Raw genomic sequence first — 140,114 nt, 5'->3', positions numbered from 1 at the left:
GCAGCGCCTGGCGGGGGCGGCACCGGCACCGGGCGCCCGGCAGCGCGCCCCGCCGCGGCCGCACCGCGCCGGGCTCCGGGACCCTGCCCCGCCGCTCCCCGCCCGGTCGAAGCGGGAGGCCCCCCTGGAAAACGCGGTTTCAAACTTTCTGCTCGCACGGGCGGGAGCCGCCGCCTCCCCCCGACGCCGGTGCCGGCGCGGGGGGAGTGCGGAGGTGCGTGCCGGGCGGGGGCAGGCGCTCGGTGCTCCCGCCGGGGCTCCGTGACAGCCCTGCGGAGCGCAGAATCAAACGGCAGCGCCTGTACGGTGAGCCCCGCCCTGCGTTAACCCAGATCTGGCCAACACACGCTCGGTAAAATACCGATCCGGTGAAGGCTGGGCTCGCCACGCCCAGGGGTGCCCAGTGTCACCGCTGCCCCCGGCCGGGCTCCGCGGGGAGGGTGACACCTTCCAGCCAGGTACCGCCGGGGCTGGAGGGCCGGGGGATGCACCAGAAGAAACGCCCACCGGCCTGAGTCTCCCATCACCCAGGCTGCAAGACCACCATACACCACCTTCCTCCTCCTCCTCCCTGCCCCGTGCACCCCAATCGCTTCAGCCCCGGGCACAGGGCCAGTGGTTCGTCAAGCACGAGGTGGGTGGGAGAGGGAGGCTTGGCAGCTGCAGCTTGGCGTTACCACGTAACGGCCTTGCGCTGCCCACCCTGCTCCCGTGGCCCCTCTGCGCAGCCCCGCGCCCGCCCCTCGGGCAGTGCCCCCCAGAAGGAAGGACGCCTGGTGTGCGAGATGATGGTACCCGCGGCCCGTGGGATGCGTTCAGGTCCTACGGCAAGTGGCAGGACTGAAAACACCGAGCAGAAATAAAGTGGATCTTCCCCTTCGCCCGCCCGAGCCCACAGCTCGGAGAGCCCCGCGCTCTCTGGGGGTGCAGCAGCGATGCCAGCTCACGGCGACAGCTCGGGGCGCTTCAGGTGGCGATGGTGAGGATCTCCAGCTACAGCTCCACGAGCTCATCTCCATCAGCCGTTCGCTTACCCAGGGGCAGATTTTTTCCTCTTCGTACGACCTTGACATACGAAATGTAACGTGACCATGGGAAATTGAATTCTTGCTCCTCGCAGGGGTCTTGGCGAGGCTAGGGTCAAAATGTGGTCCCTTCTCTAAGATAACTGTGATTTCATTAGAATTCCTTGGGTTTGGTTTTTAAATCTGTGAAAACCAGCCTCAATAAAATACGCTTGTATTTTCGGCAACGTCCGACCCTTCCCATAGGCAGGAATACCTGTCGCGCGGGGTTTCCTTTCAGGTCTCGTTGCCTTCCAGTCAGTACCTGGGCTGTGGGAAGGCGGCGTTACAACGGGCGGCCGTTCGTCTGAGCAGGGCCCGGCCACGAGGCTCGGTCACGGACTGACTCCTTGGTAGCCACGGCCAGGTGAAACTGAATTTCCCGTTCAGTTTTTCAAACAGAGGGCTACTGGCTTTGTAGCACGAACCTAGGGCAAACCACCGTCACAGAAACTACGTAAATACGTCTGAAAACTAATATATGATCTGGGAACAAAGTTTAGAAAAGTTTTCTAAAGATGCAGGACTGCGTCCTGTAGCGAGGGAAATGCGAGCATCTTTATTTCATAACATTTTTATCTCGTCACACCTCAACTCTAAGAACTTGCCTTCCTGCCTGGGGTATTTTCCTATTTTAAACAAGTCGTGACCATCGAGCTGGTCACTGTGTCAGGCCGACTGACAGCGCGGTGTGGGCTCCCGCGGGGAAGGGAGCTGGGAGGTGGCAAGGGGGGGCTGGAGGGCTGCCCAGCCACACAAGGCCCCTCTGTCCGTCCCTCGCCTCTCCCCTGCCCACGGACACATGGCATGGACGGGGGGGCGGCTGGCAGGAGCCGGGGCTCTGTCCGCCATCGCATACCCTGGCCGAGAAACAGGCACGCTGCTCGGGAGGCTGCCGGCTAATCGATGCCGCAAATCAGCAACTGCCCCATCCTAAACTCACACCACGGGCAAAACCGCTGCCGACCGTACCGCAGGGGTGTTGCCCGAGGCAAAATACCTGTTGCCCGCAGGAACGGGCAGCACCTGCCCCGGGAGCCCCTCTGCGAAGCACAGGCACGGTCAGCCCAGCTGTTGCCTGAAACTGGAGTGACTGGGGTTGTCTCCCCGACTCTGGGGCGTGATCCACTATCCCGACGGAGCAGCCGAGGAGGCAGAGGCAGCTTTTCTCCCTGGCATGCTGCGGTTCCCATGAGAAAACTCAACTGCGCATTGCCCAGCAAAGCCACAAAAATGTTCACAGCGCCGCCTCCTCTCCTCCCACTCAAAATGCTTTTGCATACGCCTCTAGGCACTACAATCATGGTAATTAAAGCTGTAAAATATTATTAGCATCGCACTTCTATAGACTTCTCATCCTAAATGCTTTATATACCATGCATACAGCGCAACAGAAACGCAGCCACTTGTACGAAGAAAAGGAAGGGGGAGGGTGCGCGTCAAGGCAGGCAGGCAGATTTTCAGCAGCGATGCTCGGCGCAAAGCCCTTCTCCTGCGAGAAGTTCCCAGGACACCTCTGAAGTCCACCCAGTGTGATCCTGGGCTGGGACTTGGGCAGAGATCCTGCACACCTGGAACTGTGCGTGCTTATCCTAGAGAGACTAACAGCCCTTCTTCGGGAGCGTTCAGATGGGTCTGCAGAGGTGCTACTCAACAGATCAGGGCAGATGTAGGAGAGGGCTGAGTAGCCCGTAGCCACCTCTGTGGCACGTGCCTAGACCCACACTGGTGGCGTACCTGCTCCAGTCTGGCATCTCAGGCTGGCGAAGAGGAATAGGACAAACGTGCTCTGCTGTCTCCCTTCACCAGTAGATCTGAGAACGCTGGGCAAAAAGCCAGAGGCAGCCGATGAGGCAAACTGAGACTTCCTCAGCGAAAAGCAGGGAAGTGTTTTTACAGTGGTTCTTAGCACTGTCCTATCACTAAAATTCAAATACTTTCCTGCCCAGGTACTGTTTCAGCTCACGTCCCACAGAGGACAAACCAGCGCTGAGTCTGATCCCTTTCCCAAATATTCTGACATCTGGAGGTAAAAGCCTCCTTCAGAAGATGGCTGCCATGCATAAATGGGAGGGGTGGGATGGAGAGAGTTCTGGTAATTTTATAGCATATTTTCATTTTGAAATGGTTGTACTGTACTGAGAGTGGGTAAGTGGAAGCAAGAAATTGTAATGCTAAGAAAGTAAATAAATCAGGTGGATCCAGTGATGGAGGTAGCAGAACTTCAGCTCAGAAGACTACTTCAATTTCAGATCTCCTTTCTTTCCTAAAACGCTTGCAAGCTAGGGAATAAATGCACCTTTTTAAGACCCTTACCTAGTGTGAGGACTATCTAGTCTGATCTTCCTCATGACACAGGCCCGACAGAGTGCTGAGAAGCTTGTGATGAACATTCAATGTAATGCACAAAGAGCACACACACCCTTGCACCCAAATAAACCCACCGGACCTTCTTCACATGCTTTTTCTACCGCCGTGCTGAGGTACCTGGGTGGGTATCATTTACACACAGAAGAGAGAAACAAGCCTCTGTTCAAAATTCTGGCCAAGTTCGTGAAGTGATTTGGTTCCTCAAGACCTCCAAAGAATGAGAAATGGGCTCCTCCACAGCACGTGCAGATTTCCCAGCAGACGTGCTCATGCTCAAGGACTCCCCGTAGCCATTGCTGCTCAAGCAGTTCTGCCCCGGAGGGCTCTGCCAGAGAGAGAACATGAAAAATTTGCAAGGCTGAGCAGTGTGGGGCATGGGGAGGTAAAGCAGAGAGTTAGAAAGGGGGAAGCGATAGATGTGCTGTCACCTCTACGGAGCCGGGAGCATCTCCGCAGAAGCAGCTCCGTCCTTCCCTGCTCAGCGCACAGACAGACCTCGCCGGCACAGGCTGACTCTGTTGTTCTGTCTGATTAAAGAAAAAAAGATGGGAATCACACATGGCATAGGGACACTTCCATAATGTACAGAAGAAATCTGCAGATGTGTCAGTTCTCTGTTTCCTCAGACTCCCCAGATTGCAAGATTGACGAGGAATCTGAGTAGGATATGAGTGCCACAGAATCAAAGGGAAAGAAAAAAAATAAATCAGCAGCGAGCAATTATATTCAAGGAAACGAGACGGCAAGTCAGACCCAGAGGCAGCTCCACGGCTGCCAACACAGCAGCTGGTACAGCTCCCCGAGGAGCTCCACGCAGAACGTCTCCGTGGTTGGTCTCCAGCCTCTCCGGCTGCCACCGGAGGAGGAGGAGGAGCGCGGGGGCGTAGGTGCCACCTCTCCCCCTCGCCTCAGCCTGCCTCCTTCCAGCTGGGTCGTAACGCATGCAGGAGTGCTGCTGAAAATGTGTGTTGAAACACATTTCTCGGGGAGGCTATTAATGCCTGTGAAGAAAACACTCGAATTGTTCACTGTTAATGGAGAACACAGAAATGCTTTGCATAAATATGGATTTTATTAGCTGTCACTGTGGAGGCTGCAGGGTCTAGTGGCTGGACCACGTAGCTGAGGCCAGAGATGGCTGCGCTCCCCTTCCAGCTCTCCTCTGCTGATGCTGGGCAAGTTATTTCACCTTCCAGCACCTCAGGTTCCCCATCTAGAAATTAGGATAATGATTTGACTGCTTCCTCAGTGAAGCAACTCTAGATCTGCTGATGAAGAGCGCTGGGTCAGAGGCAAGGATTATTATTTAGCATCATAAATATACACACCATTGTGCAACAGGCAGGACTTGCTGAGAAGATGACCATGCCCCAGAAAGTTCACAGCCTCCAAAACACTATACCTATAAATTCATCCAACGCAACACAGAACAAATACGGAGTGGAATGTATCTTTGGCAGCTACTCTACTTGACCATGCATGGTTGGGAAAAGAGTTTTGAAGAAGAGTGTGTGCTCGGTGCACATAAATCAGAAAGTGGCTTCAAAGGAAAAGGACAGTACCCCTGCACACACACAGAAAGCTGTGCAGGATGGGGTGGAGCAGAGCTTCCAGAAAAAAAAAATACATTTAAACTTGACAAGAGGGTGAAAACCAGGAGAAGAGAGTGAGGGCTGAGTAGCAGAGGAAATTATCAACGCTGCAAGTGATATCTTTCTATTGATTTTCCAATGAATAGATTTTTATGGCCAGGAGCAACTGTTTAAAGTCATCATAGTCTCACCTCTTGTACCCTGAAGATAAAAGAATTTCATCTAGTCATCTGGATTAGATTAAGTCTATGTAAATAAAATAGTGTGCTAATTATAATCAGTTCGAGGATACAGATTCATCACCGACAAAGACCTCTGCAAGCATAGGGCTCATAAAACAAGACTGCTAAAACTTCTCATTTAGTTGTCATCAAAACAGGCACGAACCTGGAAATCACTCCATTTTAGAGTTAGCCCTGCCCATTTCAGTCCTTTGGGAAACACAGGTCCTGCTGCTGTCCTCCCTTGAGGCACAGACCCGAGTGATGCGTGCTTCTACAGCCAAAGGTGGGGAAGGGCTGCATGGCAGCTTGACTGGCCACCACAGGCACCACCACACCACTTCTTGCAAGAGTGACAAGGTACCGGTGCTCGCTCTGCTCTGGTGTCACCTAAGCACTTGGGAAGAGCTGGGCAAAACATCCGATAGCTGGGAAATGTGATGAAACATGGAGCCTTGAAGGAACTGAACATCTTCACAGGTTCCGTCTGTGTCTGACGAAGAGCTTCATCTGAAAAGCACAGGGAGGAGGAGGAACTTCTGAGATGTCAAAAATATACCATTTCAACATTTTCAAAGTAGCAGAGCTGAACTTTTTGCTTTGAAATGGCCTGTTTCTGATAAAGAGCACCCCAAAACTTAAAAATAAGAGCAACAACAACAAAAAAATGGTGGAAAAATGACTTTTGAGAGCTCAGTACATCAGGTATTAAATGAAATCATCATCTTGGCTCAGACTCACTGCTTTGGTCAAACAAAAATAATTTCATTTCATTTTTGTGTCATACCTACAGACACAGGCATGGAAATAGTATTGTGGTTTGGGATACTGTTTTACTTCTGTGCCTTTCAGCCGTAAAGCCAAAAAGGCCATTTTTTGCCCAGTCCTACTGAAGATACAGGGGAGGGGGGGCAGTGAGAAAACACACTAACAAGCAGCAGAAAGGAACATAGAACTATGGGTGTATCTAGCAATAGATTCAATAGGGTGAGGCTTGTATGAGAGCTCTCTGGAGGGACGGGAAAGCATCAAAGGACTCGCGACCCTCCCCGTGTCGTTACCACCAACGGTGGCTGCCGATGGCCACCCCTCCCACGCCAGCCCTGGCCCTCATCCCAACCACGGTGATCCAGCGCCCACGGCACCAGCAAACCAGGCCCCGGCAGAGGCCGCAAACCCCAAAGTCTCAGGAGCGCAAGGAGGGGGAGCATAAAACCATCCCACTGAGCCCCTGGGTATCGCTGAGGCATTGCTCAGGACTCTCCTTCGGGGCAAAACTAGTTTATTATTTAATTCTCAGTCTGTAAAAACAGCCGGAGCCGGCGGCAGGAAGGGACGGCGGGAGCTGGCAGCTCCCGAGCAAGCGACAGCACAGCCCTGCGCCTCCCGAGTGGGAGCCTGGCTCCGCAGCCAGCCACCCGGATCACATCGGTAGCCCAAAGGGGTTTCCAGTTTGTAACTTTAATCTTTTAATCTGGCTCTCTGCTCGTGGGCGAGGAGCACGCGGAGGTGGGTTAATCCTCCGATGCCTCTCCCTCGCCACGCCGCGGGCCCGTGTTTAGGACACAAGATGAAAACCAAGACCATGAGGCGGTGATAGGCCGAGGGATCATCCCAGGGAAAGGCTTTCAGCAAACGAGGAGACAAAGCATCGCAAATTTCCTGAAGACAAGGCAAGTCAGGGCCAGCAACAGAGGCCTCCATTATGTGAAAGTGGAGACACGAGCACCAGACAATAATTAAAAAAATTGTAACCTGGCAGTAAAAATACATAACTGCAAATGGCGGTGTGTGCTCACAGTTGAGACCAGGATGGGCCTGCCTACGCAGGTAGCTGGCAGTGCCCTCCGAAAATACCCCCCCAAGAGCAACATCCCAAACTCCCCGCTGGAGACCCCGGCATGTGCTCGCTCTGCAGCTTGGGAGAAGCCTCTCACCACTGACCGAGGGCAAAATCTTGACCTTGCAGAGATCCACGAGTTATTCACCACTCACTTTGCTGTGGTGGAGCAGACATCTGCATCCATGCTGAAGTCCCTTAAAAAAAGTAAGCTGGCTTTCAAACGCGCCATGCATTTGCCTCTCCTGAGCTCCCGGTGCCTTTATATGGACCCAAGTGCCTCAATGTTAGGTGCATGAATTTAAACACTCAATGCCTCAGTTTATCCATCTCTCAATGACGGCTGAGGGTTATTCACGTCACAGCATTTTGGGAAGCCAAGCACTTGCAAAGAAGCCCAAAGCCTACAGGTGAAAGCCTGAGGGAGAGGGGAGCGATGATTATCCTCCAGGCCCTTTTTCCAAGTAAGGAGAAGGCTTCTGCGCCTTCCAGCTCCTCTCTTGGCAGTGATCTGCGTGTAGGCAGTGGTCATAATCAGGAAGTGCCTCCTCCAATTTACAGCTGGTGGTACCACCTGTGCCTCTCCAATTCCAGCCAAAACAACCACCTCCTCAAACCCACTTGTAAGGAAGGGCAGAGGATCCAGCAATGACAACTCAGAGGGAAAAGCAAGACTCAGGTTTAAGCACTGACATTTTCCCTAGACATATACCGCTGTTTATCAGTATTTTCCTTCTTCTGGTAAAAACAATTGCAGTGTCTGCTGAGAGAAGACGACCCTGCCATACCTGGCTGAAGGGTGCACACACCGCAACAGCGAGCAACCAATTAGTGATCGAGCAGACATGGGACTACAAGAAAAGGTTAAGATGCTCAAGTTTGCTGGGCCAACGAGGGACCAACGTACGTGCCTACACGTCAGCTGGAATGGAAAAAAGTGGGGTCGTTACTCATCACTTCGAGTCTGTCAAGGATTTTCTTTCTGGAAGGAAAACAGCAAGTTAGTAACTGCTGGCAGGCAGGGATATTTCTGTATAATTGAGATATAGCTGTACATATGGGTGTATGTATATACACATACCTCATTGGTATTATCCTTTTGTCCCCTGTGCTGGTTTTTGATTGCCAGGTCCTCCTGGGCCTTTCACCTCATCGTGGCTGAAGCCACCTCCCTCCTCGTGGAACATCTCAAGAACAAGTTCTGGATTAGCAGTCACTGCTTTAATCTACTCCAGACCTTGAACAGAGCTCTTTTACTTTGGGAACCAGAAACCTGAAGTGATTTTAAATTACAGAAATTAGTGAGAATTATGTCTCTGGTCAGCCAAAACTAATACCAGAAAGGGAAGTCTTGCTCTTCCCGTTAATGCAACCAACAGCAGGGCTTTCCTGACTTTCATGGATGAGATAGTCTGGACAAAAAGAACAGAGGCCACCACCTTATGAGCTGGCATTCATTCTGGGTGGCTTCATTTTTCTGGATATATGTCCCCTTGTGTGGTATATACTGTGTTCCTGCTCTGGTCTGACTCACAAAACTTAGGTTGGCTTCTCTGGAGCATGGAGGGCCGAGAGGCACCGATTTTCAGATTTACTAAATGCCTGCATTTCCAGTTAATCTGGAGCTGTGGGTGCCAAAACCTCAAGAGAGTCACTTACCCTCATTGCAAATATCATTTCAGCCTTTCTAATGCCACTGGAAAAGTAATAACCTTTTGAGAAGACTTAAGTGCACTCTAAAAGCTATATACAGAAAAAACAACAGGATCAGAATGAAAGCAAACACTTTCTGATAACAGATAAAACACTTCCTTTCACCAGCGCTTTCATTAGCTATTTCTTTTCACCCACTTTCCAAGCCTCAGCAAGTTATTTTTGAATGACCTGTTTGCTGCAGCTTTCCTGAAGAGGCCCAACCATCTACTCATCTTTGAGACAGTACCTTGCTGTTGCCTTGTCCTGTAATTACTTGCATATGAACCTAAAGTGGGCAGGTTCTCCTCTTCCATTTAATTTTTTTTTTAATGGACAATGAAAGCAGAAACATTTCAATCGTACAGCTCCATAAAGCTTTTGATCTGCTGCTTTCCCAGTCCAGTGCCATGGTGACAAGCCAGCACAGGGAAAATCCGCTGCACAATAACCAAGAAACATCCATTTTGTGTTTCAGAGAGAGCGCCCTTCACGTGGCAAAACATCTGTTCAAAGGTATAAAGTGGGCATCTTGCTGGCTTTTAATACAGTCCTGCCACAATGCCTACAAATCACTCTCCTTAGGAAAGGGGGATTTTATTTTTTCTGCTAAACTCTGTATGAGTTCATCAAACCGATCTCCATCATCTGTACCTGCTGAATCCACACAGCATACTCCCATCTCCCAAAATGGGGTTGTCTTGTCAAAGGGATCCAGCACAACAGGGTTCAGACCCATGCTTGGGATACCCCAGTGCTACTGACACAGACACAAACCACAGCTTTTCTTCCTCTAATCCGCAAAGAGGGCTGGTCACCTCACATCCTTGTGTCAAGGCAAACCCCTCCGAGACACCTGGAAGCGAGCATCACTGCATCACGGGCTCTGACAGCTGTGACCCATCTCGCGGCCCCCTCCACTGGATCTAGAGTAAAGAGTCCCACCATTTTCTTCTTCTAGCTGCTTCCTTGAGGTAGAGCAGCAAAACTGGTCTTCTGCGATGTGACCCAGGTGTTGGTGCCTCAGAGAGCACCAGTGACAGCTGGATGAACTGGAACAAAGACTAGCCTTGTGATCTGTCAGGAAGCAACTGGTGGCCAACACAGACATGCGAGACCCAGGCTTTAGCAACCGACAGATAAAAGCAGAGCCTGTGGCTTGCTTTCCTCTGTGCAAGTTTGACATCAATGAGAAAGGTCACGTACAGGTATTGAACACAACCAAAATACATGCAGAACCTCTTCCAAGGGGTTTGTGAAGAAACAAAGCAGAAAAGACATGGTCACCTTTGAGTAATATGTGGGTAGCTGTAAGGTTCACTCCAATAATTGCTGTACAGGCCTTTTTGTTTTCAAAATTAGCTGCCAGCTTGTCAAAGACAGATCAATGTATGATATTCTGAAGGTGCTGATCCATCTTAAGGCGATGAGTACTAGCAGGGCTGAGAGCTTCATCTCTTACCTAACATTTCCTGTAATCAAGCCCTGTTTTGAGATGCCTGGATCTTGCTAAACTTTAATCATTTGGATAAAAATTTTCCATCCCAGGTATTTACCTTGAGTTGATTTTTTTTAAATGAGTACATCTCTGTATCTGTTTTCAGAAGCCTTACATCAGCATCCTTACTATACAAAGCATTACAGTCCCTCACTAGACCCACTACCTGCGGGAGCAGGGATAAGTAGGTCTGGCGTTACTCCACAAGAAACAGAGAGCTAAAGATGTTACATGATCAGATGCTTTTGACAACAGATGAAATTTTTTGTTCCATAAGTCTTTTCTATATACTGAGACTTATTTTTAGCATTGGCAAGACCTAGCTCATTAAGCTAACACGCACAAAAGATATTTCACAATAAATTCGTATCTCAGTTCATTACAACGTGTGGAATTTTGCAACCCCCTGAAAGCAGGACACATTTCATTTTACATGGATGTTTCAGGGGTGTTATTGGCCTTTCACATGTCCTGCTAAAGGGAATATCAGATGGCAGATCCTACACAGTGGTGGGGAATAAGGAGGAAGCTGAATGCCCACAGGTTGCTGCTAACCATCTCCCCTTACATTGCACAGAGAAGTGGATTAGGCTCTGGATCAACCACTAGAAGATGCTAGAAGAGGACTCTGTCAGCCGTGCCTGGTGAGCACTGCTTTCTCCCCACCGTGCTAACTGAGGACCAGGGTTTGGGGTTCCCTGCTGTCTGTTGTATGGCTGGTGGCAATGACCAGTCTCTGAGGGATCTCACCGAAAACAGTGTGCAATTCTAACTTCGTGACTCACAGTGATTTGGGTTTCTTTTCTTTTTTTCCATTGTCTTTTCTCCAGCAGGAACCGGTTAGAGAGAAGAGGAAGTGACTGTGGGAAAGAAAAATGTGTGAAAATGGGAACCTGAAAAAAGCAGCAATGGGAAGTTATTAAAAATCTCTTTAATAGTGGGAACATTTCAGGTTTGTTGAGAAGCAGAACTATCCCTCTCTGTGCCACATGCAAAGTCACTGAACTACACTGTTTTCCCTCAGCTAAAAGCCAGTTTAATCATATAGATTTCAACCACGTAAGCAATGAAAACTAATTGTTTCCCCTCATTTTTTTCACAAAATAGTGGCAAAAAATGGCACACACTTTTCCTGTTATTTGCATTTACTTCTATTTGTGCCAAAAGTAATTTCTGACCTCCAATACATGCTCCAAAAATGGTGACTGAAACAGAAAGTGAGACTTTCCCTCTGATTAAATTCCCTCTGATTTTGGCTTATGGTCACATAAGACGCCTTGCCTAGCACTTTCATAGAATCATAGAATAGAATCACAGAATGGTTTGGGTTGGAAGGGACCTTAAAGATCATCTAGTTCCACCCCCCCTGCCATGGGCAGGGACACCTTTCACTAGACCAGGTTGCTCAAAGCCTCATCCAATCTGGCCTTGAACACGGCCAGGGAGGGGGCAGCCACAACTTCTCTGGGCAACCTGTTCCAGTGTCTCACCACCCTCACAGAAGAGAATTTCTTCCTAATATCTAATCTAAATCTCCCCTCTTTCAGTTTAAAACCATTCCCCCTCGTCCTGTCACTGCTTGCCCTTGTAAAAAGCCCCTCTCCTGCTTTTCTGTAGGCCCCCTTCAGGTACTGGAAGGTGCTAGAAGGTCTCCCCGGAGCCTTCTCTTCTCCAGGCTGAACAGCCCCAACTCTCTCAGCCTGTCTCCATAGGAGAGGTGCTCCAGCCCTCTGATCATCTTCATGGCCTCCTCTGGACTCACTCCAACAGCTCCGTGTCCTCCTTATGTTGGGGGCCCCAGAGCTGAACACAGTACTCCAGGTGGGGTCTCACCAGAGTGGAATAAAGGGGCAGTATCACCTCCCTCGACCTGCTGGCCACGCTGCTTGTGATGCGGCCCAGGATATGGTTGGCTTTCTGGGCTGCAAGTGCACATTGCCAGCTCATGCTGAGCTTCTCGTCAACCATCACCCCCAAGTCCTTCTCCTCAGGGCTGCTCTCAATCCATTCTCCACCCAGCCTGTATTTGTGCTTTCCTTCAGTTCCTTCTCGGTCTTTAGAAATTCCTGGCCAACAAAGAACAATGTCTGGGAAGCCTGACCACAGTGTTTCAGGGAAAAGAAACTAAAAGGAGAAGGATTTCAACAATTACAGGGGCATAAGAAATAAATACAGAAAAAAATTTGAAAGGCCAGCCTAGCACTTACGCACAGATCCCAGCGGTAGTTCCTGGCAGGAGTTATTCCAGTAATAAAAATATCCAGGGGATGCAGGCGTCCTACCACTACATATGTACTGTCAAGTATACAGACACGCTATCACCTCTCACCTGCCTGCCCAGAGCGATGCGGGCGCGGAGCAGGTTCTGTGGGATCACAAATGGGCCGTTTAGTTAGCCGAAGAGTTGGGAGGAGATGAAAGCTTAGGTCCACCATCCCCCAACATACCTGCCGGAGAAGTTGAGCTGGTACAGGGTGGGGAAATTAACTGTGCTAGATAAAGGAGTGGTATTAAAATCTCCCTTTGCCTGGAGCAGTGAAGAAACCAAGGGAAGGAATAGCGACTCTCCGAGGGATACAGCTGTGCTCCTTTTTGAGGGTGAGCTGCGATACTTCACTCTTACCTGTTGAATTCATGCCCAGGGAATTATAAACTAGAAGAAAAACTAGTGTGGAGGGGTGTTATTTATTTATTTATTATTACCAACCCATCACACAGCATTCTTTATCTGTGATTTAATAGCTCTTTTACCATTTGTGACTTCTGTGATTTCAGCCAGAGGGAGAAGTGTGATAGGGTTTTGCATGACTCATGAGTCTTGTGAAATACTTAAAAAGTGGCTCATCTTTCAGGCTTTTTAACCAGGTTGGAGCAGAGTAAAAACCTGAATTCTGTCAAATGGCCTGGACACTGAGCTTCCGTAAACTATACTTTGTGCTTTTTAATGGTGATTTTCTTCTGAACGTACAAACTGTTCTGGAAAATTTGCTAAATATCTACCTGATTAAGCCCACAAAGGTGTGTTTCTACATTCTTGGTACATTCTTACCTGCACAGAGCTTCAGGCGCTTTTTTTTTAAATCAAAGCCAAATTTTCAATCAGCAAAGTAGATCTGCAGATCTGAGCTTACTAAGGCAATGAGAAATATTACCTGAAGCTTGCATACACGGTTACTCTGCTCTCAGCTGAGCCCCACTCTCAGTTTCTGGGGCCAGGCTCTCAGCTGGCATGAATCTGCATAGGGCCACCAGAAATCTGTTTGCCAGAGATCCCTCACCCCTATTTCCAGTAAGCAATTGCCATAGGGTTTTTTCCCTTCTACTTAACGTCCTTTCTTGTGTCCTTTCTCCCGCTCCCTTACCTCATTATGACAGGAAGGCACATAATTGCCAGGACCTCCTGGATGAGAGGCAAACTGAGCACAGCTGCAAGCTCCTGGTGCCTTTCTATAGGCATTTTTGCAGCACAGATATTCTGTCCGTTGCAGCAGAGATGCTCTGTGCGTCACAGGCACCGAGCCTGCCTTCTGTTTGCTTCCTAAAACGCCAGAGCCCACTACGCCCTCTCACGTGGTGTGTCCTCTTCTTTGATCCTTCCATCCATCTCTCTGGTCACAGGAACACGAGTTTTGAGCTTTGTGGTTTTCAAACGCCTGCATTGTTTGCTGCAGTGCCAGCCTCTGCCAAGGGCTCCGGAGCTTGCCCTTGGACAGAGAGGCATTGTAAGGAGGGGATGGACTAACGAGGCGGCAGGAGAGAGCAGAGGCATGTCCCTGGAGGTTGTCCTTTGCTGCGACTTTGAAAAAAAAAAACCTGCAACCAACACACAGGGGAATAGGTTACAGCCCCACATGGTGACATCTGAAAATCCTGACCTTTCCCACGGCGGGGAGACTTGTTGTGCTGCTGTTCCGAGTAACTCTACAAGGCTTACTAACAACAATTAATAATAATAATAATAATAATGGGTTACAGAACAAGCTTTGGTTTCTGACTCTCATTCAGCAGGGAATGGAACATATCACAACTGTCTCTTTTAGAAGTGCTGGGAAAACTTGTCATAGTTAAGAATTAAAGTATTAGGCAGATGTGACATTTAATATCTGAGCTGCCGTCAGGCAGGAAATCGCATTGTTAAATTGCATTGATACCAGTGTTAATTAAAAAAAGAAGAATTTGGCAGCGAGCACTAGGGCCCAGCTTCGTCCCCAGCGCAGCACTATTTGCCAGAGCCCCACAGCATCCCTTGGAACGGGAGCAGGCTTCACGCGGGGCTCCTCTGCGACTGCATCAAACACGCTGCAAGTCTCTAGGCCAAACTCTATGGGATGACAAACCAAATGAAAACTAAGCAGCTTTCCAAACCAAAAGAAAGTCATCTCTTTTTTTTTTTTTTTCTCCCCCTCTAGACTCTTGTCTGTGAAATGTCTCGCCGTGTTTGCTTCAACCTTTCAGGGCTGAAAAGTCTGCGGCACAAAGGAGCAAGCTGCAAATGGATGGACTTAGTTCTGGCAGAGTCGGATGGAGCAGGAAGGAAGTTAATGGGGAAAAAGTTTCACTTTTCAGTAGGCAGAGACAAGCACTTCTCCATTTCTCTATAATAAGACAACAGGATTTGACAGAATTTCTTGTGTTTTAAGCTTTGCATGCCTTTCTTAACAAAAGACTAAGCTCCCTTTCTCCTTCCGACACGGCACATCGTGCCTCAGATAAACTCCTTTTGAAGAACAACATGCGCACACAGTGTAATCTGACATTGCTCCAGTGCTACAGGGAACATCTTGAACATAATTGCACCACATGGAAGTTGACTTGCTATGAGAAAAACACACAAAAAAAGCTTTCACAACAAATCTGTAAACTCATTTATGCTCCCAATAGCCATGATAAATCCAATTAAACAGCCAGGATTTGTGCTACAAACTGTCACTAAAGGAGTTAATGCAGCTTCTGTGGCAGGGAATACACCAGCTTTAAGCACAAAATTACAATTCCTAACTGCCTGAGGCTCGCAATTTTGTGGTCAAGCCTCTCTTGAGAGGACTGGCAGCCAAACCAAGATTCCTTAGGGTCAGCTCACTTGTATCCCATCCACGGTGGTACTGCATTGCCTCACCCTCACTCTGCCTAATCCGGGCATCGCCTTCCCTCTGCCCCAGCGAGCTCCTTCAAGATGCTCTAATGCCTCTTCCAGCAGTGCTGGTAATAGGACCAAGGACATCACAACAAGGTTTACCTGGCTTTATTACAAGCATCATTTAATTTCAGGTGTGACACTGACACTTGCCGTAACAAAAAGGACCAGAAGTCCAATATGGTCCTGCAGATGCACATGCCATGCCCCACACAACACCAGGGAGCCCAGTTTCAGGGTGTGACGCTACAGAGAACCAGCTGTAAAAGCACAAGTCTTAAATGTGAAATAACTCATTTGCTACGTTGTTGTTCAACTTCCCCATGGTTGTTGAAAAACGTGGTTAGTGATAATAACCACACTTCTAAAGCCAATTAAGCAGAAGGCTTGGTTCTAGTCTGATGTTCTGCTCCCAATACACCGAAAGCATGGAGCTACCACAGAAGAGGAATTATTTCAGCCTGGAACTGAAGATTTTCTTTCCTGCAGATGCCAGTAGAGAACAAAGGAGGAATGCTGCCTTTGCACTGGAAAGAGCATGGTGTATTGCAGCATCAGGGAGCAAGAAACTCTGTCCAGAGAACGTCCGCTTCTGAGGAGCATCAAGCAATGCACGGTGAGGTTTGCACTGGCTACCTGTTAGCCGTGCTGAAAATGAATACTACTAAATCAATAACAGCACAGTATCTACAATACCATTGCTCTGCATCAAAATCACCAAGGTTTGGTCACTTAGAGATGCTTTAAAAGCATCTAACTCTCAAAAGTGGCTGTACTCCATCTTTCTCCAAAATTGACGTTCTTCTAAAGGCCATGCAAGAGCAGTTCAGAGAACATGGGCATCTTGGGCTGGAAGGTGCTATTGCTGACAGCGTGCAAGGTGACTGGGAAGGGCAGGAGCAGAGCTGTGCCACTGGCAGCGGTGACCTGCCTGTGGAGTGGGATGTTTCTGAGCCTCTCCCGGTCTGATGCCAGCAGGCACTGCTTTTCCCCCCCCTTCATTTGAGCACAACCATGGATGTTCTTATTCCTGTCCCTTCTGCACCCAGTTACCTGGAAAAGCCAGGATCTTCTCTCCCTACACAACGGCTAGAGAGACATATATACGAACAAATTAAGAAACAGACAAGCATAGCTGCATGATTCTAGCCTGCTGAGCTTCTTGGGGCATCCAAGCTGCCGCAGCCACACCTGTCTGGCTCACACATTGTTCGAATGTTTGCAGGGCTGCTGGACACCTTGAGCAACAGGGATGAGGCCCAAGTGCTTTATGAGTGTTTCCAGGTGTGTCTAAGTTGTTCCTGACCTCCTTAGACTGCAGTGTGTTTAGCTTACAGAGCTGGCAGGATCCCCTGGTGTGTTCGATACTTGCAACTTCTTTGAAGCAGGGAACGGTGTTTGCCAGCTTACCAGTTCTGCGGTGTGTCTCTATGCCAAGGAAGCTTGCTTGGAGCTAGGAGCTGCCAAAGGTCCGAATCAGCTGGCAAATAACACCTGCCTATGGATGCATTCCTTTGGAAATACAGTTCTGGGAATTCAGACTTGAGGTTTAATGACACAGAAGAAAAGCTGATGCTTCCAGACTATGCTGCTTTTGAGATTAAAAGCTTTAAAAGGTTTTTTTTTTTTCCAGGAGTGAAAGAAAATGTCCAAGTCAGAAGCTTGCTGTCCACCTAACTTTAAACCTTTGACATAAAACCAGACAGACATAAAATATCCCTTTGTTTTAATACCCACGTTATACAACTGGAAAGGCAAGAAGAGTGCCATGCAGTTAAAAAACCTGGCATCTCGTGGAAACACAGTTTCGGCTTTCAGCCTGGAGTCACTCTTCTGCCTCCATCTCTCATGCATTTTCTGCAGTAAACGTACAGGTGGTCCAGCAGGCCTAATCCTGAGGTGGGACTGTCCAGGCACCAGTGCTTCAGGGGAGCGTGGTACTGATGCCGCAACCTTTAGCAAATTTATAACCAGGCTGAACGTGGCTCCACACATCAAGGAAACGGGAGGATGACACAAGGTTGGTCACGAGCAGATGGTAGGAACCACAGGGACAAGCCCAGCATCTACCCTAACTTTGAGAAGGTGGTCTCCATCCACGGGTCGCTGTGATAAACAACACAACACTGCGAAACAGGCTGTCTTCCCGCGCAGCATGCGTGTCCTTCCCCAGTCTCAAGTAGTCGAGAAGAAATCACAGCTCTCACTAACGGCTCTCCCTGCTAACGGCACGGACAGGGCTCTCCTGCTCTTTCACGCTTCAGAGACGTGCCTTGCAGTCAGGAGCAGCGGGGTTTTCGCACGGGCTGGGCACCACAGGAACCCCGCCGACTGCAGCAGAAGAGCAGGGCGCAGACAGCGAGGTGCAATGCTGTAAAGCCCCAGGACAAGCCCCATCTCAAGGGCATTTGGCAAGTACCTTTGTTGCATTTGGCACCAGATCAGAAAACTCAACCCTGCTAGTACTGTGAAGAGAACAGCTCTCTCCTCACCTCATTTCTTTACATTATTCTTTCTTATCCTGTCAGAATAGATGCCAGAGCTGAAAACACGCACTCTGCGAGGAGGATGGATTGGGGAAAAGTATTACTTTATGCTTGTTTTGTTCTTCCACTCTCTTGAAGCTTCTCTGGCCACTGCCAGAGACAGCAGCCTGGGCTTGTTCAACCTTTCATCTGAGTCAGCACAGCAATTCTTTACCTTCACTTTCTGGCTGGCATGAGAGGGGAAAAGAAAAAAAAAAAAGCAGCATTTGTGCTCTGCTGCAGTCACCACCACGAAAATCCTGTTGTTGTCAGCGAGAGCTGATACAAATGCCGGGAAAGGCTGACATGATTGCAGCGGGGAATATCTGTAAAGACCTATTTGGGGCACATCCTGCATTCCTCAGGCGCCTGCAGGAGCGGCTGTGACTAGCAGGGCAAAATGACTGTACATCCTGGCTCTCCCTACCTAGACATTCACACGTGCACCAAGTACCTCTTGCTTATCGGTGTTTTAGAAAAGACAGACCTTTAAGCAAACTACCTTGTTTTAGAGAAAGACACTGGAAAGCTGCCTACGGGTAATGTACAATGTCAATCCATTAATCAAGCAAAGCCACTGGCGTATCTCTAACTAATCATTCAACAGCACTTATTTCTTAGTCTCTCCCATGTTTATATTTAGATAGGAAAAATGCAGCTGTCAAAAAATCCTGAGTTGATGAGGAAAAAAAAAAATAGTCATTAAGCAGCCTGTTCGGAGCCGCATAGAAACTTCATAATGAAGGAGGACTGCATGTGAAAGCAGGAAAAGCAGAAATAACAACGCCAGGCGTGCTGGGAAGGCAGAGGATGCAGGAGGATAACAAAATTACTCTATTCAAGCTGAGAGCATCAACATAAAGGACATAAAACACAGGTTTTGAGCCCGTTTAACGCTGTCACTGGCTTGTGGACAGGCCCAGTTCGGAAGAGGTGCCTACCAGACACGCACCTGGCTGATCAAAAGTCCTCAATTGTCCCCGACCGGTGTGATGGCACACCAGCAACTGCAATGGTGCTCATGCAGAAGTGTGATTACAAAGTAATTGCAAGACATTAAATACAATCTTCTTAATACAAAACAGCATCCCTTGATCTGAAAGAGCTTGACAGGCTCTTCTGACAATGCAGAGATTAATCATGAAGGTAGTTGAGCACATCAGGGCTAAAATCTAATTTCAAGAACCATTAGAAAGAGAATAATTCTTTTCACATTTGTTTAACGTTGCTAGCAATTCATTTTTCCAAGAGCGTTTCATCAAATCCCAGAACAATTACTGGAGGCTACTGTATAAAAGTAGCAACAAGCAACAACAGTTAATGTGAAGCTAAAGCTGAAAGCACAAGACAGGCAGACACACACTTATCCATAAACAAGGCATTGCTCCCGTGGCCTCTTTACAAAACCCTACCACCTCCTGTGGCTTCTCATAGCAGACACAGGGGCTGACTTTACCCCTTCACTCTCTTACCTTCCCAGGCTCTCAATATTTGTTTTTGAAATCAAATAGGGAATGAAGTTTTAAAGTTCACGGCAGTAAGTCCTCTGTTTCTCCACAGGAGGGATGAAGCAAGACAACTGGCCCTGCCAGGTTATGACCTGCCTGTCTCTCAATGGCGAGGGCACTTCAGCTGCCCGTGAAGTCCTGGGCAGGTGTCTGAGACTGCCAGGCGGGGTGCCAACATTAGTGGTAGGGCTTGGCTTTTGCGATGTGGGTATTTGCCAGCTAAAGACCGGGCTAGGACCACCAATCTATTTACCACAGACTTTGGCTACTCCCGCAGCCAAAAGCAAGCAATAGATAAATCCATGTAAGGCATTAATGCCTGCACGGCACCGCAGGGCAATCTCACAGCTGCTCTTAGGCTGCATCACTGCTCCTTTAGATAAGTAACGAGATCCCTTATGCTTAAAAGCGGAGGTTAAGAGGCCCTTGAAAAGTGAAGTCTATAACATATTAATCAGAGCAAGTTTAACACAATAACTAAGAGCTTGTGGTCAAAAAAAACCCTGCCTCGCTATTGCAGATTCAAAGCAAAGGAGGAATCCAGTCAGATTTGTATCACTGCTTCCTTGCTATAATAATAGCTGCAATTGGCCTGCTAAAAATAAACCAGATAAGTATTTAAGGCCCACTGCTACTTAACTGACTGTTGTGCTTGCTTACTTACTGCTTACTGTTGTGTAAATCAGGAATAATATCAATGAGATCAATGAATTTACACCAGAATACTTTGCTGAAGTCAGAGGGAGGGACTGTGTTTCCAGCAGTTGTGGACAAGTCCTCGCGTGAACGCTTTGCCGTCGGCTGGCTGAGCTTTCCTCCCTCCTGAACTACAGCTCCCTTTGACAGCAATGGGAAAACGAGTGTAGGGTTAAATGCCAAGAAAGCTGTGTAAATCGGAAGCCATATGAGAAGGAACAAGCTGCTTTACTCAGAGTGGTTTATCTAAAAACATTCGGGTTGCACCCGTCTCAGACACACCTGGCCCCCGCCACTGATACAACGGGAAAACATGTGTCACGGCACATAGATTTCCAAGAGCGTGGACAGCTAGAATAAATGTCTTGCACTTAGATTAAACAGGCAAAAGTTTAAGAAAAAAACAGCATAATGAAAAAATATGGTCCTTTCCCTTAATCCATAACATAGGACACAGGTAACCTTTAAAGAAATCATTTCTCTCGTTAATTTTTAAGCTTAGCCTGAACAAGGACTGCAAGAGAGATTTACTACCCAGAGCAGTTTAGGAGAAAGAGATATTCCTAGTAGAGCAGTACCTAGCTCAGTATCTATACGTGCCAAATAAAATAGCGATTACCATAAAACTACTGTAAGAATAAGTAGCTATACTTTTCTTCTGTAGATCGTTTTTCTCCCCCCAAAATAACTCAGTATTTTGCCTGTGAAATACTTCAGACTAATGCACTCCTGAGAAAACAGCTGGAGGTGAACAAAACAGTCTCAAATGGCTCTTCTGTCTAATTTTAACTCTAAGAGACTACTTTACATCAAATAAAAAGACAACAAAATGTACCTGATAAGAAGTCACATTATTTGTGAGGGCACTTATGGAACATGAATTATTTGTATTACTGGAACAAACATTCAACAGAATCCACCAAAATATGTGAGACTATTTAAAGGGAAATACAGTAGTTCTCCATCCTGAATAAGCTAAGGAAAAAAATCCCCAAAAACCCAAGCTGTGCTTAAGCACATATAGGTATTGTGTTATTGTGATTACACAGGAAAACTAAAGACACAAAGGCTGCCTGTTTTGCTATTTTTTTCTTGCTTTTCCAGGAAACCAAATATTAAGTACCTGGCTTACAAACCTCCTCCAGCACTTGATCCCACTTCCTTTGATGTTCACCTCCTACAAATGACACAATCCGACGCCCGCATGCCAGCTCTGAGAAAGCAAGAATGCTGTGGCTTCAACAAACCCTCATCCACTTGGGGCTTGCTAAAGAAAGATAAAACACCCTTTAACTCTGCAAACAAATTATACCCATTGCTGACGTAAGGAGGGGGGAGAGCAAAGGGGGGGAAGAAAAAATAAATTAAACAATCAGAGGAAACATCCTTAGTCATCCAGAGCATGTGTTGAGATTTTAATGGCACACCTAGAAATTAAAAGCCTCTTTTAGCTCTAGCTAGAAAGTAAACACTAGGCTGCAACTGAGTAACGAGTATCCCCTTGCAGGGTGGGAGCTGGGACCCCAGGCACCTCATCCCCAGCTTGGGCTTGCAGATGCTGCAGGGAAGAGGAGCTGTCTCCAAGAGGACTAAGGCCCAAGGTAGGCCAGGCTTTGAGGAGCACAGAGGACCTCCCCATCCATCGCCTTACACAGCTGTAGCCTATTTCCATGGCTGCACAGACCGAATCAATCATCAGCAGTGAGCAGCTGGGGTCTTTGTGGAACAAAAAGGACTCAGAGGCACAAAGATTCAGTCTTGCATCTAACATTGCATTCAGCTTTTAAGCAGCTAGACAAGGGCACTGTGGATGATATTAAGGAGTGTTGTTCAGGGCCCAGAGTGTATTGGGTGGCATAACCCAGAGCCCCAAAAGCCTGAGGGGAAAGTGCACGCCAGGGACATGGCTCTCTGCACTGCTCACCTGCTGCCTCCCCAATTACTAACACAGAAGTTTGTCGAGAGCATGGAGCTTGAGAGCCGTGCGTGCTGCACGCCAGGAGTGTGAGCCATCCCCAGTGCCACCAGCATCACTGCCCTCCGCAGCCAGGTCTTCTCCCAGCCAAAAGCTGGTCTCACCCAACTCTCCCCGGCTTATGAGAGCTGGGAAGGGCAGAGCTTCCGTGAGCTGAGCTGTACCTGTAAGCGACCTCCCTCTTCTCTCCCGTTTCAGATCATACCTGTGAGCAAACAGTTAAAAATACCACCTTTAAGCTCAGAACCCAAGCCTTGGCCTAAGCAAAATCACCTCGTAGGAAGTCAAACAAACAAACGGGAAGCAAGGAAAATGCCACATAATTAATCACAGCTGCCCTGGAAGGAGGGCTGTAGCGAAAGCACTGAGCCTCCATTATTAAGGATTTCTTACTGTGGTAGAACGCTGCCTAATAGCTGCTGTATCCTGCTTGAGTGAGTACATTCTCCTCGGAAATCAAGCAAAGGTTTCTAATCGTTTTTGACAGAGTGCGGTCCCCTAAAGCTACATTTTCTGTCTGATTCATGCTGACTGACTCTAACTCTATGACAGTTATTGAAAGTTAATTAGCAGTGAAGTGCAAAGAGCTCTAGGAATGAAAATACAAGCAAGAACTGAACGTGGAGTGTCTCCTTTCCCAGAAAAAATACTGTCAAGAAGGTTAACATAACCAAGAAAACATTGCAAATTGAAAATGTGAAAGGGATTCCTCCAATAACTTGGCTATGATTGTCCCTTGCTGTTTAGACACACAACCGAGAGGTAACATATTTCTAAGGGTTTATTAGGAAAGCAGGTAAACACAAAATCCAGCATTTATTTCTTCACCACATTTGCTAGAGAGAAAGAGCCTGAAAAGTTATATGAAGACAACACCCAAATTACATAAAGACAAAGATATAAATCAATCGCTGCTTCCTTTGGAGACTGAAGTTTGTCAGATATTGCAGACGCTATCAAATCCCAACTATTTTTGCCCTTGTTCTCCACTTCCTCAGTACTTGCAGGGAATAATCCACAGTTCTATGCGAGCCCAGCCAGCGCAGAGTGGGCGCAGGAGGCGAGGCGAGGAGAGCCACGGCCCTGCACCACCCACTCCCCGCAGATGTAAGCGCTGAGACAAGGTGCGAGGCAGTGGGCAGCCCCTTCAGGTGTTAAAAAAAGCCAATTCTAGCACCCCCGGGAATTGGATCCAGCCCTAAACAATCAAAAATAAAACCAAAAGCAACCTTCCTGCAGAGAAACGGCCTAGTTTTAAGAACAAGGAAGGGAACGCACTGTAGCGAAGCGAGTAGGTTGGAAAGGCCAAATGTAAGGCTCAGTATAAAAATAGATGTTGGTGATGCCAGAATGCCTTGGCAAAATTGTGTTTATCGATTTTCATAGAATAGGAAAAAAGCTCCAGCCCTTTCCACCTCTGACGGCTGACTGTGACTCACGAGCGATCTAAAACGACTGCGATGAGCAAGCAGGGACTGAGCTGAGCTGGACCTAGCTCGTGTCTTCACGGCGCTGCTGGGGGAACGGTGCGTCCTGCTCCAGGCTCATCTGGTGGCTGCCTAAGAAATACAGAAAAGCTGTATTTGTGTCACCTCCACCAAAGCATCTAATAACATTTCCTTCAGGGAATTCCTTCGGGTGGGCAGCGGGTCTGATGAACGTGTGTCGTTCAGCGGCTGACTCAGCCACGGCCGGCCGCAGGCACGCTGGTGGCCTGGCTCGGCCTTTCCCTTGGGCTGGGTGGGGAAGGGGGGCGTGAGAGCGGGGCACGTAAGGAGGCAAATATTAACTCTCCTCTGCTCGGCTGGGGTGGCTGCTTTGGCTGAGGTTTGGGAAGGGCCACAGGCTGCTCAGGTGAGCCTTTGGTTTTGGACCCGTTTATACCTTGACCCAAGGGCGGTCAGTGTTTTCGGCCAGCCAGGCAGAGACAGGGCCACAACCCGAGCACCGGCTTTTGCTGAGCTGTTACGCTCACACCACTCTTCTTTCTCTTTCCAAGCACTCGATCCTTGCTCGCGGGACCCCCGCAACGCACCTAAGGCGAGCAGAAGGCGGAGGGAACAGCCAGAGAGGTGCTGCCCCTGTCAGCGGGGCCCAGGGGCCGCGTCAGCCCCCGGACCGGCCGTTGCCGAGGCGGCTCACCTCGGAGCAGCCGGGGTGAACCCCCTGCCGGGGCCGCTCACCCCGCGCCACCCCGGCCCGCTACCAGCCCAGTGCGGCCCTGCGGTGGGAGAAGGGCGGCGGGGGAGCGCAGGGCCGCACCGCCCCTTCCCCGCGCCGGGGCCCGCCCTCGCCGCCACCGCGAGGGGCGAGGCCGGAGCCGGCGGCCGCCACATGAGTCCGGCGGGGCCGCCCGGCCGCTGGCAGCGCCGCCGGGCCCGGCCGGGGCCAGGGCCAGGGCCGGGGCTGGGGCTGCTCCTCCTGGCGCTGGCCGGGGCGGCCGGGGGCAGCGGGGAGGTGCCGACAGCAGGTACGGGCCTTCTCCTCCCGCCCCCGAGGGGCGCAGGCCGCGGGCGGGGCGGCGGTGGGCGGGGGGGGTGTCCCCTTCCCCTGCCCAGGTGGTCACAGGCTGGGGCGGCGCGGGGGTCCTCACGCCCCGTCCCCTTGCGAACAGGGAGCGGGGGGACACGCTCTCCTCCCCGGTTTCCCTCTGTCTCCATCGCCCCCGGTACGGCGCGACCCGCTGCCTCCTGCTTCTGCCCAAAATGGCGCTGCCCTACGGCAAGGCCGCGGCCGCCGCCTCCCCGCCCGCCTCGCTCGGAAGCCGAAGCTGTTTCAGGGCGTAGAAGCGTCCCTGAGGCGCTTTGCTGTTTCCTCCTGCTCGTTCCCTGTCAGTTCAGTTTCCACAAGAACGTTCTCTCCGGGGACGGGCAGGCGCTGGGGACCGGCCTGCGCGACCCTGGCACCGAGCAGGCGCCTCCCGCCGCCGCTCAGGGGGCAGGCGGCGGCAGGCTGTGTCCCGCTGGTGTGGGACACTGCCCCGGGGCGTGCGGTACTCGGCCTTCCTCATTAACTTGGTTAGGAGAATTGGGTGCAGAACAGATCTTTCATTAACGAGGGCAGCGAAAACCCTAACAGTTGTTCCCGGTTGTGGTAGCTGTGTGTATCTCAAGAAACCACCACCCCCCTGCCGTGACATTCCCAGCCCTGGGCATCTCCGGGTTCTGCAGCAGAAGCATCTTCAGAAGCATCTTTCCTTTTGGAACATGATTGTTTCCCTCTATGGAGCTGATGTCATGGTTGAAGCAAATTATTTTTCTGAAGAAAATGCCTTAACATTAAGGGGGGTAAGAAGATATTTGCTAGCGTTGTACATGGAGGACATTACTTCTCCTGTGGATGGACAGTTTATCCATAGTAGCAGAAATCCCAACGCGCCCTGCAGGGAAGGTGTGGGCACTCTGGGCCGCATTCGGGCCCTGCCAGGGTACTGCCATTTCCCATCACCGGGGTATCTGGGCCGTGGCCCTGGGGAGTGCCCAGCCTCCCCTGCTCGCTGCATCAGTCCGCAACGCTTTTCAGAGACAAATCCTTTTGCAGCTTCAGCTGATGACTTTCATGGAAGTGCCTGTCAGGAGGTGCTGGATTTGCCGTGGATGAAAATGAATAAGGTGGTTAATTTTTCACAATAAAAATGCCCAAGTTTTAAGTTTAAACCGATTTACGCTAGCAGAATCATCTGTGGACACTAATTCTGGAATGACTTAACAAACTTATGTAAAAACATCCACACAGGTATTTTTCATTGGCTTAATTAAACTGGTTACAAAATAATTTAGCCTAAGTTCAGCTTCCTTATAGAGGCAGGGCAGGTTTTTACCTGCAAACAGTATCTCCTTGTCCAGATTGAGACTGTTCTGCACATACTCATTTTGCTGTTCTGAGTGTATGACAGTGATTTAGCAGTTATTACTGAGCTTGGCTTAGACCTACATTTTCTATTGAGTGAGCCAGATGATTCCCTCTGTTCAGATCTGTAATTATTTCCTTTATTCTTCTCTTTAATTATGTTCCTGGAACTCTGCGGTAATGCACTGTAGGGTATATTTTACACATGTATATAGATCGGAATGTATGTTATCCTTCAAAGTTTGCTCTATAAATGTTCTAGGTGCACTTCTGCTCAAAAGTGCAACCTAATTCTGAAGATTGCAGGGGCTCACTAACATTTTGGGAGAGTTAGACCAATTAGCATCCCTAATTAAATGACTTATCGCAAGCTATCAGTGCAGTTGCCTTACTACAGGTCATGGCTGGACTACGTCAGGAAAGTTTGTTTTCAAGAGAAGAGTTGTTATTTAACCTTAGAAACATTTCCGCGGGAGAGGAGTATGATTTCTGCGATCAGCAGCCGTGTCATGTGCTAAATGACTCTTTGGATACGTAAGGCTGTTTACCTGCTCCCACTCCCACAGCTGCCTTCGCCATTGGTATAAGCATCGACTCCGGTGGAGTTACACCCACTCGTGCCAGCAGTGAATTTGGCCCAGAGGCCCTGTTCCAGTGCCATCAAAACACTGATACCGCAGCCAGGCTTTTATGGATTACATTTGTTTAAAAATATCACCCTAGATTAATTTTTTTTCCCAAAAGATGTTGCCATTTACTCTGGAGCCTAAATGACTCGATTAGAAATCCAATTTGAATTTTCATCTAAATCATATTGAACATGCTACCCTGCAGCATAGTTTTTACATTTTATTATCTGCAAATTACTTATGATTCTCAGCATAGACAACAACGAAATGGAGGAAAATTATACATTTGTATCTGATACTGAAAATTAACTTTTCTGCCCTCCCCCAGGTAGAAACTGTAGCTTTTTGCAGGAAATGGATGTTATCCAGAAACAGGATGAAAACTGTTACTGCTATGTGCAAAACAGAACCATTCACTTACAGTACATTTGGTCAGCTCTGCAGGTAAGAGGCCGTTTGGGGGCTCATTCAGCTACGCAGTACATTTCATGTGACCTTCTGCCAGCAAAGTGTCTGCTCAGTCAGCAAGATCAAAGCGGTATCTCTGTGTAATTAGTATTTTGGATGGTGTATAGGTAGGACCATGATAAAAATGCAGCGCTGTGATCCTCCACTTTGGATACAGTGAGGTTTGGTCTCTCTTTAGTAGAAGGATGTCAACCAGGCTTACAGTATGGTAGCACACAAACATTAACTCAGGGCTGCGTGTTATTTTGTTGCACACCTTTTCTGCTGATGGACCACTGTTAACCTCTGCAACACAGGATTTTGCTTATCACTAAACGCCTTTATAAAACTTTAAAACTTGAGGATAAAATGCAGTTCTGTGACTCCCTCGCTGTAGCATACCAGGCCACAGTATAGGAACCAAAGGTGCAGTAGGTTGTGACTAATGAAAAAACAGCAGTAGCAGTGCATTTCTGGTTTTGTGAGTGACAGAGGGTCATCTTACAACAAACATGTTTAGAAGTTAGCTCGAAACAATGTAAAAATCTCTTAAGTGGAAGCAATAATAGCTAAAGGAACAAGCTATCTGTGTGGTTCCTTTTTTTGCCTGGGAACTATGTCTCCAGCCAAGGGAAGGAAACAGTTTCACTTCATCTCTGTTGGAGGACTTTGCTCTCAGTTATGAGGAAGTGGAACATCTCTCTGTTCCCAGGACTGTTTTCCTCAGGAACATGCTGCAGATGTTTCTATGAATGGTAGCAGACTTCAGGTAGTGAAACGCTCCAGCAGTCACACAAGCATTCGTGGAGTAAATGTTTTAAAGAAGGAAGTTCAGATTTTTCCCACAACAAATTGCTTGCTGACGTGTTGTCTCTTCTCCTGGTAGAAACCTGTTTTATTATCTGTTGCATCACTTTTTTGTATATGGGTCTTTGTTGTCTAATGGGCTCACAATGAATCACAGTCTTCAGGAAGATTATCCCATCTCAGAAGATGGACAAGATCTTTTACCAGTTTGGTGGGAGAGGGTGCTAGGAACTAGCAAGAAACCCCAAAATACCCAACATGTACCCAAATGTGCTTGTATTTAAATTTCTGGTTCTGATAACTTTCATTTTCCTTATCCCTCTTCTGTCCCTAATATGAAGTTTGCATTATTACCTACGAGAAAAGCAAATCCAATTTCTCACGGTTCAGGAGGGGAATGGGGAAGCGTATGAACATCCACAAAATAAACTTCGGTCAATCAAATATTACTGGTTTTGTTAGAAATCTGTGTGTGGGCAAGTGTCATGGTAAAACCAAACCCACCGAGCTTTTGGATGGATGGAGGCCCCTCCGTAGAACTTTGCTGACGTTGAGTTCTCTAAATCACCTTGTAAGGCCTAAACCGTTAATCTTTGCATAATATTAATAACCAATATTAAACAACTAAGAATTGCACTAGCATTTTATTCTTGAGCTCTCTATACTGGTTTTCATTATCACATATATGGCTTAAATGCTATATAGGACAGAAAACCAAAAAACCCCAGTGATTCTGAGCTGCTTCTCTGTGTATTCTGCTGTTTGTTCTTAGGTAAAAGTTAACAGCACAGAAATGTTCAGGTTTGAGCCCATTTCAGAAAAAAGCAATTGTCGTAATTCAGAAACTGTTTTTGAGTTTGCTGCGTGTGCTGTCCGAATCTTCCGGAAACCAGAGACATCTACAGAAACTTTCATAAGCATAAAACAGTACGGAGAGGATATTTGTTTCAAAATACAGCCCTTCAAAACCCAACTGTACACTGTGAGTGTGAAACGAGAAAGTAAGTAAAAACAGCTTTTAGATTACAGATAGCTTGGTATGGCCAGTGTTACTGAATGTACCACCTCTCCTGTAAGCAGCTTGGGACTTTTCTGTTGATATTTTATATAATCAGCATTTCAGATTGAATTCGTCTAAAGTCCATTTCTATTTTTTTCCCCCCTTTTTTAGTGCTAGATGGAAAGCTCTTGTTTTTCTTTGTAGCTGGAATTTTTCTGTTCCATTTTGCAAACAGCCTGAGCAGGTGAGTACTAGCTGCTCATTTTTGACCTTCTTTCCCAAAGCCTGTGCATCTCTGGTCTGTTTTCTAAGCTAAAGAAGTGGTCCTTTGGGAAAGTGAAATAAGGGAACTGAACATATATTTAAAACGTCTTCATACCATTTGTGTTTGGACAGATGGTGACCTATCTTTGAGTGCTGCACTCTATTAATCCCTTAGCTGTGTTAGGGTTCTTGTATCCAAGCTGCCTGCACTGGGAGACACTAAGACAATCCTCAGCGAGCAAGTGTATGGATTCAGAAGAATCCTCTCTCCCTTTTGTAAGCCAGTGAGGTTACCTGAATGCTCAATAATGCTGCATCTATTATAAATGATGCCTTAGGAGGAGGGTCATCTGGGGTCTCGTCTGCCTCCACCTTTGTGCCAGCCTTTCCCCGTCGCTCTTTTGATGCACGTTGTGCATAGCACGTAAGGGAGGATACTTATTGTTATAGCAACACGTGTCCCATGACTTCAAAGCAAAATGAGTCACAAATTAATTGTCAGGAGGCACCTGCACAGCAGCAATAGGTTTTATAGAGTTAACTCTGAATTAAAAAGTCAGACTTCATAAATGCATAAGCTTAGAAAAAAACTTGTGGGTTTTGTGCAGTTTTTTTAAATTTTAAGTTAAAATTACTTTTCTTGCAGTACAGAACCATATCACTACATAGAAGAAAATGAAATTACTAGAAACTGGAAGGTCAATGAAATCAGTTAAAAAGACACAACACAATCTCCTAGCCTGTAACAACTCCAGTCACCTTAACTATCTGTTGGGAATTTTTCCTTACACGGATTTAATATCTAAACTGGGCCTGTCAGTCATGTAACTACAACTCTAACTTACAGCTGTGTTAAGTTCTTATTGCAGATCACTGTTGTTTTTACAAATGTTGGCATCTTAACCAATTACAAATTACACTTCTCACCGTATTCTCTCTTGTTCTTTTACAGGAGTACCAGGTTCTTTTACCTTTGTGGAATAATACTGGGTGTTCTTGCTCTGCTAGTCTTTGTCCTGTTGACACTTAAAAGGTTTATTCCAAGGGTAAATCTACATTTATAAAACAAAATAATAATAATAATCAACATCATAATATAGGAAGCAAAGAGTACAGAGCCAGATTCTGATCTTGCTCTGTTTTTGTGGACAGATAACTCCACTGAAATGCCTGCAGGATTGCGTGCATCACGTAAATATAATTAGGTCATAATCAAGTTCTAGTTAGCTTGTTCCTGAGTTTAAAGTTAACAGGAGATTGTTGATGTACAAGAAGAGTTTATTCTGAAACATAAATTATTTTTATTGGACTGGAGCTAAGCTTACTTTTGAAATCTATGAATCAATCTGAATCAAAATGTAGTTTTAGTGGCAACTGGGACAGATTCTCTTCTGTTCACCAGAGACAACTCATTGCAAGGCAGATGTGAATTTTTCCTTTACTTTTACAAAGTCCATGCATTCCCACAATAGTGCTTAGGTATGTTAATTGGAAACACATTGCAACAGGCAGGACACGATACAAATACAGAGATGCAGTTGCTCCACTTATAATTGTTTAGTTGTAGCGCGCAGAGCACTGTACAGTGGAAGTCTAACACAGATCATAAGCCCTGTAGGTCTGCCAAATACCACATTGGGTTTTGCCTGAGTTCCCTTGCTCACCATGGTCCTGATTCTGACTTGAAATTTTTTTAAGTTTTGTTTTTTAGTTTTTTTTTTTTTTTTTTCCAATTTCCAGCACAGTACCTTCTGGATCTTAATGAGTGGCTGCTGGATGTCCTCTCTTTATTTTATTTACTGTTTCAAAGAGAATATGCAGTGGTTGTGGTCGGAACACAGAAACTACTTGTTGGGTAAGAAAATTATCAAAAAACGTGCTGCAGATTTTGGTCTAGTTTAGTGGTTAGATGAATACCTGCCCATAAAAAACAAAATCAAGTGACTCGTTTATGGAGTACTTTTTTCTCCTAAGCCATAGATGTTGGAATATTCCAAAGGTTCCTCATCCACTCAAATGAGCATTTACTCACATTGTATCATTAAATAAGGAGTTCGCTATAGTGGGCCAGTAGCAGCTTCAAGAGCAGCTTTTGCCTGTATTATTTGTTCCTTGATTTGCCATTACATACTTTCCCTGTAACAGCAAAAGGGCAGTGACGCTGGTTTGTATTTTGCTGGATCTGGGAACTGGATGCATCAGTTGCTAACTGGATGTGGCTGCAGGGCTGACAAATCTATTGAGCTGGCAACTGCCTTGCCACTCGTGCACAGGGAGAATTCACGTGCAGCTCATAGCATTAGTAAAGGCTGTTCGTAGATCACCTGTGAACTTTTTGCACACTTCTGAAATATAAAGCACGTACAACATAATGGAGGTATCTGTAAGACAACACAAGAAACAGCAGGCTACGCTTCACAGCAGTTGCGAGCTTTATGACCAAATTAATGAAGTTTATGTGGGTAATTTGCATCTTTTTTTCCATGTCCTTTTCTGTTTCTACAGGGTATTTTCTGGCTGTTGGAATTGCCAGCTTTGCCACTTGCTATCAGCACGGACCGCTTACCACTGAACTGAGCATAACCTTGTTCACGTGGACGCTACAATTAACAGCCTTTGTCTTGATTTATTGTGGTGTCACCATACCTCAAGTTGCATATGCAGTAATAGCAGTCAGCCTCTGTTCAAAAGGCCTGGGCTACCCCCTTGGTGCTGCTTGTCACGTAGGCAGGTCTGTATGTATTTGGGAATGTCCAAGTCCCTGCATCGCCAGGAAATACTGGAGGCTGATAATGAAACAACCCTTATGCTTCAATAATGATTTATGGATTTCTAATACTAGTTCATATTTTTACCAAATGTAAAGCTGCAATAGAAAAGGTTAAAATCCCCGAGACACAGAAATTTAATTATTTTCCATTTGGCAGTTTTAAGCCCGAGTTTTGTTCTGTGGAGAACGGAGACATGTGTCTGTGCTCTTAAGTACAAAGGTAACACCTTCGAGTCTGCAGTATATGGTAACCAAAACATTTGTTTGGTTGATGGATTAGGCTGCAGCAATACTGCCTTGGTTTCATGTGTAGTGAGAGAATCTGCAGTAACTTGTACTGAATCTTATGGGACAAAACAGTGTACTGTCACCTAGGAAGCAGATGTTAAAAAGTGACAGTCCTTGTAGGTCAGTGTAGAGTTCAGAGACTAAAAACCCGTGTCCGCAAAAATAATGTTTTCCATTGATTTTAGTTTTCCAAGGTTATTATCCTAGATGTACATGTCTACCTTGAAATCATGGAAACGATCTGTTATCGCTATGGAGACATTCCCCTGTATTCCCAGAGCCCATTTATATTGTGGCATTTGGAATGGGACCTTAGTTTGCTGAGTATTTTCATTAGCAATAATGGGAACAACATGTTTGCTCAACCTTGAATTTGAAGCATGTTTTATCACAAATACAACACTCAAATGAAGAGTCTAGGAAGTCCTGCCAATTTACATCTGTTTTTTACCTTCAGTGATGGCATCCAGATTAAGAGACTTTAGTGCAGACTGTTCTGTAGCTGTGGACTTCTGCTGAACCGCAGAGAACCAGGAAGAGGCAAAGGCTAGAACTGGCCTAACCAAAAGAATAAAAACCAAATCATTTCTTTCTTAGTCTTTTACACATTGGTTAGTTTTGAAGAACATATTGCTTTGCTCTTGTGCTCTTTTTAGATGTGGAAGTGTGGACTGGGTTGAAGCTTTTTTATTTTAGGTAGAATTTATCACTTCTTGAAGACTGATTTTTGCCTGCAGCTGAGGAGCATCAGCTGTTTCAAAAGCAACATGCAGGATCAATACTTACCTGATGTAAGCAGGTTCAGCTTACTCTGAAATCAGTTAAGATTTGTCTACAAGTCCACAGAAGTCAGAACATATCCGTTTTACCCTGAAGCACTGTAGTTTGTTCTCCATGTGGACCTCTTTTTGTTTTTCATGAACTGATGCTTCTACAAAGCCAAGCAGCACTGAAATATAGCTCTACAAATCTCTCTTAGGAGAATTAGAAGGTTTTTTTTTTTGTTTCAAAACACTACGCAGTAGCACCAAACTGTGAGGCCATGATGCCAGATACACAGTTCAGAGCAGCAGATACATCAAGACAACTAAGAATCTTGCATTATTTGTTGTTAAGATCAGTACTGATCCCACTGAGCCAGCAGGACCTTTACCATTTGATCTGAACAAGGGCTACGGTTCATTCTTGCTTCACAGGGAAATAAAGAGGAAAGTTGAATGCTGCTGGTTGGAGCAGGTGTTTTTATACAGAGCTGAAAGTTTTATGGGCATCCAGCCCTTGCTTATCTTAACTCATCACAACATTTAAATTGAAAGCAGTCGACAGAAGGGAACAGAACATGGCACACTTTCTAATTGATACCTAATTATATTATACATCGCTACGCAGCAGCTAAAAAAACATCAGATTGTAAACATTTTGGCCTCAGACTACTCAGTTTTGTAATTTAAAGCAAGATTTAAGAGAAGCGATCTAGTAAACAACACGAACAACTCATAACAGAGCATTGCTTATCTTTGAAGTTACATATGCAGACTGGATTTTGATTCAGCCCATGCTCTGCACAGACACATTTTGCATGTTGCACCTAAAAATGGCTGAGCAAGCAGCCATCTATTTAATTCTCTGAGATTTTAGTCCATGCATACACAATAAGGACCTGATCCAAAGCTCATGTGATACCATTCTGTGGAATTCTACAACTTTGGTTAAGACCTAGGGTAAACAGGCTAGCAAACATCAGACACCTTGTCCTAAACTTTTAATGCGAGAATGTAGCTTGTCCTCTTATAAGGATAAAAGTGATTAATGCATGTTAATAGCAGGTAGTAGAGAAAAAGGACAGACAATAATTATGTGCCAGAAGACTTTAGAAATGCTAATTGTTTCCATTTCATTCTAGAAAAATGAAGAACCACTTTAAATCAAAAAAGTTAGTGTTTAAATGCCTTACTGAAGAGGAGTATCGAGAACAAGGTGAAACAGAAACGATCAGAGCTCTGGAGGAGCTACGCTCATTCTGTAGGAACCCTGACTTCCCATCATGGTTAGCTGTATCCAAACTCCAGTCCCCACACAGGTAAGAAAATCTGGCCTCTCTAAAATGGGAGACACATCGCAGCAGACCCAGATGCTACTGCAGGCACTGTTCCAGGTGCGTTTATCTTGCATACAGTCAGACGTGCAGGTCGCTTTATCTACTTGAGTAATCCCACTAAAGATCACAGCCACACCTCTCAAGGATATTACTTGCTGGTGGTATTAAACCCCCTGTTTGTTCCTCTCTGGACATAAATTACTCAGAGTTTGCAGATGTTCACAGCTAATTCACGGTCACGGCAGCTTTCCCTAAAATGTACTGCCTTCCTACAATGCCTCTGCAAGCTCCTACACAGTGACTCAGGTGGCCATCTAACCAGTGAAATGCCCCTTCCTTCAGTTTGTAGAGCAGCATGCTTTTGCATTGGGTAAAATTGGGGCAGGCTGAAGGTACACACTCAAATATTACCTGCATTAACCTCTCCAACTGCAAGCCTGCACAGCCAAGAAATCCTATTACTTGAAGTATCAACCAATACCTAAGACTTAAGAATACAGAGAACAAAAATCAGTGCCTGCACCTAGGAAGTATAACAGGTAGAAGAGCTAGTCCAGATACAGCTTAAGAGACAAACTTAAGACAAATATGGGTTAGGAAGGGAAGAGTCAGACAAATGCAGCCAGAAAATATTGCAGAATATAAAATTAATCTTAATAGGCAGTGCATTTCTGTCAAAACCAAAACTTACAGGTGCCAGAAGCAGAGTTTCACATATTACCCAGCCACAAAGACTTGGCCCTTAACACTGAACCAAGTATCACAATTTCAAAGGAGCCCCAGTCAGCTTGGAATTTAATCAACAGAAAGTTAAAACTAGTTTCAGAACCTTCATCTTCCTTGGATGGGCATGCAGACAGCCTCTCTGCCAGTTTTTATAGATTACTGCTAAACCATCTATTTTCTAAGCTACTTGCATTCTGTAGCATGACTGAAAGAGACAAAAAGTGAGAACTCACTGCAGTATTGTAAAACAAAATACGGCCAAATGCACAAAACAACGGAGACACATGTATTTTCTAGCCATCACATAGTTAATAACAGTTCTTATAAGCTGTTCACTATAAAAATACAAGAATAAAAAGGAGAACCAACAGAAGTCTGCTTTAAAGTTGAGTACCCCTTCAAGCTTCCATTAAGCATCAGAAGATAGTTCAAGGCAAGCCTGTAAAACACAGCCAGTCCAGTCCTGTTCCCCATTTAGACTAACAGTGCTTCCAAGAAGAGCGAGGTGACAACATTCATCTCACAGAAACGTTAAGTCTAAAATGTAAATTATTGATCAGTTTACCAGAACTCCAGAATGTAGCTGCATTTCCTTTTTCTTACATTTCTCTGATGCTGTCGACACTTACCCAGGTGTCAGAACTGCCGTCTGTTTCCACACGCTTGCCAGAAACCTCCAGCTCCATTCTCTCTCTTCAATGTAGTTGTCCACTGAAAGTAAGATTTGTGGCGAATTCAAATGTAGGGACAGGGCTAAGCTCATGCTTTGTTCTGCCAGACCTCCAGTTTGGCTTTTACTTGGAGCAGCTGCAGAATTCCCAGTCTGCAGCTCCAAGTTCACCAAAAGCAGGAATTCTTTGGCAAGACTTCAGCTCAGCTTGCCCAGAGTGTGCATGCAGAACCAGAAGCAAGTGGATAGCACAGCAACGTAGGAATGCAAGGTTCTCACCATTTTTCCCTTCGTTAGCAATGTCAGCTTACCTGAATTCTTACAGCCTTTGTCTCAAGTACGCTACAGCTTGAATTTTATTTTTAGAAGCTAAAGTACCATCTATCCAACCGTACAAAGGCTTACTCTGGATTACCCCACGAGTACTGACAAGATGAGAAAACAAAGTTAGATCTTCTGGCTTAGTTACAAGACCTTGCAGATGGCCTCCAGAAGAGCAAAAGTTACTTATACAGAAAAGACTGAAAAGCAGATGAGGCAGGAAAACAAATCTTCAGGGTTGCTGCCATCCATTGCAATTTACCCTCTGTTGTTCAGGTCTCCCTAGCTCATGCTGCAACTTCCCCTCATCTGCACTGCCTGTGGGCATGTCCTCACGACACCCCTGCTTAACTGGCAGCATCCCCTGCATTTACAGTGGGTTTTTTTCATTTCTCAGCTGATCACTTCTCCCTTTAAAAATCCGGCAGGTTTGCAGGTTTTGTTCTGGGATCTCCTCACGTCTCACCTACAGAAACAAAGGCGCATGATGAGCAATACGGCATTGGGAGCTTCTTCCTGGAAGAGCAGCTCTTTGAGACAAGGGCAGAATCTGAGCAAGATGATACAGCCAATTCCATCCGTGAAGGAGATGAGGAGGATGAAGATGAAGTGCATAAACAAATTTCATTTCCATACGCTACTGAGTTGCTCTGAGCTTTGGGAAATAACCAAAAAACGGAGCGAGGGAAAACACATTTGTCCTAGAAAGGAAGGATACAGACTGTGAACTCACACTTGGTGATTTCTTGTGGTTGCTAGTGGACAAACAAGGATTTTTGAAACAACTGTTTCCTGTATCACTGAGTTGCCTGATTAGAGCAACAGAAGGAAACCATGGGGCTGTTAAGTGAAGAGGATTCTCATGCTATTGGTACTTCAACTGGGGCAGGAAACATTGCTTATTTCCACAGCAAGTACTGGCAGCAGCCTGTCCCACCAGCATGCCTTGTTTTTCCAAGGATACTACCTCTAGAGAACAGAGAATCTGTTTTGGCCCTTTTCATTGTCAAGTCCTCGGTGCTGAGCACTAGAGCGAGGTGAAGCCATTATTACTACTTTACTTTTACTAAGTACCCTATGTGTCAACAATTTTAGTAATGCTGTTAGTGTGCTGATAAACTATTTTTATTGTTTGTGAGACTTTTCAGTGCTAAAGATCCATAGAGAGTTAACACAGTCGAACAAGGTTTCTTTGCTCTTGTGGCTAGGCTTGCTGTCTGTTAAGATTAATTTTGTCTCTCCACATTTGTTTTAAGCTCCTCTTACTCTTCAGAACCCTGTCTGACTTTTCACCCTCTGCCTGTATTGTTCTGTTCTTGGTCTCTGCTCTAGTTATACTCCACTTTGTTCTTTCCATATCTTTGTTTCTTCACATACTCTTCTTCCCTTTTCTACAGGTCCCTCTCTGCTGAACCTTTCCTCAGTCCTCTGCTTCTCCTCCTCTGACAACTGCAGATGATTTCAGAGCGCATTTCCGTCCCCAAATGTATTTTTACTATTGCTTTCAGTTTTACTGTCACCTTACCTCAGGCAGGTGCTGCCCTCCATTCCAGGCCTCAACAGACCAGAAAAGGCGACAAAGGCTGAGGCTGTTTCAGCTGCTTGGAGGAACTGCTATGAGCAGAGCCGGAGTGATGCTGTAACCATGTAATTGGGAACACAGATAACCCACATATAGCTCCACTGTCCTCAGAGTACTTAGTAGTTTGCTCATTCAGTAAACAGTGGAAAGTAATTCCTGGCAAAACAAGGAGGGAGGCATACCTGGCTCTTGCCTCCTCTTCTTCAGCCCTCTTTGGGACTTATCACAGGAGGTATGTGGGGAGGAAAAGAACAGAACAGGGAGAGAAATTTACACAGATGTCTTTCAGCTTATGTATTACGCAATCCTAGGCTAGGGAGTAGATCATGTTGCCTCAGTTCATCCACCTGCAGAGGTCATTTCCTTCTTTTGTTCTTTAGACTATCCCTATATTCTTCTCTCCTCACCTTGCTGTTTTCCTTTACTGTCTCCAAACTGCAGAAAACAAAAGATCATTAATTCTGTCACTGTCTGATCTTACAAACCCACCAGTGTGAGTGGTGGGAAGCAGTTAGCTCTCCAGAAGGTCACTTCAGACCAGGATATATTTGTTTTAAAAGGGGTATCTTTTCTTTGTAACATGCCCAGTGATGCAGCATGACTTCAGCAGTGCATGCACTATTGTGGTTTCTCATGGTCCATCGCTGGACAAGCAAGAAACTCTGTTACCTCTTAATAGTGCTAAGAAGTGCTGCTGTACCACATTCCAAGAGCTCCTCTGTATAAACAGGACTCAGGGTTAATACTTGAAAGCCTTATTTACATGGTCCTTCCTCCTTTATATTGCTTCAACTTTGCTTCATTTTAAAAAGAACTCTTCCATTTTACAGTAAAGAGACACTTAATGCGCTGTGTGCCATAAATTTATAAAAACATATGCAGAATCTATAGCATGTTTAGCAGAGAGAAGCCCTGTCAAGCCGGTGATCCTAAATACACTCACTGGTAAGTCCACAACATTCAAAAATAGAACAAGAGTGTTCTGTTCAGGAAGGCCATTAGCAGCAAGAGAGGCTGCTACTACCAAATCCACAGTTAAATTGCCACCCACACTCCAAGGTCAGGCTTGGCTTGGGGGGTTCTGTCACTAGCAAGAAGGCGGAAGCATTTGCTGTTGTGAAAACTGAGGAAAGCCTCATTATCTTTCATGGTTTGGGAGAAGGATGGAAACGCCCCCCCGACCAATGATCTTAGTAGACTAAAGATTTATTTTACCTTTGTCTGTGTTGCATTGTGAAAATTAAGTACTCAAAATAATCACAGATTAGTCAAAAAGGATACTTGAAGAGATGTCTTAATGTGAAATGTGTTTTGCATGTTTTAAAGTACACAAGTTTTTTCAGTCTACTTTGTAGTTAGCTAAGAACTCCCGTCCATGTGGTTTGGAGGCCAAGGGGGAGAATCAGATTTATCCTAGCTTAAACCCACAGTTATTCTGGATTTCCTCTCTCTACTGAGGTAATGACCATTATCCTTCCTAGTACGTAATACGTACTTATATACAATAGCCCAGGTGATAATACATTAAGATAATATTTTCCCTATGTAATATGTTAAATGGAAAAGCCCCTCCAAAATGGGCAATTACATTTTTCAGCCACTGTCCCTTTTTCTCAGTTATTGAGAACAATACCAGGTGCACCTATTCCCACAAGGAAAAAAAAACAAAACAAAACAAAACAACCAATCCACATTTTATGTAGTTGTGAAGCCCATCGTTTGCCAGGGATGGATAAATACTATCCAAAGCAGAGCAGGAAACTACTAAGTACATCCAAGACAAAAATGCAGCAACATACGAGAAAGATGCCAACTACTTTAGTGGATAGCTGATACTGACCTTAAAAATCGCCCCAAGCCTGTTCCAACATTGGAAGCATTTGATAATAAAACCCACCAAAACTGGCTGCTGTCATTTGAGCCCTTTGCCAACAGTGAGTTGTGATATATGGAGATTACGTAGGTTTACTGAAACACAATTGTTAAGTACTGTCCAGTGTTCAGCCAGGAAATCTGGGAACAGAATCTAGAGGTTAATCCATTGCCTTAACCGTTATAAAAGCCTTTCTTCCTTAATGAAGGATGAGTTATATTTATCTTCTGTTCCACGGTGTTTTAAAAAAAGTTAGAATTTCATATTTATTTTGTATCCACGGTACAGCATACTTGATACACTCTCTTGTACTTTCAAGATTTTTTTTAAATAAAAGTATTTTTCAGCTATGTGGTTCTCCTCCCTTACGCATTTACTCTCTTCAGAACAGTAAGGCATATGACAAGGAGAAGTCAACCAAATTGGGTGTGTTTTATGTCCTGAGGTTTTCTCCCTTGTTGCAGATGTAAGAAACTGTAACAGTGCTTTAGCTGTGGTTGCTCCAAAACGGAGTGTCCCTTCTACCTCGAATGCATCTCCCTGGAGGAACTTGCCATTCCTGTTCTCCACTCATGACAGATCTAAACCACCACAAAGCCAAATTTGTAAGGTGACAAGTGAGGTCTGGCAGGTAGACACATGCAAACAACAAAACAAAACTAAGATCTCTCCCTGGCATCGCTTTTGCACGCACACAAGTTAAGCATCTGAAAGAGTAAAAGTTTAACTGTCCTACACCTAAAATAAAAATAAATTTCAGACATGTGCCACTGTATAGGGCAGGTGCAATAGTGCAAAAATAATCAGGAACAGAAATTGGAAGTATTTCCACACAAGCTGACGTGACCTGCACTTAGCAGCCTCTATCTCAGAACTGCTAGGTGACAAATGTCATCCAATTCTGACGTTCACTCATGTCCTGCACACTTCCATATCAGCCTGTTTATGACGCACATTGGTGTGCATCCCTTACATCCTCCTCACCCCACACGAGGAAATTTGTGCCTGCAGTCAGATTTTATCATGGAACAGATCTTAGCGCTGCGCAGGAGTAGTTTGCAGGCCCCAGGTTCTCTATCCTCCAGGCAGTGAACCCAGCAAAAGGTCATTATCATTGAGCTATTTTCAAGTCAGCTGATTACGTTCACTGCTGGCACTGTAAGATGAGCAAATGTAATAAAAGTTAGATCGATACTATAAAATACATTATGGATATTTTATATTTCTTACCACAGTTTTTACAGTTTCACAAATATCAAACCCCAGGTGTACACATCCATTTTGCAACACAGAATGACTATACAATTCCAAAAAGAGCAGGCATTTCAAATACACAATTCTGAAGTGTAAACACAGTGTACAAGCTCTTCACCTCACAATCCAGGTGCTATGCAGTAGCAGCTGAGGTAACACCAGACAGCATGAACTCAACAAATGGTTGGTTTGCCTCAAGATGATTTTTAGCATCCTTCTGTCCTGTCACCTGTTCAGTCCTAAGCTCTCCCCCAAGTTATACAAACATACAATAAATACATTTCTGATTTTAAAGGACACTTAGACAAGTCATGAGGATTTACGTGAGTACAGTACATTTAAGTTCAAGTGCAAAAAAAGTAACTAGTGGCTAGTCATCGATGTTTCTTTTTATTAACTATGGTGTTGGTCCCAGGCACCACCAGAACACAGGTTGTTCTATGAGCACAGCTAAAGCACAGCTACGGGACACCCCTTCAGTCAGGCTCACTGGATGTCAAAGTGGGTAAAGCTGCACACCCCCTTCCCTGCTTAGCTGCTGCCATCTTCCTCTCCCCTAACCCTGTGCCCCTCTTAATCTTGCCTCTGGATCACTGTACAGTCCCACAGCACGCACCTTCCCCATGGAAGGCCTGACACATCACATACATCTCATTTCAAGGAGGGCTGAGCAATACTCACTCCATTCCGTAGAAGCTGAGTGCTCCGAATGTCCCAGGAACAAGCTGTTAAATACAAGCAAATGGGCCAAAACACTATCCTGACTAAACCCCCCCGACTCCTCCTTGAGCCCAAGGGTATCCCTCCAGCAGCAATTTCCACTACGCACCAGCAAGTGAGCTGGCTGCAGTTAATATTGAGAAGCGTAACAAAACATAATCCAAAGTCTTCCAGTGTTTTGACGTCGGGCAAAGTAGCTTCCTAAACATACTGCAATTTAGCTACGTTTGCTTCCTCCTGAGAACGTCTCACTCGATTTCTGTGTCAACAACTTTGCCCCTATAATCCTAATCATTAAGATTTTTAGGTGATTCCTCCCTACCCCCACCTTCCCTAGGCACTTAAAGCTTACTGTTTTCTTAATAAATAACCACAGTAACTACACTGCATTAAATAAACCATTGTATAGATGATGAAATAAAAACCCAAAAAGACAGTGTGTCCATTGAAACCCTTGATCAATCTCAGGCTGTGCAATCTTGATCAAAGATTCTTGTCTCAACACAACATCAAACCTAAAATTACCCAAATGCACACAACCTACGCCCAACTGAAGGGCTGCAAGCGCAGAGGTTCACTTCTTCAGAAGCCATCCTCCAGCTTTTTTGTTTCACTAAAACACCAGTTCAAAATCTTTGCTTTGCAGAACTAAACCTTTATCTCAAACAAGATGACGTTAGCTTCAAAAACATATTCTTTGAATACGTGTGTTTTTTACTTAATCCATCACCGTAATATGAAGATAGGCTTGCTAAAGCTACTCTGTTTCTGAGAAATCTTTACAGAGACAGTTTCATGCTGTTCCTATATTTATTGGATTTGATATATTCTAATAGACTATGCAGGGAAACTCAAGTTTCTCTCCTAAGAAGTCTTTTCCTTTTGTCTTGAGATCAAATACAAAGAAGAAAATTACCCAATCAAGTCAGACACACCGTGCCTCAGTAAGTGAAGAGCGAACTCCCTTTTTCTACAGATTGCAAAGAAATCTCACAGCACTTGACTCAGCTTTAGCACAGCAGCCAAGAACTCTTCCTACCGCTAGATCCGGACACATCACTTCCTTCAAGAATTCCGAACTTTTGGCTTCCCTGCTCATGTTGCTCTGTGTAGTCATATGAATATTCTTTATATAGTTAAAAGCTTGCACTGCATCACATTATGATCGTTAAGATGAAGGAAGTCCTACTTTTGAGCTCCTACTCCAGCGTTTCCCAGGTGAGAAGCAGAATTCCATGCACTGGGTTTGATAAAATGAGCATATCTCAGGGCCCTGCAGCAGCAGGCTGAGCATCATGATCCGACACGACGCCGTTGCCATCTGCTCGGGAATCTGATGTTGCTGTAGGTGTCGGTGCTGAACAATTTCTGGACTGCCCAGGATCTGCCGGATTTTGGGGTTGACTGGCTGAGCTGGCTGATGAAGCACTGCAATTCTCATTGATTTTCTAAAGAGAGGGGAAAGGATTGCATGCAAAAAGTAAATGTAAGCACTCGTAACACTGTCCCCAGTGGTATACCCCCAGATGCATTCAGGCACTTCTGAAAATTCACAAAGAGCTTACTTTGAACGCCCGCAACATAACAAATCAAACGTAAAGAAGCCAAGCAAAAGTAGTACATTTAAATCCAGATGACACTAAGAGCAAGCAGACAGTAGCTTACCTTCCATCTCTTTTCCTAACTGCACTTTCCCAAGAAGCATGCAAAAAACAAACTTGTTGTGTTTCAAGGGAAAAAAAAAACAATTAACTGGACTTCAAAGAGTTCAGACATGATCATTCTTTTGACCAAACAATTCCATAAAATTTTTTTCATCCTCCATAAATATAGCTTTCCTCAATAGTTCCCTCCCTCCCCAAGATACTGCTCAGACTTTCTGAATAGCACAACTTCTGCAGTACTGATGTACGATTCCATCCAGTCTACTCAAACAGGCCTTACTAAGGAACGTAAGAACACATTTAAACACCAGTTACATCCTCCCCCGGGTTGAAACAGCAAGCCTTCACACTAATACATTTCACATTAGGAAATGGTACACCATCTATGATTATTTGTTTTGCACTGAAGAATATAGAATATGGCAAGTGTGTCCCTTTGCTTGAAGGAGTATAAGCAAGCAGTAGCAAAATCAAGCCAAAACCTTAATGAAAGAAGAAGGAATAATTTTTGTCACTAATTCCATTTTCTGTGCACTGACTCTCCCTCCAAATGGTCTATTTTCATTTTAAGGAGGCTATTTAACAAATTTAATGAGAGCTGGGCAGCCTTTTTCTAGTTTCAGTACTTTAATATCACCAGGCTAAAATAAATGACTGAGCACAAAACCTGAAATGCTTTGGAGAAGGTCTGTCCTTTTGGGGCACTGAAACGTGGATAAGAAATTTTTGGAGAATACAGATGATGAAGAAAATAATACAATGGGGTGCATTGAATTTTGGCACATCAACAAGAACTACTTTTATATCCGCACTGTATTTTTACAGGAAGGAAAGAATAATGAAGAGATCATGTGCCACAGAGATGCCAAGAGGCACAAAAGCCTTTCTGGCCTCTTCACAACTCTCAGTGAAGCAGCTGGGTCGTGTCCAGCAGTGTTGGACAAGTCCCTCTCAGGCACCACACAACTGCAAAACGTTCTTTTCTTGCCGTGTTCACTGCGTAAGTTCTGTGCGACTGCTTTTCTCAGACTTCTCTTTTTAACAGGGGACAGCTTATACTAACCAAGACCCTGAGGACATTTACCAATGCAAAACAGAGCGGTTTGTCTGGACAAATTACTTTGATGTCAGAGACCCAGTGATATCTTCAGCGTCGCTATAAAAACCACATTCTTTGACTCAAGGAAGTTCAAAAACAAATGAAAACCCAGCCAATCTAAAGCAGACATACCTGTAAATATATTTTCAAGAATAAAGACAAATAAGAAAGGCAGCAGATCGCTGACCAGGTGAAATTCCTACACACTCTGCTCTGCTGATTCACACTCATACCCCAAATTACCTATTTCTAAAGACAGCAGCTGTGGAAAAAGCATTTCTGTGTTTACGCCTACTGGGTGCATAAGAAGGAACCTCACCCACTCCTTCCAGACAGGTAAACATAGTGGTTTTAACATTAACCATACTGTTCCAAAACTTGCATTGACAGCATTTCCCTACTTTGCTAAAGCAGTATGCTTCAGCTCCATTCTGAAAGGCACAGCCAAAGCGTTAAATGATAGTTCAAGAACTAAGCCCATCCAATCACTGCTGAAGCTAAAGGTATTAAAAGGTATGTTGGGGGGAGACTGGACAGAGGGAAATGGTGTAAAGTAAGCACCAGCAATCAGACATTTTAAGTCACGGAATGGCTCTTATCTGGTGTAACTCTAGATAAAAAAAAAAAGAGATGAACTTTATTTGAACAGAAAGCTCTGTATCCCATCAGTAGTTGTCTGCAACACCTATTTGTGCGACCATGTAGACATTCGACAGCATCACCCAAGGAAGCAAAACTAAATAAAAATCATTTTACACTCCCTTAAGCAGCTGTGCATCTTCATGTTCAATTATCACCTTGTGAATTTTGCAAAATGCATAACCCACACATTCCAACTAATATGAAAACAAATGTAACTTAAAGGGAATTCAAACATATCCAAGCCTGTAAAACAGAGCCTCTTTCTATGTCTCTCCCTCTCCTCCCATCTTCAGAAAGATACTATTTGCAAAAATCATTATTCACGCTGTACTTTACATAGAAAACAACTCTATTTCATGCAGTATTTCAATTACTGTTTCACAACTCTGAATTTATTACAGGCTGACAGAGAATACCTGCCAGGTACTAACAGACTTACACAGCTATAAAGGTTTTCAGGCATCCAACAAATACCCAAGAACTTCCTGTACGTTAGAAGATTACCTGCAAAGGCTGATTCTCAGGAGTTGGATTGGTTTTGGATAGTTTAACCATCTCTTTTATCTGGTAGACAGCATAAGCCAAAGTGACCCAAGGAGAAGAGCTGATGCCCCAGGCAGGCTTGTTCACATCCTCTTGCTCTTCTTGGTGTTTAGTTTTCTTTAGAGGGAGTCTGGGCTCAGTCCGAGGCATGATATCTTCCGAGTGCTGTTGCACAAGGTCAATAGTTGCTATGGGAACAGGACTGGAAGGCACTGGGATCCTTTCCGCCAGCATTGTCTTTTCTAAAGTTTAAAACAAAATAATCACTGGCAAAAGCCAACGAGCTTAAAAAAAACGAGAAGCAGACAATGAACGCAAAGTGTTCTGTGCTTTCATAATATGGTTATCGCTGTTCTGAAAGCAGAACACTGGCATAAACAGCCAGGAGTGAGACACGCCACAATCTAGTTAGGGAAGTACAACCTGGACATTGTCCTTACAAGCAAGGCTGTTCTGCAACCGCAGTGAGGTATTTCAGATGCCTGCATAAACAGGAGGGGCTCATGAGGATTAAGCGGTCCATTTGTTCCCAGCTAGCTATTAGAAATACGTATTTTCATGTTACATGGAAATTTAAGTCATTTTCCTGTTACATGCATATTGAAAGTAAGTCTTTTAGACCTGTAGCAAACTTATTTCTCTGCATAAAGCCTGCATCTTACAACTCACCTGTACTCATAACCGAACACTGGCTTCAAACAGGATCCATTCGGTGAAGTCCCACGGCCTACAGCATCAGAACAGTCGTTTCTGATCTTAAAGTTTCTAAACCTACTGATTTGACTTAAAGAAGTTGTTCTACGTCTTCACCACTTTTTTATTTAGAAACAAACCATCCCTCCATAGTTACTGAGATGAAGTTACACAGTTTGTGGGAAACAAGGTTAGTGACACACTGGCGGAGACAAACTATCTGTTGCAGAGTTTCAGGTAAAGGAAGAACTCCTACCAACAGATCTTTACATCTAAGGTCCTCGCATAATCTGAAACAGTTTTCACAACTGTCTTGAAATGTCACCCATAAAATGACTGTCATGACCCAACACAATGTGCCTTACAATCTTGAAGAGACAGAGTACTTATATACGAAAAGTAATTAAACAGACTGTTAGAAACTGTTGGATTTTTTAAGTAATAGCTGTATGTTGTCTATGAGTCTATAAATAACACATACTGTGAATTTTGCAAAAATATTTTTCTGAGTAAAAATATTTTACCAAGTAAAAAGATTTTTTTTCATAATTATAAAATCATTTTTTGTTTACAGACTCTTAGATAGTACTGGATATTTTAAGCAATGGCTGGATGTTCTCTGCTAGTGAAGACATGAAGAGACTAATCCTGCACACACTTGACCACATGCTTACTTTTACTCCTCCAACTGGTCTTGTTGAAAGCAACCTAATTACTGCCATTCTCAAATTTAAGATACACACTCTTAAGATGGGTAGTGTGTATTAAATGAAAAACAAAGATTGAAACAAACTAAATAGAATAAGGCCACTAAGAACAAACTACTATTTACACGTAGGTTCACGTGTAATTAACCAAAAGTTGACAGGAAACTGAAGCTGCAAATATCCTTTTCACCTTTCCATTTTTGCTATTATCATTTGAACAGAGGTGAAGAACATTCTAGTAAAATAAATATTTGAACACTTCGGTACAGGCAACTTGATAACTAGTCAAGGACAATTCATTTAATGTTCCAGCTAAGGAAAACTAACCTTCATTTCATACTCAAAACTCTTATCGGAAAGTAACATTTGGGTAAAAAGCAGCTCAAAAATTCATGACTTTTCAGAATTTTCTACAGTTTTATTGTCTTTATAAGAATTAATTATATTCTTGCTAAATCCTTAACTTGCACTAAGTATATAATTTCTGGTTAGGCTTTATATTAATAAAGGTGGAGATTAAAAAGTTCAAGTTCCACCTGAGGGGACTTTTCTCAGGTGCCAGAACAGAACTGAGGCAGCTATAAAAGCTCGTGTCCTCTGAAGCAATCTCTACAATTTCTGGCAGAGGTGGCTTGCACTGGTAGAAAATGAAAGCATGCAGTGCTCAAGGTGAACTTAAAGGACTGATGGAAGTGAAATGACTCACTATAGCTGCTAAGACTAACCTAAGGGATTCCCAGAACTGAAAGGTCATAGAGGTAGTAAAGTATGTTACGCTTTCCTCCTATTGACCTCCAAGAACTCAATGCTGCCCTTCTTACAGCAGGAGCACACCACCTCAATTTCTATCATTGCTCAGGAAAAAACTTCTCACTTGAAAACAAACTGTTTTGTCAAAATCTGAGTAAAGACATCAAAGACAAAATTAAAGCTGTAGGGAGCAGCTTCAGAGATACCTTTATTCACTAGCTCTAATTTATAGTCTCAGTGACGTGAATATTTACCTTCTTCTTCATCAGGAACCAACAGCCACTGGATCAGTGCAAACAGAAGAAGAATCACTAAACAAGCCATCCCTATTCCTCTGAATGTGGCAGCAGGACCTGTAATGAGATTTTTTTTTTCTAAATTAAGAATCTACTTACTTAATAAGATGAGTCAGCATTATGTGCTCCTTGGGTACGTACTGTCCCATGTAGACTCTTTTTAGATTGTTTCATTACATTTTCCTTCCCCAACACTTCTTCAAAAGGCTTTGCAAAGGATTTTTAAGCAAGTAATTAGATTTTCATTTGTTCATCAAGAGGCTGCTCTCACAAAGGATTCATTCATCTTACTTACGGATTAGGTTGGAGATTTGCTCACACAATACTAAAAATATCTACACATAACATATTTAATCAATCTGTAATGCTGACAGGACAAACCCATTAAGGAGCCTGGTCTGAATTCAGTGCTGACCTTGCTTTGATCAGGGGCCTGGACTGGAGATCTCCCGAGGTCCCTCCCAGCCTGAGCAGTTCTATGATTCCATGATTTATACAAAGTATATTATTAAATGTAACAATACCTTAAGCATAAACAAGTTTAAAGCTGGTAATGCAGTAAAATCAGAACTTCAATAAATAAAATAAAAATCTTCAACGCAATTTTTGCTTACCGAAGTAATTGACCAAAACCCCTCCAACCATAGCCCCGCATCCTCTGCCCAGACCCAAGTGGAGACCTTGCAGGATTCCCTGGGCTGACGTTCTCAGCTCCGGAGGCACTGCCGCGCTAAGGTACGAAATACAAGCTGCCCATATAGCTGCATGCGTGACACCTGGAGAGATGAGACATTGTGAAGAGTACAGGATCCAGAGCGTAAAACACAACATCAGAGCAACTGCACTCATCAGCTAGAGCGTGCATTGGAGAAAATCAACAACATCCCTTCGCTGAAAAACATCTGTGAAGTACAAATCAGCTTTTGGTAATGTGATACTGGCAACCAAGCCCCAGGGAGACAGGATGACTCCTTCTGCAGAGCCTGTCAATAGCTCTTTCTCCCTCTAAGATGACTTCACTTCTCTTCTTGAGACACAGTCCCTTGGAAGACTAAATAAAGCGACTTAAGCGTCTCTCTGCCAGATTCCTTGTCCCTTCGAGACTGACCCAGGGCTTTGAAATACCTGATTTCATAAGCTGCAGGCAATTAAAGCATTGATGCCTCTCAGCAGTCTCCTTACCACTACAATGAAGGCAGTGCAAAGGTCACAAACCCCAAACAGTATCAGAGATATCCATGTCGTTTCACAGGCAAGCATTAATCCCCTCCTGCCCTTCTCACTCCCCCAAAACCAACCGCCTCCAAGCAAACTCCTTCTGAACTCAACTCCAACACACTCTGCATTTAGCACCAAATGGTCTGGACAGGAAAAGCACTCAGGCTCCTCAGGGTAGGCCAAATATGCCGATTTTCATGCCTGCTGTTCAGAGGCAGAGTCAGCACACCCTTCCTCCCGCTATGACTGCATCCTGCGTGGGCGCTGCCGCATGCTGCTGCTGCCTCCCATTTCTCCCACTCCGCTCCGGGGACTGAGCACGGCGAGGTCCTCACTGCTATAAACACGGATCCAAGACAGCCCCAGCTCCCCAGAAGAAATTTTGGAGGTCTCTTTCTGGCAGGTGCCTTGTAGATTCAGGGTTGTGAACATTATTTTTCCTACCACAAAAGGAGGACAGCTAAGGGGAGAGACAGCGGATGACCATCAGCATGCAGAAACAGGCTGCAGGTGGAGCCCTCGTCTTTGAGCACCTGCTTGGTGGGGTTTTTTTTGTGGAGTGGGGAAGAACAGGACAGGAAAAGGCAAGGTTGTGGAGAAGTTGGAAAAACAAAACAGTTTTGTAGCTCATCACACATTAAATAAACCTGAACTATTTTGCCACCCTCAGATTGAGTGGGAATATTTTTTTTCTTACTTGAGTGGTATTAAAAATAGTCATCACAGCTTACCCATGGCTCAGCTCTACTGCCTCGGTTTTAAAAAAACGTTGGCACAACTGATGATTCAGTCAACGTGTTTCTGTCCTCTACACTTGACTTATTAATGAACAGTTGGACACTCAATAATTACTTGGGCATTTATGCTGAAGACTCATAAGAGCAAGAAAACACATGATTCTGTAACATAGAGAATAACTTGGATTTTGCTTAGTTGTAAAATGATAACTAGCACTGTGTGGAGTTGATACAGCTCAGGTATAGACTTGTTAGATGTCCATGAGGCTGTATGGTTCGTTTTCATTCCAAATCTAAATAAAAATTTCTCAAGCTTTGGGCTTGTAAAGGCCTCCTTTATATATTGCAGAGCTGGTTTGGGGAATAGTACATCATCTTGTTGACAAATAAAAGGCTTAGATTAGGACAAGTGTATTTTACCTCACCATTTACAGTTTAAGGCTTTAGAACTCCCAGATTTTAGATCCAAAAAAGCTCACAGCTTTAGAACTCACTGAATATCTACTTTTTTTTAGTGCAGACCCACATATGCACTGAAAACAGCAACAAGAACTGTCCCAATATCAAAGCAAAGCTAATCTAATATAGATAATGTGGTTTTTGTTTTAGAAAGGATATCAATTAATGTAAAACATTAAGTTTTATCAGCTATTAAAGAGTAAGTCAACTTTTAAAGCCAGGCAAATCAAAAACGCATCATAAATTATTTGCACTGTGAAGGACAATAGCACCATATTTGTCTGAAAACAAAAGGTCATAACATAACCAACAGGTTCTTGGACGTTTTCACCTTTACTAGGCAATCCTGACAGAACATAGTGTTCCCAGTTCCCCTGAAAACAAATCCATACCTTTAAACCAGCTTATTTCACTTGCCTTTAAAGGTATAGGGGTTTTTTGTTGTTGTTAGTATGTATACATTACTAATGTGATTTTTTTTTATAATTATTTACACAACAGTGACTATTTGGAAGAGGTTTTATGACAACTTTTATAAGAAGTCTGGTTTGGATTACTGCTAACCACAATTCTTTTTAAAAGTTTTTCACAACATATATATTATGACATTATTTGCTAAAACCACTAACCACCATTTCACCATCCGGACTATAGTTCCCACAAATGTAACCCTACTGTTATGCTTAGAATAATAATGTTTAGCAAACTTAGGATCATTTACCTATAAACCAAGAGCTGAAGATTTGGGGAGCCAAATTTATTTCAAGAGAGATATATCCTAATTATTGCCAGTTAAAGACCCAAGCTTTTTGCTCTCTAGACATAACTGCATCGCTGGAGCATCAGCAGGAGTCACTTCTTAGAACAGTACTTGTTTCGGAGTTTGCTGGATAACTGCCAAGTGAAAATAGCCAATTTTCAGGTTATCAATATAGTTCTGTAATTTAGAAAATTCCTGTTATGCGAATTAGTGAGCTAGCATAGCCATTACCAGAGAATTTGGACCGTTGCTTTGGAACGGTAAGTTGCAGCTAGCTAGCATACTACAACTTAATCTGTTAAGTGCAAAATGAACAAGATTGTCTGCGTGTTCGCAGACTGATGACATATATATACACACTATACGCATTTGCCTATGAGGATGTCTTGAAATTTTCAGTTATTAAAGGTTCAGCCTAAGCTCTTATCTTCATACATTGTATGTGCAAGTCAATACACCATACAGGTTCGAAACTCTAAATTAAGAAGTGAGTTTAAATCTCCTCATTTACTCCTTTGAGAGTGCAGTGCACTTAAAAGGCTCCTTCCCATCCCAGCCAAGGACAGCAACTGAAACACAGCGTGGTTCTTATTACAATCAATAGATGCACTCTGCAGAGTCATCTTCCAGAAATCTCTCCATGTCCTTCAGCACAGCACATGGGGATAATCCTTCTTGTATTGCAGAAACATATTAAAAAGAAAAATAAATTCTTTACAAAAGTCAGCTGAAACTGCTGTTGACCTTAAAACCCCTCCAGCTGACGGAGCTGGAATTCACATAGAATTTGACAGCTTCCTGGAAAAAGAGTTATGTTCAGTTATAACAAGGACTTCACCACGAGATTTAAAAGATGTATGAACTTGATGCAGTCACGTGGCCCACATGGTACCCACATGTTCTGCACAATCTACTCTTTTTTTGTTTTTAAATACTCCTAACCTTACATATGCAAAGCAGGCACAACTCTTACCTCCCTCTGTCAACAAGCTCACTCAACAAAAATAAGAGCTTCCACTTTACCAAATTTCATTAAGTGTCACCTTCTAACCCTACCAACAGATTCAATGGATGTGTAGGAAAGAAAGCAGAGCCCAAAGAAACAGGATTTGGTAACTGCTGCAAAAGAAATAACGAATCAAGAAGAGATTAAAACCAGTAAGAGCGAGGAGGGGAAAAGAATAAAGCAGGGGGGGAAAGAAAGTCATCAGTACTTCTAAAAAGATAAACTTGATCTCCCATTCAGCAACACCGAATGAGATTACTGGAACATAACAAATGTAGTGGCAGTAATTAGACACACATATGGTGTACCGATGGACTTCATGGATGCTAATAAACCATATTAGAGGCAGGCTGAAAAGTACATATAGAACATGAAGAGGCTTTCAGGGCGGGGGGGGGAATTTATGTGTGTGTGTTTTGTTTTGTTTTTAACTGTCTCATTTGCTGACTATAAATAACTGCAAATAGCAAGATTAACCCAAGTGCACATGATTCAGCAGTGGCTAGATATAGAAGAGTCTGGCAAATAAATTTATACGAAAGTATTATTTTGAAGGTCCTTAGTTTTTTCTTTAAATCTCAATTACTCAAGATTACACCACACAAAAAACCTCACCAAAACAGCTCCCTCAGTCTTGCTGTAAAAGCAAGCCTACGTATTATGCAATTCATAGTGAAATTTCAGCAGAATAAAACCTAGATTCAAAGTAAAAGAAACTTCTTTCTCAGCCATGACTATAGGATGCTTCCAGGCACAAACTCATGGCTGTATTGTTGAGACACAAGTTTTTTTCCTCAATTTTGAGTTGAGGTGTCTTTGAAACAGGATTACCTAGAAGGTAATATCCAAAGCTTTGTATTCATCGTTTGTCCCCCCTAGTTGTTTAACCAGACAAGAGTATAACACATATGCATTCTTCAGGTTCTTTGCAGCATTTTCATATTTTAACAGTCGTTATGAATGATGAAGTATCAATTCAATAGTTGTGGTTCAGGGTTTTTTTAATAACAAAATTCAGAAGCTTGCTGTTGTGGCAGTTGTAATACAATAGACAGTTTTTCTTAGCAGGGAGAGAAGAAGCTGGGCCACAAACAGATCTCTTTCTACGAATACGTAGCGATCTACACAGTGCTCTCCAATGGCATTTTATAACTCAAGTTAAAAACCACCTTACAAAGATTTCTGTAAATATAGTAGAAAAGGTTAATGCAAATTCAAATTATTCTGGACACAGAAGAATAAAACTTCTAAGTATAATCTGGGGAAAATCTTCTAAGTAGTACTGTATAAAGCCAAAATACTGGCTTTAACAAAGATAGTACAATTATTTTTAAAGGCAGGGAAAACATTTTCTGCATTTAAATTAACCATTCTCTTGCAAGCTTGCAAACCCAAATACTTAAGTATTCTTCAAACACTGAAGAAACAGAAAGTAAAATAGTTTAGATTTTTCCTGGTTTTGAGAAGTGATACCCGCTACGAAGATACGAAAAAATGTTGTAGAATTTAAGTTAGAACAATTTATACTTCAACATTGCAATGAAGATCTTACAGATTTCTCTGACAACACGCCTTGAAAATGGGGCTCAAATTATCTTTCATAGACCACAGCTCTGTCCTGCTAATATAATTAAAGGGCAAGTATCTTAAAGAAGCTCTATTAGCACAGACAAAGCTATTGAAAGAAATTGCTCTCTAGCTATTAAGAAAATTCTCTAGTCGAAAGGTATTGATCAAACAATACCACTGAAAAACTACAAAATATTTTAACAGAGACAGAATGACTTTTTTCTTTTCTTTTTTACAGCATCCTTTCAAGAACCACGACCTTTTGCATTTAATGAAGTTCACATTTACCACCAAACAGGATTTGCAGTAGGTGTGTACCCCAGCTCATGCTTCCCTCTGTTTAGTTAAAGGGTGTGTTGGTCTCACACAGTTCTGTTTGAATAAACACAGAGCTGTGCACAATCAAATGCAAACCCACCCTTTTGACGTCAAACATTTCCCAAGATAAATGGTAATGTTTTATGAACCTGGGTATTCTGGGATATTTGTGGTAAAAAAAAAATAAGAGAAATGACAGATTTTTACTTAATCACAGTTCACTTGAAACCAAGATAAATGTAAGCACCTGATCTTATCCTGGAAGGGCATTACTGCACTGTCTTACCTTGAAGTACTTCCATCGGAAGAACAGTCCAGGCGTTTTCCAGGTACGAGATGTAAATGTATCGAGCTGTATTACAGGCAAGACCAATATAGAGCACTCTAAAGGAAGTAAGGAGAAGAGAAGTCAGGACAGTTTGCACTTTCCTGTTTTGGTATGTTACACCTTACTGCTTCAGAAATCATTTGCACATGTACAGTTTGCCAGTCTAAAGCATTTGCTCAACACAAAATACATTCTTTAAGTCCAGCACCCAAACGTAAACTCTCCTTTTGCCCTCTCCGAACACACATTCAATCTGAGGCTAAAGTTAAGACTCTCTTCAAAATCCTAATGGAAAAAAATTTCAAAGGGACAGCAGGGCCTCTGAGCTTCTAACTAAGCTCTGTAGTTCCATGGCACGCTCTACACAGGGTTGTATTTCAGGGAGACCATTTCTAAGCACATTCAACATCCCTTCCAAACAATCTTATTTTCTGATCATTCAGAGATTCATTTTCATATAAGTCTGGTGCAGGTTTGTATTAGATGAATTAATTTTACCCCAATTAATATAAGTTTATAGTCCCATTATCTGCAAACTGCTCAGAACACATCCCACAGAAGCAATATGGTTTATAATAACATGCCTCAGGATAAAACTTAACCATCCTGTTGAAAAGCAGCAGATGCTGCATCTCAGAATGAAGAGAAAAAAAGCTCTGTAACAGTTTTTAAACAATGAAGCACAAAGACTATTTGTGCAGTGCATTTCCCATTGCACGTTTAACCTGACGACTTTTCCCTGCCAGATTTCAGATTTAGCTTAGCTTACCTCTGGGGTGCTTATTCATCCAGCTATCTTTCTCTTACTGTTAGATGGATCTTAGGAAACAAAGACTTAATTCAGAACATGTTTTTAGCTTGAGAAATGATGCTATTGCAACCTTTAAAGATTTTTTTTCAGGGACAAGGATTATTTATTGTCCAAACATGGCTTCTTGGTTGACCCCCAGTTTGGCACAAATGAAATAAATGCAATTGATAATTACGGTGTAAGTACAGGCACTGAGAAAGGGCTCGTTATTCTTTGTGCTTTTTAGCTAGTTATTCTACAAAAGCACATGGAGATTTAATTAAATGGCACATAGCCACTGAAAAATCTAGAGTGAGATGCAATCATAAAAACGCAGCATCTTGTTAACATTTGAGGTCTCCAAATACACATGTTGACAGCTAAAATACCAGTACCGTGGTTTTCATCATGTCAGTGATATCCAAAAAACCATTCCAAACTATAAACACAGGTCCGTGCATTTCACAACAACATGGATTTACAGAAAACAATATATTTTACTTTCAGCAAGTTGGGTGAGCTTGAAGGAAGTTCCCCCACACCAGTCACACATCAGACCAAGCTGTGTTGCTTCCAGATGCATGTAAGGCTCATGAATAGCTGGTTTAAGCTGCCTTTAGGCAACACAAGCCCCAGCATTCATTGAAGAAAACATGGGAAGCCATGAAAAAGTTTGGTATTATACAATAAAGAGAACAAACTTGTTCTTTGCACCATGCATCATAAATTTCTTCTCCCCCTCTAATTAATGCCTTTTGTTCCAAACAAATAACATAGTTCCTTTCATAGCCACAACTTAATGTAACTCTTATGTACAATCCCATTTCTGAAGTGTATTAGGATACATTCGGCACAGAAGGTAAGCAAACATACAAGGTCTGCAGGCTCCTGTCTTCATTTCCCTACTAGTAAGGCCCAGGGTGATGCACACTCTTGGGGATACAAAGGAATCACCTCCCCATATACCTGTTTTTCCTCATGAGCAGTACAGATGTGCCCAGCTCTGTTCAGAACCAGTTCTTGTCAGCTTAATTTCCCTTTTGCCCAGCAAAAACTTTGCCTGTGCACCAAGAACTTTCTTCCCATCTCAGCTGTTCCCCATAACAGCCAGACCAGAGATGTGAAAAGGTCTCCTCCTACTTCATAGTTTTTCCATCACCACTAACACACTCAGCTACCTGTGCTCTTCCGCCATGTTACGCTTGCAGAAAGACCTGGATTCAGAGTTTAAGAGCAGCAATTTAGTCAGGTTCTACCTTTTAATTTGTTAGAATATGTACAGAGTTTTAGGTAAATTACAGTTTATGAAGATTTCTATAATTATGCTTTTGGAGAGGTACGTCACAGGAGAGCTTCTGTGTATTTAGAGTCTTTTCAAAAATTTATTTATAATAATCACTTAGGCTCTTTATCAGACCTAAATGGATAATGCAAACAGATGGTCCTTATGAACCCTATAAGCAGTATCCACAGAGACACCATATTCATTTTACAGGTTAAACATTTAAAGCACTAAATCTATATTTATGTTAAGGAGACTAGGCTGTTTACAGCCGTGACTACCAGTCTCTACTTCCTATAAAAACTCACATGCTGGAATTGTGGTCAGACAAACACATTCAAGCTTAACCTCAAGGAGGAGGTTATTTCCAGAGATTAACATCACCTTCCTAAACTCAATCGCAGTTATAGGTGCTTCTACACAGGATACGATTCAACAACGGTGTCTTAATATTTGATAGCCAGCTCTGTACACCTTTCTGTCGCAATATCCTCTCAAAGAACCTGTGAACTTCACCACACTTTCTGATGACTTTTTTTAACTGGAGGAGGCAAGACAAAAAATACCCTCTAACATCTACAATATTGCCTCACCTGATAAATCTGTACAATGACAGAACAACTTTCTAGCTGAACAGATCACCGTCGTTACTCCAGATTCATCTAGTGACCTGCTAATATACAATGTTAGAAACACTAGCAGTGCACGTGTGTATGAACAGTAAAGCTAATGAAGTCAGAAATTAGGCATTTTAATCAGCACATATTTAGTATGGTCATGCTTCAAATCCTTGGACAATAATTTGAGTATTAGTTAAAAAAAAAACCAACTGTGAAAACAGAATAGGTTTCAAAATGCGGTAAGGATCTTACGTGCCAACACATACAGTGGTAGAAACAGAAAGGTTTACAAGGCTAGAAAAGGAAAACTGAGCTTCTATCTGACAAGGGTGTAAAGTCTGTTTTCTTGTAGTTCTACGAAGGACAGTCAATAGCATTTTTTCCTGCTACTGTGACAGTGCATGCAATTCTGGTACTCATGCCTGTCTACAAAGAATTAGGACAGGAACGAAAGATTGAATGATGATGTTTGAATAAATAATGCAGAAAGACTGACTACATCTAGGAGTCTAACCCAGAAGAAAGAGTGCAAATACCCTTTTAATTTTTTTTTTTTTTTAAAAAAAACATTAGTGACAGAAGTCAATGGAAGGTGAGACAACCTCAGCACTGAAGTCGTCTTACCAGAAACGGATATCAAGTCACCTTCCCTCTAACAGTGAAATACCCTGTGAAATACCCACAGCTAGCTGTGGATTAAGAGGTACTTCTGTCTTATTTCATACAAGACCTTACACCAGAATTCCCATAAACATGTAACTGCTTTTATGCCAAAACAGTAAGCAAGGAATTTTCAGCTATTAAAAAAAAAAATATATATAAAATACTGATCCCAAATGCTTCTGGCTAAGACAGTTCCAAGAAGGGTATATAGTTGAAGGCTATTGGTTCTTATTAATGGGAGAAAGAGTATCCGTACTATAAGGCAGCAGACATATACAGAACTATCGAAGAATATGAGCTATGAACTATACATTCCTCTTCTTAAAAGAAAAAAAGTTTGCCTCCTCTTGAATCATGCATTATACAAAGTTCAAAAAGTACAAGAAGAAAGGCAACCAGGAGACAGCTCAAACTGTGATGACTAAGTACAAATAAACACTAGATAACATTAAAATATGACTAATATGCATTTCCCAGGTATAGGTCTAAAGAATGTTGTTTCATTGCAAATAGGAGCTAGTGTTTTAACAACGTAATCTTCATCCAATCTTGGCTTCATAGTCTTAGTGCAAAGTAGAAAAACAGAGAGGAATTAATCCTGTACATCATCTTTTTACTGGCCAATGCGCCTGTCCCCTTCTATTTCATCTTACTCACAAGCCTACCATTCTTTTGGTTTTCATTCTTTCTCTATTTGAAGTCCAAGCCTGAATTTTGTACTATAACAACATACATTGAAAGAGCATACCCAAGCTATCTTTAGCTAGCAAGATTGTGATCTGTTCTCACCACTCCTCCATCATCACGTCCTTCCTCCAGTCTTTGCATGCATGGTGTCATATCTTCTCATGCTAATTACTGTCACATTCAGAGATTAAGAGACTGATTCAAAGTAAAGAGATCCTCCTCAGTTTAAAGGAAGATTAAAAAAAAATCTTTTAAGTAATCTCTCAAATTACTGTGCTAAGCATCTCAAACATTTTTAGTAGAGGTCAAATGAATCAAAAACTCATCCCAATAAAAGCAAAACCAAAAAAAACCCGAAAGATCAAAACCACAGAACAGAATCCACAAAAAGAACAGTGCAGACAGCTTAAAAAATACTTACATCTCGATGACTGTATGACTATAAACAGGGCATTTGGAAAAGACATGACACTAACAGCACACAGAGCTCTGTGCTCAGTTGCACAGAGGACCTGAGTAAATATTAAAAAAACCCTCTACGACTTCATTAACTCAGATTCCCCCCTTATCTTTCCCCCTCTGAGCTGTTATTAGAGAGTAGTGAAGGGATTTAGAATACACAGAAATTAAGTCAGTTGTGAATTTAGTGGGAAACAGTGTTCCCTAACATGCTGGAAGTAATCAGTTTCCCTTACACAAGGCAAACACTACAGAAGCCCTGCACAGCCACCTCACTTCAGTAGCTGACACGTGCAGTTGCAACCAAAGGAAGAGAGCAAGGAACTGAACCCATAAGTGACACTGCCAGGCTGCAACCTCATTCTGCCAACACCCCGAGTCTGATTATGAGGGCATGTGCACAGGAGGTGCTCACCTCGCTGCTTCATCTCATCCTCCTCCCCTCTCAGCGTGCAAATGACACCTTTCCAAGCTCCTGTGGGGGCAAAGAACTGCCCCACAAGGAGAAGCAAACTAAAGCAGGCTTCCAAAACGCTGCTACTCTTCAGGAAAAAAGCTGTAAAATTAATGGTATTCATATGTCAAAACAGACAATCCCTGAGCGGGTGGCGATTTGTAAAGATCTCTAACAGAGCCTTGCATCAGTGAACTAGGATGTCTTCTGGAACCATATGCAAAAGGTTATGGTGCCAGGCATAATGCACATACTAAGATGCAACTAAAACGCAAAGGAAGCATTTCAGGGCACTTTCAACTCCTAAAATAATAATAATAAACTCCATCAGGCAAGCTATGCAACTGAGGAGGAACTTTAAAACAAAATGATTAACTTGAATTTCACTTTGTAACACAAGGCTAGGCCTCAAATTCAGTGTTTTTTGTATAGCTCTTTAATGATTGCCAACATCTTACCTGATATGACCAACCAATTCAATCAATTTGTGGCTGAAGAAGTAGGCAGTCAGCTCAGACACATGACTGAGCACAGAACAAACTCCAAAGAGAGTGGTGGTGCCGTTCAGGTCTTCCAAGTGCCAGTAAAGAAAGGTGAACACAAAGCCATATCCAAACCCCATGAACCACGCCACGAAGAGCACTGAGCTGTACTGGATACTACACAACAGTTTTATTAGGTCCCAAAAACTGAAAGACTGTGACTGGCTCAGACTTGTAGGAGTGTTATCGGAGGATTCGTTGGAGGCATTTCTGTCCACCTGTGAGATTTCTACCTCTTTTCTCTTGTTTTCCTCTTGCTTGAAGTGCGCGTAATGAAATCGAAACTGGGTAGCCACAATTAATGCCATTGTCATCAGAACACCAAAAACAATGAAAACTATCCTGTAGTTCTTGTACTCAGGAGCTTTACATCCTTGACCTTCAATGACAACTTCTGTATGGGTATAGTCAATGCCGATTCCCACAGAGAGCATGGCCAGCCCCCAGCCCAGAGACCCCCACATACGCTGCAATCCATACCGGTCCCTGTGTTTGCCGAGGTACTGCAGTGTTACGGTGTCCACAATAGTAACAGAGGAAGCACTGAAAAATTCTCCTATTATGACAACCAGCAGAATGAGTAGAAAGATGGCTTCTACTTCTTGTTGATCATAAACGAGCACAGCTTGGTCAGAAGGCATCGGCTTTGTGGTGATGGCAGCTGGGGTGGTACTTGGAGTCGCGTTCCCTAGCGAGACAGAGCTAGTGGTGGTGTTTTTCAAAATAGAATGGGTACCGTTTTCCAAGACAAACTCCACATCATTGCTCTGCGTAGGTAACAGGAATGTTATTTCAGGATTAGCTGTCCCTGTTGTTTCCAAAGTGACTGGTCTGGAAGTGATCAGGTCTCTCTTCCCACGAACTTTTGGGGATGCAGTACTCACTGTGATTAGCGGAGACGACATCGAGGCATTTTGCGGAAGTGTTAAAAGGCTGCTTGCATTGGTGGGGTGTGCGGGGGGAAGGCCCTTTGGTACACATCGTAAGGTGGCTGGTCTAACAAATCCAATCCCCAGGTTAAATAAAACCCAGCACAGAAGCGAAAAGAGGAGGACGATCTTCCCTTTCTTGAAGCGATCTGCCACCACTCCCCAGAAAGGAGCACTGCAAAACTCTATAAAGTACCTGATGCCCACCAGAAGTCCGCTCTGACTGGGTGTCATACCCAGCTGCTTGTAATACACAGGCAGCAAGGGGTAGAGCGAGCCATATGCAGAATAGAAGAAAAAATAAAAGACCTTTGAGATCAGAAGATCGTTGTTTATTTTCACGCAGTGCTTCTCTAACCAATCTAGCTCTTCATCTGGGACAGTGGTTGCCTCCGTCGAAGGGGATTCATTCTGGGGTGGCAAGTCTTGATCCTTGGAAATGCCATTGAAAGGATCAGCAAGCACATACTTTCTCTTCTGTTCTTCTTCATCGTCAGTTAGAATGGCAACCTTATCATCAGCTGCCATGGTTTACCTCAAGCATCCAATATCTAGCGCACTCTCAAGGAACTTGGGCTACCCTGCGAACAAATAAAACACAACACAGTTAAGGTACCACATGGGAACAGACCTGCAACGCCAGTCATCAAGGATGAGGACAGCTTCTTTTTTATAAGTGACATTCCTGAGCTATAAATACAATATCAGGGTGGGGAAGGCCATTTGTCTAGACTATTGGTACATGGTAGCATCAATAAAAAAGTGTTTTATGACCAATTCTGTGAAGTTCTCCCAACAGCAGCTTTAATATTGTGCAATAAAACATCTTCCATGTTTAGGACAGAGAATAATTTATACATTCAAAGTTACTGTGGCAATTAAGTGCTAGCATTTGCAAGTCTCTTCTTTCAAGTTGCCTTTTCTCCCCCAAGGCTAACTGCTTTTATTTCCAGTATTCCCTACTACACCAAAGGATAGCCATGATTTCATAATTAAATACTGCAGCCACATATATATCTGTGGGTTTTTTTAATTATCAAATCAAATTATTATCTGAAGCCTCATGATGGCCTTCAAAGGGTTCATCAATTTCCACAACCACAGCAGCAACTGGTGGGAGGCTTGAGCTCCTAGGCTGAATGGTAAGAGACGTGGGAGTTAGGATAGGGCTTTAAATTTAAAACAAGGGACCCTGAAAATTAGGATAATAAACTCAAAGGCGTCAAAGACCTGGGAGCAAAGAAACACAGGGACAGAAAATAAGTACAGGCCCTACAATGATCTCTTCAAGTCAAATACTGAAATTGAAGAAAGGTGGATTGGGAGATAACCGTACTGCAGCTGCCCAGACTTACCCTTTGCAGAAGTAAAAGACTGCAAAACTGACAAGCAACACAAAAATAAATTCACCACTACCTACACTTTGATTTGACCAACCAGCTTTCACATTAAAAACAACAAACCATTCTAATAAGCTAAGCTAGCTACCAGCTTTCCTTTCAAGGAATAAAAAAAACCTCTGCCAGCAGACTACCAGCTCGAAATCATTATATTAGGCAACTATTTTTGCCATATTAATATCTGTAAATTGAACCTAGGAAGATTATCTCGTGTTCATTATGAGTTGAGCATTTAATATATTTTGGTTTTGTCATCCCTTTGGTGTTTGGATTAGTGTTACTGTCCCACAGGAACCTTTTCAAGGACCAATATTTGAAAAGAGCATTTTATTCCAGAAGAACCTGAAATTTCTCTAAAAGCACTCAATTTATCATCGGGAGTATCTTCTCTAGGAATGTGAATTACTTTTTTGCACTTTATTCCCACTAGAAGAGCTCCAATGAAATCACAGTCTTTCAAAACTCAACTGAAAGCACAGTATCATCCCCTTAAAATTAGACAGGCATTGATACATCCAGTGCCTTTAAATTATTTATTTATAATTCAGAATTTATTTAAATACTGACAACGGATTTGCAAACTGATGCAAGGCTAATAACAGTAGAGATTCTTAACATTCACAAGTGTGTTAAATTAATTGTTTCTTACTGATCCAACATACACATAACACCTGACAGAACAAGCTATGCATACTCCTAAAAACAACAGTCCATTAAAATAATCTAAATCTTACACAGTTCAGTGACAGACAAGTCTAAAAATACCATCATTAAAATCCCAAACACTCATAAGGTTTGTGTGTGTTTTCACTTTTAAATATCATTTATATGGGATACTAGCTATGCGGATCTCTGGTTTCACTTAGGGAGAAAAGGTTGCATAAAAATCTTGGAACCTTTAATATTCATGTATTCAAGGTCAGAAGTTAGTCAAAACAATGCCAGCACATACACACAGACTGCTTTTTTCTCCAGGTTCTTCAGAGACAATCAAATTTTAAGAAAAAGTATTTCAAGTGTCAAAAGATTAGAAAAAGTCCTTATTAAGTTGTTGGAACAGTCAAATGTGAAAACATATCTTCTTGCTCTTACCTGCTACCATCAAAAGCCACATGAACCAAAAAACCAGCAGCTGTCTAGTTAGCTCCTGTAATTTTGGTTAAGTCAGCCACTTCCACCTAACAGTTGGAAGGACTGTGGGGTTTTTTGTTCATACATTTGCTCATTTTTGGCTTCTATATCCATAAAACAAATCCTTCTAATGAGTAAACTAGATCAGTCATCATCTGTGCTTTTATTTTCTTTATGCCTTCCCCCTTGCTGCGACAACAAAGACTCCAGAACTTCTGCAGGGCCCCACTTATGTCAAGGGGACATAACTGAGGTTTCAGTGTTGTTCCTGTGTCCTACCAAAACCAGTGTACGCTCACTTACTTACAGCAACTTGCTTACTAGCTGTACCAGAGCTTTACAGCATTTAGTTCTGAAGAATAAATTTCCTCCTCTGTCCCCATGACATGACAACACAGAGCTCACATTTTAACCACTCGGATACCAGGACAACTTCTTTTCAAGTATGAATTGAAATTATCCTGGTTTAAACAATGCAGCCATATTCCTTATCCCTACATATGAGCTCTGAACCCTCTGATTTCATATAAATTATGCCAAAGGCTTTTAGAGCAATTAGTATTAAATCTTTTTTAATTCAGTTTCCCTTTTCTATTGGAAGGGGACTTCAATTTTGTATGTTGTATGAGTAGTGGGTACATTAAAAATTGTTATACAGCTATCTTCAAACACTTGAGCTGCTGCACCTTCTTCCCCACTCCATAACTTACATCTGCCCCAGCATCCATCTTCTTCTAACACACTGTGTGCAAGGATTAATCCAAAAGATACACTCCCAGTATTTTGACTAGAACATCTTGGCTAAGAATGCTACAAAAAGTGTATATTTCATAATAATTTCAGTAAATGTTTTCCCACCCTAAGAGTGTTTCATTGAATATTATTAATAACACAGAATATACTCTTCAGAAATATAACAGCATCAAGACTGGTAGGAGCCATATGGCATTCTTTAATGTTTTGATCACTAGTTTGTTTAGGAGTTGGGTTTTTGAAAGTGATTTTATTTAGCAATTTTTTAAATTCTAAAAATAAATGACTGAAAATGAGAAAACCAACAAAGTCATACTGTTACTGACAAATCTACAAAAAACCTTAATAGTCTACAGGGCTTTCCTTCTACTGACAAAAAAGCCATGCCAGTCAGAGACTGAATGTGCAGCAAATCAAACAGATGGAAAAACAACCTACTTTGCAGTGAGAAGAGTCTAGTTACCTACTGGTTATTTTAACCGTAGTCTTCAAATACTGTATCTTCACTTTGCAAAAACTTTTTCTGATCCACAAGACAGTAGGAGGACAGAAGACAGCACTACTGGCAAGTTAAAAATGAACAACAGAGAACAGGAGTGAGGAAGAAAGGTTCAGGGAGTAAACAGAATGGATTTCAGCGTGGATATAAATTTTAACTCATTTGAGGCAGAACAGAGCACGTAGTTTTGGTAGAGGCCTGTTGAATGTCATCAGTCCAGCCGCGACAAGTGAGACCAGAGGGGTTGCAGGGTGGTAACATCACTCGGAAAAGCAGGAGTAACAGTTTTGAAGCTACCTTCCCTAAACTTAGGTAAGTGCACGGACAACAAAGCCCCAACACGCAAACTGGAAGAAACTTCTGCAAAGATCCCGAGAAAGCCCCGCAAAGGGGAAGGGAAGAGGCGTAGCACGCAGACAGCACAGCAGATGTAGTCATACGTCCTCCAATAGACAAACAAGCTTTTGTCTTGCCACAGGTTTATGTTTCCCAACCACTAAAGACCTCAGAACAGGGAACCGAGTCTTTCTTCCCTCATCACCCCATCACTCCTGACATGGCCAACAACTGAAGAAGACTTCATTACAGTCTGAACTGCCCACTTCCCCCCAAGCAGTGATCCTATCGCACAGGCCCAGGAGCGTCAGTCCCTCGCTCACCGCTGCACAGGAAGCTCGCGGCCGACTCGGCTTTCTCACACTGGGGATTACTCTGCAAGATCACCCGTGCTCTGAGCCTGTTTATGCACAAGTGCATGCGCTTCTTCTCAGATATAAAGAATATACGTGTTAACCACAAGACCACTCTTCCTTCAAGCTTTGCACAGACGGGATTTTTTTATGTAAGTACTACTTACATTTTATGTTAGTACTACTCAGAAAACTTTTTCTAAGTTTCCTCATACAGACTGCTGCCGCCTGGTTTACACCTAGCAGCAAGTCAAAATCCACTTTCAAACCCTTACATCTACGACACGTCTTTTATCCAGTCATCTTCTACAAACAGCTACGGCTACTTCCCTGCAGACTTGTACCTTTGAGCAACTACCTGAGGAACAGAGGAAAAACCATTTGTCCCAAGCAATTCAGTGATGACAACACGATGGTCATTTTAATGACTGTAACGAGGCTCTCTGGCAGGTATGTGGAAAGAGGCAAATATGAGTATTCTACATTTAGTTAAGTATCTTCTTGGCATTCGTGCCTTTTTTATTTCTTAAATCGATCCTCATTTACTCTAGCTCTCCTAATAATTAAGAGGATTTCAAGACCAGAAAGGATAAAAAGCTAATCTATTCAAGACAACCTGACATTACAAGACATTCCCTATAAAACAAAGGAAACAGATAATAAGGAAAATAATAATATAGTATACTAAAATCTCAGCTCTGCCTCTGGAGTCACTCTTCCCAAAACCTTGGAAAAAAAACCCCAAAACACCCTCTTTGCACTGTATCTCAGAAAAAAAAAAAAGCCAATCAACAGATCAGACTGGGGTAGCAAATCCCTAAACCTCTCAGGGAAAATACCATGGCACGCACAGCACAAGGCATTAAAACATCACTTGCAGAAAGATTTGGAGTGAAGGAGTACTGCTATTTTTAAATAAAGTTTAATTCAGCATTTATACTCCATTCACTAGGCTTTGAGAATTAAAGTATAATTAAGACTCACAAAGCAGAGCCTCAAAATCAGCGTTTAGATGTATACTGAATGTAAAAAAAAATGATCGTGCAAATGATCAGGAGTAGCTTAACCTGTTAAATACCTAGCAAAATGACTGCAGGTTTGTATTTATACAGTCTCAGAAAACAGAGTAGAATTTCAAAACAGGAATCATTAATTAATCTCTCAAACAACACGCAGCTGTAAGAGCAAGCAGACTAGCTTGCTGTTTGCTTTGTGGGGATAAATCAGAGCCAGCCAACACAGCATCACATCTTATTTTACCCCTTCCAACTTTCATCGACCAGCAAACTGACTTTGTAGCAAACACATGAAGTTCCACATGAAGTTTTCCTATGAATGTTTTTAAATCTGCTAATAGAAAACATGTTTCTTGAATAAACCTTTTTTTTTTTTAAGTCACTAATTGGCATTTGATTCAGAAGAGGTCTGTGCTAGAGAAGCAGACTTTAAAACTATCCAACTTCCCAAGAAAGCTCACCTCACTTCTTCCCTGGCTGGTGCAACTGCCACGGCGAGTGCACCCATCACATTGCTCATGCATGCCACCTCCTCCTCCTCAGCCCCCCTCATCTCATTGATCTGAACTACAAAACCCAGGGATCAAAGGCTTTCTGCTACAGCAGCTGTGCAGCATCCCTCAGAATTAAGCCCCGCATCCAGCAGGCCTACAAGGCATTGCTGCAATAAACATGAATAATAGACCATGTTTTCCATTTCCAAGCAAGTTTCACCCCTAAGGAACAGCTTGGTGCTGTCGCCTGCATCCACACCAAAAACGAGGAGAACGTTATGCAAACAACTTACATCATAACAGAAGAGTGCACAGACTTCACTGACTCTTGCATCACGTTCCCAAACCTCTCTCAGGTACACCAACCTCCAGGCGGAGCCCTTGGAGGGGCTGTCCCCTGCCAAGCCATACAGACCAACTCGGGGCAGGCTGACCCACCTGCCCACATCACCAACCCCTGCTCTCTAAAGCTAAGCAGTCCTCCTGGGAGGCCCCAGCATGGACACCTTACTCAAAATTTATAAAATCAGGAATAAATCACATTTAGTGAATTAACTCAGTGCTGGGGAACATATTTGTTTCAAGTCTGAAGCAAGACATTAGTGTTATAACATTAACCACCATAATTAGGGTTTCCATGAAGTGAAACCACCTCATTCTAAAACACTTAACTCTCAAAATTGCTTTATTTTGTGTTGCTTGGCATGCACTTACTTAATGTGTTGGTCTGTAGGTTTTTCTACTTCATTCAATATGCATATAAAACCCCACATACTTTGACACATTTAGTCAATTAGATTGAGAGACTACAGTATGTCTGAAGTATGTCAAAATTAGGTTTATAATAGGTTTAATGCACTTTATAATAGGTCTGAAGTCACTAAGTTGATACAATAGTGCTAGTATTAACAGTAAAGAATAAAAGAATACTACCAGATCCTCATCTGTTACAGAAAAACCATTCAACTCCCATCTTAGGACTGCTGCTTTCCAATCATGTTTTCTGTTTAATATGTGCAAATTAAGATGTCCTAGTAGACTCTACCTTTTAATCTGTTTATTTTTAGTCAGTACTAGACTCCAATTTTTTTAAACCAGTTTTTAATTTACCAACTACCTATCTACTCTGCCAAGGTTTACACTTCATTAATGACGGTAAATAACAAGCGTGCCTTCAACTACAGCCCAGGCCAGTGGCCAGAGCCGACGTACCCCACAAGCACAGCCGCTCCCAGTGCTGGGGAGGGACGCAGGCACCCCGCTGCACCCCCACGTCTGGCAGCGGCAGGAGCAGTGCTGTGTTTCCAAACAGAGAGGCCTGACAGGCCATACCCAGCCTCAGGGACCAGCTGCCGCTACTGCAGCCGGATCGTGTCACAGGTCTCCCACGCTGCTCTGTAAACTCAGGCCCATTATGCTGTAGCTAAAGACTAAGATGAATTTTAGGTTGCATTTAAGGTGTGCCCTGGGACTAGCTGCATTAGTGATCAACCACAGCTGCCTCACATTAGCTCCTCCCATCATCAGCTTTTGCTCTCATATTCTCACTCCACCTGTTTGTTTTTTTAAACCTGCTTAGGAATTTCCCTGGGTTTATGACTGCTATCACAAACACCATCCTTAAAAAGAGGATTGTTTTCTTTTCCCCTGTTCCCCAGTGGGTCTTTAGAGAATACAAACAATAAAATAAATGTCGCCTTTGTCTACTATTTATATCCAGGGAAACAAATACAATAAAATAACCAAGCTAGAAAACTAGCATTTCACAATCTTTTTCCTTGGACATCGCTAAATACAGTGGACAACTAGACTTTATATATCTTAGTAATGTAATAATGTTTTGTGAGAGTTTTTACTGAAATGCTTCAGTGTTGCGTTCAGACAGCCACTCTCTTCTGCCCTAAACTCCAAGTTTACCACTCCTCAGCACTGCATTTTTCATTAACACAACATTTAAGAAGAGCCTCCTGTTAAAACCTCAGAGCTGCTGACCAAAGGTGGGTTTTAAACTCCATCTAACTTAGGATATAACAGGCATCTGTAACACCCATGGTACCTCCAGCACCGAGTTCTTAAACAAGCATCTATTCCCATGCAATAAACAGAAGAGCCAGTGACCATCTGCTTACTAAAAATCAACATATTTTAAAGATTTAAGGGTTCAGAAACGGAGTGACAGCTACGCATACCACCACGCCTGGCCGCTGGCAGCAGGGACAAACACGGGGATGCCTGTGCAGGAGTTCTGCTGGGACATGGCCCAGCCAGCGGCCACCTCCGGGGACCCCCACGCTGTCACCGGTGGTCACGCGGGAGGGCACGGGGCATTTGGTGTTGGATGGCTCGGTCGCACGTACGGTGGTTCCCCTTCAACCACAATGCCGAGCTCCTGGAGAAAGCATCCCCGTGAGGCCACTGCTTAGCCACAACTAACGTCAGGGGACCTCAACCAGAGCGAGGGCCAGCGCACACACCGGCCGCCCGGCTCGGCCGAGGAGCAGCCGATCGGCTCCAGCGCAGCGCAGGCAGGAAACACCTCCGAGGAGGAGCAGCACAGAGCGGCCGTTAGGGAGGGAAGGAAAATGCTGAGGCAAGGGCCCGACAGCAGCACCCTGGGCGGCTGCGGGGACCAGGCCCGCCGCCCCCGGGGGGGAAGGAGTGACAGCCGGTGCCGGGTCAGAGGTCGGGGCGGGGGGAACGGCCTCACCGGCCCGGCAGCTGCCCGGCTCCACCGGCAGCGCCGAGGTGCGCCACGGCCGGCCCGCCGGCCGCCTCGCCTGCCGGCAGCCCCACGGCGCCGCAGCGACCCACGGGCCGGTACCCGCGGCCGGGCCCACCCGCTGCCGGCGCCCCGCGCAGCGCGGGCAGGGCAGGCGGCGGCCCCCGGCTGGGCGGCCTGCCGCGGGCCTGGCTGCCGGCCCGGCCCCCCGCGCACCGCGGGGCCGCGCTGACTCACCTCGCCCGGGGGCGGCTCCGGGGGGGCGCTCAGCCGGGAGCATCGCAGCCCCCTCCCGCCGCCTCCTGCCGCCGCGGCTGCTGCGGGCGGCGGCTCCGCGCACCCTGGCCCGCCCCCCCCGGCCGGGCCGCCGCCGTGCCGCGCCGTGCCGCCGCGCAGGGGCGCTGCGGGAGGGACGGAGCCGCCTCCCGCCGCGGGGGGGCCGCGCACCCGCCCGCCCGGCGCCGCCTCCGTGCCCGCAGGGTCGGCGGCCCGTCCGCGCCCGGCCGGCGGGCAGAGGGCAGGCGGGGGCTGCGGGCAGGAGGCGTTTTGCTGGGGGGCGATGCGGCGGCTGCGGATGGCAGGTGTGTGCTGCGCTGGGCCGCGGGCCGGACGGCTGCTCTGAAAACGGTGTCTGGGGAGCGCTGGTGGCCCCTCGGCAGCCCGGTAACATTCATGGCGCTTCCTGCTCCTCGGGAGCTTCAAACGTGTATTACAGCACACAGAATTAAATTATTACCTGTAGCGCCTTCCACAGCCACGGGCATCATCCCTTCAGTAACTGTTGTTTCTAGAATTATATACAAATAAAATTACGTAAATACTTAAAACAACAAAAATAAACTTCCCCCCCTCCCCCCGTGCAGAAATTATTGAGGCAGAAAAGCACAGGCAGGGAGGATAACTGCCCGAGCAACAGCTGAGCTGTGTTGCACTATCACAAGCTCAGAAGTGGAATAGTCAAGACAGAAAGTGAAAGGCCAGTCTGAGATTCTGGGTGTTTATCAGCCCTGAACTGAACAGGAGGTAGTGAAGTGGTTTGAGGATTAAGCTCAAGCGCTCGATGATTGCGTTCTGTACACAAAAGCTCAGACTGGGCCACAGTCCAAGCAGAGTCAATAAAACGAGCAGACTCCGCTGGCCATCCCTCTCGGTAGCACAGCACAGGCGGTTTCCGCCCAGGACAGTGACTGGACTGCAGACAACATTAATTGGGATACCACAGGGCAAATGCATTACTACTGGCATCTTTTTATCTGTACCTCCCTTTCCTGAGAAAGGATCCCCCTCTTTCCTCAAGGAAACAAAAAAAATTTGCATTATTTTGCCCAAGGGAAGAAGTTGAGAGAAAACGACAAGTTTGCATAATTGAGGCAGACAGAGAAGAACGGGGGCACCGCGGGCATTCGACCCATCTAGTGTGAGTCCTCACCGAAGCGAAAGGGACACCGGTCCTGGCAGAAGACAACGCTCTCTCAAGGTCGCTCCCCTGCCACGCTAACGTACTGATGGGGTGCAGTCTTTGTATATGGATACAAAGGCCACAGAGGACACCACCCGATTAAAAGCTTGCCTACTCCTACAGTAAAGGCCTCTCCTGAAGGAGGTAGGAGACAAAAGCTGAATTTCATAGGAAGATGACCTGAGGCAGCAGAAGGCTCGTTTATCATCTGTCTCTGGAAGGATTTTTGAAGACTCTTCATCTCTGAGAATCTCCCCCACGGCTAATTAACCACAGAGAGAAGCCACGTCTGAGGAGACCAGGAATGCAGGCCTCCTGGAGTCTTGCAGAACTCAGAGAGAGAAACAACTATCGGCTCACAGAGTGGGGGTTTTATTACAAAATATTACTGTCATAAACCAGACGTCAGCTCCAACTGAAATGATTTAATCTTGATGGAGACTTTTTGGCAAGTTACTACAAATGCTTTTAGGGAGAACATGTATTTCAAATCGTTTCCAGTCATTGTTTGTGACCTGAAAAGGGAAAGCTGATCTTTGTAGTCGCAGACTACATTTACTGGAGCCACACAAGCCGTCTTTCCCTAAACTCCGACAACATTGCAAACACAGGGTTACCCTGCCGACACGCTAAGAATGTGACCATCTTCTGCAGCTTTGCTTGTATTACCTTTTCTTGGAGCTGTGTCTTTGAGGAGTTACACCCTGATCATCCCCCTTCCTTCTACTTGGTCTCTGAAGTGCCAGGGATAATTCCTAGAAAAAAAAAATTTCTCTCTGAATGGAGGAATTAAGACAAAACGTGTAACATTTCTGTGGAGGCTATTGCGTCACCTGGTACGTGAACAAGGAGTTACAGCTGATGACCAGAATATAGAAGGAGAACAATACAGAGTCATTTACAAGGTTTTCTTCATATATATATTTAAATATATAAAACATATAAATGGTTTCTTATTTAATTTAAAAGCCCAATCCAGACTGAGTTTGGCCACCTAGCTCGGACCGGGACCCGCTGCCTCACTCGGTGAGCATCGTAAGGTAAGCGCTGCCAACAGGAGTGTTCCAGTCTGACAAGCTACTCCAGCATAAGCAGAGCTGAACATAATAGGGCTCGGCATGGTTATTGCTTTCAGTGAGGCTCTGTGTAAAGATCTGGATTACAGCCTGTTAGAAATTATTACACTTGCTCAGAGAGTTCTTTCAGCTATGAAAATGAGGATTAGCAAAAACGGAGAAACTGCTGCACTGCACACAAACTGTTCTAATGTATTTTTCGCAGTGTTCAGAAAAAGAGGCAATGTAGTTGCAAGCTACTTAAAGTACAAAGTTGTCTATTAAAACAGTTGCTAGTATAAAACATTACAGAAAATAAAAGGCTGAGTCAGGTGTAAAGTCATTGAAATTAATTGAAAGATCTCTTTTTTTTTTCTGAAGACCTCTGGATCAAGCTCGGAATCACAGTAAAATGTGATATATGGAGAAACTACCAAACAACAATCTTTTTCTCTTAGCTAATAGATAGAGTGACACTAATAAATATGTACCTGACCACTGGATATTAGTATATTCAAAAATAATACTTTATAAAATAAATGCAATTCATACATATACATGCCATATAATAAACTCTGTACTATAAACCCACATCTGGGTTAAACTTGTCCATGAAATGGAAAGAACGCCGTGGATTTCTGTGGGCTTTTGGTTCAATGCATATGTTACTTTAGAAAGATTTCAATTTATGTGTCCTGTACTACTTTACCATATATCATGGTGAAAATACTTACCAAAAATAGTTACAAATGGCTCACTGCTTAAAAAAACAAACAAAAAAATTTAATGTCTAACAAAAAGCCCCAAATGAACTGAAAAATTAAAGCGAAGTAGTTATATTTTAAAAGTAAAATAAACAAAATTACATACAAATACCTGCCGGAACTGCACATTGCTAACTGTAGTAGATTTTGCTCGAAAAAGATTCAGTGGTGTCAGCTGACTCAGTGACTTGTTCCGCAGGTTAGATGAAAAATAAAGCAAATATAGCATAACACACAAAACTTCCATGGAAAAACATCTGGTGTGTTACAGGTGTGATATACGCATCTTGTGCTTCTGACATTTTCCAGTAACGGCAAAGGTAAAGTGTCTGAGCCCCATTTTATGGAAATGGTTTCTAGGAGCGTAAATTTTAATGTACAGAAAAACTTCTTGGTTTCTTTCATAAGCTAGAGGTGTACTTTGAAATCAAGAGTTTCTAGCTGACACAAAATATTCTGCTGTCCTTTAGCAGCTTTTAACTCTGAGCAAAAAAAAAAAATAAAAAATTCATTTACATCAGTCAGATTAGAAAGATAAGTTGAAGGTGAGATTTGTGCTGCTGGGACTTGCTCCAGAGTACAATGAATACAACAGAAAAGCTTTCTTTTCCATCAGACCTTTAAAATATTTTGCATAACATGAACAAAACTACTTTTTTAGTCAATCCTTTGCTAGGAGAGGCACTGCATTAAGGCAACTATGGCATTCATTTCTTCCTCTTAGGAATTTCTTCATAACACACCAGTTTGTACGTATCCCAGCGTAAATCTGGGAAGAAGTTAAGTCATTATGAGGAACAAAGTGGCTTTTCCCTACTGTTTCAAAGACTAAAAGCAACTATATTACCAGTATGAGAAAAATCCCAACAGAGAAACCAAGAAAGAGTCATCCAGTGAATCAGCAAATCATACACAGCTGCAAGCAATGTTAATGGTACCCAAGGACAAAATAGTCACAGCCAGTCGCAGTGGTCTGTCTGGTTTGGCAGGAAGCAGAGGACTCTCTTCCTCTGATTTTTAATCTAGAGAAGGCAAAGCAATGCGCAAAAGCAAGTAGGAGTTACAGAAACTGTGCTCACTGTGACTCTGCCTACTGGATGGGCATGTATGTACGTTTTCCTACTGGATAGGACTCTTCCCCCCACCCCCCAAATTCGATTTGTGTTTGCATGGTATCTGCTTATATAGTAGTCAACCTTTCGCCACCCCAAGAACCTTTTGAACCCACTGGCAGGTATCAAATTTGATGCGTGGTGACAGTCTCACAAATATCAAATTCCTACAAGGTTGCGTGAACATCCGTGGTTGGCGAAGGAAAGGCAGGCAAGAGAGTGCCCTCCGCGCGAGGAAAGCCCACAGCGTGAACTCCACAGCGGGCTCCCATTTGGCCAGTGAATCATTGTTCGTGCCTGAGCAGCAATTAAGATACGCCGTGAAGAACCGGGGGTGAGGTAAGGGAATAGAGGAGGGAGGAAAGGGAGAAGGGACAGCTGAGGCTTTTAAAGTGATGGGGAAAGGGAGCAGATTGTAAAAGCCTAATACACAAAGCCATAGGAAATCAAGCTTCGTTAGTTTTTCTGTCCACAGAGCAAATTGTTTACGTTGGGCTGCTGCTAACATTGATGCCATTGAATGTGTGCAAAAACACGATGGCCTTGATCCTGTCATAAGCTCCACTGCTACAGGTTGGGGAGTGTACGAAGCCCCGCTGACTCTGTAGTCCAGGCAGGAACTAGACACAATTTATGCAATTTAGCCACTGAACCTGCAACAAATTCTGCATGGGCCTGTCTTCACGGAGGGAGGGAAGCTTAACTGGCCAGAACTTTGAGATGGATCTGCTTAGACCTTCTCCTATAGCGGTCCCCAGAAAAGACCAAGCTTCTGAAACTTAAACAGCCCCCACACGCACACACATTTTATTCTAAATAAAAAGTAGAAATGTTAAAATAAAAATGCAAAACGACTAAGGCAGACAGAATAGTTAAAAATATGACGTATACTCCCACCTCCTCTGCCCACTGTGTCCTGGCAGGACGGGTCCTCGCTTCCAAACTTGGCTTTGATAACATAAATGTATGCCTTCTACCCTGTATTCTGAGTGTACTAAATAACTATGGAGCCTCACATGTTTTTAATAACTGCAGGTATATGACTGAAGGACAGCAAACTGACCAGTTCTCTCTGATCCCTAGGAAGCTCGTCCTGTCCCTTCTGAGAGCAAGGGTTCAGCAAATACTGGCATTCAAGCAAGAAATTATTTTCTATCATTGTCCTTTACATCCGCAAAAAAATTCATATAGGGTCAGTTATCCTTGTTTTCCTAATTACTAGTCAATAACTTGAGGTCAATAGGAATGTGAGTTCTCAGCCTTTGACTAAATTAAGTTTCTGAGAATAGCTTTTATAGGAAATACAATACCACTGCACAGCAAAATATTCCCTGACCAAAAGAAATTTTAATTGAGGTTCAGTATTCTACATGTTGAAAGCTTATTTAAGAAAATTACTTCTGATTTTATACAGTGTAATCTATTCTTCTCCTTTAATCCAAGGACTAGCTTTCACCATTTATATGGCTAAAAAGAATGGTGATAGCTCAAATCAGTTTTTAACTGAATTAGGTTTTTTTTTGAATCAGATACAAGCACAGTCATATCATTTTATCTCCCCGATTAAATTCAGGTCTACAATGTAGCCTTGTAAACCTAAACCAAGACCAAGGTGGGCATTTTTACTTAGTACCTGCAAATGTGATTTTTGATGAAAACTACTTGAGTGAGACAAGCAGTGAAATAGTCTTTTGTACTGAGGGGACACATTGCACCAAATTCAGACTAAGGCTAACTGCTGACTTCAGAGGCCTCATACCTAACTCCCTCCAGAGTTGAATTTGCCTCACTATAAACAGGAGCAATAAATGTCACTTTTCATGCAGAAGGAAGTCACAGAGGCCAGGAAGTCACAGAGCCAGGCTCTTCTCAGTGACATCCCTTGACAGGACAAGGGGCAATGGGTGCAAGCTGGAACACAGGAGGTTCCACATAAATATGAGGAAAAACTTCTTTACGGTGAGGGTGACCGAACACTGGCACAGGCTGCCCAGAGAGGTTGTGGAGTCTCCTTCTCTGGAGACATTCAAAACCCGCCTGGACGCGTTCCTGTGTGATATGGTCTAGGCAATCCTGCTCCGGCAGGGGGATTGGACTAGATGATCTTTCGAGGTCCCTTCCAATCCCTAACATTCTGTGATTCTGTGATTCTGTGAATTTACTGATGCCCTTCTCAAATTCTTGAGATGATAATCCTCACTATAAAGAACAAAGGACCTTAGTACTTAAGTGTCAGTAGGAGGATTGCTACAGACTTCAGTTATGCTGAGATTCAAAGCAGTATCTCTGATCAAAAATGATTGTGAAATAAATGGGGCCTTTTTAGACAAATAGAAGCACTCATCTATTTAAAATGTGTTTAGGACAGGTAAACTATGTTGTTAGTCATGCCACAGAATAGTAATAGCATCCTTAACATTCTCTGATAATATTAGAGTATAAAGTAACATTTCCATTTTTGTATTCTGTTTCTGGCTGAAAATAAAAATCATTAGTAACATGTAAGAAATGTTTTGGATGTTTTCTTTTTAGGGCTATCAGTGCAATGTGAGATAGACTTCACATAATGGTACAAATTGTTTCAGAAACATTGTACACAGCTATTCACCTGTTTCCTAAAATATCCAGATAATCACAATGTGTTTAAGATAGGACTTAACATACTGTAGTATTCTCGGTGGAAAGCTTCAGAACATCTGCTTATTTCAGAGTCTGAAGTTGAAGATAAAAATAAGACAAACAAAACCTCAGAAGATATTAATAGTTCCATACTTACCAAGCTCATTAATAAATTCATTGGATTCCTCCCCAGCAATGTTTCTTTTCCAAACCTGGAAACGAAATTGTTGACAGTGAACAAAAACAACATATGTTTCGTTTTCAACAGAATGTTAATTTGGGTTTGAAGAACCTGATTCTGCAGTGTGTATTGGCCTGAACTTCTATTAAAACCAATGACAGTTGGAGACACAATTCAAGCAAAGACCAGGTCCTACATTACTGGAATGACATTGTATTTGCCAAAGATTGAGAATGTATCACTTATGTCAGGCTAGTTGCCATGATATAGCTACTGTGAAACCCAGCCTGGTTTCAGGAAGCAGCTTCTCTTCAAAACAAAAACACATTGTAGAGAAAGTTTGTCCCTTCCACTTAATGTCCTATTTTACCCACAGTCACCAAATCGTCTTTCTCACAGTCACTCTAACAGAATTAGACAGTCGGAAGATAAGAAAATGGACCTCAGCTGTATGTATATGGCTGGAGGAATAATACCACTCCCAGGCATCAGGTTTCAATGCAGGATGACTACTTGCTCTCCCAAAGTCAGTTTGGAAGTGCCAGCACGATCTCAATGACCTTACAAAGGGAGTACTCAAACAGAAACTAAAAGATATTAGACTGTTTCCCAGTTTTGATTTTTTTCACTGCCTTGTTGGACAAGGACAAGGTTTAACCATAAGACACTTCACTAAAGTCAAGGCATTTTGGAGGCAAAGTGGAAAAAGGGAGCAAACCTGATAAATGGTATCGATTCAGAGTACACGAGTACTGCCAGAAAAATTACAGTGTAAGAGTTATACGTTCCGATTTAATGGCCCTACAGTGTATAAAAGAGTAATCACCTCTTGTTTTAGCCTCACAGTAAGGAACAGCAAGGTGCTGCCTTCTCATGTCATTGAGCTGTGAGGTCCCGGAGACAGGGCTGGACGTCACTCTCTGCTTGGCACCGTGACCAAAAGTGCCACCTGATTCCACCTGGCTGTTCCCCACTGTTGCACAAGGAGCACGGGTTCCTCTGCTGCGGCTGATACCAACATTTCAAACTGAGTACTTCCACTCTCAGAGACGTCTGAAATCTCAATCCACACCTGAATTTTTCAGCCAACCTTTTACAATATTTCCACTTTCTTTGTCTCTTGCAGATTGTGATCTATTTATAACAGCTCAGCTATTTCTAAACCTCAAGCAGACAGAAAACTGATGCGTCATTGTAAGGATATGCCTTCAAAATGGTTGGGTGGGAAAAGAAAAACAACACAGGAAGGTGACAAAAGCAGAAAAATAGCCTTTGTCTATGTAACAGTATTAACATTTCTTACCTTTTTTTCTATGCCATACCTCATGATTTCCTAAATCAGCACATCAACTATGAATTCTAAATACCTATGCTTTTAAAAGTAATTTACTAATTCCTTTTCTGCTTTCCCCTCTCTTCCCCCTGTTCTATTAATAGTTGAGAAAAGGGCTGTTGCCTGCAGGGTTGGACAATTTTATCTGCTTTTAGGATGTACAACTTAGCTCCCTGAGGATTTCATATATTGCTACAGTGTGCCGTTAACTGTTTATTACCAGAAGGTTCAAAACTGTCAAAGTACTTACAAGGGGGAAAAAAAAGAGAAAGATTCTAGGTGTAAAACCAACTGCAAAGTAAGAAAGAATTCTATTTTAGCATAATATATGGGTTTTTTTTTTTCACACAGAGAGAAATTCAGACATAGATCCCATATGAATTATAGGAAAAAAGCAGTATGGTCTCCTCATTTCAAAAAGAATACATTAGAGTTGGAAAAGGTTCAGAGAAGGTTGCTCAAAAGTTTGGAACGACTTCTCTGCCTGGAACAGCTGAGTAGCCTAATACTCACCAGTCAAGAAGAGAGGCAACTTAGCAGGGATAGAACAGATATACAAAGTATGAATTGGAGAAAGCAGGTAAATTTACTCTTTCTTCTCATACACGGATTAGGGCACATCAAATGAAGCTAGTAGGAGACATGTCCAAAGCTTGCAAAGATACTGTGGCTGCTAAAAGTTTGTCAAGTTCCAGGGAAGGCTGGACAAAGGCACAGAAGAGAGATCCCCACGTTACTAGATAGAAAAAAAAAATGCCACCACATCCAACTCAGGAGTCCCCTGAGCTGTAAACAGAGTGTGAGCCATGTTTGCCCTGTTCTTCCTTTTCCCCATGCAGCCCCTCAGGGCCGTTTTTAGGAGACAGTGTCCTGGGCTAGCCAGTCCTTCAGTCTGACTCAGCATGGTTGTTTTTATGTCTTTTTGTTTCAAGAGCTGTAATCTTCTGGGGAACAATTAAAAGAGATTAGAATAACAACAAATCAATAGTTCTCAAACATTTTGTACCACAGTTTATTTTCCCTTCAGTGTTTCAAAATATTGTACATTCTTATAATTAAATGTTTCGAGTAAACACTAAATCTGTTTTTGCAGATCACCTTCGGGCCACTGATGGTTTCATGGACCCTTGAATTCCCTAGGCCACCATGTAATAAGTGCTACTAACCCTCGTAGTTTGCCTTAAACAACAATTCATAGATGTACTGAGTTGGGAAGGCATTTTTCCTATTCTGCAGAGCCACTCTAACACACTTAAACCAGTAGCATTTCCTCCTCATGCAGGTCCATCAGTATAGGAGTGACAGAAGAAGAAGCCAGAATAAGCTATCAGCAGCTGGCTCCTTCTTGACATCAGTCACATCTAAGCCAGAAAAGCAGTAGTCAAATGTTCCTTGTGTCTTCCATAGCCTTGGTCACAGACAGCAGCAACAGCAGGGAACGTTAATGAAAGCCTAAGGTCTTAGCTCCTTCTTTCTTTGTAGCATGTGTGCTGAATACCACCACCACAAAGAGCGCAAATGCCATCAGCTCTGAACTGTAGGGGTTTTTATTATTCAGGTTGTAGTGGAATAAAAAAGTTAAAACAATTACCCTAAACACTATAGAGGGCAACTGCAAATCAGCCCTCCTGATGCCTAAAAACCCTTCAGACAGCACTCTCAGAAGTAAGACTTCTGATCTTGAAAATTCTCCACTAAACTGGGTTATTTATAATTTCCTTTGGCAAGAATGAAAATATCTATGGACATAAATGTACATGACACAAAGGTTGCCTGTCTACGTTGTATGTCTCTTGTACTTTCTAAATCAAGAATTTAAGCATCAACTACCATTCCAAATAGTAAAACTGGAGAAGAATTTTAAAGACCTCAAACTGCAACATATTTTAAATTTTGACCCAACAGCATTGAATTTTAAGTAAGTGCAGTATCACTAAAACAGAATGCAGTAATTGGTTTACAAAACCTGTCTTATCTTACCTACCTTTAGATATATTAGCTAAACAAAACTGGTAAACCTTTGGACTCTGAGCTGGGTGGGGGTGATCTCCTTGCAACAACAGTGGTGAACAAATATGCGTGGTTTATATACAAAAGGGTCAAAAGGAGGAAATGGGTATTGGAAGGATGGCTGCTAATTAACTCAGGCCTATCTGGGGGATGGAGACAGTGAATTAAAGTACAGTTCCAACTCTAAAGAGTTGAATTTTCATTTAGCTATTTACTGAGCTGAAGCACTTTATAAACATGGCTGAGCTATAGTTTTTTATGAGATAGGCAAATACTGCCCACATTCTACGTGTTAGATACGTGTGAAAGATTAACACAGATCTGCAAACAGTTCCCCTCCTGAACAAGAAAGGTGAAGGTTACACAGCATGGGTCACCAAAATCTTTGGCAAAAAGTTTCCAGGTATTTAAGATGAAGTGACATCTTCTAGAGAGGATGTCTTCCTTCACCTTCTAGAAGTAACTCCACATATTCCAGAGATCTGCTTCTGGTTGTTTTTATGCAGTGACAAAGTCACAATCAGTTGTTGCAGTCATTTTGTAGTGAGTAATTATGTTACCTACAAGCATTATGACTGCTTATTGTGAATAACTAACAAAAGCAAACACATTACTGTGAAACAGAGAGCTGACTGCTTGTGCAAATACCCTACAAACCTCCTAAAATTGCATTTGGGAGGACCTGACAGAATCTGGGGCTTTTTACTTCTGTAAATATTGGGCTTTTTTTTTTACTTAGAAAGTGGAGAAGGTGGGAAATACTCATATAGCTGGGAAATTTCCTCAGAAGAAAAGATAATTGAAATAATCCCGAGGAAAGGAGTGTGGCTGAGTGAGCGCATTTTAATATGGCATGGATTTGTCCTGTGTGGAAAAAAAATCCTCATTTCCTTCTGTGGAGCTGGGTACCAGCTGATAGACAGCAGCATTAGAGGCTTGCATGTGAAGCAGCGGTCAGGTTTTTTGTTTAGAAAGAAAAAGCATGCATCCCCTCTAACATACATAGAAGGCCCTCGTTGGATATCTGTTTATAACAGTTTACAGAACAGCTTTTCTTTTCTTTTTCAAAGAAGTGGAAAATATATTCCATGTGTTGATTTGTAAAGCAACATAGAAATTCAAAGCACGTGGTACCTGAATCCTCTTCCTCTGGATCCCTTCATCCTGGGTCATTGTGCTATGTGGCATTTTCTGGTATATGCACTGCAAACATATAAATAAACTATACCTATGCTTTAGCTCAATAATAGGAGCTATCTTTTGTGCAATGACAAGATGCCATTTGTTATCACCAGTGTATAGCATCTGTTTCAACTACAAAGTTAATGTTGATATTACAATGAGACGGTAAAGGTTACTTTCTTACTTGACAGAAATGAAAACTAAAGCAGAGAGTGAAAAAGCTACAAACTTATTTCTCAATGTCTGCTTCTTCTCGCTATTTAAAGAATGTTGAAAATTAAGATGACAGACAGCTACACCTGCAAAATTCAGCTGTCTCTTACTAGGAAGAAACTACTTGATGTGAATGTTCCAAAAGGCTCACAAAAGCTACAGGGATGGTAGTGGTGGCACAGGAAAAGGAATGCACAGTCCAAATGTGTTTCATGATTCTCCTCCTGAGTTGTGGGGGAAAAAAAAGATTTCCTTTAACATTTCAGATTGAAAATGGATTCTTCTTTCTTTTTTTTTTTTTTGTCTCTGCTTTCTTAGAAGATTGTTTAACTTCAGCATAAACAAACAAAAGATGTTTCTTCTTGGTGCTGGCCAGAACTTTATCTTCTTTATTTTTTTTTTAGACTACAAATGTCAATAAAATCACATTTCAAAGTGTCTTAAATTTACAAAATAATGTCCCAGGCTAATTCTACATGGTGCTACGTCTCCTAGGCAGAAGCACAGCCTTTAATTCAAGCAACAGATTTGTGTGCCTTAATATCTTGGCAGGTCCCAGATTGAAACCCTGCTGTTAACTCCTGCAGTTAACTATACAATAAAGCATCTTCTCACTCCCAGAGCCTGAAGAAGTGCTCTTAGCAACAGTTCTATAAGGTAGTGCCTGCATTTTTCTTGGCAGACAGAGGTGTGTCAAAGTATGACTAAATCACACTGTGTTGCATGTTATTTCTGAAATAATTATATATTCCTATATGCTGCTCTTAGCAGCATGAACCTCCGTTCCAGCCCACTATCGCAGAGACAGAGAGCGAGAGAGAAGGAGGGACTGTCCAGGTCTGGAGAGGAGAACCAGTGGCATCACGAAATCCCTGGGGCAGACGGAAGATTGAGATTACAGAGAGGAACCAACAATACCAGAGAGCATGTGTTTCCTTGTGAACAACTTAGATCTGTACTGTGCTCTGCCATGGCCGTCTCTGCCTTTCTTCACCGAGCAGTGAAGACTTCCCCTTCTGACTTGCTGCACATCCTTTCTACCAGGTTAACAATTATGCACAGAGCTGGTAAACCGAGTTGCACTGAAACTAGCATTTGCTCACAATTATCCCATATTGTAGGCTGGTAATTTATGCTTACAAACAGAATGTATCTACAGCAATGAATGATATATGCTTATTTTTTAATAGCTTAAAGGCCTCTACTTATTCTGCTGACCTATTTTTTTTCCCCCTCATTTTTAAGTTCTCCAGTCTGCTCTGCTGTCCTTTGCATTATTTGTGGCATTAAATGAGATATCTTTCCCTAGGCAATGTTCTTCAAAGGCATTATTTTATGAACAGTTTTAGTTGTACTCCAGAATTAAATAAAATAGAAAGAAATTTTGAAAAATATTCTTAATAATGACTTTTAAAATCAAATGTAGATCTTTTCAAGTGAAAATTAATACCTGTGCGAGGTGTCAGATGAGTAACGTGGAAAGGTTTGAATACACACACATCCATTTAATAAGATACTGACTGTCACGCTGTCAGCCAAACTGCCCTGCTGAAGAACCTCACTTTAATTTAGAGCAACAAATTCTTAAAATAAACATTTGAGATGCTCTCTGTACTCATCAAATCCCTGGACTGTCAGAAAGCTGCTAATTACCATCAAATGCTTTTGTGCTTAATTCACTGTGATTTGACTGAAACAAAATGAGGTAACTAGGTATTCACAACCCCTGAGAAGGAAAGGTTCAGCACCAGATGGTTCAAGATCAAAGCATGTAACATTCCAGCTGAACAACAGACAAAACAAGGAGGCCAATAGGAATGTTACATACAGCACTGAGCTCCTAAAATAGATTTTTAATGATTCTAAATTTTTTTAACAGCTTCTTGAATAATATCATTCCACCACAATAGATCATATGAGGAAAATTTCAGGCTAACAGTAGCTGGCAAGGTAAGTATATAATCTGCATTTAAAATCTGATGTACCTTCATTGATATAAAAGGTATGAAAAGCACTACCTTTAAAGTTAACTGAGCCAATGCTAAATGTGAGACAGAATTACAAGCGGCCCGATAGCACTTCAAAATGCTGCTGACAAAGGAATTACTGCAATGTTTTAAAGTAAATCAGTCAAGTGACATGAACTTACTATTTGGAATATTGTTCCTCCCCTCAGGGTGGGTATGTAATTCCAGTATATTATAATTACGAGTTACATAAGATTCAGTGGAAGGTTATAAGGATATATTTAAAATATTAATCACCATTCAGAAATAAGACTTTTAAAACATCAGGATAATTAGTTCTATTAAGGTTACATCTCCATTGATACTGCTCTAGCTCTTGCTAACCTAAGTCCATCAGCTGATCTTTCTGTTGTGTCACATGCAAATGTGTTAATTAGGCTTATTCATAACTTCCTTTGTTTCTGAGCTGATCAGTGGAAGGAATTATGCCTACATTTTTCATTCCTACTCTAGGGTAAAATCTCCAGAGCTACAGGAGACAGGCTGGCAGCGGGGGGGGCACTGAAGTCAGTGAGCCCAGGTCCCTACTGCATTGTACCTGTGCAGTCCTGGTCTGTGAAATGGGTCTGGCAAACTGCTACATCTTGTCGGGAAGGTAAGTTGCCTTGTGACAGGATTTCGCACTCCAGTGTGCACTCCTTTTCCATGAAGAAAGTTACTTCACGGGGCTAAAACCATTCAAATATCAGGTTTCAGGTTTCGACTCACTAGGAGAAAATTACATGCCCTATGCAGTACTTTTTTTAAAATCTCCTATACTTTGAGAGTCAAATTTCATTAATTGGCTGTTATTTCATCTCTCTGAATCATTACAGACCACATCCTGATGTATGATTCTGCATCAGTAATATATATGGAAAATCTGATGCTGGTGAGAAATCTAGTCAAAATAAATTTATGGGTAGAGTTTTGGATTCAGAAGAATGCATGTAACTAACTCAAGTTAGGACAAATTTGATTAGGATTACATATTGTAAAACCTGTATTCCAGATAGCTAAGTCAAGCCAAGGCAGAACCTGAAAGCTGTTCTGTACCCTTGGTTCTTGGAGTCTATCAGAGATATTTCCTAGGAAGCAGCAGTACCACTTTGTACTCTACACCACTAGTCTTACAAGTTCTGTTTTCCTAACTATTTTCACTGCTATTTTCATGTAATACAAGCAAAGCACCTCAAATAACATCCTGTTAACATAAATAAGCTTGAATTTAATTCCTCATAGAAGTACAAATTTAGAGTAAATCTTGAATTAACTGATATTCTGGGACAGCGCTATTTCAAGAGGTCCAGCAGGGATGGTATTTTGAAATACAGACCCACACTGTGTGAAAACCACATGCCTTTTTCTCTTCCTACATACAGGCAGCTCTGACTCTCACAGAACCAAGCACATACATCGTGAGCAGAACAAGGGACATGATGACATGAGATGTGACACAAATATTATTTGCTAAGCAGACTCCTGAAGTCTTGTAGGCAAGCTTCCCCGAGTGAGGAGTGCTGGCTGCCACTGTACCATCACTTGCACTACCATGGAAAAAGAAACTCAGTTTCATTCTTTCCAGACCTGGGAAACTCAACCTTAAGAAGTAATTATACACCCCAAGACACCCTCAGCAGTAAGATATCCTTGGGGTATTTTTTTGGTCCAGTAAAAGTAACCGTCCTACCAACAGAAAATTCACTTTCCTGTGGCCCCATTCCCACACACACTCCCTACAGCTATTTCCACCCACACTACGGCTCTTTTTAACTGTGTTTAAAAAGCTGAGAGAGAAATGTGCTGCTGCTGCTAGTGCTCCTCCTCCTCAGGTGGGCGGGTTGGTAGCTGGTCAGTTTTCTGCAGCATTTCTCATTGCTGGATGCGTGGGAGGCCGAGAGCAGGAAGGGGAGGAAGCGGTCCTCTTAGGAGGGGAGGCATATCAAAGCAAGTGGGAAGCAAATAGCCCCTTCCCACCTGCACATGTGCAATTACATGCAAATGAAAAACTAACACAATAGATCTGCAAGCAGACCTTTCCAAGCTGTGGTCCTAAAAGGTATCAAACAGCTTGGGTCTCAAAGCCAGATTCAGGGGTGACCAGATCTCTAGGAAGACAGCATTTTCCACCCACGAAGAAGAACAGACCCGTGGGGAGGGAAGGGGGAAGGGAAGAGGGCGTTCCTTACAGTTATGGTTTTGTGCGTAGGTGGAGGGTGGTTCGAGGGGAGGAGTGACAGATTGCTTGTGGCAGCAGGGAAGAAAGATGTAGGAGGGTGTTTGCCCAGGGTCCTGTCTAACCTGGGGGTACTGGCAGGCTGGCTGCAGCACGAGTGGTATGTTGAAGCCGGGGTGGTGGGAGGGGAGAAACCCACTGGTGGATGGACGTTGCTTGGGGCCTCTCTCCCGGCCTCATCGACACAGCAGCATCTGCAGCAGCACCCAGCCACCCCCACGCTTTCTCTGGTGCACTCTGAGGCCAAAAGAAAATGGAAACTACTTCACTCACACAGTTTCATTATGGATTTGCTTTCATCCTTTTCCAAACACTTCTAGTTCCCCACTGATAAGATGCAAATTAACTGGTTAAAAAAAAAAAAGGAAAAAAGGAAAAAAAGGGGGGGTCCCTCTCACACACTTTCTTGTTACAGGAGAAATTCGCTACTGCATGCCATTAGCTGTGCTCTCATCCCAAATCTATGACTTCAGACGTTCTATGGATGCATTATCTGAGAAGTCTCTGACTAAAAGCCCTGGGGAAGGCACTCTGTTCCCATGGGATTATTCATGTTACAGACTAAAATTTGTGTCTCCCTATTACATAGGCGTTCCCTGTGTTTCAGTCCTTCCCTGGGCTGGCCTGTTAGAGAGTGGAGAAACAGATTAGTTTTCCACTTATTTTAAGTCTACTTCTACTCTCACTGACGTCAATGGAAGACTCTCCACTGCAGTACTAGGTGTCTGTGTTGGAACAAGGAAATTTGAACCTGTGTCATCTGAGGAGGTGTTTTAGAATATTGTCAACTGAGACTGGACTAAGAAAAAACACTTTGAGGATTGCTTGTCAGTCCAGTAATAACCAGTTAGCAGGGATGAACTGGAAATTCTCCCATTCTGTTCCTCAAGCCTTCACAGACTCATTTTTCCTTACCTTCACACCCTGTAAGGGTGCGCTTCCTACCCACACATAGAGAAATCAGATGCTAGCTGTTAGACCAGCAGAGGAAAAGATTAAATTTACAGCAAGCCTGGACACAGGAGCACGGCACATGATTAAGTACTTGTACTATTTATTATCTGGTCTCGGTGAACTACACTGGGAGCTCTCAGAGGCAAGTAAGTGAGAGGTACAAATTAATGATTAATTAGGGGCATATAGGTGGCATACAGAACACAGCTGAGTTGCTCTTGGAATCCTTCTTGGGAGCAAGAGCTCCCACATCACGAAGTTATATGTTTTTCTAGAAAAGAAACCAAAAAACCCCAGAAACAAAACCCCAAAACATCTGCTCAACTCTAAAGTCCTCCTACAGTCTGCAATTTGTTTTTTCTTTCCAAACCTGCTGAACGCACTGCCAGGAAATTTCTCCAAGTGGAGGAATTACAACCTGCCTATCTTTCTGGCTATTGCACTCATACTCACCGAGTTCCTGGCGTGGTTACTAGGGGTGCTGCTCACCCCTAGAATATCCTCTTTGCTAATAGTAATATCATCCATAAACTCCCAGATTAAAGGTCATCTCATTCTGCTTATTCTCATGTGTCTACATTATTTTCACATTTCCACTTATAGAAGTCTTTTATTTACTTTTTAGAAAACATTTTCACTTTGATATTCCACTCTGCAGAAACCAGGGTGTGCAGGAGGACTATTAAAAACCAGGATGATAATCTGAGTTACTTTTTGGACTGGCTTTCAGTCACTAAATGGCTGTCTGTGACAAAATGGCAATTTTCTACCACCACCCTCCACCTTCTCAAAACTAGAGGTAAATTCAAGCTATCACCAGCATGTTTTAAAATGAAGTAGAATGCTAGGCTCAAGGAAGATGGCCTGCTGTCACCACCCCTTCTTCTTGAAGCAACTTTTAAAAAAAAGAAGGGGGGGAAATTTAAACATTAAGCATAAATTCAGTGAATTCAGTGTCAGCACTGTGGAAAGAAATCAGCTGTTGCAAGACAATGCTTGCTGTTACTTCATCATTTACAAATGAGCAGGCCCCACTATTGTTCTAAATCAGACACACAGCTGGAAGACAACAAAGAAAGGGGTCTACACCATTATTTATACTGAGGCTGGGGGGGAATAGATGGGGGGGAACAGATTAAAACCAGCATAAGTAGAAGATGAATCAGACCACTGACTTCTATTTTGGACTCTAGAAACAGACATCCTATGTAACCATGTCCTGATCACAGCCTTGCCCACGTGCAGGTGGCATATATTAAGAGATTTCCAGGGGTTTCAAACAGCCTCCACCTGCTTTTACCCAAGGTTAGCTTCCACACGCTGATTTCTTAATTTCCACACCACCACTAACAAAAAGATTACCCTACAGAAAGGTTCTGTTCATATTTGTCTGTGAAAGGTGTAGAGTTTCAGACATAAGATATGAAGTACAAAAATGTTATCTGCTTATCAAACTCCCCATAATTTGGTTATGCCTGGATGAGAGATGCAGAGTTATCTCATCCTCAAAAATAATTAAAAAAATTCTAAGTCAGGGTTCAGATTTGGCAACTGTGATAATTTGGTGTCATTTAGACTGGTTTAGATTTAATTGCATGTACTTGCTGTAAAACAGCATACGGGGCTGTATATACTCAAGATGACATTAATAGGCTGCATCTTTGACGATCATATAATCTGTAGGCAAAAGTTTGAATAGTCTGGATTGCCTTATGAATTCTGCAATTAATTAGTTTGCAGTAGGCAGTCTCTCAATGCCTGCAAAAGCACCTCACATCCTGGTCTCAATTATTTTTTGTTTACAGTGTGTAAGACTGAAAACTGAGACTGCATAATACAGAAATGTTCTGTTTCTTTTTTTGTGCCTATTTAGTTTGATTAAGATTTTTACAGCCAAATCTAATATACCCCGAGAGCTACTGCAACGGAAATGCCAATACAGATGACGCTGCTATAAGCAGGGGCTGAACCATTTTTTGAAATGAAGAGCAAGGTTGCCCTCTGGGGACTTCTCTAGGAGTGCTTCTGAGAGCTGGGATTTTTTTTGTTCCAGCACAATAATTTTGCTACAAAGTTTTAAGATTTTTTTTTTTTTAAAAATACAAACGTGAATCAAGACAGACAGTGCTAAGAACTTGCGACACCAAGAGATGATGAAGCTACATTTCTACGTAATACACTGTACTGTCATTTACTCCATGGTTCATCACACTTTTCAGTACCAGTCTCATGCTGGTGGTATGTGGCAGCCTAAAAAAACCTGGTTTGACGTAGTTACTGAAATAAAAGCAATTTTAGTATTATGAAGTCCTGCTATGATGTCCATAAATTCTCAAGTGCCTTAATATTCTATTTTTTTAAAAAAAATGCAGTTTTCCTGGTTGCAATTTCTGAGTTTATTTACACTGAACACATGCTGTTTGAGCTCACAGTTCTGCCCCTAGCTACTGTCAGGGCAGTAACCACGTTAGCTTCTCAATCCCAGTATTTACCTTCTAGGATAACCGGTTTTTGGTGGGATGTTACTTCAGAGCAGCTCCTTAATCCTGGCTCGCTCCTCTGTGTGTCAGTAGCTATGAGGGCAGCACAGGTGTGGCAGCAGGTGTACGGGATGAGGAGAAACAGGGCGGTCAGAAATTAAGAAACCGGTTTTGCTGCTGAAAACAATACACCGTCAAAATACCGTTTCAGTCCACAAAGTTCGGCTCTGAAAGTCATTTGGCAACGCAGCTTTCTCCACCTTGGCCAGCAACCACCATGGTTTATGTTATTGCTACACAGGGCGTCATTTGCTCCACATGAACAGCCTCGCCTCACACCCGGCCTCCTCCAGGACGGGGGAGCAGCACTCCTTCAGCCCAGCTCCTGTCAGGGTAAGGAGAAACCCCTCACACAACCACCGAGCAAGGGGCTCGCAGCCTTGCTTACAAACCCCAAGCCCTCGCCCGGTTCACCTGCCTTTGTTAGTCGCTACACTGGCTGGAAAAGGGCTGCTCAGGCGGAGGAAGGCGACGGCCGCCTCCGGGCTCCCCCCCGCTCGCCCTCCCGCCCTCACGGGAGCGGGGGGCAGCCCGGAGGCGGGCGGCCGCTCCTCAAGGCCGCCCGGAGGAGCTCGAGGGGAGGCTGAAGGGAACGGGGCCCGGCCCGCCAACCGCTCCCCCGCGCATGCGCCCTATCCCCCCCCCCCGCCGCCGCTCACAGCTCACACCCCGACGTACCGGGTTACCCGATGACGGCGATCGACCGCGCCGGCTGCCGCCATGGCGGCCCGAGTGCTGAGGCCGCTGCCCAGGTAACGGGGATGAGCGGCGGTGGCTGCTGCGCTGAGGCGCGGCGAAGCTCTTCCCGCGCATCCCCCTCCCTGAGGGGGTTAAATGGCGCCGGGCCCGCCGCCCCCGCAGCTGCGCGGCTACCCTCTAATGCTGGGGACTGTAACCCACTGAACTGGTATAAAATAGAATTTAGGCCTAGACTCGTCAGGCCTAGATTAGCTTTCCCACTCTAAAATGAGCATGCACTTAAAAAAAACTACGTTGGGGCGCCGGGATGTTAGCATGTAACATGTTAATTGGCTGTGGTTTGTGCTCTTAAGTAGCTAAAAGATAAAGTTGCCTGTTAATGTTGATGCAAGCCAGGTGTTTTAAGTCCAGCAAATGCCGTTGTTAAGGCTCTTCCTCAATAGAGTACAGTAACAATAAATTATTATAATAATTAATAAATAACAGCCTCATCGCTTGACTAATGTGTTCGCAAAATGTCCTTTGAGCCTTGTTACACAAACCCTACGTAAATATACATACACGCAAGGACATGAGGGCAGGTTTGGTGTAGTGGAAGCTTTGGAAACGCACGAGTTTTTGACAAGACCATTTTTTTTAAATTCTAGTATTTAAACGTCCAGTAAAAGGCTGTAAATCTTTAAAAGACACACACACTGCTAAGTATCAAACATATCCCCCAAACTCTTTGTCTTAATACTTCCAGGCTCTCCTTCTAACTTGAAATTGAACTCAGAGAAAACATTAGTAGTTGGCATTGGCATCTGCTATCTATTTACTAGTATGCAAAGAAGTTTCCAACTGTTTTGATGTCAAAATTGTACTCTACTTGATTTTAAATGTAAAACAATTGCATTCAGAAATTTTTCTCACAAAGCTTTGCTTACCTCAGCAATCGTATATTTGGGAATTATGTAGCTGGTTTTAGCTATCATTTTAATATTTCTTTTTCAGGCTGAAGCCATTCAACAGACTGCAAGTAATATTACAACATTTGGTAAGAACAGCACCCTGTTTGACCGAGTTGGAAGCTTTTAGGACTCTTAACTCCCCTGAAACAGACAGTACATGCAACTTCTAATGTGTCTGCTCACAGTGGTTCTGAATGCCATCATGTATTGCTCAGGCATAATGTTGTCCATGTCTTTGAGCACTTTGTTACAAGTTTCTGTTATACTGTAAGTTAAAGTTTAATTATTTTGGCCTTACCTACTTTTACAGTTAAGTTCTATGTTAGCTTCTGGATATTCCTTAAATATCATTCAACTGTGAGTCTGAAATCAATTGTGAAAATAGTTTAGTTACTTATTCTCTACTGTTAAAAATTACGTACAGATAAAGCAACGTGTACCTTTGGTTTTGCAGTGTGAAACTGCCAGTAGGGACACATGAAACTGTCATTGTTATAATTGTTGCAGGTATTTTCAGAGTGTCAAGCCTTAAAGAAGCATGGCTTTGTGTTTTGCTGTTTGTTTGTGTTTTGTTTTTTTTTTTTTTTAAATGAACTCAAATATTGTCAAAGAGTGTGTGGCTCAAAAACTTGTCTGAGGGTTATTACTCTGCAGGACTCAAACATAAAGTGGCTTAAAAGAACTATTTAGGAAATGCAAATGAATCTTGAAGTACAGTGGGAAAGCCTTAGCATACAATTCCAAAATGCATGTTTTATGATCTTAAATAGTGCATTTTGAGAATATATTTCCATAAACACTCTTGTATGTTACCCTAAGGTATCACATTTAGATGATACTGACATCTGCATTCTTTATTTTTTTCTGCATGTACAGAAGATGTCTAAGCATACAGATTCAACAGCTGAAGTGTTGCTGGAAAAGAGAGGAGGTGCAGGAATAATAACTTTGAATAGACCCAAGGTTCTCAATGCAATAAATCTTTCTATGATCCGACAGATTTATTCACAGATAAAGGTTAGTATCTCCGCTTCTACCCATCCACTATGCATGCATTATCTGAAACCAGTGTTAAAATTCAGTCTGACACTTCTCAGTGTACTGATTTAAAGAATGAAAGTCTGTGTGAGTGCATTGGCCAATGAGCTCACATTTATAAGACGGGAAAGAACAGAGAGTTTCAAGCACGTTTGACATGTCTCCTCCTCTTTCTAAGAAACAAGCTGTCAGATAAAGTTAAATTTAGCATCTAGATAGGTAAGAGAAACTCATATTAAAACCAGGACTGAATTAAAAGCAAGCAGTGCTCAGAGTTTATATGTTCTTTTTGACAACACCCAGCTGGTCAGTCAGCATGCACGGATTCCAAGCTATACAGTGGGTTGCCTCTTGATTGGGTGCATGTTTTGTGGCGAGGCTGCTTGGCTGAAATAAAAGGTACAAGTCATGAGGAAGCAAGGTGCTGTCAGTGTCATTCCTTAAAGAAGAACTGTACAGATTTACAGGCACTGTTTCTTCAAGCTAGTGAAGTAATGTGAAATTTTAAGCACGCAAATACTCCTTTTTAATTTAATGATATTACTTATTATATGCACAAAGTCAAACTTATTAGATACCAGTATTTGTTGGATCGTTGCCCACCTTTTGATATTTTGGTAGACAGTTGTGTTGCAAATTTATGCATTCTTTAAAGAAAAAAATACTTAATCTATAGTGCTGAGTACTGTGTGTGAAGCACAACTTTAAAAGGTGACATAATTTTAAGTACAGTTGCTGGTATACAGAAATGTCTTGTCTCTTATCTGGGTACACTTACTTGAATAAGGGATATATAAGCATAGTTTAAGGGGGCAGAAAAGCCCATAAAAGGCATCTTTTTCTCCATATGGTTGCACCACTGCTGAAATCTTGTACCTGTGTATTTCATTCAGAAGTGCCCCCCCATAGTCTTTGTACCAGTGTACATCTGTGCACAAATTGATTTGATCCAGTCCTTGATTAGCATTGATTGCAGTCATTTTGACAAAATCCATAAACAATTTAAATACTCTTTTCCTTGCCGTGCATCTTAGATTTACACAACTTTCATTATTTGGCCTGAAACATTGTTATTATATCTTCCACATTCCCAGCTTTCTGCCCCAGCGTTGCGTACCCATTGAGATTTATGTCGGACCCTGTTTTAGGGAGTGCTGCCTTTCTTCAGAGTTTGGGAGCTCCACACAGGCGTTTTTCTGAAATACTTGAGGCAGCTCTGCTGGTCTCTGATGTCAAGACTGAGTAGGACACAGGAGTGGTAGAAAGACATTTAGCTCTCAGACTTCAGTATAAGACAAACTATTTTAAGTATGGTTTGATTTGCTTTTTGAAAAAAATAAGAATTATAGACAGTATACAGAGAAAGCATTTTTTGCACAGATTTTAATCTTACGTGGAAACATTTACTTCTTTTAGTCTTGGGAGCAAGATCCTGAAACTTTTCTAATAATTATAAAGGGAACTGGAGGAAAAGCTTTCTGTGCTGGCGGTGACATCAAAGGTAAGGACTGTAGTCACTTAAACATTTGACATATCTTTGCCAATTACTACTTTGCATTGATTTCCTTTAGTTACTGTGATTCGGGTAAATGGAGGCTTGCTGCACAATGTTAAGAGAGGAAAGTTGCGCCGACTTGTAACATCTTGATGTGCAGATGCTATTTGAGTTATTTGTCAAGAGACAGCTATTGGAACATTGTATAAAAGAGTAAAAACTGGGTTTTTTTATTAATAACTGGTAATAGTAGCCAGTCATTCCTGGGAAGAGAGGATTCTTGTCTCTGCCTTCTCAGATTTTCATTATTGACAGCTTCTTTACAAGAAGTTTGAAGGGTCCTGATAGGTAGCTCTGTTACTATTGGATAATTTATGTCTGATGCTAGACTTGGAGATGGCTAGATACAGAGCTGACAATGGCAATCAATATATCTGTGATTATTTTGTAAGTATGAACTGTAGGAAGTCTCCAAACTGTGAAAATTAGCAGTTGTTTTAGATTTTAGGTAAACAAGCAGCACAGGTTATTGTAAATTATGCCCTGCTCTAATTGGTTTCTCATTTTTAATATTCAGTCTTCAGTATAATCAGTTTTAAGTGGCTGTTCTATATATTGATATGAAAATGGACTGCACTCTCACAAGAAGCATGTGAGTCTCCAGCATAACACAATTGACTCAAATTTGAAACTTTACATTCATATTTAAGTTTGAGCAAATTTTCTCAAATAAAATAAAGCAGGATTAAGTTACTGTTTGATTGGTGAAGGAAAAAAACTATTATCATGTGATAATTTTTTTACTTGTTATTGTATTTTCTATTAAACTTACAGTTATCTGTAGAATTTTTATTTCTTTTAAGTCATCACAGATGCAGGAAAAGTTGGAGATAGACTGACACAAGTTTTCTTCAGAGAAGAATATAGGCTGAACAATGCCATTGGTATGTTTAACAGCAAATTCTGAAGCAGTACAGTTTTCATAACAGTGACTTTGAATGTAAATTCTCTCTCTCTTTGCTAATCTATAAAAGATTGCAATAACATAATAGAAGTAGTAGTTTGAAGTTTTTTACCAACTTCAATAACAGTAGTGTAACATATCTCATTTTAATACCTTGCATGCAGAATTTGTTTCTTTTGTTTAAACTATTATGATAGCTACCTTATCCCATCCCATTGTTCTGGGTAGTTATATTTGTGCTATGGATGAATTAAGTCTTAGATGCAGGTAGTGCAGTTCTGCACTAAGTATCATTGATCTACTTCAAAGGAGACCCGAGATAAAAATAGATGCACGGAAAATTATTAATATTCAGTCAGAAAGCAGAAGATCAAATTATGTTAAAGCCTTCCATTTAAATAAACTGCATAAATGAATAGTCAAGCTAGGAGTTAACTGCCTTAGTTTCTTGCAAAGAACCTCGGAGTATATGGTCCTAAAATAACTAACAGCAAAGACACTGGGTAAAGTTTACTGGAGTAAAGGATATTCTTTAGGGTGAAAGTCAAGAGTTGAATGTTTTGGTGAGAAGAAACTTCTCCAAACATACTTTGATTGAATATAGTTTGACTTTTTAAACATTGTATCCAGTATTAGTCACTACAGGAGGAGAGGTGAACATGCTGTATATCAACTTAGGTTGACAGAAGAGCATAGAGTTACTAGAGTCATTTCTGAAAAGTTATTTTTACTTCGTTTGACAGTTTCCAGTTTTAGCATGTTTGTCACGTACCTTTCTTGCCTTCATCAAGAAAAAGAGTTTAAGGCTTCATGTACTTGGGAAAAACTAGTATTATCATGGCAGTTGGACTAGATGATTGTTGTAGGTCCCTTCCAACTGACTATTCTAGTCTATTTAAATATTGCAAGGGTACATACTTTAAAAGTTTGGGTTTTTTAAAGTTATTGGGGTGTTCTATGTCTATAATGCATGTAATTACAAAACCTAGATTTTTGATAACTGATATGAGTGTATTCCTTTAAGACTGAGATTTCTGCCAAAAAGATTTGTTTATATCTTCTGTTTTACAGCTTAAAAATACACAGGGGAGCTGCTTTCACAGCATTTGCTATTGGAAAGCCATGCTTCTATGGAAATCTACTTGAAAAGACTAGCATCTAGAGCCCATGCATTAGCTTGTATATTCATGTAAGAACAAAGTTAGAAAATATAACAGAACTGCATCTTTAACTACTAATTTGAAGGATTGAAGGGCCTTTTAAAATACTTTTTTTTTTTTCTTAAACAAGGATCTATAGTTGCTGCAGAAAAGCAAGCAACATAGTTGCAGCAGATGTATCAGCAGTCTGACTTGAAAGCACTGAATAGGAGGCAACGGTTTCATTCACAATGAACTTATGAATCTTTCTGTGAATGATTATTGAAAGCATCAGGTCTTTATTTTCATGCCTCCTAAAGGCCCCAGCAGATAAAGTTAACAGATAAAACCGTGTTACTTAGGACGTTATCATCTTGACCTGCTTGTGCCGCATTCTGGGTTGTAACGTACAACACAGTTGGCAAGACAGAACATGTTTGCATTGCAGTAGTTTATAGTCACATTTTGGCTGAAACCTACCAATGCATCTGGCTTTGCAGTAAAATACTGGAGTGCTGGTACACGCTCTGTGCTGTTAATCCTGGCTATAAGATGGGGTGAAAGGAAAGCTGTTGTGTCCCAGCATCCTACAAAGCTATTTATAGCAACCAGATGTGGCTACATTGTCAGCTACTCACATAGCAAGCAACCTGACATTTGACAGTTGCATAATGTTCTCTTACAACACTCAGCATGCAGTAAGTCAGTAACTGGTGTTTCTTTTCATTGCTTAAGAATTACATGAAGTACCTTCATTATAAGTTGATATTTTACTGTTTAATTTACCATTTATTTTCTGTTGCTCTTGCTGAAGACAGACATGGGGAAATGTGTCATGTATAGTTAGTCACAGGTCCACTCTTGAAAAAAATGTACAATTTTTTTTTACATTTTTTACAGGCACTTGCAAGAAGCCATATGTGGCACTTATCGATGGTGTTACAATGGGAGGGGTAAGTTAAGTACCTTGGTGTGATATCTGATATAATTTGTTTTAGAGTAACGTAATATTCTGTACTTGAGTCAAATGAAGTGCACATAAGGCATTTCAAACATTTAAATTCAAGAACAAACATCATAATCTGAACCTTTGTCTCTTGCTTGTCAGTTAGATTGCTGCTCTTCTAGTGCTTCTGCTGTTCTTTGATAGCTAGTGCAACTGCTTTCTCTGAGGATCTGGCAATTGTGTTGAGAAACAGAGCAGAATCCTGTCATTGTAGAAAACAGTCCTCACAAAGATTTTCAGAATACTGAAGTGTGAGTTTCTAGATCATACAAAAGCTGAGAAGAATTTTCAACTCAAAGGGTATTAAAAAATAGAACTACATAAAAATACAATTAAAAGAACTCTGAAAAATTGGAAAAATGTCATTCTAAGCTATACTTTAACAGACATTCATAACATCCTTTCTGTATTTTTCCAACAAATAATCTGGAAATGCATCTACTTTCTCACCTCCGCCGTACTCCTAAAACATGAGTTATAAGATCCTGATTCCCCCCACCCCCACAAGGCCGCACTTTATTACTAAAGCAGCATGGACAAGACTCCATCACATTGCTAGTTATACTCAGTGCTAATATTGTTTCGGTGATTGTTGGCTCTGAACACCATGAGTAGGTAGCTAAAAGGGCAATACCATGCTTTTCTACATGCTAAAACGCTGTTCTCCTCAGTTTGACATGTTGGATATATTTGCATCATAGCAGGGAGTCAAATACAATGATCTTAAGTTATTTTGAACAACGAGTTTGACAATGAAGTCCATCTGCCATATTGTCACTTAGATTTATATTGTTTTCTTGCACGTCAGTATGATATGGGTGTGCAGTCTATTAAAGATAAGGTTGTCAAAGACAGGATGCAAGAAGTAGAACACTACATGATCCATCACCTGTCATGACTCTTCCCTTTCCATCTTTCCTTACACATTCATTTCGTCTATTTTGGTTGTGGTCTTTTCAGCTTGTGACCTAAACATGCAATAGCTCTCTTCCCCTTTGCTTCTCTGCTACCAAGCCCCAAAGATCTCAGGCAGACAGCCATTTTTTCCCCCCAATCTAGTATACATAAATTGTTTCTAGCATAAATGAGACTAGTCTTGTAACTCTTCTTTCAGAAAAAGTTTTTTGTTGAACATAGGGAACCTGAAAATTTGTGGATAAGAGATAGGGTGTCCATTTATTTTATGGAGTTTTGAATAACAGCACGGATAGCTATGAAAGAGGAAAACTGCCCAGCAGCTGATGTCTTTTTAGAGGTCCTATAGATTGCTCATTATGATTGTGTCCTAAGCAGAACAGAATTTTATCCTTTGAAAGGAAAGTATTTTTTTGGACTGAAAAGAGCATAATGGAGTCAGATGATCCTGCATTACTAAGAATTGTTATTAGTTCCCTTTCTTTTAAAAGGCAGCAGTCAGTCTGAAACTTTAGTTGGATACACACATGGTATCCAAAATGGTATAGGGTACCCAAATTTCAGTGGGACCTTGACAGAGTTTAACTGCCATTAGAGTTTGAATGACAACCTACTTGCTTATCCTCAGTTTGATGATACTCAGCAGTTACCTTCATTTGTGGGTAGGGGACTAGGTTTTGGTTGAGCAAGTATGCAGCCTAAGGGGAAAAAGCAGGTAGGTCTCAAGTTCCAGACTGCTTCTAAACTTTGTTTTAACCTTGAGTGCTATGTAATTTGCACTTGTTAGTACAGCTGCAGTTTACTCCAAGATAATGGCCTTCCTACAGGAGCACATTTTCATCAACACACTTTTTCCTCACTCATTTGCCATACATGTCAGTACCTACTGTTAATTCAACAAAGGTGGTTAGCAGTAGTATTTCTCAACACCGATTGATTTTTGTGTATGTTTTGTGTTACTTTTGAGTTGCCTTCTATGCTTTTCCTTTCAACCACCCCTCCCCTGTCTCTAAGATTTGTTTTGATTCCTCTAAATGGACCAATGCTTGTGTAGGAAAAGTGTGTTAGCTCCCATCTTTCTGCCTCCCTCTTCTCTCACCATTTTCAGCACTGGGAGCTCCATCACAACTGACATTAACCAAATTTAAGGCTTGCAGCAGCTGTTTTCTATTGTAGTACAAATAGGTTCACTGCAGTGGGGTTTTACAGATTAAAACCACTAGAACAGCCCTTGAACTTGTCATGATCATACTGTTATCTTGTTCTGCATCTTGTTCTGCTTGCTGTTTGGAAGTACTTTGTCCTACTGTAATTATTCAGCACAACTGCATTCATACAAAGGAGTTATTCTATTCATGGTATAATTAAGTGCTTTGTTTTTAATCACTCAGATGCTAGGATCTATGTTTTTAATGCAATCAGGTCATATTTCATCTATTTTCTATGCTCAAGATCTGGCTATCTTAGTCCCTATGAGTGGGAGCTAGAAACATTTGTCACATACAAACCACAGTAAATGCCTTTTAAAAAAAATTACATTCAAGTCCTTAGCTTTAGAAGCAAGGGCTTAAAAATCATGGGACACCTCTTAAACACTGCAATTTCACTACAGACCATTTGCCTATGAATGAAAATGCAAGCAGGTCAGTCTCAACCTTGCTCAAAAAAGCAGCACTGTGCATATGGGAGTGCTCTGTTGTTCTATTTTAAACTAAATTAAAAATCAAACAGCGTATTAGAAACTCAGTTATTACGTGCTTAGGTTGTGAAAGTTGCTACTGATGTACAGATATCACAGATTTGCAATGGTAAAACTTGGAATTGTATGAAAAAAATGAACTGGTTCCACTTCAGCATTGTTGGCTGGAGGCTGGTAGATGGCTTTCTTGAGAGCTTAATTAGCCAACAGATGGGGCTGTGGGGCTTGTTTGCTGCACCTTCCTGTCTGTACTCCTGTAGTTCATCACAAATTGATACTCGGTACAAATGTATCTTTTCATCTTTTTGTACTTATTCAGAGCAGTAGGTTCAAGTCACAAGTATGTTTGATGAACCAGAGATGACTGCATTTTACTAAAAAATGTTATAAATTTATTTATAAAACAAGTTATAAATACCACATTTACTGCTAAAGGGCATATACTATTGAAGGGCACACTGGGCATGTATTCTCATGTTGCTAAAAACTACTATTCAAGTTATTTTAGTTGCCTTCAATCCATAGATTTTTATTTCCTTGAAATGAAATACCTGAACAGTAGACAAGAAATGCAGAGTAAATATACTTAAAAAAAAAATATGGCCATAAGTGAGGTCCTAAACTTGGGCTTCTTGGTTCTAGAAAAGTCCAACTCTTTTCCTGAGTTCTTTGGAGATGAATAGAAGTGGGCTTTATAAGCACAGTCCAAATCTATGTTTTTAAATAGGGCTTTGGCACAAAATACGTTACCGTGTTAGATACTCCCTCTAACAGACTAAAAGGATTAATAAACCTGTTTCAGAGCCAGATAAAGTACATTAGACAGATTTGAGTGGTGGCTTTTGGGTGATTGGGCTTAGAATTCAAGGTGAATATTTGACAGCAAAAAAAAAAAAAAAAATACAGGGCATAGACTTTGGAAGTTAATGAATGTGGTCCAGGTTGCTGGGCTAAATTTATGTAAAGCATACTTAAAACTTGAGTGGCATATTGCCAAAGCAGAAGTACATAATTTTCAGGAGCCAAAGGCCTTTAGTTTAGGGAAGAATCTGCAATGGCACGTACAAAGTACTCTCTTCCTTAGTCTCATATTCTAGCTTCCTAAGCTAGGCTTTATTTCAGAACCACGGTGCTAAATAACCATCAGTAATCATACTCACCTCTATTAATCTAGTATTTTTAGACATTAAGTAGGCTTGAGCTTCAGAAAGGCCTGTGGCCATCGGTTTCACAGTTCACTTCTATCCTTTGTGAAAAGCAATTTGCTGCTGTTTCAGGCCTATCGTCCAATATTATTGAATGCTTATGTGTTTAATTGTTAATAAGGCCAAAATAGGCCCTAAAATACTTATTTTTGTACTGATGAGTAAAGACTGTTGCTCAAACATAGGAATTCTTGGCTTTGGACAATTAAATACAGGATTTAATCCTTTAGTCTGACCTCTTACAGAGTGTATTTACTAATTTTATTTCAGCAAGTTACAGATTTATAAAGGTTATGCCATTACGTTACACTTCTTCCTTTAACAATTAATGCTTTGAGTTTTAGGATGAGAAAACATCTTCCTACGGGGCAAGTAGATTTTAAATTAATACAGTAATGTGGAACATTTTCAGTACAGAAATGGAATTTGGTAGAGTTGTCAGCTCTCTTAAATCCTTTGCAAAGCCCTATGCTTTGAGTTATTCCAAGAATCCTATTTTCTAATCCTCATGTTTAGGGAGAGTAATGTGAAGTTGGAACTTCAATATAGCTCGCGAGTTAATGAGATAAAGGTCACCCAACCTTACTTCCATCCCTGACTCCCTCAGATTCTAGGGCCCAGTCTGTGAGAGCGATAGCAGTACACAGTACTGACTGCTTTATTCTCTTCTCAGTGGAGAAGGACCTTCTATAACAGAAAGAATTCTGTTTTTTTTTCTAGCTATCCCACCCAAGTACTTAGGTATTTTTTCAAGTTAAGATTCCCTAGTGTCTAATTTAAGTCTTTAGTACGTGTAATCAATATATTCCTGTCTTAGTCACAGCTCTCCAAGAACATTTGGAGATACTTGCATTCCTTGTTCCCAGCAATCTCTCTTTAATAAGGATAAGGATAGTTATTCAGCCTTTACTATAGAGTAAGTCTCTTGGTGTTCTTGCAATCTTCTGGAATCTCTCCAGTTTGTGTACTTTACAGTTCATTACCAGAGACTAGACAATATTTCAGCTGGAGGACTCATCAGCACCAAGTAGAGCAGAATAATTAATCCCCATATATTACCAGAGATGTTCTGTCACAAATAGCTCATGTAAATAGCAGCCTTTCAAAGCATGAGGCGCTAAGGAGGCCACCACTTCTAGTTATTCTTAAAGCTATTACTCTTTTCTCCTTGCATAACATAAACTTCCATCACAGTACATTTCTTTATCACTTACCTTTTACCAATTTTTAAGTCTTCTTCCTTGAACAGAACTGGTTTGTCAAAGAGGCAGTCTTGTGGAGCTGCCCTTTTCCTCAAAGACTACAAAGAAAAAAAAAATAGCCCTCATTTCCTCCTTCAAAAAACCTGAGTGCCATATCAGCTGGCATTGCCTTTTATAGCTCCACCCCATCAAGCTGATTAGGCTTCCCAGGTGTATTGAATCTAGGCAGTGGGCAGGCTTCAGCCCTTTGGTGCCTGCTGGTAGAGACTCTGCTGCAGCGTGATACCTTAAGTAGTTCTTTTTGCAACAGCATTGCATTATTATTTGTATTAAGTTCGTGGTTGCTATAAACCCCTGAAAAATGTCTAGGCATTTGTTCCATAGAAAACATACTTGTAACCTCTGCATTTGATTTTGCTTTCTTAAGTGTCGTTCTTTTCATTTCGTTAGTTTCTATCTAATTTCTAGAGTGAGATGGTTTGAATGCTGATCTTGTCCTTCAAAGTGTTTGCCTTCCCAAAAAGTAATCTGTAAATTATAGAAATCCTTGTTATTTCATCATCCAAGCAGATCATGAAAATATCAAATAAAACTTCATTAACGATTGGCTTCTGTATGACCTCAGCTAGGGTGCCCTCTCAGTTTGCTTGCAAACTGCTGCTGACTCTTAGTATACTTTCAGATGATTGTGCCCTCCACTTCATAGTGATATCATAGGCTATGTTCCCCTAGTTTGTTTGTGAGAGGAAACTATGCTGTGTATGGGGAAGCATCAAAAACAGCGCAGTTTAAACCATGAAGCTTTTTCAGAATGCTGCTTACTGAGCGACAACATCATTTTAATCAGGGAGTTATGTAGGGGTTCCAGAGAAACAGATGGAGCCAAATTCCTGAACCTACTCTATGGTTTGGAAATATTCCTTTTATTGTGCATCTGACCGTGCTTTCCTTCTAGACTACAGATGCAGAATTACTGCATCTTTTTATGTTGCAGTGGAAGAGTGAACTGAGTACCTAATATTTAGCTTTACTTCTTTTTCAAGTCAGTGCCACTTCATTTTCGGCAAAAAATTCCAGAGGCTGACATTGTTAGGGGAATCTGACTTTGCTTGTAAATCAGATCTCAGGACCTGATATGTAGGTCTTTAAGGCAGAAATTTGTTTAGTTGAAGTTTGCATCTGTCCTCTGTAATTATTCTCTGTTGCATCATGTAAAGTCCATTTGTCTTAGTAAGGGTTTAAGAAGAATTTGACTTTTGGGGAAGGATGACATTTTAACCCTCTTCAGCAAAAAGTGGAACACACCTCTGTTTCAAGCTTTTACTCTGCTTTAATCAATAAAGACTTGTCAAAATTTTAATTAATAATTTTCTGGAGGGAGTTTGCAGTGTTTTATTTAAATTTTAGCCTGTGCAATTTTACCTCACAACATTCTGAAAAGGTTTTATAATCGTAAAAGTTTGTTCAGTAATGCTCTGTATATTTCCAATGTTAACTCTTTATAATAATGTCCTGAAACCTATGGGGAAAGTGCTTGAGAGATTTACATCAGATGTGTAACTTTTTTTGGTAGCAAAGTTCTTCAGCAGGTGAAAGTTAATGCCTAACATGCAAAATATTAGATTAACTGCAAGTGCTAATGAAATCAATCACCAGTGTTTGAAAATAGTTAAAAAAAAATGAATCCCCTGTGCTCTTGTGTGTGTTTAGGGATGTTTCCTGCCCAAAAATGCACATTGGCATGTCACAATAGGAATTGGCCTACTTCCCATGGTTGCCCTGTGTGGAAAAAAACATATTTGCTTATTTCTTAGTTGTTTGAGGTTCTTGCATGGAATAAATAGCCAAAAGCTGTGGAGGAGTTTCCTCCAAAGGTATCACAGGAAGTTGTCATCTTTTTTCAGGAATCTGTATTTCTAATAGAAATCATTCTCAATCACAGAAATAAGAATTATATGAAAAAAAGGCCAGTTCCAAAAATAAAGGAATTTCTTACAAGGAGAGGTGAAGTCGATTTTCAGAAGTATTTTTAGGAGCATTTTTACACTTTGCACTGCTTGCATGTAATTTAAGCGGTAACATTTTTTTCTAATGCTTGTTTTAATAGAAAAAAAACTAAAAAGATTTCCAATTCAATATTCAAAATATCAGCTGCATCTTGCATTTTTCTAAACTACTTAAATTGAAATGTTTTCAAGGGGAAGATGTTCAGTCAGTATTTTGTTTACTTAATATATTGGTTATTTATTAGCATGTCTGTATATTACCTTATGTAACATATTGCCTATATATGAGTGCTCTGACAGATCTGGACCACATTCATCAAAGAAAAGGAGGACTTAGGTATACAGTACAAGTTTAAGAGTTTACTGAAACTAGAAATGTAATTTGCAGTGAACACTTTTCAATAGCTAAATTAATATGATGTTTTCCTGAACAATGTTGTTAGTCTTGCTACAGGTACCATGGGGATTCTGGCAGTATAGTTACAAACGTCTAAACTTACACTTTAGCAGGATTTGGTATACAGTTCTTATGACATTAATATTTCGTATCAAGTAAATTGGTAGTGATGTCATAAGCAGCTTGTATGTTATACATTTTAGTCAAGAGAATTCCAGTACTCAAAGGAGCTGGACTTGAGCAATGGCTGTCCTTATCCTGTCCCATTTTTATTCCGATGGTGTGGCTGTAACTCTTTAGGAATGTTCCTTTCACTACCAGCATACATGTAAAATTTCTGGCATATGTTTTCAAATAACATTTTTTTCCTTGTTTCTTCCAAAATATGTTTTAGAAAAGTGAACATCAATGTTGAATTTAAATTACATATTTGTAAAATTGAATTATTTGGTTTTTTGATTGCTTGATGTTCTGTAGTCAGGACCAAAGCAGCATAAGGAAAAACACACCTTTCTTACTGCTGCAGATAAAACAAAACACAAATAAAATTCTTTATTCCCAGGCTTCACGAGTTAGCCTCTGAGTTAACAGCTAGCTGGACTGCTGCAGTAGGTGGGAGGAGGAAAGGGAGGGAACGTCCCAAAGATTCAGTGGTCCACAGCCTGAGTCTGCCCACTGCCAAAACCAGTTCCCAGCGACGTGAAAGCAGGAGAGAAGGGTCTGCCCTCGCTCTCTGTGCCATTTATGGGTATGGACACTTAGGCAGACAGAGTATTTCCTTCTGAGTAACTTGCCTGGCATTGCTGTTTTCTCTTGCAGACTTGTGAAACAAAATCATTGTGAACATAACACCTGATGTTTGTCTATTCTTTTCCATAAAAAAGTATTTAAATAAAAGTTGTGAGCCCGTATCTAAAACCAAAATTAAAATCTTGTAAACCGTTGAATATTGGCATTTCCATATGTTTAGCTGAAGTGACTGAAGTCTGAACGAGGCAGGTGGGAAGTGTAAAGACAACCAACTGCTTTACTTCATCATGATCTCACTTGAACCATGAGCTGTTAATAGAAAACCTGCAGAAAAAGAAGCCAGACAAATATTATAGGCTGTATTAGTTGCAGCTGCTACATAAGTGTTTCACTTTGTTAGGTGTCTTCTGATATTCCTCAGACATATAAAATACAATGGGGGAGGAAGCTCCCCATTTCCCTCCACATTGTAATATGTCTTTCCGTCTGTTTTTTTTTATTTATTTACTTATAGGATTTATTCATGTAAGTTGTGTGCATATAGCTGTTATACAGAGGTGTAGATAGCAGCATTTGAGGTTAACATTCAAAAACTAGGAAGCATTAGAATTAACCATAGTGGTAAAATCTCACCTTTTTTGCCTGCTTGTGATACAATTTGTAATTAGAGGAATGTGCATTCATGAAGTGCACACAGATATTGCTCACAGAACAAACAGCTATTCATTTATGGTTTAATGTGTGGTGCAAATTTTATTGCAAACTATAGAACTTCTGCTTATTAGTAATATAAATATATACATACGCGCTTTGGGTGACTAACTGCAGTATATAAAAGTTCATGAAAAATCATTATTTTACATAGCACAGCTCTTCTGTACTGTAATCTACATTATTACCCCTTTAACCCTTTTTTACAGCTAGGAAACTGAAACTTAGAAATGTCAGTGCTTCTTGGGACTTCTTTTTCTTCGTTTTTATAAATATGTCATGCCTCTTGTCAGTCATCGTGCTCTGCAACTTGAACATCTTTGGTTTTGTTTCCGTTTATGCTCTAAAATCTGCCCTGAAGTAAAAGTAATTGTCATCCTAAACCTAGATAAGCTGCTTTCCAGTGCTCTCTCTTCCTCTCCCCCTCGCTCTGGAAGCTCATATACATGTACCACACAGAAGCTTGTGGCCCCTTGCCAGTGCTTCAAAGCTGAAGGCAGCTTTTACTGTAAAATAGAACACAGATTTTGCAACTAGTTATTTGTTGTACTTGGAAACAAATCTTTGCGAGATTGACTTGTGTACCACTTAGCTTTTGTAATATAGGCTGTTGCAAACAATGCTGAGGCAATACTAAGAAAGGATTCGCTCTTTGCTGATATTACAGTGTATTTACCATCTGGCACGTTGGTCTGCCTGCTAAGCTCCTGCGTATGATCCTGGGGACAAATGGTGCACTTCATTTTGTAGCTAATCGGACTATAATATCAGCAGCTCTTGACATCAACAAAAAATAACCACTGAATGTTCAAGGATTTGCATGTGATGTTATTCCCCGACGGGCTTATCATAAAGGACTGTCTTGAAGTATTTTAAATTATGGGTCAGTACTGATGCAGTAAGTAAAACTCCTCTCTCCTCCCAAATCGACAATGTCCGAGTTGTTTAATGTACAATTGGAAAAGGAATGGATGCCACTATTTTACACCCAGAAAAGAAAGGCAGACTTCTTGCACATACATTGTGCAGGTGTTGGCATTATACAATCGTATTGCACTTAGTATTTTAGAATTACAGAGTTTGTATTCCTGCACAATGTAATGACATGTAGGTCACATCACAGAGCAAACATCACTTGTCTGCTCTGAGACTAAAGTTGAAGTTTTAAGCTGTACTTTCTAGATTTTTTTTTTCTGAAACCTGTGTATGTTTAAAGGAGGTTTTATTTGTGGCTTCATGGAAAGCTTTCCTACCCCTGCACTGTTGACTGTCATTGCAGAGATTTTTGAGGCTTCTGCACAGATTTGTTCTTTCCGTTCAACATCAGGCTCTTTCTTGCTCGAAGTTCCACTATTTTTCGCTAGTTCTAGGCCTTCATGTAGATGCCCAGTCTCATATTGAGAGTTATGTCATTATTTCCCCCTCCTTCCTTTTATTATAGATCAAGGAAAAAAGCTCTGAAGAGAATTATCTTTTCCAGCTTCACCATCCTTTCATATTTCTGCTAATTTTTCTCATTTCCAAAAGAATTTGAATGCTCATTTTCTCTTTGAGTTCATTTTCATCTCTTATACTTTTTAAGCACTTTTTCCTGAGAAATAGAACATCATTACAAAATCCCCTCAATTTGCTCCTGTCATCCCAAATAACTGTGCCCCTGTTTAAATGAAGTTCTGTTGCATGTGCCTGTCTTTAACAAGAAGTTTTTCTTCAGTTTTAAGATAAAACCTAAAAGCTTAGTTACGCCTTGATGCAAGTTGCTGAAACGGGTTCCCTCCCACTTGCCTGCCCTCCCTGCAGACATTAAGATGTGGTGAGTTAGACGTACAGATTTCTCACAGTAGCTACATTTTTAGGTGATACAGAGGGACAAAGGGACAGAGCTTGTCTTTCAGAATTTTAGAAATAATAAACACACACACTTACTATCTTTTTCTGAACATACATGGCCAGTTATGTATAGGGAAACACTGTGGAACAACATTGGGGATAAAAGAATGCTTTCAAATTTAACACTAGAAACAGTTTCATTCGCTAGTAATTAATTACTTTTGCTACAGGCTTTTCAGATCTAAGTCTTCTTACATTTTCTCTTTTCTTTCTGTTGCAGCAGAAGTCTTGTGTCCCTAAAAAGTTCTGCTTCCCCTGACATGAAAGAGTGTTTTTTTAACAGACATAGCTGACCGTTGATACCAGGAAGTTTTGTAGGCTTAGTAAATGTAAGTCTTAGAAATATATGGTAGTGAAAAAGAAACAAGGAAAACATTCTTAATTCTGGAAATAAGTTATTTCAGAAAATTCTGCGTAATCAAAAGGAATTCTTGGTAGAAGTTTTTATATTTGCATCATGGTTGTTGAGCCGCAGTGTCTGTAGGCCAGACTGGACCATGAGACCAAACTTCAACCTGCTGCTTTTTGCCTTAGAGAAGCCAACATATATGGAAAGGTAGGACGTGAAACTGCAGGCATGCAATCCCTGCTGCAGAGGCATGTGTTTAACTGCCACCACGCCTTCCATGTGGTCCACCAGGTGGGATTGCAGCGCTAGTAGGGGTGCTCACCATCAGAAGACTGCACCAGTCCCTGCAGATTAAGTAGGGGAAAAAATAGGGCTATTGCAGATAACTACCCTAATGAAAACGGTTTGAGAACATTGATAAGTTTTGGCTTGTAGTAGAAGAATCAAAACAGAGCTTTTAAAAATTCAGTCTAAATTTTGTTGATAAAGGACACTTATTGTAGCAGCATTGGTGCACAGAATGGCCTATGGTTTTTTTTTCCAAGTTTCACTGTAGGAACAACCTGATCTAAATTATTGCTGTTAATGTAGTTGGATCAAATTTGTTTAAATAATTAGGGGTCAGGAGAACAAGACTGAAACATCAGATATTATTACAGATAATCCAGCTCTAGTCAGCTTGTTGTGCTTCTGTATGTCTGTAGAAATTTGGACTGAGAATCTCCAATACATAATCAGTATGTGGAAATTAATATTTTATATTTAAATTATATTACATTAATATTTTATGTTTTAAAATACCACACTAAATGATTGAAAAGTTCACAAAAAGCACTTTTTTTTTTAAATGTTATTTTAAAAATACTTGTATAGAGTTGATTTATATATCATCAACCAACGAAAGTGATATTCTTAGTCCCGATTGATCTGTTATGCTGCATTGCTCTGGTTCACTAAGTCATCTTGTCTGTTAGTATCTACAGATAAAAATGGATTATACTCTTTGGAGTGGTCCATAATGATGAACAAAGATTAGTTTTGATTCAGTTTAAGATTTGTTGTGTCTGGATGCAGGGGGTAATGCTCTTACATCAGTGATTTTTGATCTAACATAGCTATAAGCTGCTGCTGCTTCCTGAATCAATTCCACTCACTTACTTTGCCAACTAATGCTTTTGAAAACATTGTTTTCTGCACCTTGTCTATTTTTACACATCTGCATTCAGATATATTTGCCCTTTGTTGTGTTATGCTCAGTCTGTTTTTTGATTGCCACATTTCTTTTGTGGTTCTAGCCCTACCAGGAACTGTATTCTCATGCAATTAAAAACTAGTGTAATCATTGGATGTGAACTGTTACAACAGAACTTTCACTGCAGACAATATTAATATTGGTATTATCATAAAATTGTTTGCTTGAACAGCTAAAATTTCTTTATCACACTAGTGAAGATGATAGAAGTAACATTCCTGAAGGCCTTTTCTATTTGTATTTCTTTTATTCTCTCGCTTATGCTTTCCTAGGCAGTGATCCTTTACAGATGTTTATGTATGTCATTCAGGAAGGGCATATTTATTTTGCTCTGTATGGTTCTCTGTTGTGGTGGCCCTCCATTTCTTAATAACTTTCCTAGATGTGATGAGTTCTCTGATTTACTAATATGAGTCATTCTCAATTTAAGATAATACAGCCTCCCAGCTACAACTTAACTTTTAAGACTTATAGTAGCTGTATTCCTTTTCTCCATCTATCAGTAATTTGCACCTTGTTTTTCATTAGAAAAATACTTTTTATAAGGTTCTGTATTCATCATGAGAAAAAAAAATGGAAATCAATGATAAATTTTCTATTCACAGTCACATAAAGACTTTTGAAATATGGCATTGAGCAGGAAATCATGTGTATAGGAAGTAAAATTCAGATGCTCTACTGGCTTTTTCAGCAGCTTGTGAACGAATTCAGATTGAGCTGCCTATAATATCATGTGCCTCCTGGAGGTGCACGGAGTCTAATAGTCAAGTTGTAACAGACTGGTTTTAAGATTAATATCTTAATATCCATCTAGTAATAAACCTGTAATTTGTAACCAAACACCTTCATAGCCAATCTATTTCCACTAATACATTGTCAGACCACAATTTCTGCTCTTATCTATGTTTTTGATTAATTCATGTATAAACCCTACAGAAAGATTAAATTGATTGCTTGTTAATTTCTTAACTCCTTAACTTCTAGTCTCATCCTAGTATCCTTTACAAAATTCAAACATTCAGCTGTCAGTGGCAAAAATGTTTCATGCCAGTATTAAGGTAAACTATCTGGATTAAAAAACAAGCATGATTCACCATATAAATCTATTATCTTGGAAAAGTCTGAAGGAAGACATTAGCTTTAGTGTAGATTTGAAGATCATAAAAGGTAGGACTCTGACAGTGCAGGATATAGTGTATTTTAAGAAAGACATTATAGCATCAAGACTTGTATGTTAATGCTGGAACTATTTGGTAAAGTGATCACATCCCAACTGCAGATATTTTAATAGTGTGAAGGGCCTCCTAGGTGAAACTCTAGCTGTGTAAGATTTCAGTTAAATTAAAAAAAAAAAAAATTACAAAATCCAGAAATGGAGGAGGAATGCATTTAGACTTCTGACTGGAAGAGTTTGTTCTTTACACAGGATACTATTAAACTAATAAGCATCTGTCCTCTGTATTAGATGAGAAGGTTAAACACATACAGTGAATGTGTTAGAATAACCGTTTGGGACGTTGCAAATAAACATACAAAAGCATATGATCACCAGTTTAATAAATTACTGGGGTTTGTACCCTCAAAGCATTAACTCATTTTTCTCTCCTAATTTTATCTTCATGTTGGATTATTTAGAAATTATCTTCAAAGAAGTAAGGACATATTTGCACCATTTCCTTTATAATGGATAAGAAGAAAATATAGTTTTAGTCTTTTAAATATACATCTGAAATTAAGCTCTCATCTATACTATAAAACTTGAGGGCTATCTAGAAAACAAATCCAATTACGGCTTAAGCACTTGAGAAAGTGAAATCTGATTTAATTACTTCTTTCAGGAGAAAATTACCTCTTTCAACTTTTTATTTAAACTCTACTGTTATTTTTATCACTATAAAAAAGAACAAGCTTGGAAGAGAAGCTCTCTTCATGGAGTTCACACTCTAGTCTCTGTTACTTAATACTCAAGCTGAAAATTTGAGCCCTTATACAAACTTCTGATTGTCTAGAAAATAAGCCGGAAAAAATGCTTTATGATAGATAGTACTTGTATTCTTAGATATGGGATCAGGAAAAATTAATCATCAAAAAGAGCAAAATGGGCATGATTTTTTAAACATTTCACTATCTTTATAAAAAGGTCATCATTATTGCTGAACATGCATGAAAATAACAGCAGAAATATTGTGCTTTCTCTTGCTGTAGGAAAGGCTTTACCCTATGCAGTGAAAATATGCTGTTATAATACTAAAAAAAGTTGGAAGTGGTGAAGCCACATTTCCATTTCATTTAAGAGTTCTACAGCTGTTTCAGGAGCGAACGTAGCTTTACACATAGCTTTGCTTTTGCAAGACACCTAAATACAGGGCCATCGCCCTTGCTGCTGCTCAGATGAGATCTACAGCCTCTGACCAGTCCTCAAGTGAAAGGGCTGAAGGACAGATAAGGGATGAGATGTAGGATAGTACCCTATGCAAGTAAGATTCAGATATTTGCTCAAATCCCATTTGCCTCCTTGAAACAGAAGTACTTCACGTGTATAGATTTGGCTTAGTCAAATATAAATATATAGTGGATATAAAATCAAGTACGATAATCAGTTACCTTAAGTGTCCATTTCTCAGGAAATTAGACTGGAATCTTAAAAACTTCATACATCTATATTAAAACCCAAGACTGGCAGATATTCATTTTACAGAAAAAACTTGAAGATATTTTCAGATTTAGTAATGTATCACCCTAATGGAATAAGCAGTAACAATTAATTTCTTGCTGGACAGAATTGTAAGAGAGGCCAGGGAAGAATGCTTGAGAGTGGTGTGAGGAAATTGATGTAATTTTTATTAAATTGAGATAACATTTTAAAATTTTAATGTAAAACCCACCCAAAGATCTCTGTGGATGAGTGAAATGAAAAGATGTTCTACTCACTCCTTAAAAGCCTATCAAACATCGAATGCTGGTCCAAGCAAGTATCACCCAATTAATCCCACTGTTTTTGATGGAAAGTATGAAGTACTGTGAAGACTAGTAGCCTTAGTTGGGTAAAGTGCCATTTTTTTAATATCTAAACAATTAGAAATGTTACTTAAAAATCTATTACATCTTCATTAGACACTGACAGTTTTAATAGAAAAATTGGATGGATAGGAGGGAAATATAACAGTGAGGAAAGGAAGTTAAGCTGAAACAGTGGAAAGGAAGAGAGAAAATATTTGTATGAAGAAACTTCTTATGAAATATTTGGTGGAGAGTTTTGTCTTCAGGTAGGATCTAACACACATTTCTATTGATACGTATCATGTAGATAAGCTTTGAGAAGTGAGGCTCCTTTTACCCATTGTTGTGGTTGTGCCCAGTAATCCAAATATTATTGGATTACTTCAAATATTATTACTAAATAATAGTGGTTTTGTCAGATAACCATTTCTCTTTAAATTTGTCAGTTTGCCTATTGAACATTTCTCTAAATTAATTTTGTATGAACTGAAAATATATAATTTTTTGGGGGGGCTTGCTGCTGCTCACTGCCTAAATCAGAAAATATGTGATAGACAACACCAGGAGCTCTTCAGGGAAGTGCCTCATCAGGAACGACTGCTAGAGAAGAGGGCTAGATACTTAGAAATGTGAATTCTATTTTTGACTTGGAGAACAAAAGTCCCCAGGTTAAATAAGTGAGTTTCTAACCACATACTTTGAATTTTAATCAATAATGCTGAAGGCTTTTCCTGCTTAAAATACTTCTATATTGATAAAGTAGGTAATTATCACATTATAAGAATAGTTAATTATTACTTCTTTTAAAAGTATTATAATTACAACTTTGTGCAATTCATGTATATTCCAAAAGTATTAGTGGGTTTTTTTTGTTGGTCGTTTGAAGTATGTGCAAAAATAATAGATGGGGTAACATCAGCAAAAGGATGTCAGCTCCCTAAGTAGTCGAATGGAGAAAATGGGGTCACTCGTTTCTGTTGTTGCTGTCACTCGTGGGTTTTTGAAGTTAATCTCAGTATGACTCATCAATCTTTTAAAGCATAGAATGCTGTTTCAGCCAAATCATAAAGGTAATATGATGCTTTAGTACTGTTTGAGCTGTAAAAGACCTTTTAAATATTTTGTTGAAATGTGCATGGTAAATCTAATATTATCTAATTGTAAAGCAAAGCAAGAGGTGTGTTACACAGGATTATGGTTATGATTATTTTTACTGGTAATTTTATAACTGTGTCCTTTGCTTGTGCTCCATGCACAGGGAGTTGGCCTCTCAGTCCATGGACATTTCCGAGTTGCTACAGAAAAGACAGTTTTCGCAATGCCAGAAACCGCAATAGGTGAGTATTTTAACAGCTTATCACATGTTAATGTGGTTAAAGTTACGTTGTTGGTGTAATCAGGATGAAATGTCTTTTGACTGAAAGCAGTGGTGGTAATGAAAGAATTTTAAAAAGGAATTGGAGATGACCATATGTGGAAAGTATTTTCTATTAAATTAATAGAAACTTATCTTTATTCTGGGAGGTTGATCATTGACGTTCTTAACCTGGGGTTCACTGTTTAGGCTGACAAAGACTGTCAGGATACAATTTTTTAAAAATGGAAGTAGATCTGAGGAAGTCTTTGCTACAGATGCAGGCAGATAAAGTCTGAAGATCCCAGTGCAAGTATGTCAGCTTTACATTTGGAACTCAGTGTGAGTCTAACTGGCTGTACTACAAGCTGATCTGCAATGTTAATGAGACAGATTTTGAAACTCCAGCTTTTCTTGTAGGTTATTAATATAGACTCATTACAGTTGTGTACAGATTATGTGCGGGTGAGATCAGAGTGTTGTAGGTTGGTTTTCTTTTTTAAATAGCAACATGTACCTTGTGTTTGCTATTGTTTGATCCCACAGCTGCTTTGTCGACTCTTAAGATGTACAAAACAAAATGTTGTGTCTCAGAGCTGTATGAAGATGGTGGTAGGGTTTAAAAAAAGTCAGTTAGATTAAAGTGAACCCTCCTGTGAAATCATTCACATTTCTCTCCAAGACAATCCTGGCACCAACAGGGTATCCACATTGAACCTATTATTGTCTGGCATATATACTCCATTAATGTTTTCATCAATGTCCAAGTCCCTTCTCCTTGCTTATCAACAATGTTTATGAAGAGTGCTCAAACCCTGTAACCTATCCTGCATTTCTCTCCTGCAAAATTTCTAGTTTCTACATCTTTCCAAGGCAGGGCAGCTGAAGGATGGTTGCAATTGTTCTTATCTTTACGTCCTGAAGCAGGAGAATGAGGCTAGTCTGTAATATGTGGCCCTGTTGAACACATTTATTCAGAATAGAGAACCTTATCTGGTGGTTAAACAGCTTAAATAGCACCAGACATGCTTCAATATTAGTTTCAGAGAATTAGTTGTACGGATAGTGACCATTATTTTCTTAAAAGAATTTCCAAACAGTTATATAACGTTAAAACTAAGAAATAATGTGAAAAAAAAATCAGGACTCAGTTCTGAAAAGAGAATAAAAGTTATAATATTCTGCTTTGTTGAGAATATTTTAAGTACAGTAATGTCATTACAACTAAAATTAAAATGCATGCTTAGCTAATGATTGGATTTTTGTGCCCCGTTAGTAATGCTTAAAAGGTCTAGCATTTTTCATATTTTTAAAGGGTTTCTTACACATATTATCTATTGTTTATTGCTCTCCACCCTGTATGAAGCATTTCACAAGACTTATTCTGAAATTCTTAAAATATTAAATGAGCTATGAGCGTCAAGTCAAATAAAACATAATAACCCCCCCAAATATAAGCAAGCTTATTATCATTTTAACTCCTGAAAAAAGCATTAGAGCAATTCCTGCTAGCTGATAAATGTCATGTAATTTTTTTGAACAAATAAGTTTGGGATGAGAAAAACAAAAAACTATTGCAGCCCTCCAAATATTTTTCTCTGCTGAAGGAAAACCTAGTAAACTAAATAGCTCAAGCATTAATACAACATGAATTTGCTAAACTCCTGAAGTTCATAATCAGTTGTACAAGAAAACCATTTGAAGGAAACAATTTTTTTTTTTAAACTAAACAGAGAGGTTCTTTGGCATATAAAATTATTCTAGTAATAAAGATACCTTCTTCATTTTCTTCTTCAAAGGTAAAGATATGAGTAGTCTTATATTAACAAAAATTATATTGTTTACATAATGTATTGTTTTGACAAAAACTGATTTAAACAAAAATAGGCTATGAAGACATGTAAAAGAAAAGCTTAGAACTTGCTTAGGAAAGAAAGTAATTAAAACCCTTTTAGGATCAATTAGAAGTAAAACCACTAAAATCTGTTTGGATTTAAGGGCTTAGCTGTTTTGATCTCTGTGGTGCACGTTTAAACTGCCTAGCTGTCTAGATACTGTATTAATTGATTTTTTTCATATGTTCGCTTATTTCAGTAGGCATTACACCTTTCTGTGAAATGAAAACAAAGCGTTCCTTCAGCTGCTACATTCTCACACAGTTATTCTGCATTTATACACCACCATAAATAAAAGGATATAGATAGACAGATATGCCACTTTACAAATAAAAATAAAAGGCAGTTCTAGATTGTAGGAGTTTCACACTGACATAGATATGTACATCCCTCTAAGTTTTTAGCTTTCTGTAAGTCATCTACTAATAAATCTCCAACCATCTCTGCAAGATAAGGTAGGAATGCAGTAGCACTGCCTTTACCTTGTGCTTGGCAACTGCAGAGTTTCACAACTGGGATTACAGTGAAGTGTGTTGCATCTGCCTCGGAGCACAGACTGCATAGGCTTTTAGCCTGGTCAGCCCAGCAGACATTCAGTTGTTCTCTTATTTGAGTAGGGATTTGAGAAATAATTTGTAAATGCTATCAAAAGGAAACAAAAACAAATCACATACATGGAATATGTTAAGAGAAACCCAGTAGCAAGCAGAAACATATGGGAAGCATTATTAAGAGAATTAAGAGGAATATGTAGAACAGGGACAACAGTAGTAAAATTATAAGAAATGAAGATAGGGACCTTGAAAAGGATACAGTACAAGCTATAGCGGACTACATTTACGCAACCGAGTAAGTTTAAAGTGGATTAGTTACACCTTCACTAATCCTGTTTGTAAATTCCTTAATAATTAAAGAAACCTTCATTCAGTTTAGTTTTATTCATCTCTAAAGGACCTTAAGCTCATCAACTTCACAGTTTATTTAGAACTAATTTCCCTATATATGGCCACATGGAAGGGCCCTATAGGGCCTCTTCCCAATAGGAAGATGACTTTTCCTCTGGAAACATGGAGCATGGGGAGAATAGTACTTCAGCATCAGTATTTTATTTACAGCAAAGAGGAGAAGGTTGTTGCTGTTGCAGTCCTGGTGGATGAGGAGAATAATGTAATTGCCTTTTTGCTTTAGAGGGTATTTGTAGGAGAAGTTTCATTTTGCAATGAGGGATTTTTTTGCAGTAGTAGGATATCCAAGGGGAGACAGATGAATAGAAACATAAAACTAAATGACAGCCTTGGCATCAACATTATAGATGTGATGGCTCAAACTGAGAAGGCAAAATGCAGACTATTCAGAATGTGAGTACAGATGAAAAAGAAGGTAAGTGATGAATTGGGGGTTAAAAAAAGGGTTAAAAGCTTAGGGCTTTTAACGAGTGCCAACAAGACATTCAGCATTTTAGGAGAAGAGTAGCATGTCTCAGTAGCCTGTGGGATGAAGAATAAATCAGTTAATGGCAACATGCACATCAGTGGGAATAGAATACTACAACGATGACTGATGGGAAGTGGCCCCTAAAAACAACTTCATGTATTAGAGGCAGCAGAACTAAGGGAGGACCAAGAGGGAATCAGAGGAGAAGCTGAGAGATGGGTGAGAACATAAGGCAGTGATGAATGTTAAAGATTATTGAGAAAAGGAAAACACTGAAGAGAAGCTGTCTGAAAGAAACCTCCCCTTGATTCTGTCTGAGGGGGAGGAATATTCAGGGACCACTAACTTTCCACATCTTAAAATACTTGTAATAGGGTCTTTCTATAATACATACATTGACTCTTTTGTGACTGAAAGCAATTACTTGTGAGTGGAAAATTACCACCTTCTATCAGAACCCCATTTAAACTCCTTACATACATCTTAATCTTCCCAGTTAATATCTCTGCTTTGGCAAGTGTTTTCTGAGTTTCTTATTGCTCATTTGTATTCTTTTTATTTTCATGTTTCTTTTATTCTCTCAAAGTGAGAAAAACAGCACCACACCTTTAATTTCTTCAAAAGACTTTCAGATTCATGAATGCACCATTGGTGATTATTTTGAAGTACTAACTGGACACTGCTTCTTTCCATTTCAATTTCTGAGACTGATACAGCTAAGCTTAAGTTTTCTTAAGTTTAAGTATGTTAAAAGTTACAAAAAGTGTTTGAATTTATTTTGTAGGTGATTAAGGTATGTAACAGAATAAGGTAGATATTGACAAAGTGATGATTTTAAATATTTAAACTTTGATAAAAGTAGTTATATATTTTTCAAGTACAACTTTTAAAAGTCTTAAATTTAATTCACAGCTTTGAATTTTTAAAAATTACCTTACCCTGTAGATTTAAAAAAAAAAAAAAAAGACAGTCACTAAACTGGTAAGTTTTATAGGTTTTTTTTAAATTGCAGGTTAGTCATAGTCCTGTCAAAGAGCCAGGTATTAGGTCAGCATCTTGTGCCTCCACCTTCAGGAAGACCCTGGCAATATTGCTGATCTATTAATGAATTCTCAGCCCCCAGTTTTGTTCAAACTTAGCTGTGCAAGAGACACTTCATCATTGTTTAATATTTTTATCGTAATAAAAGATTTCAGAGAAAAAGCAGCATCCAGTTTGAGTTTGCACAAATTATTTCACAATTCTTTGGGTCACTTCTGTTTTTTGCTGAGAGCACGCTTGATTCTTCAGGCATCTAAAAATGTCTCAAGTTGTTGGCAAATAGAATGAACAGTGTTGTCTGGTGTATGTTTGTAAATTATGTGCCAGTGGAAAGGATACAGTTTGGAAGGTGTTCCAGAGCTTGCTTTTAGGAAGGGTTTTGATGACAGAAAAACATCAAACCAAGTCAAGGAGAAACCTGAGGATGAGAGCCGTGCCTGTCAGGGAAATGAAAGTGAAACAAGAAGAAATAGCTCCTAAGTTACATGCATGGTTAGGACAAGTTCTTCTCCCTTCACATTTTTGTTTATTTGTTTATTACAGGCCTTTTTCCTGATGTAGGCGGAGGATATTTCTTGCCAAGACTACCAGGAAAGATTGGCTATTACCTTGCACTAACAGGGTTTAGGCTGAAAGGAAGAGATGTACTAAAAGCTGGCATCGCTACCCATTTTGTAGACTCCGTAAAGGTAAGCTGCTAACCAGTGCTAGCAAGGGCGCAGCCTACAACCCTAATGACAAGCTTGAGTTGTGTGGCACACCAATATACTTTTACCGGCTTGAGCGTATGCAGAGGCGCAATTATATTAGCTGGCCTTGCACTGTGAACAGGGATCGTAAGATACTCTCAAGCTGTCATTATAATACTTGCCAGCTAGTGACAGCTTTGCTTGGAAGAGGGAGCAAATGTTGCTGCCTTCATGATTCTGCTGTTGAAGGGCATGATTTACCGAGCATAATTGAAGTTGCTTGAAAAAATTGTGCAATTTAAACAACAGTGTCTGAAATTAGAGATTTATACAACTGCAAAATTTTTAATCTAGGTAACACCCCATTAACGTGTTCTTTATCAGTCTCCGTAACAGATATACTATTTGTTTCTTACAGTGGCTGTAAGAAAGTGTAAAAATTAATATATTTGATAAAGTCAGAGTCATAATGTTCCAGTAACTTGCATGGACATAAGTGAAGAAGCAGCAATGACTTGCTTTTCTTCTCTAAAGGGCAGTAAAGACCCTTGACTGCCATTGTGGAGCTGGTTAGATACTATTTTGAGCATAGCATGGTTGCCAGGCTCCTGCTCTTTCCTCTTGGACTACTGTAGGCTGGCTTTACCTGCTGCAGCTGTAGCACCGCATGGGGCATCTGCTTGGGAAGCACAGTTCTTTGCTGATCACTGCAGACATAATTAAATCCAGATGGTTCAACACTGAAAAGTGAACTCTGGCTCTTTGTATTGTTCACTTGGTACCTCTTTAAGATCTGTCCAAAAGTTGGGGGGGTGGGGTGTTGATATACATATATACTATATAGTATTATTACCATAGCAGTAATAATCCAAGAAGTACATTTTGGTTTACTTACTTTTAATTAAATCTTATTTTTAATAGCTACCTGCATTAGAGAAAGACCTGATAACACTGAAATCTCCTTCAACAGAAAATATTGCAGACTTATTGAACTCTTACCATGTGAAGGTAATCTGATCAGTTACTGAAATCAAGCAGAATTGTTAAATATATGTAAATACAAATTCTTTTTCATCCATGCTACTGATCATTTGTTTTGTGGATAAAAAATAATGGGTTGCCAAACTCTTTGCACTCTATAAAATACCATTTTGTAGCACGAATGCTTACAGTGGGCAAAATTAAAATTTAAAAGTCTTTCTTCACTTTTTATTCATTTTGGATACCCCTCAAATTCCTATTGTGATCAGCTCTCTCTTTCTATGTGTGTATGTAAATTTCCATCCAGTAGCATGAGGCAGAAAATATATTGCTGCTTAATTTTCCCCTGTTATTCTTGGATTTCTAGCACTCTTTGCAGAAGGCAAAATAGATAGCCACTAGCAGACTGAGAGTTGTATGTGACAGCAAGTGCAATCTGTGGAGTGAGCCTGGAATTCAGGGATTCTGACAAACACGAATTGCAGGGGTAGAACTACTGGCCTAATCCAGAAGCTGTAGAAGTTATAGTGCCAGTTATTAAAAGCTACACTGCTCACTTGGAAGTGGATGTTATATTTCCATCCCTGAAACTTTCTCTTCATCAACCTGAAGAAATATTTTGCTAGCTTGATGCACTTAATGTAAATTTTAGCATTATTTTGATGCAGACCATCTGCAGTCCAGATTTGAAGCCTAAATTTAAGGCCTCAAGTTGTTCCCTTAATTTCTCCAATATTTTATGAAATAAAATAATTTGTTTGTAACCTTGAAATAATTGAAAGTCTGAGAATAGAACAGCAGTTAACAATAGGATAAGTATTAGCAGAATGCAAGTATGTTGTAGGGAAAGCATCTGAGGTCTTAGAGCAGTATTGTCAGGGGGAGAAAGGTGCTATTTTCCCAGTGGACAAACCCATAGTACTCTGTTGTGATTCTGGAGGTGAATGTGACTGTATTGATAATACATAATTAGTATTTGTATTAGCCCCATGTAACAGTGGGCATGAAAATAAAAGGTTTTGGCTTTACAGTCGGTTTATTCAGTGGTTATTTTAGCTGTTTTGATGTGCATTGTAATTTTATTTCAAAAGAAAGGAAACTTCTGGGGTCAAATCAGGATTCACTGTATTCAGTCAATCAGAGCATTGCTCCCCAGTTGTTTGGCTTTAAAATGAGCAGTGTCTACCCTTGTTATTTCTGTTTTGGAATTACTAAGTTCATATATGAAGATTAATTAGAAAAATAAATAGGATAAGCTAATTTACATAGTAGTACTGATTATTTTGACAAAATAGAAATCACTCCTATTTCATAAATAGGAGTGATTACATATTGCAGTATACTGCTTTACAAGATGACATTGAATGAAAAAGGAAGCTGTATATTTTTAGTTATCAGAGCTGAAATGACAGGGAACCTTTCTCAGCTTCACCTGCTGTTACTGAAATATCTGCTTATGTCCTAAACCCCTTAATGCCAAAAGATCTGAAACATTTGTCAGCCTTTCCACATCAGGAGAACAGATCTTTCACACTCTTTAGTTGTCTAAATAAAATTTTGTAAAATGACAAAGAAAAGGAAGAGAAATGGATTTTTTTTGTTTCGTTGTTTTTTAGAAAAAAATACATATATACATGCCTGGACATTTTTTAAGAAAAATAAAATTTTTTAAAACATTCTTAGGTTTTTTGAGTAGATTTATCTACACTGGCTTTCTTAGTGTATTTGATCGAAATGTATTGATAGAATAATCACGATTACTTGTGTACAAGATAACCACCCAGTCAAATATGCACACATAGTAGCTCAGAGCAAGCACTGCATTATGAGGTGATATCTTTAACATTCACACGATGCAGTGACATGTTTATTTATACATACTGCAAAACTGTAATTCATGAAAAATGTCAGTCTTATGAATATTAAATATTCATTTATTATATTCCCGTAACACAAGTCACTGAAATTTTTTCAGTACTAATAAGCTTTTCAGTCTAAAATAACCAAGTAAAATATGTATTTGCTTTTTCAATAGAGCAAAGTTGATCAAGAAAAGGAGTTTGTACTTGATGAACACATGGAGAAGATTAACAGGTATTCAGCAATCTTTCTTTTTTTTTATTCTTTTGGATAGAGAACATGAGGTTAAATCCAGTAACAGTATCAGTGTTCCACAGATAAGGTGATAGAAATGACATTCAAGTTAGTAATTTAAACTTTTTTGTCTTTAGGGAGCTTTATCTGAAGCTCATTAAATATTTTACTCATCAGTATATTAAATACTTCAGCATAATTGCCTGATATGTACACCATTCTATGAAGCAACTACCCTATAGCACATTAAAATAAACATTTTTCTATAGGAATCGGATAGGGATTTGTGAGAGTAACTGTTCAGATGGGCAGGAAATGTTACGTAGCGCATTTATACTCCTTGGTACAAGGCCATTTCTATGATTGTTTGGAACTTCTGTGTATCAGAAAGGGAAGGAGAAATAAGTTAGAGCGACAAGCAGCAGCTAAAAATCTTGGAAGAAGTATGGCAGTAACTGAATTTAGAGACAAAAGATGTTGACACCAAAGCTGTAGAATGGAGCTGATAGCTGAAGATTTGATGTGTTATAAAAATACAGATAAGACTTATGGTAGTAATTAAAGTTTCTGGATAAATTCAGTTTGTAAGCGAGGTTTATGGAAATGCTTGAGATTTGTAAAGGAAGAGGAGATGCCCGTCAACTGAGTTACTTAAAACTGAACAACAGGGAACACATGGCTAAGAAAAGCAAAGTCACCTGGTTACGCTGTTTCTAATTTCTGTGTTACTAGCACTTCACAGGGAAGAGGAAGGCTGAAGCAGTTCATTCATGGATGAATTTTTTTTTCCTTTTAGTCTTTTTTCAGCAAACAGTATGGAAGAAATTGTTAAAAAATTAAAGCAAGACGGTTCTCCTTTTGCCATTAAGCAGCTAGAGGTAACGTCTTCTATGTTATTTTTGTTAGAGATTTTAAGTCTGGTTCTGTACTTCCTTATCATGGGGCAGACTTTAGTCACCTTGTTAGCATAACTAATACTATGTAACACCAGTAGGACACTGGGCTGAGATCCTCAGGTTCTCACATATAGTCCTGATGGATTGTCAGTAGTTCTACTCAGACAAGAATATTCCTCTGTAAAACCACATAATGTGAATACCATCATATATTGCATGAAATTGTAATCTAGTAAAAAAAAAAAACACAAAAAAAAACCAAACCATGAAACTAAAACAAGCTCCCTTTCGCTTTTCCCCTCCCCACAATCAAGGGGTTGTTGGTGACAAAGGTTCCTTTTATAGTTTCTCATTTTATTGCCAACAGTTGGAATAAAAGTGCCAGAACAATGTTGTTAATTTTCTTCCATTCCAGCTATCTCATTTGGGTAAAGAGCAAGCAATTTATCATCACAAAGTATTTTTTGATCTTTTTAATGCATTTCTGAGTGTTGGATGTAGTCACTACTCAAAAAATGTACAGTAATACTACACACTTAATACACTTCAGCCTCAAAGGCAAGAAGCAGTTTACATTCATTTATAAGTACTGCGTGTATTTTCTCTTTTTCCTTTGAAGTATCTGTATTCAGGTGCCTTGTGAAAGTTTTTCCTGGAGCTATTCAAGTATTACTTACAATTGGATAGAACACAAGCATTTCTCCAGCAAAAGCTTTGTTTTAACTTTGGTTACAGCTCATAGAAGAAATCCTGTTCTTGTGATAAAATAAAACATCCATCATCTTTGGACTTTCATTTGAACAGAAGGAATATAATTTTATAACGTAGTGTCATTAACATTAGGCATCCTGTCCCAGATACACAGATAGATTTTTGGGTTTAGTTTTTAATTAAAGATTTAACATTTTGTCACTGGAACTCTCAAACAGTTTTTGAGAAAGGAAGTTTTAAAATTTATCTTTGTGCCAACCAGTACACCTAGTACATTGCAAGAAGTTTAGCATATGTATTACAAAAGCAAAATTGAATGAAAGGGACAGCTATTTTTTTTCCCCACTTGTATTCAAGTTTCATTGAATAAAGTAGTCAAATGAGCTATTGGCAGAATAATCATTTTATGTGTTTGTAGACCCAAATTCTACCCTAGGCTACCATCATGGTTTTCCTCTGAACTATACAGACTCTATGATTCAGTTCTTCACTTTTTCCCTATGCTATAGATGGCAGGGAAAGTAGTTATATTAAGGTCTGCCGAGACAGTTTGATAGCATGCTAATAGCAGTCACTTTTGGTGGCTCTTATTTCTTTATAATATTGAGTTACAAGGTAGTATTTTATTTGCAGATTTTACAAAGTTTAATATAATTCTGCAGGGATATTATATTGATTAACTTCAGTGGAGGTTGAAAGCAGTCAAGAATTATTTACATACAGCTCTTCCTAAGTTCATTTCATACAATTTTATGGCACTTTAAAACATAATCAGACCTAGTGGAAACTTTTTAAAATAGCATATAGCCTTTAAAGGGTGCTTTGTTCAAAATAGTTTCTACTACAAAAGATACAAGGAGTCTGGAAACACTTTGTTACTGAAATATGTTAACTAGATAGTTTGTTCTGCCACATTTGCTCTAGTTACCCAAACCTGCTCGACTTACTTCCTTTATCTGCAGCCTGATAACTCAGATCTCCCCTATTAAAAAAAAAATAAATTTCCTTGTTGTTTAGGGAAGTACATTTGTTTCATATTTTTAATTTAGAACTTAAAACCGTGTCACATTTACTTCAAAGTTATGATTTTGTGTAACTTTTTTTTTAAATTCATGAACAACAACAAAAAAGAGGATCTTTTGTTGCTTCTTAATTTTTCTTATTTCATGTCTTTAATAGGACTTTATAGCAGCTTTTTTCTTTCATGATTAGTAAATGGATGACTGTCCTTGGAGCTGACAGAAGTTCCTGAAAAATTGTCTGTTATCCATTCTGTTCAAGAGATGAGACTGTGTTAATATGAGTTGCTTCTGTCCATACAGAAATTTGTGGAAAAAAAAAAAAGCCAACCACCCAACATTTTCTAGCAGTTGTAAGGCTTATTAGTGTGTACAATACATAAGTTTCAGACAAGTTTCTAACAGCACACATTCTGTGCTAAGCAGTACAAGCTACAAGTAAGTAAGCTTGTAGGATCAGATACTTAATTTCTTCTGTGAAAAGATCCACAAAACCAAAGAAGAAAAATGCATTTGTGGGGGAAAAAAGTTAGAAAAGGATTCAGGTATAAATCTAACTTTCTCCAGGAAATGTTTGCCAGTTAAACTGGAGGCTTTGTTTTACTAGGGAAGCAGAATTGTAATTAAACTTAATTGTAGCTGGAGGAAGAATGGTAGCTTGCACCCTGGCAGTTGAGCATTTTACAACACCTACAGACAGAGCACTAGCCTGCTGTCACATCACTCAGAGGGGCAGAGTTCATAGAACTGGTTAGAGCAGGGAACACGTAGCAAAACCATGACAGTCTGAGATTATTGGACATTATCCTTGATAGCAGCTTGCTGACTTGTGTGAAGCAAGTCATCTTCCTCATCAGTAGTATCACGGTACCAAGAGTATGTCCTAGATGATCATTTCCTGTCACTTTGTGAAATCAAGGTTTCCTTTAGTGTCCAGGTACAGGAACAACAGCACATGCAATGATAAATATAGAAACTGTAAAGGATTCAGTAACAGCAATGTGTATGCTTATTTTCTTTGTTTCCCTATATATTTATTATGATATGTATTAGTAAGCTTGTGGAATAAGCCCTAACTGAAAGTCTAATACAAATACCCTAATTTGGAGGAACACCTTGGTACATCAGCCCCTTGGATGTACAGATACCTTTTAGTGTTAATAAAATGGAACTACTAGTTCTGCTAGAATCCAGGTATGCAGTGAGCCATGCTGTCCTAGGTATCCTGTTCTGTTCAATCTACAGTCCTGCTTTTTACTTTCAAAACACGCCTGCTTGGCAGGCTTTCACTATCTGATACTGAAGTGGTTTGCATGAATAAGAAGAATGTAAAGTTGTTAAAATTCTACTTGAGAATGGCTTCATGATTTAAACCACATTTTGAATCCAGTTACAAATAGGTAGAAAGCTAGAATACTAATACACTTTTTGAACATATAGTGAAATATTTTTTTAAAACCTTTTACTTTATAGCATTACTTTGTTTTCAGGATTTACATAAGCTAAAAAGCTTTAATCTGAATGACAGAAGTACCACTTCTAATTAGATGAAGTAAGAATGTGGGGTCAAAACCTGAAAAGCATCTGATGTTTGACTTGGTTTTCACACAGTGCTTTCTTACAGCTTTTTTTTTGGCAGGACAGTGCACCTTCTGAGCACTGATACTTCACGATTTAATAGCCTTCATTGTTAGTGAATGAATTCCAGTGTAGTGCACAGGACACTGCAGAGACTAAGAATTACGAGACGCCTTGTTCAGATCTACTGGTCTGGTTGTGATGCAGACACTAACTCCTGAAACTTTAAATGGGTATGCAGTGAGTGGGTGAGAGAGATTACAGGAATGAAGCTGGATGGTATCTTGGTAGTGTTGAATTCAAGTAAAGATGCATTCTGAAACACTGTTAACAGACCAGTAAGAGAGTGATATATACATCATTAAGCAGTTTTCCTGGAATGCTTTGGCTAGATACTCATATTTTGTCAAAGCTCGTCCAGAACCATTGTTTGGTGCAGACGAACAAATGCTTTGGTATCTCAAAAAATAAATGGGTGTCTTCATCTATTGCAAAGGAAGTGATACAGTGGACCTCATACAGTGGACCTCTGAGAGGTTTTTTTTTTTCGTTTGTTTTCACTTAAAGAAAGCCTCCCTCAAGGACCCTAAGGTGCTCAGGTCAGAACCTTTAACAGGCCTTGGAGACAAAAGATGCAGCCACTATTCCAGCTGTTACTCTTGTAAGGGACTCCACTGAATCCACTTACTCCACTTAATTCGGTCACCTAATGATAGTATCTTACTGGAATTCAGGTCTATTGCAAATTCAGCTTGTAGCTTTCAGGATCATTACACTGAAATCAAGATAGTCTCAAAGATACTGGAATAGATGTAAAATACTTCTACGAAGACTTCTTTGCGTTTTAGTACTCCTCACTTCAGCCTATCCTATCTCCTTTTCAGGCTTGTTCCCTAGCACCGATCCCCTCCTCCTCTTTGTACAGAGAATTTATTTATAGACACACTGGTGACTCATTTTTTTTCAATTACACCTACCCATTTGCTTTCCTTGTTCCTCTTCCTTCAGCTTGATTTATGGCAGTGCCAACTCCACCTTCAACCTCATTGATATGCCAAGATAAGGCAGCTGCTGGATGCACTAGACTAGTTAAGTGCTGTTTTCAGATCTTCCCCATTTCAGTGCTTTGACCAGAAAGAACTTGCCATTACTGTTTCACCTAGGGAACCATCTGGTTGCACTGTGCATACCATTTAACCTGATCTGAACAAAGACTTTCTACTCTAGGTGACAGAATGTGAAACTCAAAGGAGAAAAGGTCCAGTTCAAAGGTAAAGCCAGCAAAAGTACATTACGTGAAATAAGGGGTCCAGTTAAGAGTTGCCGTCCATCTGAGACCTATATAGTGATGGAATTAGAGGTATAGCTGGTTTCTTTATCTGCTGAAAGGCAGCTTGTTGTTAGAGAGCTTCACCAGAACTCAGGAAACGTTGACAGTTTGAGCCAGCATTAGTTGTTTCTAAACCAGCTTCTCACTCAAGCGAAGTGGTCGACTGCAAATAACAGAATGTCAGAACCAGTGTTTTTAAGGTACAATTGCACAGCCTCCTGCTTGTATAGCAATTGCATGTTTTCCAGCTTAACTAGGCAAAATGGGTCACTGCTGTATCAGCTGGTGTCTGGAGAGGGATGGAGAGTAATTGGGAGCCAGAAAAAAACCCGTTAATGTTGGTGACTGGAAACCTGCCATTTCAGTCTGTGGGTAAGGAGTCTAATGTCTGCAATGAAAATAACGTAAAGAGGCAAATCTTACCATCTGCCACTTTTCAGTAGTGGTAAAAATGTCCTAATTAACAGGAAATGTCCATTGTACTGTGAATAATACAGAGCTTTTAGTTGGGTTTACAAGGGAAGAAGAGTCTTGTTTAGAGTAAGAAAACACAGATCAGCAACAGTAAGATTTAGCTCCTTTCCCCTACAACACTGAAAGCTTTAAAGCTCAGTTGCTTTCTTAACTAGATTTTTGTCTTTCTCCCCACCTCCCCCTACTGTCTACTGGCATGCTGTTAATTGAAGGATAGGCTTGAGAGCCAGATTTACAGCATTTATTTGTGTGCCTTAAACAGATCCTGTCTGTTGCATAATATTTCTAGCCTGTAGCTCTGTCAAAAGAAGGAAGGCAAGACCTCCAGGCTTCCTGTCAGCAGGGCAATGTAGGGCTAAATCACTGCAGTATCTGTTGATCTCAGACAAGAAGCCTGAACAAATATGCATTCATGTTTGATTTGTTTTCACATTTTTTTCTTCTACAATTTTCTTCTTAGTATATTGTCTAGTCTTTGCAGATGATCATAAAGCAACTATTTAAAGTTTGTGGCTAATCTCACTATTATTACCTTACTACTCTGACTATTGTACCAAATAAAACTTAAATGCTGTACAATACTAGTATCAGCTACAGTATCAGCAACATCTTAGAGCAATTCAGACTATATGCAAGATACTAAAAAATGGAGTATAATTGCTTGTAACACTTGCCTTCACTTCTCAATCTGTTTGGAAGTGGCTTTCAAGCGGCATTAGATTCTGTGGCTAGTAGTAATTTGATCATAAATGATGTGACCTTAGGAGTTGTAGGCTTTCCACAAGTGATGGCAGACATCCCAGAGATACTGCTGATAAAAGTTTACGCAAGTAAGTTCATTCAGTATGACAGCATGGTGGGAGGGAGCAGGAGGAATAGGTATCACAAGTGAGCTCAGGGAGAAGAGTGCCATCATTTACTTCACAAAGTTTAAAATGCAAAAAAGACACTTACAAACATGTCTAAATTGAAAAGAATAAAAATAATTGTGAATGTCTTCCCCAGACTATTAGTAAGATGTCACCTACGTCCTTAAAGATGACTCTCAGACAGCTCAGAGAAGGAGCTTCCATGAGCTTACAAGATGTATTCACAATGGAATACAGACTGAGCCAAGCGTGCATGGTAAGCAAGCAGCTTTGTCTCTTTCCAGCCATAGAGGGGTAGCAAGTCTGTCAGAGACTAAGTTTTATACAGATTACATCAAGGGCTCACAATTCATAGGTTTTAATTTTCAATATCTTCTTTGTGTGTTTGTTAGGCTCTCACTTTCTTTTTTCCAGTTCCATGTCTTTATATGCAACTCAAAGGAGATGACATTAATGATGGTCAGATGGGAATGGTAGAGGGCTTTTGTTAAGAAAACTCTGATAATGTTACTTTCTATATTTAGAAATCTTTGTATTTGGACCATAATTTTAAAACTCTGGTGTTCTTGTCAGATTTCCTATTTAAATTACTTAGTCCTCAGTGCCTCAGTTCCCATCAGCAGGATGGAAATAGTTGTATATCACTGCCTTTCAGGAGTGCTGTGATAAATTTATTAAAGTAAACAAGAGATTTTAGTACTATTTGTAGTAAGGGCTGAGTACTTGGATAACATACAAGGAAGTGATCCTTTCAGTAGAACAGGGTTGCTAACTGAATTATCTGAATGAATTCCTCAAAGTTTTCCCATGGCATTCTTATTACTAGTTTTGTCACATTTTAAAATAAGATTTTTATGTATCTGATTAAATGATTTGTGATAGTTAAAGTAAATGCTTTTAAAAAAGTGTGAGTGAAAATGTATCTAATTCTGATATGTTATAGTGCCTGACAGTGTCCTTGCCATATCTGTCCTGAAACTAGTATTGTTGCTCCATTGCTAGTGAAGCATCCTTAGGGATTTAAATGTTATGGTTACCTTTATGAAGAAATAACTGGATGTTTCTAGGATTCCATTTAACTGCAAAGTGTTCCAAGTATGCAGAATACATCACAATTCCTGAAGACTGGCCTTTCTCTGAAGAATTTCTGATCCTACACACTTTAGCCCCCATCATGCAAAACTCTTTAGAAGAAAATCTATGAGATGTAACAGAGAGAGGGCTTGCACTGCATAAAAATTGGCTGATCAGCTACAGGTCAAGAGACTTATTTTTAAGAGCCGTAGCTGCATTTAAACAAGAGGATATAGAGCTCTTTAATAAGTAAAGAGAAAGTAGGACTAGATGAGAACAGTACAAGTGGGATTTAACTGAATCTTGAGAACTTGCATTTCAAGCAGAAGTAGGATAGGGAAAGATGGGATAAATAGAATCCATCATGTCACAGCTTGTTTTTTTTGTCTTTCAGAGAGGCCATGACTTCTATGAAGGGGTTCGAGCAGGTAAGCATGCACACCAGAAACATTTCTCAGACTTGGTAATATGCAAACTCACTGTGTTGCTTCTCTTGAGGTTAGAGAAAAGTACATGCAGCAACAACCCAGAGAACACTTCACAGCTTGCTACAGTTTTTGTTTATTGGACTCCTGTATGGCCAAAATGTATTATTTGTTCCAAAGTGTAACAGCCATGTTGTTTCCTTTGTGTAACCTCAGTCTCCTAGTGTTATTTATCCACCTGGTAACGTAGCACCATGAAAAGGTTTCACCAGTTCATTGTGAAAGTTAAAAATATATTTAATGCTGACAGTAGCGAGTAGGTATATGTATCATTTGTGTGTCCAGACTTAGTGTTGACACATAGCTGGTTCAGCCAGCTATAAGATGGTTTTAGACTCAAAGTCGAGAACAACTATTTGCATAGAAAATTGTTAGAACAGAGACTACTTTAACCCATGTCCAAAACATATCTGTATAGAGGTGTCCTACTATTAAACTATATATGTAAACTTAATGTTAAATATTTCAGCCTTTTAAGGCAATGGTCAAGATAGGCAGTGGTAAAAGTAGAGCAGCAGCTCAGCAAGTTCATCTAGGGGACAGACAGATTCTGTCCTTGATTCTACTGCTGATTCACTGTGCAGTTTGTCAAACCCAGAGTCACATCTGTTAGAAACTGTAGTAATTATTTATGTACTATTCAGCACAAGATGAAACAAAGGAGAGGCATTTCCTTTTCCAAGGAGCTTACAGTACTAGACATTTGTATGAATAACACTTTGGGATTGAGGGAAACTGCCTTTTAATTCACACAGTTATATATTCCAGTATGTATTATCACCTCCTCCTCATTTTTTATCTGTCTTTATAAAGTAGTTTAAAATCCACTTAAGTAGTGGATATTAGTTTGAGTGTTCACTATTAGTAATACTGAATTAAAGATAGGCTGGGGTGAGAGATGCAAAGTTTGTACAGCATGTAAAAAGTTTCTGATTTTAATTAATCAGTCTTTAGCACTTATTAGCAGAGACTCCTTTGAAGAGTTTGCCACACATATTCAGAAGTACATGGTTTTTATTGTGTTGGTAATGGGAACAAAGATACCTTAAAAAGAATATTCCTAGCATATACTCTAAATCACCATATAAACTGCTGAAATGAGGTTATTCAAGAAGTGACAAACTCTAAGTCCAAGAGTCAGATCAACACCAAACCAAATTCTCACCTGTAATGCACAAGGTCATTAAACCATCTGGGGATGCGGTAGAGGACAAAAGCAAATCACTTGTCAGTATGGCCAGTAAATTACACAAACTGCTTATGAAGAAAGACGCTGCAAGAACAGCAGCTGGGAAGCTTCTCTTTTACATAGGATGATGTAGCAAAGGCTTAACTATATCAGGGGAAGAAGAAAAAACCACCAAAGATCCAGCAGCACTGAGGGGATTGCTAAGAATAATAATTTGGTTTTGAAGCACATTTGCTCTTAGCTTACTGCATATATCTTGTTCTCAGATTTGTCATCTTAAAATTGTTTCTCTTGTTTAAGAGTGGTGCAGAATCTGACTCAAGATCATTTTTGTAGTTCGGTCTGATCTCATAAAAATCATTACCCAATAACGTGCTGAGAATCCTTTTTAATAGGAAGTGAGATTATTAAGTACCTCACAGGATCAGCCATAGTGAACAAAAATTAAAATGATAAAAATGTTAATTTAAGTATTAGCTTTTTTTTTATTAAAACATTATATACCAAGCACTTAAGAGCCAGCTGTTGACCCTGCCTACCACAAAAGGATCTACCACAAAGTAAAGATAAGATAGAATAATCAGATTTTAGTTTTTGAAGATTGTTTTTCAGCAGCAATGGCCATTGGTCAGGTTTTAATAACAGCTTTTATCTGCTTCAAACCATAACTTTAATAGGCATGCTAGGGAAGTAGTTTGTTTAAAAGCTTTTTAAACCTGCTTTGACCTGGGGTCAAAATTTCTTTTTTCTTTTAGTCAGTTTTCTTTCAACCAGACTGAAAATCTGCTGGCAAAGAGTCTTGCCCATTTATGATTCTTGTGATTGGCGCTACTAAAGAAAAGCCAAAACCCTTAAAGCATAAAATACACACATCTTATTTCATCAGCATTTTCCCATATAATGGTAAATGTGGTCTTTGACTGCTTTAGGTATCCATTTTTCACCTTGATTTATAGAATAATACATAAACTAAGAAAAGCATAGCTCTGGGAATTTCCAAGAATTTTGTTTTTTTAATTCTTACTGCATTAAAAAAATAGTCATTTTTGGACTCAGTGCTCAAACACATCCAGGTAGACTACAATCTTAGCACCCTCAGGGGACAAAAATCTGTTCAATTAGCGTCCTAACTATTTGTGCAGGAACATACGCTTCAAGTGAAATTGTAAAGGCCTTCTATGTATTGCTGATTCTGCAAAGATGTTATTTCTGTATGGCTTCTGCCCTCTCTCCTGCACTGCTAGCAGCTGGCAGATGTGAGCCTTACCCTGCGCACACAAACCCCCTGCAGTCAGTGACTAGGCAGAGAGATTTCATTGCAACGAACAGAATTTCAGGTGCTTAGAAATACCAGTGTTTTGACTGTGCTGAGTGAGGCTAAGCAATAGAACACTAACTGAAGTCCAGTAAAGTCACTGCTAGTGAACAGAGGGGGTTTGGATTTTTTTTTTTTTTTTAATCGGTACAAAACACAAGAACAAACCCTTACCACAATGTCTATGTTCAGTTACTTTTATCTTAATGAATTTCCTTTAGCCTACCTTAGAAGTCTTCAGAATTTTTGTTCTGTTCTTGTAGTGACCGATACTTCAAGCTGGAAAAACACAAAATATACAGAAGTTAATGCAGGAAGGCAATATTTTCACAATACTATTAGAAAATAAATATTTTAACTCATACAAGATTAAAGATTTCATTGGAGAGATCATTATGATCACTCAGTTTATCCACCAGAGTAAAACTGGCCACAAATCCAAACAGAAAGATTAACTTAATTACACAGTAGTGCCATAGAGTGGAGAATTATCAGCAATTACTAGTGTATTTCAGAGTTAAAGCTGTAGTAGTATACACATGGGCTTCCCCCCACCCCAGGTTAAAGCATCTCTAGGTAGTGTTGTCTTTTGTGGATAACAGTTAAGATTATTTTGGCCAGACAGTGAACTGCAACTAAAGTTGAAGAAAATCATTAGGTAAGTACTACTCTGATAGAATAAATGTAGTTGATTTGGGAGAGTTATGTATTTTGAGCCAAACCAATCAATGGCTTCACATCACAATGTTTAAAATTAACTTGCAGGATCATAACCTTTCAGGAAGTTAGCCAGTTGAATGACCTAGTAACATCACTCTTTTACAGCACGTTTATTTTAAAGAATTGCCCACATGGATTCTACTGTCCGTGGAATTGCAGCTTCTATCTGTATAATGGGTTTCTTTTCAAAATTAGCTTTTATTGTATCCAAGGAGTCCTTAGTCCTGTATTTGCAGGTAAATGGATGCAGGGCTCTGATTCTCCTTCCTCTTTGGAGATGCAAGCTAACGAGTTGCAATACCTGTATGTCTTCAGCTACAGAAATACTCATTAGTGCAGTTCTCTTTTGAATGATGTTTATTTTCTAGGCATTTTCCAAGTGTTGGTTATAGAGGGAAAAGTTAAAAAGAAACTTTCAAGTCATCTTTTTTACCACAAACTTGCATATGCCTGTCTTTCTATAAGACACAATCTTTAGGTGGGCATTCTTTCCACTGAACTTAAAATCCACACATTTCTTATCCTGGATGGTTCTAGTTTAGCCACCAAGAATGATATCTGTTTAGAAAGACATGACAACTTACCAAATAAACAGCTGTTATTCTCCAAAAGATCTAGTCTCTGTGAGCATCTTCTGTCCACGGGCCTTTAGAACCATCCTACTCTGAAATCTTTGTCAGAAAAAACAAACAAACCAATTCTGTTCTTAGCAGAGGAACTTAAGAGGTGCTTCTTGCCTGCCCTCCCTTATATGCTGTGGGCTGTGTTGGTCAGGAGGTCTCCCAGGACACAGGTGCATCTCCAGATCAGACACTGATATCACACATCTGAAGGGAATGTGTGTTGAGGAGAGATGTTGGGTAGTCAGTGCATCCTAGAGAGCCACAGTTACTATAGCTGTTCTTTTTTAAATTATAAAGTTTCACATGTTGAATAGCACCTTTATGGGTTTTCTGGGGGCCAGAAAGGTGCTCAGAAGGACAGTCTGGAATTCCATTCATATTGGTCATTTTTACACACAAATAAACTTTCTCATGTCTTATTATTATTTGCTAGTGCAGCTGTTCTTGCTGACATGCCTTCAACATTCCTGTAAAACACAGAATGCTTTTTGAGAATTGATATTTTCTTGTTGCACTTCCATGTGCGATTCATTCACTGATGATTTTTGTCTTCAGTGATGTGTATTTCCCAGGATACAGTGTAAAGTATACCTACAAAGACTATACAAATCTTCACAGTTAAATCTACATCGGTCTGCAGTATCTGTCAGTATTTACAAACAAAGATTGATCTTCCCAGAAAGATACTCTGCTTTACTCTTTCCTCATTAGTTATTTCATTATCAGTTTATATGATGTGTTTAAATTAGCTTTAGGCATTTAACGCTTACTTTGAGTCATCTCCTGTACTCTACAAAGTCAGATTTTGCACAGAGACGTGAAAGCCCTTTTCCAAAATCATGCGTACTGTTCCCAGTTTCACATGAAAAAGCAGAAGACGGGCAAGAGTAATGGGTCTAACAGAAAGCACTAATTTCAAGTCTGTTCCTTCAAATCTTGGGCTGCCTCTGAAGCGATCCGCTGTTCCTTGTATCCTCAGGCAGCTCCCAGATATGTCTCTAGACATGTCACAACTCAAGAATTGTTATTAGAGTAGACATATATATTTTACAAAAACTCTGTCTTCTCCAGAGCATATTGATTTTTCTCCCCCCTGTATTCCCTGTAGTTGTCTGTCTTGATGCAATCTGAAGTCATCTTAATTAGAGAATGTATACAAGTAACTTTTGTGTTTTTGTACTCCACCTGACAGTGCTGATTGACAAAGACCAGTCCCCCAGATGGAAGCCAGCTGCTCTAGAAGAAGTCAGTGATGAATTTGTGGACGATTGTTTTAAGCCATTGGGAGACAACGATCTCAAGTTGTAAAGATCAAACCTATTGACGTCTTATACGTCTGCTTAATTCTATGATACAAAAATTAATAGTAGTGTGGTAAAGTTTAACAAGACTTTTAGCTAGCCTTTTGCATTCAGGAACGTTCTCTTTTGTTATGCTACCATAAAGACAAAATATTCATATCTGGTTAATAAGGGGGAAAATTACTTCAAGGCAAATTGCTATTTTTACTGCTTTACACAATGATTAACATTTATTTTTTTGCATCAACTCTTAGTTTAGGAGGAACCTTTTGGGGAGACAGCATAGTTAAGGGATGACCTAATAAGCAAGAAGTCAGGAGACCTTTGTGTTCTTGGCTCTGTCACTGATCTGTTAAATTGGGATTGTGCTTCAGATTCTTCTCTATACAATGAAAATAAAATATACTTAAAAGCTGTAAAACAGTCAGAGCAACAAAGGAAAATGCAAGACATGCTAAATCCATGCTGTTAAGTAGTCTTTTAAATAAAAGGTCAGACTGACACGTTACTAGTCTGAGAGCAAGAAATTGTTCTATTGATTTAACATTTGGTCAGTATTCAGTCTTGCTGTCAGATGTAGACATTGTTTCAAATGTCATAGTACTGCCAGAGCCTAGAGCACACTTCTGTTTACTTGTAAAACCATTTTTTTTAAAATGCCGTTAAGTTTGAACGGCATAATTAGTTTTTCATTATTTCAAAAATTGCTATTTTTTCCTGGTCTTACACTGGGGAAGAAATAACTGTCTCAGACCTTCCTCTGAACACCAAGCAGCACATTTCCTGTTGATGTTAGTGATTCTCTGATGATTTTAGCGGTGGGAGCCAGCCTGGCCCTATTACTGCCAGGTGGCTGTAGTTTAGCTATACCAACTAGTCTGGGTTCCCGTTGGCTTGTGCCCATGACCATCCTGTCTGCTGGGTGGAAAATTTATGAAAAGTAGGGGGAACACAGCAATATGTACTGAAGATGAGTAGGGAAAAACATGAAGTATCTGCTGCTACGTGGATCGTATAGTTTTTTAACACAACATACCCTAACAAATGTATTTGTTGGGATCAAAATTTAAATATACATTAAAAAACCCTCGTATATGTGCATTAAAGGTTGCTGGGTTGGGTTCTGATACTAATAATACTTGAAATTGTACAACATAACCAGAGCCCCTTGATAAAAGTATTTTTTAGGGGAGTAAAATTAATTTTTCTATTGTGTATGCAACACATCATAGCTACTAATCTTTGTTCAACATCAAGACTGCATGCTTTTTTTATGGTTAATCAAATCATATAGCAGTATCTCTTCCTACTACAGTTATAGGCAGGTCACAAATACACAAGTTTGGCTTCTCTGAAGATGAACCACCGAGACTAAAGGAAGAAAACTAATCACAATTACTAAAGTCAGTAATCAGCACTGGGGAATCAAAAAGTCAGAGCTACAGCAGAACCATTGCGGAGTTTTCAACATCGGGCAGGTTTTTATTACCAACAGTAATGGTCTACTCTGGCTTAAGGCTCCTTCCTTCCTAGAAGCTGTTGCCTGGAAACAAAGTCCAGGCAATTCAGGCATCAAGGTGAACTTCTAGAGTGACTTTCAAAGAATGAGAGATGAGCAAAATGGAGAGCAAAATCAAGAAAAAATGGCACCTTGCTTTGTCGCTAGAATCTTTAAGATAAAATTGTTAAAATTTCAGCTGCCAGTTAATGTTAACCATGTACATATTTGTTATGAGACAGTCCCTGAGTTTATTTTCAAAAGTAGTTGAGAGATTTCATTAATATCTCTAAGGTAGCATCTGAAAATAGGACTTGAATTTCTACCTCATGCTGGTTCTGTGAGAAATGTAAACCTCCCCCTTTATTTTTTAAAATTTTTATATGTTTCAGAATCTTAAACAATGGCTATTTTTAATTTATTTTTTAAAAAATCGGTTCATTCCATTATTTTTTGGAGCAATCTTCAGGGACTATATTTAATGAAAAACACAGTAATCCCCAGGGAGTAGGGATCATGCCTTCTCTGATTGAAAAGGGCTTAAAACGTTTTACCAAGAGTATACTTCTGAACCAATAAACTTTGCAGTTGCTTCCAAAATTTATGTGAACAGGATTTATCCCAAACTCGTGGTAACAAGACCCTGTCCGATCTGTGCATTTTTATCAAATAAAAGTCTTAGAAGCAGACGGTAAGTTTAATTTTATTTGGTCCACAAGAAAGTATTTTCCACAAAAATATTGTAAAAATATATTGTAGTGTATTTTATTTGGGAATACTGATGTGTCTTACTCCAGAAATGTCAATTTTACAAAGTTGTGCTGCAGTTAATGTGTTTTGAACCATTATTAGAATATCAAGTCAGTCACATAGTACCCACTCAGACTGTACTTACGTTTCCTGGAGAAAATACAAAGCAAATGTATTTTTAACTCCTAAATAGAAGTAAATGGTTTTGCAGAGTATGCCAGTCCCATACTGGAGTGCCTTTATTACACAAAATCAAGTAAGAGAATCAGTGGCAACTTAGCTGGAGAGCCACTATAAGTGGCTTTATAAGACTATAGCACAGTTTAATCTAATGATAAGTAAACAGATGTAATTTTATTTAGTTAATAAGTCTTTATTGTTATTATTACTATGTATTACTATTGTGCCTATTAAAAATACAGCAGAACTCTGGAATGAGATCTCCTTCGATCTCTCACCAGACTGTAGTTTTGAACAGACCTTTTTGGTTTTTATTAAGGGTAAGTGCATTATTTATTAAGGACAGTGTCTTGTAAAAGAGATTATTTTCCTGGTGGGAAGCTGTCTCCCTGTTGTTTGCAAGCTGGTTTGCTTTCCGTTTGCTGCGTGCTTTCCCTGAAGTGCCAGTGTCATAGAAGGCATCATAAACCAGCTGGAATTGCACTTCAGGCCATATTGAAGCTGCTGTAATCTTCAAGCGTTAATGAGGGAAGACAAGCTTTGTGGTTGCAGGTAAGTGACTGGACATAACCAGAAGCAGGCGATTCAGTCGCTATCACGTTACGGGTGGCTCCCTGGGCAAGCAGTGCAGCTCTCCCACACAGCAAGTACTCCAAATGGAAGCTCACTGCGATGCCTGTTTGTTTATACCTAGGTAACTTTCTCCTTTGGGGAAATTTGGAGTGTTTATCAGTTCAGTGCAGATACTATAACTTAACTTTAGCCTGTTTTATAATTCTGGATGCTGTTGGACCATGCAGTGGCAGCCTGCCAACGAAGAAGCTGCTTTCAAAAGTGCATCTAATATTCTGCCTCCAGAAGAGTGCCAGATGCTAAGGCTACATCAGAGAAAGGATCTGAGACATTGCAACAGTGAGCAGTGCAGCACCTACCTCCCCATGGCAGCCACTGAGGTATTTGTACAAGGGTCAAGGCAGATACACCTAAATGCACTCTTAAAGTGAGCGCAGTTTTCTACCTGCTATTCAACTATTGGGCAAATAATGTCTATGGAGTTTGGCCTTTTTTTTTTTTGCTTTTTTTGCTTTTTTTTTTTTTTAATTACTGTCTTTGGCAGTGTTAACATTCTTGAGCCAAGACTGATGTTACAGAAAAGCTGGCCTTTTTTTTTAATAATGTTTTAATTTACCTATAGTAAGAATATTTTTAAATACTGTGGTTGAGCAATATCCAGTTAATATGTACTGATCTGATCACTGTTTTTGGTTTTGCTTTTTAATTCACCCTAGTATATGGCATGGAGTTATTTTAGATAGAGCAAATGTAGGGCATGATTTAATGTTTTACATGCTTTAGAGCCTCAAGGAACATCGCTGTTAGCAGCAGAATTTAAATGGGCCATCATACCTTGGTCCCACTTTACATATGGGTTCAAAGAAGCCTACATTACTTCAAAAAAAGACAACATTACAACATAAGCAGATTTTTTTCCCTTTTTCAGCAAAGGCCTGAGAACAGTCTTAGTAGCAGGGCCTGGTCAGTGTGAATTAATGGCAGTCTTGTGCTGTGTTACAAAGAAGTATTTTTCACCATTTACTCTTGATACAACCACTTCCCCATACAACCGCTTCCCCATACAGGTGGATTTCAAATAACTAAAGTTTGTGTCCCAGAGTTTGCAAAACAGCTCAATTCATAGACTGTCTTATGTCTGAGAATAAGCTCAAAATAACGATTTGCACAGTCCTTTTCCTGCTTGTTTACCATGGCTTGAAAATCACGCTTTGTATCAGTTACTAGAACTACGTGTACCTTTTAAAAATAGTAACAGTTTTTGCCAGTATGGAAAGCATTTTTCTACAAAACGAAAACATTAACTGGAAAGCACTTTGATTTAGGAAAAAAAACCTACGTCTTTTAAACTGGCCATAACAGAAAAAGGAACAAACAGGTGCTAAAAAAACAACCTTCTACAAGGCATTCACTTGGTATAAAATGTCAGCAAAATTTTAGCTTTAAGAGGACTATGATTAATTCATCCCTTTCTTGATATCTCAAATGGTAGTTATGAGTACAGTAGGTCAGGCTGCAGGTCCTGGAGAAGCAGGGTGCAGTGTGTGGGTGCAAGCTAGATAAAACTGGTACAGAATATAGCCCTTTAGCTTTGGGCCTAAGGCTTATTCACTAAGTCAGTGCTCTGCTCAGGCTTGAGGTTTCTGTAGCTCATATTTGCATCGCCACACACGGTTTTACCAACGGGTAAGCGATGAGCCTACAGAAGCTGAAGGAAGGCATACTGTCCCAAGGGTGTTACTTTAGAGTGAAATTTTACTGTAATGCAGCCACAGTTCCCAAGAAATACATAGTCCTCAAACATTGTTACACCTTTGAAGGTTCATTTCACTAGTTAGCATTGGTAGTTTTTTGCACACCTATCTGGGTTACAGTAAAAAACCAAAACAAAACCCCCCAAAACCAGCACCCTAACACAAAAAAAAAAAAAAAAAGAAAAAAAAAAACACAACAAAAAACTGAACAGCTTTGGTCTGAACACAGTGATCAGATGTAATTAATCTATCTTACTGCAGGATTTGAGAGAATAGCCTTCATGCATTTAGAGAAGCCAGAGCATCTGTTAATTATAATGCACTGTTTATCAATAGTGTAATGTCTCTCACTGGTTCACTTAAGAATGGAAGTTGAATAGTATCATAATCCATATGGTTCCCTGAATACTGCTTGGTTTTATAAAATGCTTCTCATCGCCTTCATTATTTTGTGGTTTACAGATTTAGTCAGGTCAAAGAATCAAAACTTATGACACTGGTTACCTTTGCTACATGTAGACCTTGGCTTCACTTAAGCAAAACGCGGACAAATTTACCAAGCGTGTAGAGTTGTTCTCTTTTCACCTACAAAGAGGCCACTGACTTTTTATGCAACACACAAAAATA

General features: G+C 40.9%; 3 protein-coding genes and 1 long non-coding RNA gene across 8 annotated transcripts; 2 read left to right on the top strand and 2 right to left on the bottom strand.

Moving 5' to 3' along the window:
• The first annotated feature begins 24,504 nt into the window (after positions 1-24,504).
• On the top strand, positions 24,505-39,789 carry NEMP2 (nuclear envelope integral membrane protein 2). 2 transcript variants are annotated; one of them, XR_011048793.1, is made up of 10 exons: positions 24,505-24,585; positions 26,922-27,037; positions 28,620-28,848; positions 29,019-29,091; positions 30,064-30,157; positions 30,852-30,966; positions 31,617-31,842; positions 34,073-34,249; positions 36,413-37,021; positions 37,382-39,789. XR_011048793.1 is itself a non-coding variant. In XM_068408203.1 (9 exons), exons 2-9 carry the CDS (start codon positions 26,948-26,950, stop codon positions 36,636-36,638), a joined length of 1,230 nt encoding a protein of 409 aa, XP_068264304.1. In that variant the 5' UTR covers positions 24,505-24,585; positions 26,922-26,947; the 3' UTR covers positions 36,639-39,789. The 2 variants fall into 2 exon arrangements, 1 of the variants encoding a protein (XP_068264304.1); XM_068408203.1 differs by having other exon boundaries at positions 36,413-39,789.
• Positions 39,790-40,641: 852 nt separating this feature from the next.
• On the bottom strand, positions 40,642-69,669 carry MFSD6 (major facilitator superfamily domain containing 6). Its single transcript, XM_068408202.1, has 7 exons — positions 69,567-69,669; positions 59,616-61,209; positions 54,161-54,258; positions 48,422-48,583; positions 47,766-47,864; positions 45,323-45,603; positions 40,642-42,861 (listed from the first exon to the last, which is right to left on the bottom strand). Exons 2-7 carry the CDS (start codon positions 61,154-61,156, stop codon positions 42,679-42,681), a joined length of 2,364 nt encoding a protein of 787 aa, XP_068264303.1. The 5' UTR covers positions 61,157-61,209; positions 69,567-69,669; the 3' UTR covers positions 40,642-42,678.
• Positions 69,670-71,370: 1,701 nt separating this feature from the next.
• On the bottom strand, positions 71,371-89,604 carry LOC137666993 (uncharacterized). 3 transcript variants are annotated; one of them, XR_011048743.1, is made up of 5 exons: positions 89,412-89,604; positions 89,194-89,318; positions 88,946-89,110; positions 76,496-76,550; positions 71,371-71,543 (listed from the first exon to the last, which is right to left on the bottom strand). It is a non-coding gene; the product is annotated as an uncharacterized lncRNA (long non-coding RNA). The 3 variants fall into 3 exon arrangements; XR_011048742.1 differs by lacking the exons at positions 71,371-71,543; positions 76,496-76,550 and having other exon boundaries at positions 88,851-89,110; XR_011048744.1 differs by lacking the exons at positions 71,371-71,543; positions 76,496-76,550 and having other exon boundaries at positions 88,851-89,107.
• Positions 89,605-89,660: 56 nt separating this feature from the next.
• Positions 89,661-137,459, top strand: HIBCH (3-hydroxyisobutyryl-CoA hydrolase). 2 transcript variants are annotated; one of them, XM_068407343.1, is made up of 14 exons: positions 89,661-89,745; positions 90,686-90,728; positions 91,519-91,659; positions 93,097-93,181; positions 94,039-94,119; positions 96,179-96,231; positions 112,919-112,997; positions 117,928-118,073; positions 118,995-119,081; positions 121,090-121,148; positions 121,945-122,026; positions 128,162-128,281; positions 129,494-129,527; positions 134,624-137,459. In XM_068407343.1, exons 1-14 carry the CDS (start codon positions 89,714-89,716, stop codon positions 134,737-134,739), a joined length of 1,158 nt encoding a protein of 385 aa, XP_068263444.1. In that variant the 5' UTR covers positions 89,661-89,713; the 3' UTR covers positions 134,740-137,459. The 2 variants fall into 2 exon arrangements, with proteins under 2 accessions (XP_068263444.1, XP_068263445.1); XM_068407344.1 differs by lacking the exon at positions 94,039-94,119.
• The last annotated feature ends 2,655 nt before the right edge of the window (positions 137,460-140,114 follow it).

The sequence above is a fragment of the Nyctibius grandis genome, chromosome 9 (genome assembly GCF_013368605.1).
Source record: "Nyctibius grandis isolate bNycGra1 chromosome 9, bNycGra1.pri, whole genome shotgun sequence".
Taxonomy (NCBI): domain Eukaryota; kingdom Metazoa; phylum Chordata; class Aves; order Nyctibiiformes; family Nyctibiidae; genus Nyctibius; species Nyctibius grandis.
The sequence above is the reverse complement of the archived record's forward strand: the minus strand, read 5'-3'. Positions and strand labels throughout refer to the sequence as shown.

Bases quoted from the DNA above. Each gene is read 5' to 3' on its own strand.
- MFSD6 (XM_068408202.1), bottom strand. From the start codon at position 61,156: ATGGCAGCTGATGATAAGGTTGCCATTCTAACTGACGATGAAGAAGAA. The intron at 48,584-54,160 runs GTAAGACAGTGC...TCATCTCTCCAG, and splicing joins TCCGATGGAAGTACTTCAAG to GTGTCACGCATGCAGCTATA. The intron at 42,862-45,322 runs GTAATCTTCTAA...CCCTCTCTTTAG, and splicing joins CTGAGAATCAGCCTTTGCAG to AAAATCAATGAGAATTGCAG.
- HIBCH (XM_068407343.1), top strand. From the start codon at position 89,714: ATGGCGGCCCGAGTGCTGAGGCCGCTGCCCAG. The intron at 93,182-94,038 runs GTAAGGACTGTA...ATTTCTTTTAAG, and splicing joins TGCTGGCGGTGACATCAAAG to TCATCACAGATGCAGGAAAA. The intron at 94,120-96,178 runs GTATGTTTAACA...CATTTTTTACAG, and splicing joins TAGGCTGAACAATGCCATTG to GCACTTGCAAGAAGCCATAT.
- NEMP2 (XM_068408203.1), top strand. From the start codon at position 26,948: ATGGATGTTATCCAGAAACAGGATGAAAACTGTTACTGCTATGTGCAA. The intron at 28,849-29,018 runs GTAAGTAAAAAC...CCCCTTTTTTAG, and splicing joins TGTGAGTGTGAAACGAGAAA to TGCTAGATGGAAAGCTCTTG. The intron at 29,092-30,063 runs GTGAGTACTAGC...GTTCTTTTACAG, and splicing joins TTTGCAAACAGCCTGAGCAG to GAGTACCAGGTTCTTTTACC.